Here is a 137,960-nt window from a genome sequence, read left to right as displayed (position 1 = left end):
GCTTAGTTAGGGTTTAATAAGATATGTTCGTGCCATTTCCAGTCACTTCTGTGTGTGGTTACATTACTGCTCATCTTTCAGTGTGGGAATGGTTTCTAGGAACACGGCTCTGATTCAGCCAGGAGAGCCAGAGACGGTTCAATAATGAACATGTCCTCTCGCACCTGTTTTCAGAAAAATGTAGGCAGTGAAGGAGAAACAAGATTTGATACGTTTGGAACCAGAAATTAGTCTATGGAAAACTCTTCCGAACATTGTATGTATGAAGTTTTAAGCATGTAAGTTTATCCTCATCCATGCCCATTTATTTTTTATTTTTTAGAGATTTTATTTATTTATTTGAGAGAGAGAGAGTATGCAAGTGGGAGGAGGAGCAGAGGGAGAGGGAGAAGGAGATTCTGTGCTGAGCGTGGAGCCCGAAGTGAGGCTCTGTCTCATGACCCTGAGGTCATGACGTGAGCCATGAAATCAGGAGTGCATAGCTTAACTGACTGAGCCCCCCGGGGCACCCCTCATCCACGCCCATTTAAAATGGAAGTTATCTTGTAGGAAATATACTTGATAAGGCAACATATGCAATGACTACATATAAACAAATAGAAATAGATATTTTTTCCTTTTTTTTTAAATTTCTTTTCAGCGTAACAGTATTCATTGTTTTTGCACCACACCCAGTGCTCCATGCAATATGTGCCCTCTCCAATACCCACCACCTGGTTCCCCCAACCTCCCACCCCCCGCCCCTTCAAAACCCTAAGGTTGTTTTTCAGGGTCCATAGTTTCTCATGGTTCACCTCCCCTTCCAATTCCCTCAGCTCCCTTCTCCTCTCCATCTCCCCATGTCCTCCATGTTATTTGTTATGCTCCACAAATAAGTGAAACCATATGATAATTGACCCTCTCTGCTTGACTTATTTCACTCAGCATAATCTCTTCCAGTCCCGTCCATGTTGCTACAAAAGTTGGGTGTTCATCCTTTCTGATGGAGGCGTAATACTCCATAGTGTATATGGACCACATCTTCCTTATCCATTCGTCCATTGAAGGGCATCTTGGTTCTTTCCACAGTTTGGCGACCGTGGCCATTGCTGCTATAAACACTGGGGTACAGATGGCCCTTCTTTTCACTACATCTATATCTTTGGGGTAAATACCCAGTAATGCAATTGCAGGGTCATAGGGAAGCTCTATTTTTAATTTCTTAAGGAATCTCCACACTGTTCTCCTAAGTGGCTGCACCAACTTGCATTCCCACCAACAGTGTAAGAGGGTCTTCTGCCCATTTTTTAAAATTTTTTATACACATATAATATATTTTTATCCCTAGGGGTACAGGTCTATGAATCACCAGGTTTATACACTTCACAGCACTCACCATAGCACATACCCTCCCCAATGTCCATAACCCCATCCCCCTTCTCCCAACCCCCCTCCCCCCAGCAACCCTCAATTTGTTTTGTGAGATTAAGAGTCGTTTGTGGTTTGTCTCCCTCCCAATCCCATCTTGTTTCATTTATTCTTCTCCTACCCCCTTAACCCCCCATGTTGCATCTCCACTTCCTCATATCAGGGAGATCATATGATAGTTGTCTTTCTCCGACTGACTTATTTCGCTAAGCATAATACCCTCTAGTTCCATCCAAGTCGTCGCAAATGGCAAGATTTCATTTCTTTTGATGGCTGCATAGTATTCCATTGTGTATATATACCACATCTTCTTTATCCATTCATCTGTTGATGGACATCTAGGTTCTTTCCATAGTTTGGCTATTATAGACGTTGCTGCTATAAACATTCGGGTGCACGTGCCCCTTCGGATCACTACGTTTGTATCATTAGGGTAAATACCCAGTAGTGCAATTGCTGGGTCATAGGGTAGTTCTATTTTCAACATTTTGAGGCGCCTCCATGCTGTTTTCCAGAGTGGTTGTACCAGCTTGCATTCCCACCAACAGTGTAGGAGGGTTCCCCTTTCTCCGCATCCTCGCCAGCATCTGTCATTTCCTGACTTGTTAATTTTAGCCATTCTGACTGGTGTGAGGTGATATCTCATTGTGGTTTTGATTAGAAATAGATATTTTTAAAAACAATTTCAGGAAATGTATTTTGCTGAAACTCTGTGTAATAAGGCTCTCGGACTTCCTCCTTCACAATAGTGGACAGAGCAGGTGCTGTAGTCTATCTCTTCAGCCCCAAACTCCAGAAATGTCAGGAAAGGAAAAAACTGGTATTTTTTTTAAAAAGCTGACAAGTAATGTTCAGGGAATTAGAAGCACTGAAGAATTTCTGGGAAATCTGATTTGGATATCATGGACTCAGAATGGTCTTTTTTTTTTTTTTAAGTTTTATTTATTTATTTTAGAGAGAGAGCACAAGTGGGAGGGACAGAGAGAGAATCTCAAGCGGACTCCATGCTCAGCACAGTGGAGCCCAACAGGGGGCTCAGTCCCACCACAGCAAGATCAGGATCTGAGCAGAAACCGAGAATCAGATGCTTAACGGACTGCGCCCCACCCCCGGCACCCCCAGAATGGTCTTAATAGGCAATCGCTACTACTCTCTTATTACCTCCAGAAACAAGGACTACCAATTCTGGATCCCCAACAATCATTTTAAGAGCTATCCTCCAACTTTAGGGGATTTGGAGAAAACAGTTATGCGCAGAAAAGCTACCTTGTTTAGTTACTTAGGGAGTGCATTTCACAGCCGGTTTGACTAGAAGGGATTGCTGTTCGGCATGAGCGGGGCTGCAGGTATCCGCCTGTGTGTTCAGGTAGGATCTGTGCTTCCACACCTGCTGTCCTGTTTCCCCAGGATGACTTTCATTGACATTACACGGTCCCAGGTGGAACCGTGGGGCCTCAGTTACCCCCCTGTGGTGTTCTTAGAGAACTCTGAAGTTTCTCCTAAAGCAATTCTTGGCTCCACCAACAGGGGCTCTCTTGACGCACGTTGGAGGGGATGTGTGTTGGCCTTTGCTTTAGGAACATGCGCTTGCTGGCGCCTCAGTTTTCCTCAGAGGACTGAACTGAAGTCCCAGATCAGTTTAATATTAATGCGTGTGGCTCCTTTCATAAATGGCAACGGAAAGTACCAGCATTCCGAGTCGAATCTCAGCCTCAGAGCCACAATGTACTGTTTAAAAGTTTGGCTGAAAGAAATGCTGTTTGTGGGCAAGTACCTAAGAAGTATGTATTTTATTCAATCCCTAGACACATATTCTTTTTTACAGATTTTATTTATTTATTTGACAGAGAGAGATCACAAGTAGGCAGGGAGGCAGGGAGAGAGACAGGGGGAAACAGGCTCCCCACTGAGCAGAGAGCCCGATGCAGGACTTGATCCCAGGACCCTGAGATCATGACCTGAGCCGAAGGCAAAGACTTAACCCACTGAGCCACCCAGGCACCCCTAGACTCATATTCTTAAATACATATAATACCAGTTCAGCTGGAGCCGCAGAGTTCAGCGCCTGAGTGCCTCCTGTGGCTTTTTAAAGATTAACTTTTAGTGGATTGTGGTTTTTTTTTTTTTAAGATTTTATTTATTTATTTGACAGAGAGATCACAAGCAGGCAGAGAGGCAGGCAGAGAGAGAGGAGGAAGCAGGCTCCCCGCTGAGCAGAGAGCCCGATGTGGGGCTCGATCCCAGGACTCTGAGATCATGACCCGAGCCGAAGGCAGCGGCTTAACCCACTGAGCCACCCAGGCGCCCCTGGATTGTGTTTTGATTGGTGGTCCTCAATCTATCCTGAGTGACATGATGCAAAATACAGCTTTGAACATGGATCCCTCTTCTGTTGCAGGGATGTCGTAGAGCACAGGGCTTGTTATGTCCACAGCGACCTCTCCAAGAGGACAACTTGTAGAAATGAATGTGTTATTTGGCCTCACTCTCTGGAATCTGCAAATACTCTTAGATCTTACAATAGGTGCTATTTCCCTCTCTGTATCTGCTGCTAGGGTCTTAGGGCTAAGCTGATAAAGAAGCATGAAACTGTACAAAGGGAACTAATCACTCAGGTTGGCACCACTGGTGAAATGGAATCAGACCTGGGTGTTGGCAAGGTGCTTGAGGGGCTGTGCCATCTGTCTTGCGTGTCGGGCAATCCCCTCCCTAGAAGAGGGCTGGAAACCAACACAGGTCTGTTTCCAAACCAGTCTTATAGAAATGCCTGCAGATGATCCCTCTCGCATAGAGCTGGGGTTAGGACAGGTATAGTAGGGTGATGACACAGGGAGAGAAGCCTATTGACTCTTCTATCCTTCTCTCTCCCTAGCTTTTCATCTTTGATGCCACATGGCATGGTTGGAAATGCATGGACACCATATATGAAGTCAAGTGCCATGTCAAGTGTTTCCAATGCTTCACCCAGCACACTCTCCAGATCTACGTACATCCTGCCCCCAACGTTCACGTCCATTACGGGAGTCAGGGAAGCAGCCATACTCTAGATGTTAAATGAGTAGCTCTGGAGCCAGAGGGCCCATCTCTAATCCTGCCTCCATGCTCACTAGCTGAGTGCCTTGGGTAAAAAATGTAGTCTCTTGATCTGTGTGACAGGAACCAAAACACTGCATGCCAAACCCAGTTGTTATGGAGACACATTATGTAACCTCTGTGAATCATCTAGCACAGGGCCGGACACAGCAAAAGATCTTGGCCACGAAGAAATTCATCATGGTGGTTAAGCCTCTGGGCTCTGGATAGGCTATACGGGGTTCACATTCCAGCTCTGCCTGGGCCAGCTGTGAAATGTTGGGCAACATTCTAACTTCTTGAGTCCTTGGCTTTTTTTTTTTTTTTTTTGTCTGCAAATGGGACGAATAATACACACAAAACTCTTGACCCACCGCTTCCTACAGGGGGTGTGCTCCACAAATGATAGCTCTACCTTCTGTTATGTTCCTGCCACCCCAGGGGAGATGCAGGTCCAGCTAAACAGGTAAGAGGAAGTGCCTGAGGCAGATTCTCCTGAGCTGCCAACCCTTTGGTAGCAGGGGAAGTGACCTCTACCTCAAACACAGAGTAGTAACAGAGCCACTTAGGTTTATTGTTTTCTGTGTGCTGAGCAATGAGCTGAGAGTTTTCTATTTTTGTTTTACCTGATACTAGCTATGGTAGATCCTTGGGGAGCTAAGCACTGTTTTCTGTCTAGGTTCAGTCAGGAACAGGAGACAGAAACAATGGGAGTCGTAAGCAGTTAAGCAATGGGAGTTTACTCTGAAGAAAATTATGCTGGATAAAAGAGTAACTGTAGGATGTAAAGAGAGCTCTAGAAGGCTACTCTCCCTACAGCTGAGAAAGGGAACCCAAGGAGGGGGTACAGCCTCAGAAGGGGGCCACCTCTCAAGGCTGTGGACCAGACCTTGTTGGAGAAGGCATCATGGCAGCCCCTTGGATGGTGGAGGAATTTGCGTGTGTCTTGGCCAGAGCTGGCCTTCTATGGCTAGACAAGGATGAAGCAATCTGCCTGAGTGCAGGTGAGTCACAACCTGGTGGTGGGGTCTGTGGGCATCTAGAAGGAGTTAGACGGCAGTGTAGGTGGGCAGCAAGGAACACACAGTGTCTGTTTGGGGAGGGTCATGGGAAGGTGATCACCAGGCTGGACAAGACGCTTAGGTCTCTGGGGGACCTCCCAGACACATGGGTGGGACAGAGCACCACAGGATGTCCTGTACCTGTCAAAACCAACAGCAGAAGTCCCGTCCTCCTGTGGAGTTCTCCCGGCACACTCTGCTAGAAGACTTACCAGCACTCTCAGTATAAAGGCAAGATGCTTGTGGAGATCCTGACCATTAGCACACAGCAGCTATTTGTGGGTGAACTTGGAGCTGAAAAGTCATAAACTGATAACGAGCATAGACATGTTAGGGGCATCCAGAAAGCTGGATGCGCACAGGTGTGCATCCATATAGTCAGGCAGGGACTCATATGTATACTAATCCCCCCTGCTTGAGAAGGTACACTACTCCTAGAATGCTTGCAGAGCTCAAGTGAAGAACATGCTTCATGGTTCCCTGCCAGCCACAAGAAAGCCTCCATAAAGCACTGAACCTTCGGGGGGAGGTGGGGCAAGGTGGCATGAAAGAACTGGCCACGAGACTTCTAAAATTCTTCCTCCTTTCTACTCCCTTCCACATTGCTCATGCACCCAAGGGAGACCTGAACCCTAGCAGAGCAAGCCCATTTCCTTTTTTAAAAAAATTAATTTTATTTATTTACTTGAGAGAGAGAGAGAGAGAGAGAGAGAGAGAGAATGTGAGCCAGGGGAGGAGCAGAAGGAGAGGGACAAGCCGACTCCATGCTGAGCACAGAGCCCGACATGGGGCTCGATCCAAAGACCTCGAGATCATGACCTGAGCCAAATTCAAGAGTTGGATGCTAACTGACTGAGCCACCGAGGTGCCCCAAGTCCATCTTATTTCTGCATGTTTATTTCCCCCGAAGCCTAGCTAATCTGTCTGTGAGCTTGGGCACACAGAGGGCACTGCGCTCGAACAACAGGCTTCCTGGCTTCCTATTGAACAGACTCCTGGAAAGTCATTTTCCTCCACCAACTAAACACCAAGCAACTTGTCGATAGTGACCAGCACGTTTCCATGCTTTCCACTGTTCATGGCACGGAGTTCCTCCCAGTGCCCTGCTGGAAGTGAGGGCCCAGAGGCTGAAAATTCACCTCCCACCCTGCTCCAGCCCCATCCATGGGGCGGTGGTCAGAGACCCCTGAAGAATGAAATCGATTCCGTTAGGTGCTCATATATTGTATGAGGCATACACGGAACCCTGCCTCCATCCCACACCGGCCAGCATCCGAGGGGGCCCAGGAGCCTGTGTATTCTGAAAGACGCCTTTTCTGTAGCCACATCACCTTCGGCAGAGCAAAGAAGGCCTCCGGAATCCCTCATACTTCGGCGGCCCCGCTCTTTCCTCCGCACACGGACTCCTCACCACCATTATTTGCCTTGAGGCCATCAGGATCTGCCTCTTTAGGGCTTTATCTCCATGTGCCTCAGTCACTCCAGAAAGCTCGGGCGCCCAGGCTATCCCTTATCTCCCAGGCTCGAAAACCCGTACAGCTGGTCATGGCTCTCTCCAGCCTTTACTTTTCCCCCACAGCACCTGATGTGTGGCACACTTGTTAGACTCCCCCGACTGAGGATGGGGTGTCTTGCCTCTTTTGTTAATAGCTATACTCCCAGCATCTAGAAGGTATCTGGCATACGGTAGGTGCTTAATAAATATATGTCAAAGGAATGCACGATCAAACAAAGCACCTCTGATGCCCCCTGTTCTCTGGGACTCGGTGTCCACTGAAGCCCCGTTAGTATCATTACTACCTTCCCATCAAGGGCCTAAACCGCAGCCCTTCTCCCGCACTGGCTTACACAACACTCTAGCAGTCACAGAGCCTGGGCGTGGGAGGCACACAGGCGTGGGAGTGCATCCTGGCTCTGCCACGGAAAGGTTTTTAGCACCTCTGTGCCTCAGTTTCACTTATTTGTAAACCTGAGATTTTGTTGTCAAGTGGATTGAATGGCAGGTGTGTGTAAAGAACTCAGTGTGGCTTCTGGCCCCCTAGGGAGTGAGCAGTAAAGGGCAGCAAGCGAGCAGGGAGGCCGCAGAGCAGGCCCGGGAGGAGCAAGCAGCCTTCATCGGCTGGGCCACCTGTGATGGGCTGGAAGGGGATGCCCCGAGCCCTGTGCTAGAACGGATCCTGGGCAGGCCCAGTGCTCAGGGGGAAAGAGTCCAACGATCGATTAATGATGTCTGCCATGGGCCCGGGTGCTGGATGGAGGGTGCAGAAGAATAAAGAAAGTTGCAGACCCAGGTCACACATTTGCCATCCTGATCTACAGTTTCTACCGAGGCTCCTTGTCTTTTGTACATCTTGACTTTCAAGGGTAAGAGTTCCTCTCTTTCTAGGAGCTCTTCCCTGACCTCACAGGTCTTCACACACACACACACACACACACACACACACACACACACACACACCCTGAAAATGGTAAGGTCTGCTCTTCTGAGCCCCCACTTCCTTCCTATGCTGTTCCCTTAATATTCACCATATAGCATTTTGAATTGTGTTTTAGCTTTCAGATCTCCTGTCTGCATATATAGGCTGAAAAATGCCCTCAGGGTAGGTTTTACCTTTGAGAATGAACTTGGCAAAACTCACAGGGTGCACTGGATTGGGAGTCAGAAAATCTGACCTTGCTGTGTGACTCTGAGCACGTTGCCCTACCTCTCTGAGCCTGTTTCCCTGAAGGAAAATGGGAACCTTAAGCAAGCTGCCTTCTCTGGCCACTGTACCCCAGTGGAGGGGGGGGGATCAGTATTTCATAAGGCTTCGTTCATGTGCTTGCTGCATATCCCCGTGCTCTCCTTCTTCAGTGTCTAACACTGGAGTTTCTGCAGATGCGAAGTAGGCTTTTCCCAGCAAAGGAGTAAGCAGATGCATGCTTTGAATGGGAGCAATAGGCCCTTGGGATATACTGACATCAGAGTTTGGAGAACAGAAGGGAAAAGCCAATTTTCCTCCCTTTACACTTGCAATTGGGAAGAGATAGGAGCCAGGAAAGGGAAATGCTACCATCTGCTGGTCATTTCTTGTGTAGCAGCATCAAAAAAAGAGTTGGCAAAGCTCTTGTTCAAACTTAGCTAAGGACCCAAGAGGGGAAGGGCTGCATTAGCTGAGCACTTCCTGTTTATAGGGACTATCTTTGAGGATGCTATAGAGTAGAGATATGAATTAGCCTTGGATGCTGCCAGTAAAGACGCCGCTGACTCCAGAGAGCTCGAGCCTCCTCCCCGTGCCTGTGTGCCTTGAGCACATCCTTCAACCTCTCTGAACTTTGGGCTTCTCACTGGGTGCATGGGCTAGGATGGTCTCCAAGCATCCGGAGGGAAGACCTTGAAAGATGAAGAGAATGTTACAGATGGGTACTGAGACGGAAAGGAGGACGGATCAAGAGAAGCCCTTGGAAAACCTGACACGTATCTTCTTCCCTTGTCTCCTTGTTTGTGACGCCATGGGTTAGGCTCCGGATCTCTAAACACCTGTCCTCCTCTGCTCTTTCTGCTCAGGGGAAGGGACAGAGGAGTTGGAAAGACTTCCTGAAGGAACAATGGAACCAACACCTGTGTAGTCTCCACCAATTTTAAGAAATAGAATCATACTATTGCCTCTGAAGTCATCTATTATATGAATAGATTTTAATTTATTTATACATGCTACTGTGGATGGCATTTGAAATCTTTCCTATTGTTTCCAGATTTTTGCTGCCTTGGACATCCAGGTGTGTATATTTCTGTCAAGTACATACCTGGGGGTGTAATTGTTGGGTTATAGATCATGTGCATTTTCAACTTTAGAGACAATTACATTTCATTATCCCATGAGGTTGCGCCAATGGAAACTCACATTAGGAGTGTGTGCAGGTTCCCATTACTCCATACTCACTGCAAGTATTTGATGCTGTCAGATTTTTTACAATTTTGCTGATTTGGTGAGGGTGAAATGGTGTTTTACTGGGCTTTCATTTATTTTCCCCCAATTAATAATGAGCATGTTTTCATACATTCATTATTTTGCCTTCCTTCTGAGAAATGCCTGTTTATTTCCTTGTCTGGTTTTCTCTTGTTTTGTCTCCCCCCTCCCCCATTAATCTGTAGGCGTTACAAACTATATTTGAGATACAACTCTTTTATCATCTATGTATATTGATAAACTGTTATCTCTTCTACCTTCTTATGAATGTCCTTTGAAGACTTGAAGTTATTAACGATAATGTAGCTGTAGTAAGCAGAATGCTAAGATGACCGCATGACATAAGGTCTAGCACCAGAGTATAGACAAAACCTGCGAATATGACAGGTATCATTGGTGATTGTGCCATATTATATGGCAAAAGGAATTTTGCAGATGTGACTGTGGTAACTAACCAGTTGCATGTGAGTTCAAGTAGGAGATTAACCAGGTCGGCCTGACCAAGTCCTGAGGTCCTTTTAAACCTGTATCTAGAGATCAGAAACAAAGTCAGAGATTCAAAGCATGAAAGATGTGACATACATGGCTTTGAAGATGGAGGAGGCCTCTGTGGCAATACAGATGATCTCTAGGAGCCGAGAACAGATCCTGACTGACAGTCAGCAAGGACCCAGGGACCTCAGGCCTACAACCTCAAGGAGTTAAATTTGCCACAACCCCATGAGCTTGGGAAGAGGACCCAGAATTCTAGATGAGATCACAGCCCAGTCAACTCCTCGGCATTGGCCTGTAGGACCCTGAGCCCACCTGCCACGCTGTGCGTGGGCTTCTGGGCTGCTCATCGGTGAACCAACAAATGGTTCCTCTTTTTAACTCTGGTGAATTTGTTATGCAGCAGTAGAAGACAAATACAGTAGTGGTACTTATCAACATTTTCCTGTATTTATTTCACTTTCTGAGTTTAGAAACTAGAACGAGTGAGCCTATCCCCAGAGCTACAAGGCTGCTGCCTCAGCTCCTGAAGGTGCCATTAGGATTGTCGCATGAGAGAGACCCAAACTAAGTAGCAGTGGCTCAGAGTTGCCAACCTGGGGCCCCCAGCTAAACTATTACAATGTTTTGTGGATTTTGAGAAGGACAGAGTCCCCATTTTCCAGGAAGCTTTCAGAGCTTATTGTAGTTTTTTACAATGTACCCCAGGACCTAGTCACGTTCTTGCCTAGGACCCCCAGCCCTGCGACCGCTCAGAGCAACTATAACCTCACACAGAGAAGCTCTCTTGCAGTCCAGGCGGCCTTCCAGTGCTTTCTGCAAGGTGGGCTGGCATCAGCCCCGATCAAGGAAGGCAGACTAGGCCTGGTGACGCTGTAGCTCTCTGTCCCTCCTCCCCAGCGAGGCTCTCTGCCCTGCCTTGTTCTTCTCCCCATTCCTAGCTTCTCGGCCCTGGACACCCCACCAGAGAATGGTTGTTGGCAAAAAGCACTTTCTGCTGGGTCCTGGGATGAGAAGAGGTGGCCCACGGTGGAGCACCAGCTCCATGTCCACGTGACTCTCTCAAGCCTCCTCCTGGAAGCAGCAGGGAGACAGAGGACAAGAAGACACGTTCTCCATCCACCCACCCGTGCTTCCTGCTTGGTTAGGCAACAAAGCCTATACAATTCGTCCAAATTACTGGTGATCCCGTTTCATATTGGCATGACTGCAAGGTTGCAAAGCCATTTCACATGGAGTTTCACCCCTGCTGAGAAGTTTGGAAAACGCGGTTTCCATTCCCATTTTGTGGATGAAGAAACTAAGGTTTCAAGGAGCAAAGTGTCTTTACCCAGTGACATGCATGTAACCGGTAGCCAACAGGCCAGGAGTAAAACCTGGCTTCTGATATTTATGCTGGAGGATCTTCCCCTTGTCCCAGAGAGCTCCACGTGTCGGAAGAAAAAGTCCCTTCCTTGCTGGGCATTTTATGAAGCGACACAGAGACAATTCTGACCTTCTCACTCCGAGCTGCCCTGGAACAGAGATAGTCAGGTAGGGGTAGTCAGGCAGGGGGCACCTGGGCAGCTCCGTCGGAGAAGTCTCTAACTCTTGGTTTCCGCTCAGGTCATGATCTCAGGGTCTTGAGATCGGACCCGAGTGGCATCGATGGGCTCCCGCTCAGTCTGCTTGAGATTCTCTCTCTCTGCCTCTTCCCCCACTCACTCTGCCTCCTTTTCTTAACCAAAGAACTAACTCACTAACTAAATCTTAAAGTGGTTGTCAGACAGATACCTTGTAGGGACCCGGTCAAGGAGTCAGAACTCTCCCAGCTACGTAAGCGACAGAGACGGTTTCAAGAGCTGGTGTAGCTGCGTCAGGCCTGCTCCTTAAGGGCGACAAAGTGCGGGGGCGTGCGGCATGCGTGTGCGTATGTGGCGGTGGGTGGACATATGATGTGCGTCTGTGAGGGCACGTGTGCACGCGTGCGTGTGAGATGGTCTGGGGCATACTGTGTATGTGCGTGGGGGGTGTGTATATGTGTTGTGGGTCTATACCACGTGGGGATCCATCTCTGTGAGCGTGCATTGGGGGGGTCCTTCTGAGTCGGGTGCTGTGGTAGGTGTGTGTGTGTATGTGTGGCGGCTATGTTCTCATCATGGGGATGGATGTGTGATGAGCAGTATGTGTGAGTGTGTGCGGTGCTGTGTGTGCGAGTGTGTGGGAGCACGTGCAGGGCTGGGACAAACACGCTGGGCTGTAGTGGCACTCGCGTCCTGGCTCACGGACCCCAGGCACTGCGGGGCCCTGGGCCAGCTAGGTCAGCACACCCCGATGAGGCCTGTCTGCAGGGTGTCCACTGGAGTGTCTTTTGTTTTAAATAAGGCCCAAATGCTTGGCACGGATGGGGATTTCACTCTGGCCTGATCCCCACAGCAGGTCTCCCTGAGGCACACCAGCTGCCTTGAGCTCCAGGGGTGACTTCTAACCCCAGAAGAGCCTTCCCACTGACCAGGACACAGAGAAGCTGTCCCTGAGCCTGACCCAGAATAGCCCTGCCAAACACTCTATGTCCTCCCACCCCTGAGAAAAGGCAAAATGAATGCCAGATGCCAGCAATCGAAAACCTTAAATCCCTTGGCTGGGGGAGGTCGGAGGCCTTGGCTGCCATCGTCCCCAGGAAGCCTGTCCAGACCTCCCTCTTTCAAACTGCAATGCCTCCTTGTCCCCTTCCACCCCACTGGCTCTCCTGGCCCCTTCACAGAGGGGTCTTTCTTCTCTGTTTCCAGAGCAGCACTAGCCACCTTGTAACAGTGCTTAATTTACCCAGGAGGTCCCCTTTTTGAGCCCCTGGTGGGAATGTAAGCTCCTTGAGGGCAGGGACCCATTTTACCTGGAGGAGAGGGCACAACATTTAGAAGGGACTAGAAAAGTATGTGTGGAAGCAAGAGGGAAAGGCTGGGGGGGGGTGGTACTTTGCCCCGACATGCCACCTGGGCTTTGGCCTATGGTGAGGGTCTGGGGGCAACTCCCTTCCCCATGATGTCCCCCCACTCACTCACCACCCAGGAACAGCCAGGGGTCAGAGGGCAGCCCCTGGGGCTGTGGTTGGGGCACCTATCAACTCTGTAGCCACTCCCTGATGGAAGGAAGGCGCAGCTGCAGGCGGGAGGGCGCGGGAAGAAGACTGTATTCAGTTTATAGGGATAGAACTATGGCTTGGGATGCACTTAATTTAGCCCACAGAGCCTGAAGCCGACCCCAGAGCGGGGTGAGGTAAGTACATACTTGGTCCAGTCCTTCCTCCAGCAGGACAGGACAGCCTGACCTCACCTTCCCCGGGGGCCCCGATGCGCCAGAGACATTAGCAAGCTCGCCTTCCCTCGGGTTAGGGCTTTACAGCCCGCAACCCCCTTTCCCAGGTATGCTTTCATTTGACCCCGCAACTACCTGCCAGAGAACTAAAGTTCTCCATTTTGCAGAGGGAGAGGGAAGCTGCTAGGGCAGAAAAGGCTCGTGGGAGCCTTGGGGGGCAGCTGGAACCAGCACTGGTTTGTCCATCCCCACCCCACTGTATGGAAGGGGACTGGCCTCCTTGTTTCCTTCCATAGCTATGGGACCGGCCCGCGGGGGAGGTAGGACAGCCCCTGCAAGCCTGCACCCAGGTCCCACACTGATGTCTAGAAGGCAAATCAAGCCCAAACTGAGAGTCAGAAGATCCAGTTTCCGATTCCTGGCTTGGCTATCGACTGGGCAAGCCTCTGCTGCTTCCTGGGACTCAGTTTCCCCACCTGGACAGCCCACGCCCTATCCAGCTGATCACGTTCAGGAGGGCGCCGGCAAGACTCAGGCCCACCCAATGAGGCTTTGTACACCATGGGCTCCACCCACTGGCCAGAAGCCTCGGAGGCTTCTTCGGGAGCTCATCCTCATCCTTTCCCTCCCTCCCACCTTCCGGTCTCTTCCCATCCTCTTTTCCTTCAGCACTGGGCCACAGGATCTGAATAAAGGCCAAAGCAAGTCAAGCTCTTCAGGACATACTGCCCAGCAGCTGCCCCAGCAAGCCCCCACGGCAGTCATGATGCTGTCCGGGCAGGACGGTGCCTGTCGGGCTTGCTCACACTCACTGTCCCCATGCACTTTATGGGGATGACTCTGGCTGGGGCTTTGCTCACCCCAAGTGATGACAACAGGACTTTTGGCTTCCAAGGCTGGGTGCTCTCTGTCTTTCTTCACTTAGCCTACTACCCTCTAGATCCATCCACGTTGTTCCAAGTGGCAAGATTTCATTATTTTTTATGGCTGAATAATATTCACACACACACACACACACACACACACACACACACACACATGAAGATATATATATATAGATATTTATATCTTATAAATAACATTACAAAAATATAGGGGAGCATATATCTTTTTAAATGAGTATTTTTATATTCGTTGGGTAAATACCCACTAATGGATCATATAGTATTTCTATTTTTAATTTTTTTATTTCTAATTTTTGAAGGAACCTCCATACTGTTTTCCGGAGCGGCCGCACCAGTTTTGCATTCCCACCAGCAGTGCAGGAGGGTTCCTTTTTCTCCACATGCTCGCCAACACTTGGTGTTGCTTGTCGTTTTGGTTCTGGCCATTCTGACAGGTGTGAGGTGACAGCTCATGGTGGTTTTGATTTGCATTTCCCTGACGATGAGTGATGTCGTGCTTCCTTTCATGTGTCCGCTGGCCATCTGGATGTCTTCTTTGGAGAAATGTCTATGCAGGTCCTCTGCTCATTTTTTCATCAGATTGTTTGGGGTTTTTTGGTGTTGAGTTGTATGTAAGGACTCGATTTTTAGCTTGGCTCATGATAAACACCCAACACGTGGTCACTGCTGGAATTATTGTTATTATTTTAGGCGCGCTTTCAAAATGTCAAAGCTAAGGCTCAGAGAGTTGAGGTGATCTGTCCAAGGTCACCAGCTGGTGTTGAAGGGCAACTGGGCCCATGACTATTTCAAGCCCAAATGTAGACTTTTGAAACAGAGGGAAAAAGACAGGGGGCAATTCTTCAGGGAATAGGGGCACCTAGTTGATTATGGTGGGTGGGGGGTGTCCTGAGAGGACCTGACCCTGAGGCTTTGCAAAGGGTCCGGCCTGGGAGGACAGTGCCAGTACATGGGAGCTTCACAACAGAGGGACAGAGGGAGGATGGGGGTATTGGAAAGGAGATGGGTGGGGGAAGGCCCTATGGGCAACAGGTGTCTCTCTCACCTGGAAAAGGAGGTGATGATACCATCTCTGGAAGCAGATCTAGAAGCCATCCCTGAACCAGAAGCAACCACCAGAAGTGGGCAGAGGCTGCTGGAAGGCTCAGTCAAGATATAACAAGTCTTAGAGTCCGTGCTGCTCCCCGGGCTAGGGTTTGGAGCCCTCCCCATTCCAGATGCAGTCCCCAAGGGCCCCCAGTGCCTCAGCAGGATTACTTGTCCAACAACCTCATCTGACAGTTGCGGAACGTGGGGCCCATATGGATCGTAAGTGACCCGCCCGGGGTCCCCTTGCAGAGCCACGTTGGAGCCCAGATCCCATTCTCTGTCCAGCAGTGTGCCTTGCCCCACACTGAAAACCTAGATCAGGAAGGGCAACAGGGAACTCCAGGGACCTTAAAGGGAGACCAAGGTCCCTGGAAGCCCCAGGTCTCTAGTCTTTCCCCAGATTTCTCTCCAGTCCTGGGATCTCATCATCAGAGGCAATTTCCCTGTGACTAAGGGACAACTGTTCATGCTTGGGCTTAGTTTGTAATCACAGGCAGAGACCATGTAGCATCAAAGTCACCCTTGGAAATATCTCAGGAGACACCTGGTGGACCCCTCCACGTGATCCTTCAACAATCCCATGAGGGCAGGTGTGCCTCCTGCCTTGGCTCAAACATGATTTCTTTGGTGGATGCTGGCTTGTATTTAAGGTCACTCATGAGAAGTACCCTTAAGTTCACCTGGAATTACTCCCAACCTGAAAAGGAACAGTCCAGTGGCAGAGCCTGGGGACCCAGCCGAGGGCAACAGATTCTGCCGTCCCATCCCATGCTTCACCCCAGCACACTGGGATGGTGGGGATCTCCCTCCATCCCCCCCACCGCCCTGCTAAATCAGGCTGTCCTCAGTGTCACTCCTGAGACACATTCAGCTATAGAGGCACCTACGTCTGTGGCTCAGGTGGGGCTCTATATCGAGTGGGGGTAAATCACGTAGCTGTCCCACATGCTCCAGCGCAGAGGACTAGTCCTTACCAGGCTCCATGGTTGGCTGGAGAGGGGACACGGGTGCAGAAGTTATCAGAGCATCAAAACTGGGTCACATCCTGGCTTTGTCATTTCCTATTTCTGTGAACAAGTCAAGATTCTCACCCTCTCTTTTTGTCTATTTCCGTGTTTGTCAAAGAGAAGAAGCAAGAACGTGGAGGATAGAATAACACAAGCTTTTCCTGTAACAAACATTCAGAAAATGGTAGTGAGTACACACCCATGGGCACGTGCACACACGCACCCCCCTCTGTGGGGGTGGAGCACAATGGCGACATGGGAAGGGAGGCAGTTAGGAGAGGCCGGTGGAGACCTGGGTGGGGAGGGAGGAGGCTGGGGAGGCTTGTGGGTGAGGTTGCTGCTGAGCCCCACCCCAGGTCCAGTACTGCCCAACCGCACTGGTTAGAGGGTATCTTGAAAAGTGCGGCCAGCCAGGGAGCAGAGGGGCAGGCAAAAGTGCAAGCATCAAAGCTGGACCTGAGACTTTCTGCCCAAAGAAGAGCAGCAGGAAACGTGTCTCCAAGTTGAAAGACCCAAGAAACCCCGTGGCTCTGAGCTCCTTGAAGCTTCGGAGAACTGGTTTGCGTGGCTGGGAGATGCCTGGATTCCGTCCAGACCCTGGGTTAGCACTGCTCCCCTGTTCGTTTAACTCATGTGGGGGGAAGAGAGGAGAGAGATCGGAGGCAGGGAGGGGCAGCCACGCAGCTGTTCCCGAGCTGGGGGCCTCGGGAATTCGAGCCGAGCCACAGGCAGCCGGCAGGCAGGAGAGGGCCTCTTGGAAGCCTACTTCTGAGACTCTGGCCCAGCCTTGCCAGCAGCCCCGGGATTAGCCTAGCAGCCTTCTCTGAGCACTGAACATCTGCAGCCCGGAGTCCACTTCCCTCTTCCCCACCCCCATGGGACAGCCCCCCTGGAATGGGGGATGGGGGAGCAGACAGCTGCGACTTGTAAGGGAGGGCAGGAGGGCCCCCCCAACTGGTCTAAGACTAGGCTTAGGGCCCAGCAACAGTACAAGAGTTGCCTGGGACCTCATTCCAGAAATGCCTTCCCCCTTCCCCATCTTGGGAGCCTGAAGGAGATGGAGTGGGGGGACAGGAAGGGAAGTAGCATCTGCACAGAGCTACTGGCCCTTAGGGAGCAGCTGGATGCTTCACCTGACATGGACCATTATCTCAAGGTTGGTCTTATTATATCCATCCTTCATTTGAGAATAAGACTCAGAGAGGTTAAGTAACTTGCCCACAGTGACCCAGTTAAGTTAGTAGTAGAGACAAGATAAAAACCCAGGTCAGTCCAATTCTAAATCCTGAGCCCTCTCTTTATCCAGGGCCCAAAGAATTAGAGCCAGGCCGGTCAGAATGGAATCTTGGGGATGGGATGGAGCTGGCCTTGCCATCCTGGTGAAGGCCAGTGAAATCATGGGCTGCATCCCTAGGGTAGGGCATGGAGGAGGAGGGAAGAGGCAACAGGCTTTGCCGAGTGTTGTGTCCAGTTCTCACGTTGTAATGTATCCTGAAGAGAAGAGCAGGGAAGAAGTCAGCTAACCAAGTCATGGGAGACTTGGCTAAAAAATTGGGACTAGGTAGCTTAGAGGAGATTTGAGGGGAGGGTGGATTGTTGCTGGCCCTGAGCAGACTGACTTGCTCTGTGGCCCATTTAGCCAGGCTAGGCTTGGTATTGCTGCAGTAACATACGATCCCCAAATCTCAGTGGCTTACCCAGCCAAGCCTTACTTCCTGCTCACATCACCGCACAGATCAGTAGGGAGGCTCCGCTCGTCCTCGTCACTCAGGAATCCACGCCAAGGGGGGTTTCCTCCAGACGTGAGCCTCCCAAACACTGTAGCATCAGAAGCAGGGAACTGGACAATGGCCTATAAAGTGTCTGTTCCCACTTCCTTGGCCAGAGGAAGGCATGTGGGAATACCTAAGTCCTGGCGGCCAGGAAGTACAATCCTCCCCAGTGCCCAGGAGCAGGCGGTAATGTTTGCTGGGCAACACTGACTCAGGGCGCAGAGGGGTGACTGAGTGTGGGTGCGTGTATTCAGAAGTCAACTTTAAGTTCATTTAAGCACGACCTTCCTGGGAAAAATGTGAGTACCCGCCAACAGGGGTGTGCAAACCAAGGCAGGATGGGTGCATTGCAGGAAGGTGGGAGAGGAGACTCCGCTGTCATTGGGACGATGGGAGATGGCCCTTGTGGCACTGAAGAGCAGTGCTGGTGAAGGCCAGGGCTCTGAAGCCAGAGGTGCCCGTGTTCGAATCCCATCCTCTCTTACCAGCTGTGTTACTTTGTGCAGATTACCTAACATCTCTGGGCTCTGGTCCCCTCCTCTGTTACGTGGGGTGTAGTAATAACTCCGTAAGATTGTCGTGAGGATTAAATGAGATAATACCTGTGAAGCCCAACGCACACCATACCCGGCATAGGGGAAGCTCTAATCAGTTGCTCTTACTGTTGATCTCATTTCCTACCCCAGATGCTGTGACCTGCTGTGCATGGAATCCTTGGCAGTGTACTTTCTGGGCCTCTCGCATCCCAGTGACATTCATCAGTGGCCAGGGCAGGCCGGGGAGGGCTCTGTGTGCTGGCTGAGCAGGCTGATCTTTCTCCACTACTGCCACGTGGTTTTTGGAGGTAGGGTGTGCTCTGGGACCTTCTCTAACCCACCCCTGCTCTGCCATGTGGTTCCCCCTCCTCCTGCCTTCAAGCATGATTGCAAAGCAATTGTCATCTTCAGCTTATCCCCAGATCTTCCCTGATAACCACAGAGCTAATTTATGTCTCCGCGATTTTGCCTTTTCCACAGTGTCATATAGATGAGGCTGACAGTGGGTAGCCTTTCCTCTATCTCTTGATTGATCTACTTTATTGAAGTTGGATCCTATTGGAAGGGAGATTTCTCTTTCTCCCCTCCCCTTTCTCCCTTCAGCTATATCCCTGGCATTTGCTCCTTGGTTGCTATCTTTGTAACTCTAATTAATATCCATAGACCTTCAGCTGTCAACAGTATCCCTAAGGCTCCCCACTTAATGAGATAAAACTATCAGTGTTTGCGTAAGCTCGAAAATGACTGTTTTAGAGACGTCAGGGGGAGGTGTAGCAAAGTGAGGTGGTGTGTTTCAGAGATGAGTGCTGCAGGAGCAGAGAGAGGTGGAGGAAGTTTGGAGAGGCTTCCTGGAAGAAGCAAGATTTGAGCTGAGCCTTGTCCCCTTTCCCTGGGGCAGCAGCTGGTCAGCCTGCCCTCTGGGTCTGTGAGCTCTGACCTGCAGTACCTGACCTCAGACGCCAGGGGGAAGACAAGTGGCTTTGCTGGGCCCTTCTCTGCCCCACAGCGGGATAGGCAGCTTGGCTCTCCCCGCCCTCATCCCCTACAGCAGGGGGGCTGACCAGAGGCTCTGGGCTCTCAGGCCTTTACCCCCACAGAGGCTTTAATCTGTGACTGCCTTCTGAAGCGTAGTTTCCAGGCCTTTTGATGGTTGATATGGTCTCCTGGTTCTCAAAGCGCAGTGGCTAGAACCCTTGCATGGGCACCAGCTTGCTAGGCGCAATGATTCCTTGGCACTGCTCCAGAGCTCTTATTGTGGGGGAAGGTGAGTAGGGGGGATGGGGCCCGGGAATCTGCATGGTTAGCACTCAGCCCGCAGTCCTCTCCTGCACAGGGTGAGAACGTCAGTCAGTCTTGCCATGATCTTAGTGGGGCAAGCTTCTTCATGCTTTTCTCCCTACTTTCCCGAGCAGTTCCCGAGGAAAGGGTGCATAACCGGGAACGTGCAACACTTGCTTTCTGGAGATTCGCAGGTCACACCACCCTGTTAAAAGCCGTGCGGTAAAGAAGGCTGTGTGACTTGTTAAATGTACCATTCCCCAAATTAATCAAGAGGGAACCCCCTTTCCCGAGTTTAACACTTCCTTACATACAGAAAAGTGCACCCCAACTATCGTCTGGCCTGACCAGACTTTGCCATGGTCCTTGCAGACATGATGCACTTTGCCACTTCTATACCTCCCCTTAACTCTAACCTAGACACGGGCTTAAACAGACCCCTCCTCCCCCAGGAAGTCTTCCCAGATATCTTTAGCCCCTGTCTGGGGCTTCTCAGAGCTCTTGCCTCAAATCACTGCCCTTTATCTCCTTTTTTGTCACTTACTGGATGCTCAGCTCTACCCATCTTAGTGTAACAAAAGCTCGTCCCTCCCTTCCTTTTTGAGGAGAGGTACAGGCACCGGCCTTCCTGGGGGACAGTTCTAAGAGTGGAAAAGACAACAGGGCTCATTCCAGGGCCCAACAAGTCCAGCCTGTTCTATAGCCCGAGTGCCAGCACGCCAGCTTGGGGCCCTTCCCAGTTCACCATCTCCTCAATCAAGGCTGCCACATGTGGGTCCCCATTGCCACTTCCCCAGGCCAGGCCTCCAGAGCAGCAAGGTAACAGCCTGTGCCCGGACTGGACCTAAAGTCATTGCAGCGAAAGTCAGAGACCACCTGGATTTCCATTCTCCACCCTTTTATTTAGCCCAATGGTTCCTGGATTTTGGATTTCATGGGCCTGTAAGCAAACCCACCCCACACTCCCAATGTAGGAAACCAAATGACGTTCCCAACTTTTAATACTTCCAAGAAACTCATTATAATATTATCTCATCTTGGCCTGCCTGGGTGTTCAGTTGGTTGGGCATGAGACTCTTGATTTCGGCTCAGGTCATGATCTCAGGGTCATGAGAAGGAGTCCTGTGTCACCTCTGAGATGAGCGGGGAACCTGCTTAAGGTTATCTCTCCCTCTCCCTCTGCCCCTCCCCTCTCCCTGCTCATGCACAAGTGCCTTCCCTTCCACTCAAAAATAAATACTAAAAAAAAATATGATCTGATCTGCATTTCAATTTTCCCAAAATGTTCCTGGAGCTTTTAAAGGGGGAACACTCATCCTTTTAAAAAATAATCAAATACAAATTTTAAGATCTATATTTTTTATTTTATGATCAAAACAAGATAGAGGAATAGGGTGTCCCAATAAAGAAAAGTCCTCTAAATTAATAAATTTAACTTTACGAAATATTTCCCTATGATGCCCTCAATTTTTCTATTTCTCATAAACAAGTGAAAAACCACCCGTTCGTATTTTTGGCCTGGGGTTCAGGCACAAACCAATACAAGCAATTTCATGCTGGGGTCTGTGTTGTGGTTGCGATATTAAGGCAGTGTCAGTCCTGGGCTTTCAGTACATATTTTGTGTCATATCAAGACCTGACATTTTAAAGTAAAGACAGGTAGTGTTGCCACTGTTTTCTATATTTGGTCTTCATGCTGTTCCCAGGATTAAGAGCTTAAGAAAATTTAAGAAAATCATATCCATTTGCACACCTACTGTTTACTATGAGTGTTGAAATGGGCCTCGAGTCTGTGGGCAGTTGTAGGCACTGCTGTCTGGGCAGCACGGTCAGGTGGTGAGGGATGGGAACCTGCATGGTGGGTGGAAGGGAGGGAGGACCTACAGCGCTTCTTACGACAGACAGACCCAAGGAAGGTCAAGAGGCAGCCATGCTATTTCTAAACGCCTGACCCAGGAAGCAGGAAGCTGCCTGACGCTCTGAGACCCTAGAAAGAAGAGCTAGGCCCACTGGCAAGAAATTACAGGGAAGCAATTTTAAGCTTAAAAGAGGAAAGAAGGTTCTCGGAATCAGAGATGCCCAAATTTAGGAAGCGAGCTTCTCGTTACTGCATACAGACATTGAATAATCATTAGTCTGGGAGGTGATGGAGAGGATTCCTACATTTGAATAAAAATAATAATAGAGATAAATAATAATAGAGATAATGGAAATAATTCTATGTTTACAGTACTTGACATTTAGTAAGTTGTTTAGAAGGGGAGCCACGCTGGCTCAGTCAGAAGAGTATGCGACTCTTGATCTCAAGGGTCATGAGTTTGAGCCACATGTTGGGTGTAGAGATTGCTTACATAAATAAATAAACTTTTAAAAAATCAAGATTAAAAAAATAAAGTTGTTTTGGCACAACTGAGGTTTTTTTTTTTTTAAGATTTTATTTATTTATTTGACAGACAGAGATCACAAGTAGGCAGAGAGGCAGGCAAAGAGAGAAAGGAAGAGAAACAGGCTTCCTACTGAGCAGAGAGCCCGATGTGGGGCTTGATCACAGGCCCCGGGGATCATGACCTGAGCCGAAGGCAGAGGCTTTAACCCACTGAGCCACCTAGGCACCCACACAACTAAGTTTTTAAATAGTCTTGGAAGTTACATAAAAATTATTCTGACTTCAGGTTCAAGATAGCAGACTGAGGACACACAGCAGTGAACAAAACATAAAAATGCCTGCCTGGTGGAGCTTACAATTTAGAAATTCCATAGACTTTATATTATCCTTGTGACCCTGGAATAACTTAGGGATAGGACAAAAATAACACAATGCAAAGAAAAAGAAAGGCAATTATCAACTCCAAGAAAAATAAAGCAAGAGAAAAAATAAAGGCAATATAATCACAGCATACTGTCAATATAATCATAGCATACTATCGATTACATAGTAAATAATATTAATGTAGTCATAAGAATGTAAATACCATTTTTATTTTTATTTAAAAACTTTTTTATTTCAATTTTTAATTTAAATTCTAGTTAACATATATAGTAAAACTAGTTTCAGGTGTAGAATTTAGTGATTCAACATGTTTTTTATTTTCGAATAACTTGCAAACAAAGTGTAGAAATTTAGCGATGATTAAAGACAGAATGCTGGTGTTAATGACCTTGATAATATAAAAATATATATATAGTCAATGGAATACTTAAGTTTGGGGGGACAATGGAATAAAAAGTGGAGGAGTTAAGAGCCTAGTTTTCAAACAGGTTGTTGAAATATTGAATAGAGTTGAGAAAACGAGAAATAGAAGTATAAGTACATTGTTCAAAAGTGTTCAAATGTAATTAATAGAACACAGAGTTAGATGATGATAGATAGATAAGAAAAAAGAAAGAAAGAACAGAGAGGAAGAGACAAAGAAGGGAGTTTATGTGAACTAAATTCTTATTTTTCATTGACTATGAAGTCAATAAACTACTTAAAGTCAGTAAATCAAGAAACAGTTCCATGGATATTTTATTCAGAGTTTCAGAGACTAAGGACCTCAATAAACAAAAACATAAATAATTTAAAAAGTTTGCTTGGGGACGTAAGTCAGAGGTAGGGAGGACTGGACCAAGAAACTTGTTTTTCATCACACACATGTATATAACATATCTTGGGTTTTCTTTTTTTTTTAAGAATACAATGTAATATATTATTTTCATGTTATTTGAAAAAATTCAAGTCTACATTCCCCATTAAACAGATAAAGAAACTGAGGCCCTGAGAATAGAGGGGACTTTCCTCTGGTCATAACACTAGCAAGAGGAAGGACCAAGAATGGAGGCCCTGTCTCATGATATCAGTTCCTCTGAGCTATATGGGACTGCTCCAAGCAACCCTAGAGTTCTTTCTCACCCTGCTTCTATGATTAACTATCCTTCCAAGCCACTGTGCCTTTGCACCTGCTCTTTTCTCTGCCTGGGTTGGGCCTCCCAGCTTCTTTCCCTGGCATGTGCCTGTTCATTTTTCATAACCCAGCCCCATGTCAATGCCTTCAAGACTGTGACTCTTCTCCTCCTATACTGTCCCTGCCTCTACTATAATGTTACTTTCAGGTCCCACTGGATCCTAAATTTTTGGATACCCAGCTATCTGCCCATTTTACCATCTTATTTGCTAGACTATGAATCCCTCAAGGCAGAGGTTTATGTCTGATTCCACACTGTACCCGAGCTCCCACCCCAAAGCCTGCCCCTGGGCATTCAAAAGTGTTTGGGGAATTTGTGAATGGGTGGAACACATGAGTCTCGGCCTCTAAGATTCTGGGCTGCTGGCTCAAGGCCCAACCCTTGGGCCATAGGCCTGACAGCTGTGCAGGGGGTTCTCCATCAGGTTCAGACTCATCCCTGAATGACCCCCCCACCCCCAACCTTCCTATGCTGTCACCCTCCTGTTTTCTTGTTCTCCTCTCACATCTCAAGGTTTATCTGCAAATCTCAGCACTCTCAAAGGGCACGCTTTAAGAGCCAAGTGGAGCCTTCCATCTGGCTCGAATTAAACCACTGACAGTGTTATGTCCCCAACTCAGCAGGGGTTGGAGGAAGACTTTGGGGAAGGGACCAGACCTTTGCTCCTTAGAGGAATTAACTCAGAAGAAAAATAATGTGTTGGTAGGAGCTGCCCAAAAGGGTTGGAAGAGGGAGATGGACAGATTGAGCCCCTCTTGCTGGCTGTGCGTCCCCAGGCAAGGTCTCGGTGTTTCTGGGCCTCTTTTCTCACCGACCTCACAGGGGAGGGGAGGTAAGTTTGTGGTCGGGGGCAGGGGGAATCAGTGAGGAAAAAAAGGACGTGTCTGGAACAGTATTGGCTCAGAGCGCTGCTCAGTCTATGTGTGACTTTTCCTTCCTCTCCAACTCTTTTTCTATTTTTCTCTTTTTGTTGTTGTTTTTATTTTTATCACAGTTATCCATGGACATAGTCAAAAAGGCGAATTGTTCTTTTGTTTCAACAAAAACTCGTTTCTTACCCTGTCCTCACTATTTTTCTCCAGAAACAACTACTTCCAACTCTTTTAAATAATTCTGCTGGTATTTACTTCCATATTTCAAAATAACTTGTTTGTATGGATACTTTTTGAATGCACCTACTGAAGAACATCTTGGTTGCTTCTAGCTTGGGGGCAATTAGGAATACAGTTGCTATAAACATTCATATGCAGGGTTTTTTGTGGACATAGGTTTTCAACTCATTTGGGTGAACATCAAGTAGCTGGATTGTAAGGTAGGCTACGGTTAGCTTTGCAAGAAACTTCCAGACCGCATTCTGAAGTGGATGTACCACTTTGCATTCCCACCAGCAACGAAGGAGAATTCCTGTTGCTCCACATGTTCACCAGCATTTGGTTTTGTCAGTGTTTTGGATTTTAGCCATTCTAATGAGTATGTATGGTGTCTCGCTATTTTTAATTTATAATTCCTAGTGATATACGATGTGGAGCAAATTGTTGTATGTTTACTTGCCATCTGTATTATCTTCTTTGAGGAGGAATCTGTTCAGATCATTTGCCTATTTTTTAATTGGGTTGTTTGTTTTCTTATTGTTCAGTTTTAAGAGTTCTTTGTATATTTTAGATACAAGCCTTTACCACATCTGTGTTTTGCAAACATTTTCTTCTTGTCTAGTCTTTGGTGTGCCTTATTCATTCTTTTTACATACTGAACTTTTGTTCTTATTATGAATTTAATTTCTAAGGGCTCCTTTTGGTCCTCTGGATGTTCTTTCTTACGGTTCACGTTTTTATTTCAAATATGCAATAACCCTTCTCATCTCTCTGAAGATATTCATGACCATTTTTCATACATTTTCCTCTTCCTACACAGCCTCTGTTTCTTCCAAGTTGCTTTTGTCTCTTAGTAGAGGCTTTCTTCAAAAGATAGGTGGTTCTTGGCTGTCTTCTTGTCTAAGGAAGACCCCCAAAATCTGATTGGATGTTGTGTGCGCACGCGTAAGCATGTATGTGTTGTGGGGGTGGTGTTTGGTGACTACAGGCTTCTCTCTAGGCAATCAGATCAGACATTTTCTTAGGGTGTGCCTACACGGTCCGTGCCTGAATCCTCCTATCATGCTTCACTGCTGGTACTTCGAGATTAGAGTGGGAGAAGAAGACTGGAGGCTGTAACATCTATTAAGTAAACTTACATTTAATCCCACTTTTAATACTCCCCACTCATCCGTGCCTGCTGTCTTCCTGTCTGGATATCCTCGTTTTATCCCATCCAGAAAATGAAGCCTCAGGCTTCTGCTGAGCTGGAGAACAGACAGTCCCCAACCTGCATAGCAAGGCAGGGAATGGATCCAGGGGTTACGTTTGTTGTTAGATTGTTTCGAGAGGCGTAATATATTGAGTTCATTCCAAAGAGAAAATTTCATTTCCCCCCAATGTTTTCGTATTCTACAAGGATAACATCTAATATCTTTTTACGGTGATTGGGGACTTAAATTTTAAAATCAGAAGTGATGATATGAGAGTGTATGGACCTTACACTAATTTCTAATAACTCGCTTTTAATAAAAATATGATGGAATTATTTCTCTGTCATCCTAAGGTAAGATTTTACCAAAATTTATACTTTTTGGTCACATTCATCCAAAGATCTTTTTATTTTAAAATCCTCAATCTGTACTTTTAATGAGTACACTTGAACAAAATACTCCTGTCAAAAAATATTTCTATATCTGTTAGTCAACTAGATTCTTCAAGAATTCTGGGTTCTAGCTAGCCTTGTCTAGCATTTTTTGTTTCCATGGATTAAAAAAAACTTCCTGTGTCCAGTCATATCTCCTTAGGTTTCTCTTGGCTAGAACTGTTCTCAGACTCTCCTTGACAGTTTTGAGGAGTACTGGTCAAGTATTTCGTAGAATGTCCTTCAACTGAGATTTTTTCTGAAGTTTCTCTAGTGATCAGGCAGGAATGACGTGTTATTGAGGGAAAGACCACAGAGAGGCATTTGCACCCTGGGTTTCGTGTGGGCACACGTTTTCAATTCAACAGACTTGTGACCAATCATTCTTCTATTTGACCCCACCTTCATGCCCACTCCCAGGGGAAGGGATGCCGCCTGTCCTCAAGCTTCTCGGGGGTTCTGCGGTGTCGATCTACTTGCTTCATGGCTTTCTGCCGGCCCGCGTGCGATTCCCCTTTCTGTGGTGTGCTGAGCTGGTTCCATTGTTCCGTCATCTTTCCAGCCTGGATTATGATGTTGCTTAATCCCCTCTTCTCTTCCCGTTATCTTCGTGGGTTTATACCATCTCTTGACCCTTTCACTGTCATTTTAGTGGGAGGGAATGAAAGCTAATGCCAGTGTTCAGCCCACCAACTGCAACCAGCAGTCCTCCCCTTTCCTCTCTCCAGGGCTGCGATTTGATCTCCCTGCCTGTGAAGTAGGTAGGGCCCGCGTTTGTCAAGTCATGGCTGATATGGCTCCAGTTATGGGAGAAGACCCTCTGCTCCAAATCTGTCTCCCGGTGCCTGTCTCAGCCAGGACCTCCATCCCAGCTCCCTGCCCTTGGTGATCTCTGCCTTGGGGCTTTGAAGGCCCATACTTATGGAGAAGGGAGAGGGAGACTCAACATTCTGAGCTAGAGGCCTCAGAGCAAGGACATGTCTGGAGAAATGACACCCATGTGGGATGGCGGGGAAGGGGCAAAGAAAGCAAGTAGCCCATTGTCTACTCTCTATTGGCACAGCCGCTCTCATGTCCCCAACAAGCAGTGTCTTTGCTTGCAACAAGCCTTCTAGGGAAATGACCGAAGCGGTGAAGTTCAGGGTTATAGTCGGGAAATTGAATGATTGGTCATTGAATGGAATCACCTCCCTCTGCCCATCCTCTAGTAATCTTGTGCTTATCGTTTTCACTCTACCCAGAGTACCTTCTCCCTGGTGAGTCCTTCTACTCAGCGGTCCTCACTTACAGCCTGTATTGTATCCAAAGGACTCCCGAGTTGTACCTCTGGCCACAGTCCCCTTCCTGCTCTAGCTGAGTGGTGATGGTTTGCCAGGTGTAGTAGCTAGGCGTGTTCTGTGCCATGCCGGCCCTTTCTAGATCCAGGCCCATCATTTGTTTGGGTTTCTGAAGGGTTCCTCCAAGTTTCTGGTTCACATATGTATTGTCTTCTTTCTGACACTGTTATGTATTTATTTATTAGCTTTTAAATGTCTTTGCTATAGTTTTTTAGGTCTTCAAGCTGCCAGGGTCGGGGAGGGGCAAGACAGCTGTGTGACTTGAAACTTGAGAGAACACCTATTTCCCTTCCTGGGGTTCATTTTTGAGGGGCCTCGGGGTATTCCTTCAGCCCCTAAGCCGTCTTAAGATGGGTCAAAGTCTGCTTTCTTTGGAGAAGGTGGTTTCCCAGCCTCTTAGGACAGCACAATTTAGGGTCTCACAAACATGTGCGAGTTTTTCTTAGAGTTTATTTTAACCTCCATTTTTTTCCTCCTGCATCATTAGCTCATCTCTCAGTGGGGTTAAAAACAGCTTCCCAGCTCTTTGGTTTCCCCGTTGGAAAATACACAGGAGGTTTTGTTCCCATGGGAAGGATGGGATGAAAATCTGGTTCCTAGGATGACTCCACAGCCATTTCATCAATGACGGGGGGGTTATGCAATGTTCTCACTGTCACCAGGCCTGTACCAGTACATCTGCGCTGCCTGTGGGAGACAGCCCACACGCCCTGTCCTGTGAGTAAAGCCACTCAGCATCAGCAGAGATGTCCTCATTTTGGGGCTGCAGTCAGGGGAGCCCAGAAGTTAGGAGCAGCGGGGAGTGCCTGCCTTCCAATCTGACTCTCCCAACGCACCTGCTGTGAGACTTCGGGCAAGTTACTCAACCTCTCCGTGCCCCAGTTTCCTTCTCTGTAGACCAGTAAGTGCTGGTCATAATAACACGTGTCTCTTGGGCTTTCGTGATGATGAAATGAATGAACAAGTGAAAAGGGCTCAGAATAGTGCCTGGTGCTCGGAAGGTTCTCTGCAGCTGTGCCCCTACTCTTTGCACTGCCTGTGCGTCCCAAGATAGAGCCTCCTTTCCGGTCAGACCACGCCCCTCCCTGTTTCCCTCCCAACTCTCATCTGTGCTGTGGGGTCTTCAAGGGCAAGATGACATCCCTCTCTTCCTTCTCCTTTCTCCCTTCCTCCATCTCCCATTCTCAATGATAACTACTGTGTATTGAATGTTTGCTATAGGTTGGCTACTTTTCAAGTGTTATTTTTTTTTAATTTTTTAACCTTTTTAAAGATTTTATTTATTTATTTGACAGAGAGATCACAAGTAGGCAGAGAGGCAGGCAGGGGGGGGTGGGAAGCAGGCTCCCTACTGAGCAAAAATCCCGACGCAGGGCTCCATCCCAGGACCCTGGGATCATGATCTGAGCCGAAGGCAGAAGCTTAACCCACTGAGCCACCCAGGCACCCCTCAAGTGTTATATTTTCAAAACTCACTACAATCCTGAAAGACTGGTAATACTGTCCTGTTTTGGAGAGGAAGGAACAAGCCTTGGAGAGGCCAAGTAAGCAGCTCTGCCGGGTGGCCGCGCTGAGAGGTCCATGTGACTTTCACCTCCATGGCACGCTTTTTCCCTGTTTCACCCAAAATTCACTCTCAGCCACCCCCATCTCCAAGGCCATGGAGCCTCTCTCCTTATTGTGAATGAGACTCTCCTTGTTGTGAATGAGATCACTCACGATGTTTTTGGGTACAAGCGATAGGAGCCCCAACTCAAGCTGGCTTAAACTAGAAAGAAAATGTGTGGTTCACAGAAATGGAATGTCTAGAGGAAAGGCAGACTTCAAGCAAAGGGTGGGTCCTGGAGCTCATCGATGTCCCCAGGGACCCACTTTGCCTTGTTCTCCTGCCCCACCGTCTCCCGCGGTCCTGGCTTCATCCTTACACAAGCTCTCACAAGGCTTCAGGATGGCGGTCAGCAGCCAGCCGAGTTCTTACCGCTAGATTTCCCCCAGATCCTGAGCCGAGGATGTAAGATTAAGTAGTTTATTTGGGACGTGATCCCAGGAAACACGAGCAGGAAAATGGCAAACTGACTTGGGAAGGGAAATAGCCCATCAAGGGTTATCTAGACAATTAGAGGACTGGAGTGCAAGGCCACTGAGGAATTTTGGGGAACAGTGTGGAACCATGTATCACTTTATCCCACGCATTGACCCTGGTACTTCTGGCCTGTGCCGGGAGCCGGCCCAGTAGGCTCCAGCAGCCAGAAAAAGCCTCAGACCAAAAAACAAGACCAAACCAAACAAAAAAGCCAGAGCTGCCAATTGGCAATGTGACGGGGGCTCTGGGGAGGGCTCTGAGTGTATCTGTTATCCCAACTATGTGTCTCCTCTGTCCTGCCCACTGGGAGAGGGAGCAGTCCTTCCCACAGCTGGTGGCCCATAGTCCTGGGGTGCACTGAGGTTTGTCCCATCCCATGCCCACATACCAACTGAAAGCTGTGTCCAGGAGAATGCTCAGTCCTGATTGCCTTTGTGCTCAGTTACTGCCCACCCAACCACCTATCACCGTGGGAAGAGATGGGGTCATGCTCCTTGGCTGGGGTGAACGCAGGCCTCCCCCTGGCGCCTGGCGCCCCCACCCTCCTCCCCCCTGGGGTGGGGCCAGTCCTGCCAGAACGGAATGGCAGCTGTTCTGGAATGCTGGGAGAGCAGGGAGGATGCTGGGAAGCAAACGGCAAAGTTCCTCACGTACAGTATTCTCTGGAACAAAAGGAATGGAACAGAAATACAGCTTCCAAGAGAGGACTACAGGAACCAGCAAGCTCAGGGCTGGGAGAGGGCTAGGATGTCACCTCGTAGAATCTACCCTCGCTGCTCCTTGTCGGTCCTCAACGTGATATTCAATCTCAACCCACATCCCTCCAACACCAGGGAGCCCACTCCTCACCCAGCAACCCGCCCTTGTCCTGAAGACATCTCTAACCACTAGAAGTCTCTCATCCCATCGGGTGGGAATCTTCCTGTGTCCTCTCTGGGGCTCCCATGACACATCTGCTTCATCTGCTCCTAATCTGAATCCCACAGGGATGTGTAAACAGGGCTTGCATTTCCCGCAAGACTTCCTTGGAGCACGCTGACCACCGCCAGGCCTGTCGTCTCTCACATCATGGCCACGGAAGGGCCCCGACGTCTGGAGTAAGGGGCTGGGTGCAGTCCTCGGGCGGGCATCTCGGAGATGCTGGAGCTTCGGATGGGCTGCTTCTCCGGAAGTATCCGCCAGTCTCTAGGCCAGCAGCAGTTTACTGCCCAGAAGCCAATCAAACGGTCTCAGTCACAGGGAGGAGCCCCGGTTCCCTCACGGATGTGTTTACTTGGAGGATGTGACCTCCCAGACGCACAAACACTCCGCCTGCCTCCCATGGGAGCTCTGGAGTGCCCGGCGATGGCCACATGCTGTAGCGGCTGTAGTCCTGAGGTCCTGGCCACCGCCATCTGGTCACGTTCAATGAGGCCCCACACTGAGCCCCAGCCCGGACCTCTCCTCGCTTCAGGGGTCTGCACAGCGGGAAGCAGTACACAGCAACGGGAAGAATCTGAGCTGGGGCGGGAAGTCCGCCAGTGACTCCTGCTCCACCGGGGTAAGGGACTTTGCCCCTCAGAGCCTCAGTTTCGCTTATCTGAGAAACAGGGAAAGGAACTCATCTGGGGAGCTGTTGCGGGAAAGCACGAGCGCCCGTACACCAGGTTCTTAACAGATGTGTGTCTTAGGGAGCTTTGGTGGTGAAAGCTTCCCTCGAGGCTCCCCGGATCATCAGGTTGGGTTGAGATGGTTATTAATCTTTTGTTCTGATAACCCTGCAACTTTGAAGGCACCAGATGGTAACTCTTCTATCACAGAAACGTTCTCGAACTCCTGCCTTCCTCCAAGACACCCTCACATAATGATCAGTTAGGGCAATGGTCCTACCCCATCCCCAGCCTCCAACTTTTATGAACCCTCTAGAAGACACCTGCAGTTCTAACTTCACTCCCACTTCTTGGAAATTGTCCTGACCTCGTTCACGTGCCTATGTGGGAGCGCCTCGCCATCCCCCAGGGTTCTGTTGACCTCCTGACCTTCTCCATGATCTGAGCTGGGCTAACCAGGGTTCTGCTCTGGGACTTATCATGTTGAAAGTGGAAGCATCTTTCTTTCTTGAAGGCGTGTAGATCTGGAGCTGCTGGAAGCCACATGGAGAGCACCGGGGTGCAGTGAGAGAACAAAGCTGACACACAGAGAGAAGCAGAGACAAAAGACACAGCATGACGGAATCCCCGGCTCAGGGGCTCTTCTGCTCTGCCTGTCACACTGCTTAGAGACGACAGAAGGAACGGTCCACTTCCCCCAGCCTCTTCTGAGGTCCAACTGATGGGATTGTGGGTGGACTTTTGACCCTGGGGGAATGAATCCAGAAGTTGGACTGAACCAACCAGATTGTGTCTCCTAGACCTGGAGTATAGATGGTCAGGGTCCGATGTTAACCGTGCTGAGCTCTGAAGGTAAACAGAACCTTTGAAGGGCAGTCCTGAGGACTCTTACATAAGCCGCAGGGAAGCTTGGGGCCATTCTCCGAGGGAGGTTGGGAGGGGACCTGCCCTGGGTCCCGACAGTTTTCCCTTCCTGTTTTCACTCTTCCAGAGTCCAGCCCTGCCACCCCTCAGGTAGCGTGAGCTACTCCTGGATCTCTCTGGCAAATTTTCCCTCTTGCTCAAGCTACTTTGAGAAGGCTCCTGTTCCATGCCCCCCTTCCAGTACCCCCGCGGTCCTGTTCCTTCGACACAGCCTGGGCCGGGGGCAACAAGCAAGGATCTGCATTCGCCCTTTGGGAGCACGGGAGAATGGGTCCCCACAGGATCTGGGAATGCACACTCAATCTTTTTTAAAAAGTTGAGATATAACCCACAAACATAAATTCATCTTTTTAAGGTATACAATTCAGTGGTTTCTTAGTGTAGTCAGGCGTGTGCAAACATCACCCTCTGTAGTTCCAGGCCACGGTCATCACTGGAAAAGAAACTCCACACACATTAACAAGCACTCCCCATCCTTGCCCTTGCTCTCCCCAGCTCCTGGCTACCCATAAACTGCTTTCCCCATATTTATCCATTCACTCATTCTGGACATTTTGTATCAATGAAATCACGCAGGCGTATGGCTTTTTGTGCTCCGAAGAATGTTTTAAGGTTTACGTTGTAGCATGCTTCATACCTTCATTCCTTTCCATGGCTCAGTGATCTTCACATTTTGCTTATCCATTCATCAGCTGATGGACAGTTGGGTTGTTTGCACCTTTGGGCTACTGGGAAGAGGACCGCTGTGAACATGTGTGGACAAGTGTTTGTTGGAGCCCCTGTTCTCAGGTCTCTGGGGCATCTGCCTAGGATTGCCGGGTCATATGGTAACTCTGTGTTTACGTCTTTGAGGAGCCGCCAAACTGTTTTCTACAGCAGCTGCACCATTTTCCATTCCCACCCCCAGTTTCTCCACATCCTTACCAATGCTGGTTATTTTCCTTTTTCAAAAAACAGCCATCCTAAGCTGGTGTGAAGTGGGAGCTCATTGTGGTTTTGATTTGCATTTCCCCAATGACTAATGATGTGAAGCATCTTCTCATGTGCTCATTGGCCTTTGTAGGTCTTCTTTGGAGAAATGTCTATTCATTTTTTCTTTTTAAGAGAGAGAGAGAGTGAACAGAGTTGGGGAGGGATAGAGGGGGAGAGGAGAGAGAGAATCTTAAACAGATTCCCCATTGAATGCAGAGCCTGATGCAGGGCTCGATCTCACCACCTTGAGATCCTGGTCTGAGCTGAAATCAAAAGTCTGATGCTTATCCATCTGAATCACCCAGGTGCCCCTGGAGAAATGTCCATTCAGATCCTTAGCCCATTTTTTTTTAATGGTCATTTGTCTTTTTATTAATAGATGACAATAGTTCTTCATATGTTCTACATACAGATTTCTAATCAGATGTGCGATTTGTAAATGTTTCCTCCCATTCTGTGGGTTGCCCTTTCCCTTTCTTTATGGTATCGTTTAAAGTACAAAAATCTTGATTTTGGTGGAGTCTGATTTATCCATTTTTTTCTTTTGTTACTGATGCTTTTGGTGGCATATTGAAGATATAATCAGTCTCCAACCTTAAGTTCAGATTCTTTCCATCTGTGTAGTTCCGAATTCTGCCTGAGGTTTGTGAATGACTTTTCTATTACTAGCATCTTGAACAAGTCTATGTGTCTCCGATTACAAATTCCCAGGGCAGTGACCAATTCTGAAAAACAAGTTCACACTGTGCCATTAATTAAAGCTTTAATGATGATGATGATAATGATCCAGAGGCCCATAGGTCCTCCCTTGGGTCGACCCTCCTCTGGCAGAACAAATCCATTTCCCCTTCACAGGTACGGAGGATGACTTTGACGTGAAGGCTCCAGAGAAGGGAGGGGGTGGCTCCTGGACACCATGGAGGGGGTTAGCAGTGGCTGACCCGCTTGGAGCATGCCCATCAGTATAAAGAGTTTCCGCTAAGCCTGGCTTTTCACCAAACCAGGGGCAGTGGTTTGTGCTGGGAGGATGATGGGGGCTGGGAGTTAGCATCGCCTCTCCCTCTGCGAGAGGATAAACTGTGCTCGCCGAGCAAAACCAAGTCTCCAACGCCGTCAGCTCAGCCTAAGGACAATAACACGTGTGAGGCAGGCAGACGCAGGGAATGGAAGATGGGGGCTGCTCAGCCCCTAGGCTCCAGAGACTGCGGCGGCAGCTCCTTCTGGTCAGCTGACTTACAGCTGACCCCTGTGGGACTCTCGGGATCTTCCTAGGCCATGCCGGAGCAAACCAGTCCTGAGCAGTGCATGGGGACCACAACTGACTAGCCTCAGATTCCACGCTGCCCACGCCCATGGGCTTTGGCAGGACATTACTAGCACATTCCAATCCGGCATCATTTAGAAAGCGCCTACCAAGCGCCCGTGCCAGGTCCCACAGGGCTCCCTGTCTTGGACCTCGTCTCCCTCCCTGGTGTGTTGTGGGTATTTGGGTTGGTGTTTGGGTCAAGAGTCCCATGATCCTGCTAAACTCAGAGGCCATGGAAAGAAGCCAGGTTTGGGTATTAGAACAGTTTCTACATTGGATCATCACTTAATCCAAGTGTACTTTGGGGTAAATCATTTGACACCTCTGTGTGTCTCTCCCACACTGGGAAATGATGTGACTGCTGTCCCAGGGTGGCCGTGGGAGCAGATGAGGTGGGGTCTGTAAGTATCTAATGTCTGATGGGACGGGCTTGATAAGTTGTAATCATTGCAGAGCCAAATTTTAGTCCGATCATGCTCGAATCTCTTCTTTAATCTCCCATATTGGCACCTCAGCCCAGATATCTTTCCTGAAGACTTGAATATCCAATTAGTCCCAGGCCTATCCACCATTTCACCTAGGGCCTTAGGATGTCCCAAACTCAGCCAACCCCTGCTGGGTTCCTCATCCCTCCCTGAAAACTTGCTTCTCTTCTATCCCCATGTTTGCAGTCTCAGTAAGGCCTGACCGTGAAGCCAATGACCCAAGCCAGAGAGCTGGGTGATTTCCTAGAGCTTTGCTCTTACAGGTTCCCCGAACCCCACCAAACCCCTTTGACAACTCCCGATTGCATCCTTCCGCTCTCGCTCATGGCCCATGCAATTAATTAAAGCTTTAATGATGGCTGGGATAATGACCAAAAACAGATTCTTACTCAAGTCTTGGTGAATGGATTACTCCTGTCTGGTTTCCTGCCTGCCAGGCCCTCCCCTCCAGTTTCCGCTCCACACTGTAGCCAGGGCAAGCCTCCAGAAAAAACCCGCCATTGCCAAGACCAAACATTTAGTGACTTCAGACTGTCCAATGGTGTGAGGTTCTCCAGCAGCCCCTGATGGCCCAGGCCAGTCCAGAGAAGGCTGATGATGAATGAACCCGTCCTGGGAGTTTCTCACCCAGGTGAGACGGCAGGGCCAATGGGACGAGAGGGATGTCTATAAGGGTGATTGACAAGCTGTGCCAAGACATGGAAGGTAGTGGAGGAAAAAAAGAGAAAAGGGGAGTAAGAGAAGCTGGGTTATCACCCAGTCAGTCAGAATGAGAGCAGTTATGGTCAAAGAGTGATGTTTGCATTCTCACCGTCAGAGGTGGGGTGGCTCAGGGTAACATGGCCAGAGTATGGCTGGTGGTGGTGAGGAAAGTATGGGGAACAGAGGGCAGTGGTGGTGATGGTCCCTGCAGATGAAGCGGTCAAGGAACTGAAAGCTAGGGTGGCAATGGGTCAGCATATAATCGATTGTCCACTTTTGCAAGGGAAAGGAGGCTTTCTGGATCTGTGTACAGAGGAGTAACAAGCATGGGCCTGGATTGTCCTGAGCAAACTGAGGCCTGGATCGTTCTGAGGCCCAGCTGCTCAGGCCGATGGCAGCCCGCAGAATGGGGAAGATGACATCTTTAGGGACCGATGGGGCATGCAGGCAGCTGAGCACAGAGTGAGGCAAGGTGGCATGACCAATGCCAGGAAGCTCACCAAGCGGGGGCTTTAAAGAGGTGGAAGAGCCTGGGTGGGAAGCTCAGCTGGGGACAGTGGAGGACACAGGCACCACCTCCGGGCCTGGGGGAGAATAAGATTTGCTCCACCTCCTACATGAGTCACACTGTTTTGGACTTTCTCAAGCATTTTTGTTTCAGTCTCGTAACTTTCTTGAAAATTATCTGCTACATTTTCCTTTCAGAAAACGAAACCAAGGCAGAATGCGATGTAGGTGATTGACCCAAGGCAAATTGAGGAAACCTCTGAAGTAGGGTTCCCAGATACGGTGAAGGAAGGTGAGGAGGCCCGAGCGGCCATACGCGTCCGAGAGCCTTGTTGGTGGCCCGGGAGGCTGGGAGGGCAGGGCCAGGCCTGAGCATGGCTGAGAGAAGAGTATCAGCCTGAGGAGGGGGACCAGCATGGGGAAAGGACTCAACACCAGCCAGGTCAGCTTTGGGACAGGCGCGTCCGCGGGGTAAGTGAGAGTGCTTTCTGCTTGAACTGTGCACACTTGCTCACAACCAGATTGAGCCTCAGACTCCACAAACAGTGCTCACATCTGTTATTTTAATTGGATCGCCTCAGGTTTAGGTGGTAGGCACAGCATAGATCCCAGTGCCAAAGGCGCCGATGAGAACACTAAGGTTCAGAGAGGTTTTGCCGAGGCTCTGGAGTTGGGGCCCATGAAGGAAGGGCTCTTCGGAAGGACATCAGCTCTTGTAGGGTGGGTGGGGGAGCTGTGGCAAACCCTGAAACTCACCTGGAAGGCCCAGGGAGCATAGTGCCTTCTTCCTGAGCCAGCGGGGCACAGGGGAGGGGAATCAGCCTGAGAGAGCTTTCACTGGGGAGGGAGGGAGATGCAGGGAGAAGAAAAAATGACCAAAGCTCAAGATCTCCTAGTAAATCATTAGCCTTCGCCAGAATACAGAAGCTGTGGACTGTTATTACAAAATACTAAAATGCTATGAAATACAGCCCAAGGGAAATACAATCAAGCAAAATAAAAGAACAAAGCTAAAAGGAATAAAGGTGTCAAACCATCTGATAAAGGTTTGGGAGAGCTGAGCTCCCACAGGGCTGGGGCCTGAACGTAGGCTCAAGGACAGAGGCTTTGGCTACCGGCCAGGGAGCCCAGGGGCAGCAGGGGACAGTGGCTGCTCTCCTCATTCTGCACACTCGCTCAATGACCTTATGGCATCCCTTATCTCTTTTGGAGGGGGGATGAGTGAGGTAGCGGTTCATCAGGACAGCTGTGCAAATGTGCTCAGGGAGAACCACAAGCTCACTTCCGGGTGTGAGAAGTCACCGAGGGCTGCCCTAGGTGCTGGGGTCAGTGCATTGACCCAGCAACAGGAAATGATGTCCTACTGTGTGCCAGGCAGCATACCGTGTGCTGGGCAAGGCCCCCGTCTTCAGGGGGCTGACATCCTGGTTTGGAGATGGGTGGAGTGGGGGGTGGACACAGCCAGCACCTAAGTGAACAGATACATGAGCAGGGAGGCAAGGTTTGAAGTGAAGCCCATATGAAGTGTGAAGTCAGGCACAAAACTGGGGCTGAGCGGTCCAGACAGCGGAGTCAGCTCATACCAAAGCCCTAAGGGGCCGATAAGCTGAGGATGTTAGAAGAACGAAAAGAAGGCCAGCGTCTAAAAGAGAAGGTGAGATGAGACAGGAGGCAGTCCTGCAGGACCTGTGGGAAGGATAATGACTCTGGGCTTGGTCTGAGCGGGTGGAAGCTGTCGAAGGAGTTTGAACGGCACTGGAGTGGCATCTGATAGATGTTTTAAAACAATAGCTTCAGAAATACATGTTGAGGACATTGTGTTAAATGGAATAAGCTGGGCTCAGAGGACACTTACTACTTGATACCACTTACATGAGGAACCCAACATAGTCAAACTCACAGAAGTGGAGTGGAACCATGGTTGCCAGGGGCTAAGAGGAGGAGGAAATGGATACAAAGTTTCAGGGATACAAGATGAGTAAATCCTCGAGATCTAGCATACAGCAGAGTGCCCACAGTTCACTATATTGTATTGTATACTTAAAAATTTGTTAAGTGTGTGTATCTTACGTTAAGTGTGCCTATCTCACATATACATACACACACACGGAAAGAAAGAAATACAAGTTATGTCATGACCAGGTACACTAGGTATGTATATAAACATATGTTTTTCGAACACATCAAAATCAAACAAAAGTGTCACAAAACAATAGCTATTTGGAGCCATGTATTCTGATAGTCCCAATTCTTCTATTTCATTAAAACGAAAATCAGGTCATGACCCACTAAATTGATTTCACACCCAGTAATTGGTTGTAACCTACAGGTTACAAAGCTTTTAAGATTTTTTTTTTATTTGACAGAGAAAGATCACAAGTAGGCAGAGAGGCAGGAAGAGAGACAGAGAGAGAAGCAGGCTCCCCGCCAAGCAAAGAGCCGGAAGCGGGGCTCAATCTCAGGACCCCAAGATCATGACCCAAGCCGAAGGCAGCAGCTCAACCCACTGAGCCACGCAGGCGCCCCTACACAGCTTTTAAAACATTGCTCTGGCCCTTGGGTGTAAAACTGTCGTGGGAGGCGTGGGGGGAAGCAGGAGGAGCGGCAGGAAGACCGGCGAGGAGGGTACTGCACAAATCCAGACACAAAAGGATAGAGGATTGGATTGGGATGTTGGCGGTGAAGACAGAGGCAGATGGGCAGATATGGGATATATTTTAGAAGCAGCATGGACAGGACTTATTAATGAATTAGATGTAAAGGGAGAGAGAGGGAGGAATTAGTAATGACTTAGTTTTTGGCTTGGGTTGCTGGGGAACAGCAGTGCTGATTACTGACATGGGTTACCATGGGGAGGGAGCGGATTTGCAGGTAATCAAGAGTTCTGTTTGGGCGGTGTCAATTTCAGCACAATTTCACTCCTCTTAATTGTTCCTGCTCCAGGCTTAGCATCAGCTCCTGAGAAAGCACACAACAGGTAGAAAGCAACCCATGGTGAAACATTGAGGCAAAACAAAAAATTTAGTTAATAGCTACTCAGAGCTTCCTCTCTGCCTGGCAGTGTTAGGAGCATTATGCATATTCATTGAATTCTCAGGATAATGCAATGGAATAGGGGCTAGTACTGTCTTCATCTTACAGAAGAGGCACAGAGAGGTTACTTTCCTTGTCCTTAGTCACATAGCAAATACCGGCCTGAGTGGAGATTTAAACCAATTCTGCCTGACTGCAGAAGGTAGCTCTTGTCAAGGAAAGAGGCACTCAATCTTTGGAGAAGGATGACTCTTGACTTGGAAAAATGTCACATTATCTTGCAGAGTTGAAAAACAAAAACAAGATTCAGACAGTAAACGGTTGATGCAGTTTTTGATCTGGCTTTATCTTAAAAGATAAAGATAAAAGACTAGCTAGAGAAAAGACTAGAAATATGTACATCACAACGTTAACACCGGTTATCATTGGCTGGTGGGATCACAGGTGGCTTAAATTTTTGACAATGACAACATACAGCTATTGTAAAAGAATTTCATTTAAAAATAGGGAAAATGAGATAGTGTTCTGTGTAGAGAGTTTACAGTAACACAGACCAACAGGACAAGTGTGGTGTATGTTGGTGGTGAAAGACTTCAGAAGACCTGGACTCCCATCTCCGTACCACCTACGACTCACTATGTGGCCTTGGGCAAATCCGAAGCCCTCCCTGGATCTCAGAGGGGGATTTGGGAAGTGCCCAGGAATAGTGGCATCCTAGTTAATGTTTAACAACTAGCTTTCCAAAAACAAATCCTTGATTTTAACATTCACTCATTTCCATGGTATTAATACTCCCACCAGTTTCAAGGTCATATTCAGGTGACTAATGTATCCTGGGAAGAGGTGTGTAGCCACACACCATTACATAGCATTTCCACCATGAAATACAACACACAGCATTTCCACCCTGAAAACACAGTGCTGTTGTTATCAAGAGCATAGGTCACAGTAAAGCATAATAAAATAATTAGGACTTGATGTGTTTTCAGTATTTATTATCTTTGTGTTCAAAGTAATTTAATTGTAATTTTATATAATTAAATGTTTAATAATAGTGGTGTTTAACAACAGGCTTACAAAATCTGTAAACATGTACAGTCTGCTCTAGCGAGCGCGTGTGAGCCCACTCTAGTTCCACCATTGCCCCAGAGCCTTTCGAGCTCTGACAGACAGATGATCCAAGGCTGGATGGGGCTTGGAGCTCATGGAGGTCACGATAGTGGGAATGGAGCTCGCCCTCCACTCCTCCACCCCAAATGTTATCCGGGTCTGAATCATAGTCTCTGGAAGGAGAGGGAGGAAGGAGCCCAGGAGAGGAGGACTCTAACCAGGAAGGCAAATGGCAGGAAGGGCTGGCGGCATCCACGTTATTGTTGGAGCTGTTTTTCTCTGTCTTATCAATGGCAGAGACCAGGATAAACAATACCCTTGACTTCATATCACTTCACGAGCCAACAGGAAAACCCCCCAAGCATGGGTCTGCAAGGCGCTGGCCACTAGGGAGGGCCTGAATCTTTTCCCAGCCCTGAGCGCTCATGTTCTGCCTCCCTCTGCTTCCTGCATTGCAGCTGACCACCCAGCTCTGCGGGTCAGGGGCTCCTTCTCTGCAATGGCGTGTCCTGCCAGATCCTGCAGGCTTCAGCAGGGACAAGTGGCCCGCTGTAGGGGCCACGGCGGAAGCAAGGCCACACTTCTGCTCCTTGGCTTCATGTCTCCTGCACCGACACCACTCAGTCCCCACGTTAACTTCAATTTGGGAGATTTGCAGGCCCTCTGAGGATCACTTCCCTGCAGTAGATTTGGAAACTGAGGTCCGGGGAAATCAGGGAGCCTGCCGCAGTGGACTGACTGCACGCATGTGGCAACATTAAAAAGTCTGAGACTGAGTGTTGGGGAGGGTGTGGACCCACGGGACCTCTTGTGCTACAGCACATTCAGGAGTGTCTTGCAAACGCGAACATCTACGTCTCCACAGTGCGGCAAATGCATATACTCCGGAGACAATCTTATGGATGGATGTCAGGAAGAGTCCGAGCCACATCGTGGCAAGAGCCATCAGCAGGAGAGGGGCTGAAAGAGCAGCTGAGTTACAGTATGGGCTAGGATACATCGCGATCCAAATGAATGAATTACAGGGGCACGACTTTCATAGGATTAAACTTTAGCAGTACTATGGGAAGTGGAGGAAGTAAGTCACAAAGATTTCAAACAGCATGACACCATTTTGATCATGTTAAAGAACAAATCAAAGATATATTTTTAGAATACACATAGAGGAGACAGCACTTTATAAATAGGAAAGCAAGGAGAAGGTTCCAGACGGTGCTTATGTCGGGTCAGGGAGCCTGGGCCATTGGCTAGGGGTAGACCGCATGGGTATACATAAGTTATTGCCCAGGACCTAGTTTTTATGCTGGCTGATTTGTTCGTGGGGGCTGATTACATTCATAGATAATTAATTACAAAATAATGTTACCAAGCGAGGGTTATGGTTAATGCCCTCCCATGCACCTGGGCTGAGGGAGAGGGACAAGGTTGGTATTGAACATCAGAAGATGGGACAGCTGCCACCCACGAATGATTCAGGAGGCCAACTCAAAATCACAGAATCAGAAGCCACGTGATTTTCCTCTTCTCAATACTAGTTTTCGAACGGGCAAAATGAGGTTTTTTGGACCAGATCATCTTCGAGTCCCTCCACGAGCGGAGCTAGAGCAGACTTTGCTACTGTGGCGAATGAGCCCCCAGTCTCAGTGGTCGAACACCAGAGAGTTTGTCCGTAGTGCCCATCACAGTCTGGGAGGTTCTCTGCCCCAGATCTCCCATAGCACTGATTCAGCCATCTGCCCTCTTCTGTCTCAGAGTCGTTCACTTCCCACCTCCAGAATGGGAGAGACGAGCCATGGAGAAGCCATACCTCGTTGTGCTGCCTCGTTACAGACACCCTGCTTCTACTCACTGTCCGGTTGTCGAGAACGAGTCTCACGCAGTTCCTGGCTGCAAGGGAGGCTGGGAAGTGCAGGGAGGACATGGACGCGGAGTGAATAGTGACCCTTCTTGCCAGGGCCCTCATGTGTTTCTGCAATCCTCGAGTCTCTGAGCTGTTCCAGACCAGATTTGACAGTCTGCTGTCTCTCAGTCCACAAACCACAAAGGCTTGCTGAGTTTATTTACTCCTTCCTTAAGTAAACAGAGGGTATGCTCTGCTCCAGTGCTGGGCCAGCCAAAGGAGCTCACAGTCCACTGGTGTTGCTGGGTAGAAGCGGGTGGGAAGGGAGGACTGACCGTTCTGTGAACATTGTGATGTCATGCGAACACCCTCTAGTCAAGAACGAAAGAGAGTATCAAATGGGTGGTTGTGAGGGTGAGAACGGGGGTTATGATTACAAAAATCTTCTTCGAGAAAGTCATTTTTTCAGCTAGGTCTTGAAGGGTGAGAGAAGACTGCCAAGAGACTAACAGTGGGGGCTCTTCCTGGCAGGGGAACAGCATGTGCAAAGGCCTAAGGCAAGGAAGGCCTTGCTTGAATGGGAAAGGCTGGTTGTCTCATTTTGCCAGAGGGCAGGAGACACATGGGGTTAAGGAGCTAGAGGGTGGTTTGGGCTGGCAATTAGGATAGAAAGGGGGCCAACAGCCAGAGGCCCAAAGGGCCTTGGACATCATGCTCAGTGTTTGGACTTTACTCAGTGGGCAGCCATGGAAAGATTGTCTAAGCAGGCGAGAAAGGTCATGGGGTGCCTGGAGGGGCAGGTTGAGCCCCTCCCAAAGTCCCCATCAGCCAGCTCTCTCCATTCTTTGATATGGGCAGGACTTTTCCCAAAACAATGTAGACAGCACTGTGCACTCAACTTCAGAGTGAGTGTTTTAATTTCCATTTTCCAAATAGATGCTTCATAAGCCTAAATACATGGATATTCAAGAGCCACTCCCCCATGTCCTCCACAAGAGAAAGGGACCATGTTTTCATCACTGGTCCTGAGTGACCAGGTGTCTTCTTTCCAGCCCTGGAGGCCCAGGGTATCTTCAGAGATTGACGTTTGCTAAGGGGCTGTTAGTAAAATGTATATAGCTTGTTTTTTGTTTGTTTGTTTCTTATTGTTATTGTTGTCGCTGTATTTTAAGGAAAAGTAGGTAGGAAATTGAAAGGAGAGTCATGGCTTCCTCTAGCTCCTGTGTGAGGATGGCCCCATCTCTGCCTCGGCACTTTTCTGAAGGCTATTCCTCAGGGAGCAGTGGTCTACTAGGCCTCCTCCTATGACTTCTGGGGACCAGAGATCCAGGGTACCCTGCCAGCTTCCCCAGGCCACACACAACAGTAGGGCAGAGAACCTGAGGCTTCTGACATCCAGGCTGGTGCCCCTCATGCTCAAGCTCATTGTCCAGCCTTGAAATGCAGCAAGCATCCTCTGAGAGCCTTGCAGTGGCCAAGGCTGTCAGAGAGCCCAATGTCCTCCTGTGTCCTGGGGTTCAAGTAATAGGGAGAAGGTTTTGCACATGAGCAAACTGTCGAGCAGAGGATAATCAACTCGCCAAAGTCACAGCTGGGAAACAGACCATCTCCAAAGGCCCAGGCACTCTCCACAGCTCAGAACCTACACGGAGCGGCTGACTGAGTTGAATGTTCACGGATCCCCTCATGCCCAGGCACTCTCCACAGCTCAGAACCTACACGGAGTGGCTGACTGAGTTGAATGTTCATGGATCCCCTCATCTTTTGTGGTTCTTTTATCAAGAGTCAAGAGTCTGTGACTGGGGACTGAACTGGTCAGGCTGACCCCATGGTTTGGCTGTCAGAGCCTTGCACGAAGATGCTGAACTTGAGCTAGCAGTCATATGGCCTGGCAAGAAGCACGCTACGTCCACAGGGAAGAGGAGATAGCGAACAGTCTTCATCCTCCGGGTCTGCTCCATCCTTCACGGTGACAGAATGCCATGCTGAGAAGGGCTCTGAAGTCACGTCCGGGGAAGAGTTCGGCACTCAGTGACTTCTGTCCTGGGTGGGGGGATGGGGCAGTGGCGTGTGCAGGGAGACTCTTTGCCATTTTGCTATCACTGCTGTAAACTGACACCTTCTGTGTCAACACACAGTCCGAAGGAACCCAATGCCTAGTCCTGGCCCGGAGGAGAGACAACACTCAGCCTTCCCAGGGTGCACTTCGCTGTTTATTCCTGGGGCATGGAGTAGGGGCAGGTTCAAGAGGGTTAAGGCTTGTAAATTACCACGCGATTGATGTGCTTTAGAGAAATAAGCAGCATCAGTTAGCACTGGTCAGTTAGCATGGGGTCGTGAGGCCCCCTCTTCTTCCTCGGCTCCTGTCTGGTGCCTTTCAAGACCAAACTGAAGGCTGATTCTTGCATGAAGACTTCTGCGTGCCCTTCTTTCCAAAGTTTCTCTTGCTTCTCTGAGCTCAAAGCTCTTGGTTTGAAACTCACCCAAACATCTATCAGATTGTTGTCTGGGGAACTTGAGGGACAGACCCTCCCCTCCATGCACGCTTTTCCTTCCAACCACCCCTCCAGATAAACTGAATATTTCTCTTGCTTAAATTATTAATACCACACTTCCCTTTTGAATGATGGCTTATTCAGAGTTAGCAAAGCACCGTCTTCCTGTTTGTATCCTCACTTGACCAAGTCAGCCAGTAGTTGAGAAAATGGAGGCTTATAGAGAAGGCAAGAGACTTGCCCAAGGTCCCATGGCCAGGTCTCTGCTCTCCAAATCCCATCTTCTCTCCATTGTCCCATTCTGGAAACCATAAGGTGGACAGAGTTACCAGAAAGGGAAGGAGATAGGGACCTAAGTCTCACCCAGGAGTACCCTCTGACCTGCGTGTCTGGGGCCATGCTACACCAGGAGACTGCCAGATGGGGACCAGTGAGGGGGGAATGAGAATGTGGGTGGATTACAAGAAGGTAACTTAGCCATTAGGTTTCCTGGCTGAGCTTGGGCAAGTCTCTTTCCTTCTCTGGAATATGGTGCCTCCTTCTCTCTGAAGTGAAGGCTTGGGCTAAGACCTCTGACATTCAAATGCAAGGCTTCTTGATGTGTACATGAGGGGGACAGGGGAGGCACAGAGCTTGGGCCTGGGTGGGTCTTTTGAGCCTGGTACCCAGGCCCCTGATACCTATCTGGCCATCTACCCCCATCACCTCCCATCCCACAGGACATGCTGTTTCAGGGACTCTTCTGGGACAGGCCGAGGGGCTGACCTCACGGCAACCAGCTGCTACTCAGGCAAACTACCCAGCAGTTGTTCACACTTATTGATTACTTACAGGGTACAGAGCCCACATGTTGGGCAGGTGTGCTGTGGGCAAGAGGAGGAAGCAAAGTACAAGACCAGAGGAGCCATTCAGGTTTCAAAGGGGAGGAAAACTGGCCACCCTTCCAACCCTCCATCCAGCCCTCCACCTAGCAAACATTTGGGGATCATCTACTTTCGATGCAGCAGGCCTTGTGTAGGAACTATGGGGCAGGGGTGGGTGTGGAGTGGGGGTAAAAGGGGCAGAGGCCACCAGCATGGTTGCCAGGTATGACAAGAGCCCTCACAGCATCAAATCACTGAAGAGCAGGGAGCCCCCGAGCAGATGTCTCTCTAGGCTGGTGACAGACTCAGAGTTTCAGGCTGAGAACCATGACAGAAAGGTTTTGAGTAGCTAGCCCTTCTCCATGAGGCTACTTCACTACTTCCCATTTATTGCCTTATACCTGGTGGGACCTGCCCAGCCTGTGAAACAGTATGAATGTGTGACCCACACTGGGGAAAAAATGCCAGCACTACAACGTAACAGGACTCCCTTCACCCAGAAGGAGAGTGGGGGCCAGAGACGGAGAGCTCAGGGCTGGGCCTCGGTGCCTCAGGGTCTCCTCTGTGCTCCCCAGCTGCCTGCTTGTGCAACTGGAAGATGCCCCCTCTCTGAACAGCAGTTTTCTCTAAAATGTCCAGGGAAAGTCTAAATCGGTGGTTTCAAATCCTATTCCCCTTCCTCCCATCTTGGAACCTTAAAGATAGTAGTAGAGTTCCAGAGATGACTCCAAATATTTCCAGGAGTTATGACATTTATTTCTTTAAAAAAGTGTACCTTCTGCTTAAACAAATAGACTGAACATGATTTAAAATGTAAAGGGATAGGTCTCTGATAAAGAAACATAGATTAAAATAAACCTGGGATATGTACTATCATCTGTATTAATAATCACAGATTGTTTGATAGACAAAATCTTTGACATCATTGAATGATCTGAGACAAAATCATCAAAGGGGCTCCTGGTTGGTGATATGGTGGGAAAGAGGGACACATCCCTGAAGCCCATTCAGGTCCAAAACCCCACAGATGCTCTCTGCGTAGGTAGTAAGAGAAATCCTTGTGAAGGGGGTGGTGGAGAGTTGACTTTTATGGAATGTCTTCTGCTTACCAAACTCAAACTGGTCAGCTCATAAACATCCCTAGAGGAAGGATGGTGACCATCCCCATTTTACAGAGGAGAAAATAGGCTTGTTCGCTGAGGTTAGGCGCCATGCGGAGGTCACTGAGCTGGAAGGTTGCCAACTTGGCACTTGAACGCCCGGTGGAATGGCTCCAGAGCCAGGGGTGCGGTGGGAGAGGTGACTACGTCCCCTTCAAACACCTCGCCTTTAGTTAGCTGCGATGGCTTAGCGCAGGCGTGGGATGACTGACTACACCAGACTGAGAGGGTGAAGGCCCTGGGCTTCGGGATGTGTCAGGCCGAGGAGGGGACGGGGGCGGAGGTTTCCCCCAAGCACACTTGGAGTAGCTGGGTCGTTCTGGAAGGTGGGTGACAGTCGTCTTCCCGAGCTCCCCGTGTCCCATCTGGGGTCCTGGCGGCCCGCCGAAGCACCGGGTTCGGCTGGGGCCGGGGGTCTGGGCGGAGGAAAAGGCCGGCCCAGAGCAGAAATAGAAGAAGGGAGAGGGGGAGGGGGGAAGGCGAGGGAAGAAGGCGGGGAGTCCTTCCTGGGGCAGGAACCCGGGCCCCCCTCGGCGGAGCCGGCCCGCAAAGCGATTCCGCAGATGGAAGGAATTAAGTGGGAGGGGGAGGGTACTACGGTGATAGCGAGAGGAGGGAGGGAGGGAGGCGTGTGTGTGTGTGTGCACGCGTGTGTCTGGGAGGGGAGGAGGAGAGGCAGAGAAACACATCAGACTAGACGGAAGTAGAAAAGACACACACACACACACACACACACACGCACACGCACGCACGCACTTAAGAGAGACAGAACCACAGAAGAAGACAACGAGCCGGACAGAGACAGGGACCCAGGAGAGGTTAATCTGAAAGACAGCGGAGAGAGAATGAAAAAAGAAGAAAAATCCGGCAAGAGAAACGAGTGAAAATGAAATAATTGCAGTGGATTTAGAAAGAACGAGAGACAGAAGAGCTCCAAGCAGAGCAAGAGCAGATTGATTAGGCCGGGGCTGTCCTGAGCTCCCGCAGGCTCGGGGAGTAGGGCGGATGGGCGGGTTGGGGGTGGGGTAGGGCCTGGAAGGGGCCCGCCCCATGGGCAGGCCAGCAGACCGCGGCAAGCACAGATGAGCCCTAATTCCTCGCTCGCCACGCCCCCTACTCCATATTCAATGATACGGCCAATGGAAGGCGAGGACAGTGTGTAAGGGGCGTGGTCTATTTGGAGCCCGCCCCGGGAGCGGCTGCCGAAGGGGTCAGCACTGAGGCAGATAGCGGATCGCGGGGCGGGGCGGGGCGGGGCGGGCGGTGCGGAGGGGGCGGGCCCAAAAGTTTCCTGCCCAACTTTCGCTGCCTCCTTCCTCCGCCCGCGCGCGCTGCGGCTGCAGTCGGGGGGAGGTGGCGGCGGCGGCGGCGGCTGCAGGCAGAGCGCAGGGCTCACGGCACTGGGCGATCGCCGTCGGGGCTCGGGCGGTGGGCAGTGGGCGCAGGCTCCCCGGTGCCCGCCCCTCCGCTGCGGGGGAGGGGGGCGCAAGCGGGCGGCCGGGGAGGGGCCGGCACCGCCGCCGCAAAATGAGCCTGCTGTCGGCCATCGACACGAGCGCCGCTTCGGTGTACCAGCCCGCCCAGCTACTCAACTGGGTCTACCTGTCGCTGCAGGACACGCACCAGGCGAGCGCCTTCGATGCCTTTCGGCCCGAACCGCCCGCAGGCGCCGCGCCCCCAGAACTGGCCTTCGGAAAGGGCCGCCCGGAGCAGCTGGGCTCGCCCCTGCACTCCAGCTATCTCAACAGCTTCTTCCAGCTGCAACGCGGAGAGGTGGGTGCCCCCGCGCGCCCCCGCCCTCCGTCGACCGCGCCGGGCGTTTTCCTATCGGCCTGGCTCTTCCTGGCCTGGCCCGGCCCGGCTCGGTATTGCCCGGCCCTGCTTGGCTTGGCTTCGTTCAGCTCTGCCAAACTCGCCACCCGATGTCCCCGGGGCGCCGGGAGCGCGTCACCTCCCGGCTGAGCCCGGCTCCCAGCAGCTCAGGCGCGGGCGGGGCCCTCTTGCTCCCTCTCCCAGCTCGGAGCGCCCTGTTGAAGCGAACTGGGGGGAGCCCGGGCTGGGCGGGGGGCTCCGGATTCTCTCCCACAGCCCGGGCGCGGCCAGGGCGGAGAGCCCCTTCCAAGTGTCCTTCCCACGCCCAACCCCATCCCCCTCTTGGCCACCGCTCGCTGGGACCGGGAGTGCAGATTCTGCTCTGAGCTTCTCTGTAGGGGCCTAAAATCTTTTCTCCTCCGACCTCGGTGGTGGCTGACCCGAAGGGCACCCTGGAGAGCAGGGCTTTTCCTGCTGTTCTTACACAGGGACCCCCAGATACATCCTCCAGCTGTTTGCCCTCCCCCAGCCACATAGGAAGTGGTTTTTGAGGGCTTGACCCCACAGACTGTGCTGTCCCCCGCCCTCCCAGACTGGAAGGAAATGAAAGGGAAATCCTCTTGAGCTCTTGGGAGGGGGGCTAGCCAGGGGGAGAGGTTTCAGCTGCCCAGTGCCTTCTCCAGAAACCTGGGCTGGCTGCTTTGCAAAGTCTGCCTGTTGGGTGGATTCGGTTACAAAGTGGAAGGGGCAGCGTGTCTTCCTCGCCAGATAAATACACAGATTGCCAGGACCTCCCAGCCCCTTTTCAGAGGTCTTCTCCAGAGCTTTCCTAGATACCACTCCTCTCTCCTTTCAGCTGGACTCCTCCTCCTCCTCCCCTCCCATCTACTCTGGTCTCTTTTGGGAATTGCAGATACCCTTCTGTGGCCTTCACTCATCTGTCTTCTGGCAGCTCTCCCTGCAAATGTGCAGGGGGAAGGGGTGGAGGAGAGGACACGCTTGAGGGTTCCTTTTCCTTCTGGGCCTGAGCATGGCATTTGGTTTAGGAGACTCAGAGTCCTGAATGAGTCAGGGACAAGGGCCTGTGAATGTGCGAGTGTGCTAGGATAAGAGGGGAAAGGCAGAGGGTCTCCCTTTCTGGTCCCATAATGTGTTCAACTCTGCCAGAGGAGGATATGGACATAAAACGCTGACCTGAGGCATAGAAGTGGGCCAGTACCGCGTGAGCTGAGAGAAGGACTGGTTGACCTGTGTTGGGTCCGTTGGGCGTAGCACAGGGAGATGGGTCTGGAGAGGCACCCTTTGGTGCCAAGTGAAAGCATTTGTCTACCAAAGCTCTTTGTAAACTGTAAAGGACTCTCTCCACGGGAGGAGTTATTCTTGGCTGGGAATCCTCTCTCTTATAAGAGACTTGCCACCTCTTCAGGGAACTGGCTCCAATGACCGGCGACTTTGGAGTACAGGTTCTGGGTGTTTCCCCACTGCCTGGGTCTTTTTAGTTGTTATCTTACCAAACATTTGTTGAGTTCCATGTGCGCCCTTGGGGAAGCAGGGACAGATCAGTGAGGGCCCCAGATGAGAAGACAGACAAGATGTTACAACGTGAGTGGTAGGTAGTTTCGTGCGGGTGCTGTGGGAATCCCAAGGAGGACAGTGGCCATGACCCGTGTGACCATGAACTCTCACTCCTCACAGGTCGAGTGGGGCGGGGTGTCCCTAAACATCCTCTACTAGCCTTCCCCAGTTCCTACCCAGTGGTTGCCTTCTTCCCTGAATGGGGGTCTCTGCTGAGAGGCTTGGAAGTTTGGGGCCATCCAAAGTCTTCTGTAGGAGTAGGAAGTGGTGACTTCTGTTGGAAATGTCTAACATTTCCATGAGATCCCAGTTGGATCTCAGTGAAACCTGTCTCTGGTCACTTTGCTACTGCTGACCCCAGCTTCCTTTGTGAGCAGGGCCAGTGTAAAAGGAGCTGATAAAGGTTATGCAGAGCAATGGTAGAAAAAAGTCTCTTATGACCTGACTTTGGGGGAACGCCCTGTCTCTGCCTCTGCCTCAGTTTACACATTCGTTGAATTTAGTCTCTGCTGCCCCTTAGGGTGGTATGGATGGGATTTGAGAGATACATACGCAAGCAGACAGGCCGAGCTGGGGGAGGTAAGAGGGGCTTCTCCTACGCTGACAGGCCAGTGGCTTCCTTGGAGGGGCTGGAGGGCTGTGCGGGCTGACTTCTGGATGGCTTTCTGGGCTGTCGACTCACTCGCTCTCACCCCTCACCCGCTTTGCCTCCTAAAGCCTCTTGGAGCCCCAGCTGTGCTCCTGGGCTTTCCTGCGTCTAGGGCTTAGCCAGTGACCTAATATGGCTCCGAAATAGCAACTGGCTGAGAAGGCATGAAAAAATACCCCCCACCTGAATGGCACCGAGGGGCTGGTTGGAGAAGCAAATCATGTGTGGGCCGGAGGGGACTCTGTGAAGGGACCCAGGGACTCAGGAGCATCGCCATTCTCTACAAGGCCTGGCAGGCCTGGTGGCAGTGCCTGCGGATGTGACTTGCATGCTGACCGCTGACCACGGCCTGTCTGTGCGGGTCCCGGTGCCAAGAGCCCACCCCCTCCCGCACCACCCCTAGGCTGCTCCCACCACAATAGCAAAACACCATGAATGCAGCTGGGATTTGGGCGGGGGGGTTGAGGACATGGGGGCACAGAAGCTCATTGTGCCCCTGGAACCTCAGCTCTGGAAGCTGAAGATAAGCCAAGGGTTCTGAGTGGAACACTGGCCCCAGGAGCAGAGAGATGGCAGAGTCTGTGTACGAGGGCAGGAGCGACACCAGGAGGTGTCTTGGACGCCCATGGGGGCTCTTCAGCTTCTCAGCTGGTGGTAAAGGTGCCAGGCCAAAGCAGGGACAGACATTCTGTGCAGTTTTTTAAAGGCCTCGGTCTAGAATATGGGCCCTGGGAGCTTCAGTTTCAACCCTTGATCTGTGGTAACAACTACATGTCTTTGAAGAGAGACTCTGGGGGCTCTTGGCTGAGCCCCTTCACTTTCCTCTTAGGTACCAAGGAAGGCTGCTTTTAGAGAGAGTGGGGGGTTTGGGTGGTGTGGGGGTCTTCCCTGCCAAGATTAGCTTGGAATTTAAATTCACAGCAGCGTAGGAGCTGTGGGACTCCACCTCCAGAAAAGGAGACATACCCCTCATTGTGAGAATGAGAATTAGCTCTTGGGCCCCTCAGAGGGATGCCCAGAAGCCCTCCTGCGTTGTGTCTGTACTCCCTCAAGAGGAGCTATGGCTGTCTCACTCCAAGTCAGAGTCCAAGGGCGGCTGTTATCTTTCCCTCTTCCTCCAGGGATAGAGAGACGTGGCTTTACAGTGAAACCATGGTTTGTGGAGGCTGGGGGAAGGCCTTTGGGGTCAAATCTGTCTGGAAAGCAAAAGACTGTCCTTCCCTTGGAGACACACAATGCCCCCTCCGCCCCCCCCCCAGCACTGTGAAGGCTCTGAGAAGTCCCGCAGCCTAGAAATTTATTTCCCTCTCGTCAGCCCCACATTTCCATCAGTATTTGACCAGAGAATGTTTTGGCATAGAACGTTTGACAGTATTCTTCTGAACATCTCCAGGCCCAGGGACGGCTCCGTTAAGGCACATCTCTTCCAACCCTCAGGACATTCTTCCAAGAGCTGTTGACTCAAGCCCTCTCCCCAGCCCCACCCCAATCCTGGCGCTATCGACCCCAGCACTGCAGACCCCCTCATCTTTGCAGCGCTAGCCTGTCCACTGAAGGCAGCAGGGGTGTCCCAAGGCTTTATGGACAGGGCTTCAGCCCTTCTGCAGAGAGGGCTATTAGAACCTTCGAGGCGCCACTAAGGTGTCCTGCTTTCAAGGGCCCCTGGGTGTTGACAGTCCTGGGAAGGTTTTGTGTGTCGCCTGTGCTGCCCACAGGTGCAGGTGAGCCCAGGCTGCCTGACCAGGGTGCAGGTGCAGACGAAGCCCCAGCCCGTGTGAGGATGGAGGTTTGCCTCAGTGGGGCTGAGAGTGGGCTTCCAGGGCTGGAGTTCGTTCCTAGCAACTTTCGTGGTCCGTGTGTGTTGGTGGGGAGGGGGCAGCGCCAGGTCCCGGGAGGGACGGGCCTTCCAGACCAGCAGAGCCTGGGAGGCTGCCTGGCCCCTTTGGCCAGCCCTGGGAAGCTGAGCTCTGACTCAGGCAAGGAGGGCCGTCACTCGAGGGCCTGTAGGCTGAGGTGGCCCTATCCTCCCTCCGTCAAAGTAAGTTGACTGGGCAGGCCAGGACTCAGAGGGGAGGCCACACCTTGTGGACCTTCTGAGTCAGGTAGGAGGGAAGAGAGCAGGCAGGATTAGTAATTTGTAATGAGCAGTGGCAGTGAGCCAGGCTCTGTCAGCGCCTAAAGGGGCTCCTTGCAGAGAAGGCGGCCCCAAGTCATGGTCCCTTACTCTTGGGTAGGGCTTTCTTCTTGGCATCTCTTTCTTCATCTCTTTCTAGAAGAGAAAGCAGGCCTGGCAAGTCACCCTCAGCGAGTCGGTGGCCGGGCTACATCTAGAATGCCTCCATATTCCAGCTAGAACTGGCTCTGTGGCTCATTGTGCTGGCTGTTGCCTGGATTGTTCTCGGGGGCCCCAGCGCAAGGCAGGCAATCACCAGGAATATTCTGTCAAGCTCTGGGGCCTCTGATGTGTTGCCCCCAGTCTCAGACGTTTTGAGGAGTGGTGGGCACTGGTCCATTCATCACGGGTCCCAGCCGTCGCGCTGTGTCCGTACCTCAGTCGTACCCATGGCTCCAGCCCCTCCGCAGAGACCGGGCGTGGGGCTCCCTGGGATGGAAGTCCCAGGATGGCCTGGCTGGGGGGAGTCAGAGGATGGGCACGAGCACTTGCTGGCACTTTTCTCTCATAGCGCATTCGGTGTGCAGCGTCCCCATTGTCCAGGTGGGGAAACTAAGGCTCTTCAAGAGGAGGACGATACAGTCGGGGCATCAGTGGCAGGACTGGGGCTCCAGCTGAGGTCTCAGGAGGCTTGGTCTGTGTCGTGTGGCTGTGGGTGTGCTGGAGCATCCTCTTTTATTCTGTCCTCCTCTATACTGTGAAGCTTTGAGAAGGCACTAAGCTTTGCACTGACCGCTGCTTGCACCTCAAGTGCTCTTGCCTGCCCTCAACAACTGACAGAGTCCAACTTCTATCTGGCACGAGAGGCTGCCCCTTCTCTGAGAGGCCTTCCCCAGCTGCCACGGGGAAGCTCAGCTCCTTCCAGTGTCCGCGGCCTGTGGCAGAAGAGCGGGACGTGCTCCCGGTGAGGCATGTCGTAGCATTTGCTACTGTGGACGAGCATCCGCTGTATGTGGGTCGGTCTACATTGTCAGCACTGACAGCTGAGAGTGGGAATCCTGTCTTTTTCCACCTGCTGTTGCTGGTCAGTGCCTGGGACTGACCAGTGTTCAGGTACTAAGTGGTTAGGTAGATGGGTGACTTGTGACAACATGAATGATCTCTTCAGCCTCTCTCTCTCTCTCTTTTTAAAAAAAGATTTTATTTATTTATTTGACGGAGAGATAGAGAGTGAGCATAAGCAGGGAGAGCAGCAGAGGGAGAGGGAGAAACAGGCTCCCCACTGAGCAGGGAGCCCGATGTGGGGCTCCATCCCAGGATCGTGACCTGAGCCTAAGGCAGCCAGTTAACCGACTGAGCCACCCAGGGGCTCCCTCCTCAGCTTCTTATCTCCTGTTTTATCTCACTGGCAAAATGTTTATGGATTGCTTGATTGGAAAAGAGCTGACTTGGGAGATAGGAAAGCCCTGTCCCTAGAGGTGTTCCAGCAGAAACTTAGGTATGTTCATGGTTCTTGACTCTGGACCTCTTCGAGAAGCTGAATATCACCAGAGTTCTCCTCAGTGCTCACACACAGAGCAGAGGCATCCGTGCACACACAGACACACACCTTTGCCGTTATTTCAACGGGCTCCTGGCACCGCCCCCCCCCCCCCCCCCCCCCCCCCCCCCCCCCCCTCCCCCTTCTTTCCCCGGGCCCCCGGCCCCCCCCCCCCCCCCCCCCGTGTCGACAACAGATCCAAACTGAGGCCACCTGCCGTAGGGGCTGCAGACCTCAGTGGTACCCTTGGACTGGCTGAATATTGGGGTCCCTTTCAGCCCTTAGGTTATCAAATTCATGCTTTCTGCTTTCATTCCACGACTACATTCTAGAGTGAGAGGCAGCTGGTCCCCAGTGCTTATGCTCTAGCTGGGCAGAGGGCATACGGCTGGAAATTGTGGGCACCTGTCAGGTGAGCCGTGAGCTGGGCAGGAGCTGGAGGGATGGAGTCTGGAGGGAGGCTCTCCCTGGGACTTCTCTGTGTGTTCTGCCACCACTGTGCTCCTCCCTCTCTGGGTCTTTGCCTCATTTCTCTCTCCCCATTCCCCCCCACCTCCAAAAGGCACAGACGGCTTATTTAAGTTAGAATCTCTCATTGAGCTCTGGCTGTGTACGGGGAACTGTGTTTGAATGGGCCTCTAGAAGGCTGTGGAGCCCTTGGGCATTCTTGGGCGAGGGGTTGCTGCCTCTGGTGATGGCTAGCCCTGCAACCTTCCTGGCCCACAGGAACCAAGCTGCGCTCTGACCACACCTGAGAAATCTTTAGTCAAGATTCGAGTTCACTTTCCCATCAGCCAATGGGTGGTCTCCTCTCCCTGAGCGCAGTACACATCCACCTGTTCCTGGGGATGGGGGAAGGGTGTGACTCTGGGGGCTGGAGCCCCAGACAGACCCTGGGGTAGAAGAAGTGCAGATCCCCTTGGAGAATGGGTGGAGCCATTTGTGAAATGAATGGTTTCTTGTGTTAAAGAGAAGGGTGTGGGTGCGTATGTGTGTGCACGTGTGTGTGCATGTGTCCGTGTGTCTGGAAGGGGGTGTGGGGTGACATTTTGGGCTGAGAAAGGAGTTGTCCAGCTGATGAAAGAAGAGCTGGGAACTAGGATCAGAGAGTCACCCCCCGCCCCATGCGCCCTTTAGAGCCATCTCTGGCCTCGGGTTTCAGGCAAGACTCAGCCTTTGCTCTGGTCACATTTCCTCAAATGCTCCCCTTGTCATGGCCTTGCCCACTGCTATGTCCTTTTCTGTGAATGTTTCCACCTCTGCCAGCTGCCTCTCCTCTCTTCTCTGCACTGGTTTCCTCTCCCTAGAGCAGGCTTCTCTGCACTTGCCCTAACCCCTGTCTGCCCCCCTCCCTCTGGACCCTCTTCTGATCCTGGGAGGGCCAACAGCGTATGGCAGTTTGAGTCAGCCCTGGAAGTCTTGGCCTGCACACTCCAGGTCCCTCTACAGAACCCCCAGCCCGAGAACCCAGACCCTTCATGCAGCACAGAGAAGGTGGTGCCTCATCTTGCCAGGCCTGAGGGGCTTGGCGATATGAAGTCACAGGCCCAGGGAGAGTGGTCCACCCCTGTGTTCTCCTTTGGCTCTCCTTACTGTAGGAGAAGCCAAACCTGGAGGCCATGTGGGAGATGAATTGTAACAGGCTGGCTGATCTGGGTGTGAGTCTCCCTTAGCCACATGCTGGCTGTTTTATCTTGGGCAAGTTACTCAGCCTTTCTGAGCCCCAGTTTCCAGCTCTGTAAAATGGACCCAATAATGCCCATCCAAATAGTGTTCTTGCAAGTATAAAAAGATCAGGAAAGAGAAAGGATCCAGTGAAGTCTAAGACACAAGCAGGATGAGAATAGATTTCAGCATCTTCCCCTCTAACTTTCCCCAACAGCCAAGCCAGAGCCTCAGGGAAGTTCCAGCAATGGGCAGGAGTCCAATGCTCCGTCCCCCAGATATGGTATGAGGATCCCACACTTCCTGCCAGCTGCTGGGAGTGGGGAGGAGAGAGAGGTGGTCTCTTCCTTCAGGCTGGTGATTTGGTCCCAGTGGCTTCTATCCACCACAGTAGTGGGGCTGCCCTCAACCAGTGCCCATAGCGGCTTAATCTGGGGTGAGAGTGCCTTCCACTTCGTCTGTGGCAACTCAGAGACCCCCCCAACCTGAATCTTTAAGGTGTTAGGGCATTCACCGCCTCATCTGTTGAGTAGGGTTTCCAGACCCTTCTCTGCCTTTGATGATTTGCACCCAGGACAGTGGTAGGTATGAGGGATGGCAGAAACGGTCTGGGCTCTGGGGGTGACGGAATGTTGTAGAATTTTTGCCTTTTGATATGTCCAGCCCTGTGGGGAAATGAAGAGGCTTCAGAACTCCTTCAGTCAAGGGCAGCAGAGTCACGGGGTGATCCCCACCCAGCCTAGCCCTGACAGACAAGGCTATGGCCATGAGGTCCAGGAGGCCCCTGGAGGAGGCAGGGGCATCTGAGGCCTGAGTAAGAAGAAGGGATGGGTTCAAGGCCACACCACCAGAGGTATGACCAGATCGAAGGCCAGGTCCTGGAGGAGGTTGGATGGACACAGGGCACCCTGGGGGGACAGCCAGTGTAGAATTAGAGGGGGGAAGAGCAGGTGCCCCATGGGACACCAGGAGGAGAAGCATGGCTGTTAGGGAGTTCGGGGTTCCCTGATGAAGGGCCACTCCTGCTGGGCCTCACCCTCCAGCTATAGGCAGCAGGACTCAGAAAGGAGGTGCCCAGAGTGACCAAGGGCTCTCCGCATGTTGGGCTCTGGGGTGGTCTTTCAGTAGCTGGTGTCTGGACCCTAAGAAAGTGGGACTGCGAAGGTCATCCATGTTGCCCTCCTTCCCTGTTCCGGGTTCAGTTTACAAACGGGAAGCCCGAGGCCAGGCCTGCCTCCGCAGCCAGAGGGGTGGGAACACGGTGTGTCCTGGCCTCTGTGCCGACCCATCCCCGCGGGCCGGCCAGGGAAAGGTCTGAGAGCAGCTTGCCTTTCACCTCCGTGGCCGGAGTTCCTTGGGGCTTGGGAGAGGAAACAGCTCGCTGCCCCACCCGCCCTTTGAGCCAGCCGGCAAGCAGGACTCATGGCCCTCAGGCCTGGCTGTGTGCCCTGGTCTGTGCCCCAGGCCTCTCTGGGCCTCAGTTTCTCCATCTGGAATGTGCGAGCAGTTGGGTCAGCTGTTCTGCTCCTTCCTTTCCACTTGAAGGTGGTGTCGTCTTAAATTGAGGCTGAGGGAAGGGAGCTGGAGCCACCAGGAGGGACAGGCCAGAGCACCCGAGGGAGGCGGGCAGAGGCGGTGAATAGGAAAGCTCTGACCTCGCTTCTCTTCCCGAAGCTGCTCGTAGGACAGAAGCTGTGACCCTCGTGAGGTAGAGGGTGCGGGTGTCCCGCTGCTGGGGAGAAGACAGGCTGTTCGGAGGCCTCTGGCTGTCCAGGGACGCCCGAGGGGTCACCCGTGGGCAGGGCAGTGTGGCCACAAGGCAGGGGAGAGGCTGTTCAGGGTGTAATTAATGCACTTTTTGGCACCCACCAGACTTCCCCTTCCTCTTGACAGTTTGCTGCCAAAACAGTCCCAATTCCTGTGAACTTGCTTAAATCTTATACAGAAAAAAAAAAAAAGAAGAAGAAGAAGAAGAAAAAAGAAAAGAGAGAACGGGGGGAAAAAATGAAGAGGGCTGTTATTTGTGAAATTGCATTTCCCAGCCATGAGGGTGAGTCACACCATTTGGAGTTGGGAGTTTCTTTTCTGGATGAACTTTTCTCCAGGAGGCTGTGGTGGTGCTGCCCTCCCTCAGGCCTGTTTGGGTGAGGAGAAGCTTCCACTCAAGCTAAGGAGAGACCTGGGTGTTTGGAAAGGCCAGGTAGAGCCGGGCCCTCTGGACAGACTGCCCTGGGGAGTTCTGGGCTGGGGGAAGGGGGAGCAGTGAGTTAGTGCGTCAGGGGGAGACAGTTTCGGTTTAGAACGATGAAAAAGTACTGGAAGTGGGTGGTAGTGGTTGGTGGTCGCAAAGTCATGGGCATGTACTTAGTGCCACGGAACCGTACGCTAAAAAACAGAACTAAAATGGTCGATTCTCTGTAATGAATTTCTTACCACAGTAAAGCTATAGGCTCCAGGCTCTCGGTGCCAGGTGACTACTTTGGTAGGTAGGTCTGAGGTGGGGCCAAGAAAACCGTATTGGTTCAAAGTTTCTTAAGGCACTCAGTACAAGGTTGGACACACTTGCCTCATCTGTAAAATGGGACCACAGGTTGTGGTGAGCGTCGGCTGTCTTAATAAGTGTACAGTTTCCAGCCCCTGGGACACTGTAATTGCTTAGTAGATGGGACTGGGATCAAATCCTGTGGACACTGGACCCCTCTCCACACCCCTTGTCCAGAACCATTGGTTGTCCAGAACCATCTCACACACCTGCGGGTATGGGAGACCCTCTGCCTCTCAGGATGGACCACTCTCTCGGCTCATCTGAGAGCTGGATAATCACCCTCACAGTGAAGGCAAGGTGTGGTATTTTGCACTGGTCCTGGGTTTCATGATAGCCCTGGACAGTGGTAGAGCAGAGATGGTCCTCAGGAGCCTTTGAGTCCCATGCCCAGACATCATAGGCTGACTGACTGGGTGTTTGGCCTGGATGCCTTTTGGACGTGGTCCCTGCATCTTTTTTCCTAGGCTCCAGTCTAAACCTACAGGAACAGGAACCACAGCCCAGAGAGGGAAAGGACTGGCCCCAGGCCACAGAGCAGGGTATCCAGGGAGCCAAGAAGAGTGGTGGTCCCCAGATGGCGTGGGCTGTGTCCTCTAGGAGGGAATGCCAGGCCCCCAGAAACGGAACAAGTGGGGAGGCTGAGGTATACATGTGTGAGGGGTGGCATCTGTTCTGGTTTGGGGAGGGGTGCCTGATCTCCAGGGGCCTGCTCTCTGCTCCCTTCCCTCCCTGCCCATACGGAAGGGCCACAGGAGGGACTGTGCCCACTCTGAGCCTCCATCTGCCCTGTCTTCATAAGGGAGCCTGAGGCCACCTCTTCTCAGGGGCTGTCTTCCTCTAGAGGCCTGGGGACTTCCAGGAACAAGGCTGTCTTCCCATTAGATCCAAGGCTCCCCAAGGTCTGTGGTTCCCTCCTGGAATCCTTAAGCACCTGAGCGGGGACCAGAGGATGCCCAGGCCCGTGCCCAGGTTTGTTGTTGACCCTCCTGGAGGAGCTGCCTCTTTACAGCCTTGGCCTTGCCCCAGGAAAAGGGGACCATGGCTGTTCCCTGCCAACCTCACCACAGGCCCCACCTTTGCTAAATTCCAGTGTGCCTGGCTGCCCAGAGCCTGTGACTCCTATAAATAGAGGCTGTATACACCAGGAGGGGGCCTGGGCCGCGTCTGCTTTGAAGCCAGGCAAGACATCTGGTTCCTGTCAGCTGGAGGTGGGAGAGGTGGGAGAGGTGGGCCACTTCCTCCTGGGCTCACAGAGGGCAGGCCTGGGCCAGCCTCGGGGCTCCCCGGACACAGTGTGCACAGCCCTCATGCCACAGGAGACCAGGCAGAGCGCTGAACCTCAGTCTTCTCTTCTGTACGATGGAAACAATCCTGTACGCTGATGCCCCTCTTTCTTGTAAGGTGGGGAAACTGAGTCAGCTGAGCGATAAGTGACTTGTTTAAAGCACTAGTAAATGGCAAAGCCCCAGATCCAACAGGTTGCTTTCTGCTATGCCTGCTTACCTCCTGGGAATGTGTAAAGAACTAATGAGAACCGTCCTCCTCCTCCTCACTTCTTACTGAGTGGTTCCTCAGTGCCAGGTGGGAGATACAGTGACCTCACTTGAGCCTCCTAGGAACCATAGGAAGTGGCTCTCATTACTCCTGTTTTCCAGACAGGACCCCAGGGGCCCAGAGCAGTTCACTGGCTTGCCTGTGGATGCACAGCAGGAGTTAGGATATGAACTGGGACTCTAGGGGGCCAGAGCTCCCGGGCAGCTAGAGAGTGTGCATTCACGAGTGTGCATGCATGTGCCCGTGGACATGTGCCCATGAGGCCATAGCTGCAAACAAGCGTGCCCAGGCCCGGGGAGCCCTCACATCTCTGTCCCTCCTCCCAGGCTCTGAGCAGCAGCGTGTACAAGAGCGCCTCGCCCTACGGCTCCCTCAACAACATCGCCGATGGCCTCAGCTCCCTCACTGAGCACTTCTCAGACCTGACCCTCACCTCTGAGACCCGCAAGCCCAGCAAGCGGCCCCCACCCAACTACCTGTGCCACCTGTGCTTCAACAAAGGACACTACATCAAGGACTGCCCCCAGGTAAGGTGCCCCGCTTCTCTGGGTAGAACAGGCCGAGCGGCCCCACCTCCCCCCTCCCCTACCTCCCTGCCCCCAGGGCTCCTTCCACCAACAAGTGGCCCTGTGCCCTCTGGTCTCCACCTTCCCCTCCTCTCCGGTATTTCTGAGGCACCAGCTGGCATGGATGGGACAGAGCCCCAGCCTGGGCCTGCCCTGGCTAGTGAGCAATCCGGGTGAGGGCCCCCAAATGAGGTTCCGGGCCTTCACATCTCTGCCAGTCTTCCTGCCAGGGTGGGTCCTGTTACTGTGGGGCAGGACGGGGGCCAGCAGCCTCCTCGCAGCTCTCCCGAGAGAGACCCCATCTCCTCACACTCACAGGGAAAGAATGCGGGCTCTGGGCCAGGAATCCAGATGTGCACCCCCTCCCCCAGACCCTACCTCTCCCTCCTCCGCAGCAGTGTTTCCTCAGTCTCCTGCCTGTAAGGGGGGAGGGGAGAGGGCCTTGCCCCTGACTTTGTGCCCCCCCCACAGGGTAGGTCTGGGTGAAGGCCTTGGGCACTGCAGGCTGGGCCTCTCTCTCAGTGTGGGAAGAGGGCCAGGCGATGGAGAGTGTGGGGAGCAGCCCCGTCTCCCACCCAGTGCTTCGCTGTGATGGGCTGGGGCTCCTGGGGGCAGATCCCACTTGCAGAATGACTCCTGACTCTGGCCAACTGGGCTCTGGCAGCCTGGGGAGAGAGGGTAAGGTCGTTTACAATACAGTACGAGATGGATCCGTGATTCTTTTCCCTATTATTTTTTCAAAATTTCTAATGTTTTTGTAATGTGTGTTTTTTGCTTCTATTTTACATATGTAATGGAAATGGGATCCTGGAAACTCAGAAAATCCATGTAGTCTTACCCTCCAGATGGTGGGAGCGCAGGGTGTGGCTGGGTGGGGCTGGGTGCCTCCGGACGCATGGAGGCCGAGATGGGCTTGCTGCTTGTGGCTCTTTTCAGGAATAGCTGTGCCGTGCTTTAGGTCCTCGCTGCATGAAGTATGGCCAGGAAAGCTGCCTGGGAGCTTGTCAGAAATGCAGTCTTAGGCCCAGCCTGTAATTGCATTTTAGTAGAAGTCCCGGGACCTGTGTATACCGGTGATCTCAGCCTCCTCCGACCCTTGGTCAAGAGAAGCCCACCCCTGACCCTGAGTGTGGGAGCTGGCCCACTGATGGCTGTTCTCCAGACCCCACTCCAGTGGGCGCTGTCCGCCCTCAGTATACGCAGGAAGCCGGGGGCCCTCGGGATGAGGAGGTCCCAGCACAGGGTAAGACCCGTACCTCCCCAGGGGTTCTCCAGACGGGATGAGGAGCAAGCAGGCGACTCAGAATCCCGTTGGTCCTCAAGGATGTGCCCCCGGCCCACCCTGGCAGCAGCCCCTTGCACCTTCCCCAGCTGAGCCTCTGCGAGGGGACTTTCAGTCACTTACCATACCTTGGAAACTTCCCTCATTGTCTCCTGCCTGCAACCCTGGCTCACAATTAGCCGACGTGTCAAGTCTCTCATTAGCCTCTTGTTACGTGATGCTTTGAGTGAGTTAAGCACTCACACGGGATCATTGAGCCAGTCTGTGGAGGTGCTGGAATTTCAACCCCGGCCAGCAGGTGACATTCAGACACCAACAGGGGCCCCTGGGGCTCCGAGGAGGTGGGCCATGCTGAGCTGGAGGTCTGGGAAAGCTTCCAGGAGAAGGAGAAGGAGAAATTGAGGGGGCTTGGCTGGTTGTTGGAAGAAGGGTGAGCAGTATCCAAAGGCAAGGGATGTTGAGGCAGCAGTGGAGGGACGGTGAAGGCGTGCAGGTAAGTGTGTGTGTGCATGCCCAGCCCTCTTTCCAGAGGGGCCAGGGCTCTCCTAAATGTGGGAACAGAAGGTCCCTGACCTCAGTGCCTCTCGACTTCTAGCACCGTGCAAACCCTGGTTCTTCCTTTATATTCTTTTATATGGATTACATAACGAGTGCACTCGTGCAGGGCTCTTACCTCTTCTGCAGAAGGAATACTGGCCCATTTTACAGGTGAAGAAACAGAGTCTCAGAGAGCTGAAGTGCTGGAGAGAGGGCAGAGTGTCTATGAGAGCCCCAGGCTTGGGACCTCAGTGCTCTTTGCTTTCTTGAGCATCCATACCAATCCAGGCTGAGATGCCCATGACCTCTGGGGCCTCAGTTTCCCTCTCGAGCTGGTAGAGGCCCTCTTCGAGCTCTACCTCATACCTGATTCTATCAGAGACTCCTGCAGGCCCAGGGACCTCCTCTACCAGTCATGAGTAGAGTTCACAGTTCATCATCTGTGAAACAAAGCTAATGAGAGTACTAACAGAGTAACGTGAAGATCCAAGGAAGTAATGCATGGAAAGTACTTAACACAGTGTCTGGCATACAGTAAGCACTTAATAAATGTTGGCTAGCATTATATTTTTTCCTCCTTTGGGTAACAATGGGGAGTGTGCCTATTTGGCAAGGTACTAGAGATTTTGGCAGGCTGGAATATAATTAGATGCTCTCCACCCTCACCTGACCACAAACTCCAGGGGCAGGTGCTGGGCTGGATTCATCTCTGTATCCCCCTGCTGGACCAAGATACCACACACAGCAGACGCTCAGTGTAAGCCTTCTGGAATGAAGGAATGGGCAGACAGGCCTTTATAAGCCTGGAAACCTCTGTTTCAAATGAAATATTATGAGCTCAGTGTATAGAATATTTAGAAGTAGAGTGGGAGTGCTTGTTTTGGTAACACCTTTAGTGAGACAGAATCCACATACCATATAATTGACCCATTTAAAGTGTAGAAGTCAGTGACTTTTAGTATATGCAGAGCTGCTCAACCATTACCATGACCTATTATAGAACATTTTTTTAAAAAGATTTTATTTATTGAAGTAGTCTCTACACCCCGTGTGGGGCTAGAACTCATGACCCTGAGATCAAGAGTTGCATGCTCTACTGACTGAGCCAGCCAAGTGCCCCAATTGTAGAACACTTTTATCACCTCAAAGAGAAACCTCATAAGCTTTAGCTGTCCCTACCCGCTGGCTCCCCAACTCCTAGTAACCCGTAATCTACTTTCTATCTCTATACATTTGCCTGTTCTGGACATCTCAGATAGATAGAATCATCTAATATGTGGTCTTTTGTCACTGGTTTTTTTCACTTATTATATTGCTCTCAAGGTTCATGCACATAGTAGCATTTATCAGTTCCATGATTTGGGAAGTGTTCTATCCTGTTCTATTTTCTATAAGAGTTTGTGAAGAATTAATATTAATTCTTCTTTAGGGGCACCTGGGTGGCTCAGTCTCTTGAGAGTCTGCCTTTGGCTCAGGTCATGATCCCAGGGTCCTGGGATCAAGTCCCACATAGGGCTTCCTGCTCAGTGGGGAGTCTGCTTGCTTCTCCCTCTGCCTCCCTCATGCTCTCTCTCTCTCTCTCTCTCTCTCTTAAATAAATAAATAAAACCTTTACAAAATTTCTTCTTTAAATGTTTAGTAGAATTCACCCATGAAGCCATATGAACTTGGGCTTTCTTTTGTGGGTAGATTCAGATTTTCTATTTCTTCTAGAGTTAGTTTCTGTAGTTTGTGTGTTTGTAGAATTTGTCTGTTTCATCTAAGTTATCAAATGTAGTGGCATAGAGTTGTTTGTAATGTTCTCTTACGATCACTTTCGTTTCTGCAAGGTCAGTTATAATGTCCCCCTCTTTTCTTTCTGATTCTTATAACTTGAGTCTTCTCTCTTTTTTTCCTTGGTCAATCTAGCTAAAGGTTTGTCCATTTTGTTGAACTTTTCAAAGGAACAACTTTTGGTTTAGTTGACTTCCTGTACTATTTTTCTGTTCTCTGTTACATTAATTTCCACTCGAATCTTTTAAAAAATTATGGTAAAATATATGGAACATAAAATTTACCATCTTAATTATTCTTTCATGTATAATTTAGTGGTATTAAGAACAGTTGACCCTTGAACCACATCGGTTTGAATGTATACATGGATTTTTTTTTTCAGTGAATACAATACAGTACAATAACTATTTTCTCTTCTTCATGATTTTCTTAATAGCATTCTCCTTTCTCTAGCAAACTTTATTTATATAGTATAGAATACATGTAACATGCAAAATATGGGTTACTTGACTATTTAAGTTATTGATAAGGCTATTAGTAGTTAAGTTTTAGGGGAGTCAAGAGTTACACACCGATTTTTTTTTTTAAACAACACTTTCTTCTTTTTTTTTTTTTTTAAAGATTTTATTTATTTATTTGACAGAGAGAGATCACAAGTTGGCAGAGAGGCAGGCAGAGAGAGAGAGAGAGAGGAGGCAGGCTCCCCGCGGAGCAGAGAGCCCGATGTGGGACTTGATCCCAGGACCCCGAGATCACGACCTGAGCTGAAGGCAGAGGCTTAACCCACTGAGCCACCCAGGCACCCTACACACAGATTTCTGACTGCTCCAGAGCTTGGCACCTCAGCCTCCACATGGTTTAAGGGTCAACTGTACATTCACTGTATTGGACAACTATCACTATCCACCACCAACCATCACCATCCATCCATCTGTAGAACTCTCTTTTTTTGTATGAAACTCTGTACCCATTAAGCAACAGCCCCCTTACCTTCCCCAGCCGCTGGCAACTACCGTTCTACTTTCTGTTGCTATGAATTTCATTACTCTAAGGACCCCGTAGAAGTGGAATTACATAGTATTTGTCATTTTGTGATTGGCTTATTTCACTTAGCATAATGTCCTCAAGGTTTGTTCATGTTGTAACAAGTTTCAAAAGTTCCTTTCTTTTTTAAGGCCAAATAATACTCCTGTGTGTGTGTGTGTGTGTGTGTGTGTGTGTGTGTGTGTGTGTAGACCACATTTTGTTAATCTAATTATCCGTCAATGGATAACTGGATTGCTTCCTCCTTTTGGCTACTGCGAACACCACTGCTATGAACATGTGCAGATAGCTCTTTGAGTCTCTGCTTTCAATTCTTCATTCTAATCTTTATCGTTTCCTTCCCTCAGCTTGTTTTAGGTTTAGTTTGCTCTTCTTTGTCCAGTTTCTCGAGATGGAAAGTTAGGTTAATGGTTCTACATCTTTCTTCTATTTTTAATATAGATATTCACAGGTATACATTTTCCTCTGAATTGCATCTTATAATTGTGTGTGTTGTCTCTTCCCGTTCCTTCATCAGAGAGTATTTTCTGATTTACCTTATGGCTTCTTCTGTGACCCACTGGTTATTTAGAAATGTGTTGTTTCATATCCACATATTTGTGAGTTTCCCAAATGTGTTTTAAAAATGATTTCTCCTTTCATTCCACTTTGTATTATTTTAGCGCTTCTAAGTTTGTCGTGGTTTGTTTCATAGCATTTGGGCTGTCCTTTAGGATGGTTCATGGGCACTTGAGAAGAATGAATTCTGCTGTGGTTGGAGGGTTCTGTAGGTGTCTGTTGGGTCTAGTTGGTTCACAGTGTTGTTGGTGTCTTCTGTCCCCTTGTTGATGTTCTGTCTCATTCTTCTAACCATTGTTGTAAGTGTAGGAGTGTTGAAATCTCTATTATTGTTCAATTAACTATTTTTTCTTCGATTCTGCCAACTTTTGCTACGTGTATTTTGATACTCCTTTGTGAGCTACATCGATGTTGTAACTGTTGTGTTTTCTAATGAATTGGTCCTTTTATTGTTCTAAGGTGTCCCCATTTATCTCTAGTAACATTTTTGTTTGTTTTAAAATCTAATTTGTCTGATACTAGTATAGCTGGCTTCCTTATGGTTACTATGTACATGATAGGTCTTTGTTGACTTTACTTTCTGTCTATTCATATCTTTAGATCTAAATTGTGTATCCTGTAGGAAGCATGTAGTTGGATCTTGGTTCACTTTCTATTCACATTAACAATCCCTGCCTTTTGTTTGGATTGTTTGATCCATTCATATTATTGCTAATGCTTTTATTAATGCTCATTTGATATATGCAATTATTGATACAGTTGAATTTAGGTCTGCTGTTTCACTTTTTGTTTTCTGAATTACTCATGTCTTTTTTGTTCCTCTGTTCCTCCTGTACCGCTTTCTTTTGCATTAAGTGATACTTTTCTAATGTGACATTTTGATTTCTTTAATGATTTTTTTCTACTTTTTAAAAGCTATTTCCTTAGTAGCTGCCCTGGGGCTTATTTTACATATCTTAACATATAAAATCTGCTTTAGATTTATACTGACTTAATTCCAATGAGATCTAGAAATGCGACTCCTTTATAGCTCTGTTCTGTTTTCCTGATTTTGGGGGCATTATCGTTATATGTATTATATCTTTGTATGTTGCAAATTCAACAATACTTATAATCATTACTTTATGTAATTTTATGTGTCTCAGAGAAGCTGGAAGAAGAAAAGAAAGCAATTGTATGCCCATAACTTTTGTCACCTTAGCCCTTTAATTTCCAGCTTGTTGCTCTCTTCATTTGTTCCTGTGGACTCAAGTGACCACCTGGCATCATTTCCTTAACCCAAGACAGGTTTGCTTCTACCTGCCTCTTCTGTGCTGTTATTGGCAAATATCTTACATTTCCAAATGTTATAGGACCCGATAGTACAGTTACATATGTCCTGTTTTATGCACTTGCTTTTTAAATCAGCTAAAAGAAGAAAGGAAAAGAAAAAATTCATTTGTGCTATCTTTTATAATTATAAAACCACCTTATCAGAGCTCCTTATTTCTCCATGTGTATTTGCATTATGTCTGGGGTCACTTGCTTTCAGCCTGAAGAACTTCCTTTAGCATTTCTTGAAAGGTTGGTGTGCCAGCAATGAAATCCTGTGTTTTTGTTTATCTGGGAATGTCTTTATCTCATTTTCATTTCTTTTTTTTTTTTTAATTTTTTTTTTTTTTTAATTTGACAGACAGATCACAAGTAGGCAGAGAGGCAGGCAGAGAGAGACAGGAGGAGGAGGCAGGATCCCTGCTGAGCAGAGAGCCCGATGTGGGACTCGATCCCAGGACCCTGAGATCATGACCCGAGCCGAAGGCAGAGGCTTTAACCACTGAGCCACCCAGGAGCCCCTCATTTTCATTTCTTAAAGATAGCTTTGCAGGGTATAGAATTCTTGGCTAATGGTCCCCCCCGCAACTTTGAGCACACTGAATGTTACCCCCTGCCCTCTGGCTACCATCATATCTGATGAGAAGTCAGTTATTAATATTGTTGCAATTCCATCGTAAAGGATGTGTCCTTTTTCTCTTGCTGCTTGCAGCAGCATTTTCTCCTTGTTTTACTTTCTGCAGTTAATACGATGTGTCTATTTGTGGATCTCATTGTGTTTATCCTACTTGGACTTTGTTGAGCTGCTTGGATGTGTTAATTAAGATTTTTCATTGGATTTGGGAAGTTTTCAACCATTATTTCTTCAAATATTTTTTCTGCTCCTTTCTCTCCTCTCCTTTTGTGGAATGATTTTTCAGTGGTCTAAGTGCTTTTAAAATCTTAAATCTAACTGGGGGTAGAATGGAACCCTAGGCATTCACTGCCAACAGCCTGGATAGTGGCACCCAGGAACCGGGAGACACTCTGCAGCCCCCAGTGCAGTCAGGAAGGCTGAGGAAGGTTGGGCCTGCCGGCTCTGGCGGCAGCAAGAATGCCAGCTGGCTGTGAGAGAGGCATGGTTGCTCTCTGCAGGGCTCACCTCCAGGCTTACCTGTGCGTCTCACATTGGCTTCTGTGCCCCAGCATGGCAGGCTATGAAGACCCAAGTGGCAGCGTTCCATTCTGAGCCAGGTGCACTTGAGCCTGCATGTGTATGGGGGTTTGTGGTGGGGGCTTGGCATGGTGCCACCTCTGTGCCAGGGATGCACAATCTGTCCAGGACAGAGCTGGGCCCAGAACATACTACGGAGTGTACAGGAGCCCTGTACTCTGTTAAATGATTCTTTTCCAAACTTAAGGGTGGAGAGAAATGTCCAGAGTTCAGTCATTGGACTGATGGGGCTTCTCATAGGTCCTGAGAGCAGTGTGAGGGGGATTGGGCACTACAGGAAGACTGGGAGCCCCCTGAAGCAGAGGCAGAAGGTGCTGGAAACCAATTACCAATGATGCTGAAGGGCAGCCCCTCTTTGTGGGTGAGGTGGTGCCTGGGCCAAAGTCCATCTCCAGCCAATGTCAGCACTGGCCCTAGAAGGTCCAGTAGTCAAGAATGTCTACCATTCAGTTCTTGAAAACCCCGTGTCTGCAGCTGTCTCCACCCTGTGCCAGGTGTCGAGTTCCAGGGTAATAATAATATTAATAACAGTGATACTAGTCTGTACACACTGAGTTGACCACTGAGCTAGGTGTGAAATATGCATTAACTCATTTAATTTTCTGAAAAACTCTATCAGGTCAATTTCCAGATGATAAAACTGAGGCCTAGAGAAGTTAAGTGACTTGCCTAAGGTCATGTAGTTAGAAAACAGCAAAGATAGAATTGGAATGTAGGCCTTCCTCATTCCAGAGCCTATGCTTTTTATTTTTTATTTATTTTTTTAAGAGAGAGAGGGGCTGAGGAGGGGCAGAGGAAGAGGGAGAGAGAATCTCAAGCAGATTCCCACTGAGCATGGAGCCCGACTTGGGGCTCAATCTCATGACCCTGAGACCAAGACCTGAGCCTAAATCAAGAGTCAGATGTTCCACCGACTGAGCCACCCAAGCATCCCCAGAGCCCATATTTTAAAAATTAGGTTCTGTGATCTGCCTTCACATCCAGACTTGGATCTCCACTGTCATTCTCAGAAAGTCAGGGTTCTTTATTTTTTTACTTTATTTTTAATTTTTTTTTATATTATTTAAATTCAAGTTAGTTCACATACAGTGTATTAATCGTTTTCAGAATGTCAGGGTTCTTTCTTTTTTTATTTATTTTTAGTCAGGGTTCTTTATAAAGATGGGTTTCTGGAGGGGCACCTGGGTGGCTCAGTGGGTTGGGGCCTCTGCCTTTGGTTCAGGTCATGGTCCCAGCGTCCTGGGATTGAGCCCCGCATCGGGCTCTCTGCTCGGCGGGGAGCCTGCTTCCCCTCTCTCTCTGCTTCCCTCTCTGCCCACTTGTGACCTCTGTCTGTCAAATAAATAAATAAAATCTTAAAAAAAAAAAAAAAAAAGATGGGTTCCTGGAAATGAGGAGGGATGAGGATGATGTGGGTAGGGGCCATAGCAGACCTGGCCTGGCCAAGCTGTTGTGTCTGGAAGATTGGAGCCCTGGCCCAGCCCCAGGGTGTCTGTGGCTCCTCGTGCAGTCAGGAAGACCGGGGTGGGCTGGGGCAGCGAGAATGCCAACTGGTTGTGAGAGAGACATGGTTGCTCTCTGCAGAGCCCACCTGCAGGCTCACCTGTGCTTCTCACATTGGCTTCTGCGCCCCAGCATGACAGGCTGTGAAGACCTGAGTGGCAGCGTTCTGTTCTGAGCCAGCTGCACTTGAGCCTGCGTGGGTATGGGATTTTGTGGTGGGGGCCACCTCTGTGCCCAGGATGTACAGTCTGTCCAGGACAGAGCTGGGCCCAGAACACACTAGGCTCCCAGCCCTCTCGGAGCTCCTTCTGTGGGCCAGGCCAATGCTCTGTAAGGCCCCATCCCTGTTCTCAGTGGGGTAGACAGAAACACTGCGGGCTGTTCAGGGTGGCCAGGCTCTGGTTGAGGTTCGTAGCGAAGGACTGCCTTGGCCTGGGGCTTCCTGTGAAGCCTCCAAGAGGAGGAGTCTAGAACTGGGGTGGGAAAGTCTTCCAAGCAAGCGTGTAAATAATGAGGGTATGCTTTCCGGGAAGCGCGAGCCCTTGGCCGTTGCTGGCGTGTGGGGTGCCTGAGTCGAGGAGGGGAGATGTGGCCACAGCAGGTGGTGAAGGGCCCGTGTGCCAAGCTGCACAAACTTGGACTTTATCTGGAGGGCAGGGGGAAGCCATCCAAGGATTTTAGGTGACATGCTCTGATTGGCATTTTGAAAGCCCACGGAGGAGGCAAGACTGCAAACAAAACCGGTCTGGTAATGTGGATGGATGATACGACCAGACATTGGACAAGGGAGGGTGAGCAAAGGTCGGAGGTGAGGGGACAAATTCTGGGCACTATAAGAAGGTACCATCTTTGGGGCATGGTGACCACTCTGGGCCACCTTTCCTCATCTCTAAAATGTATCTGCGATTTGGGGTCTGTGCCCTGATGGTCCACTCAGTGTCTCCGTAAGGAGGAAGCTGGGGTGTGCATGAGGGCAGGACATCCAGGACGGGCGTCCTTGCCCTAAGGCCCCTGTTCACCCTTCATGGCGGCTAGGCCCAGCCACACTCAGCCTGGCAGCATCCCCATCAGGCGCTGAGCTGGGTGCAGAAATTCTCCAAACTCTCAGGCTCTGTCACTCCCTGAACATTCTCGGTGGTGGTGGGGAGGGGGCTGCTTATATCTTTGAGGGAGGTCTGAGGGGTGTCATCACCTGTGCCTTCTGTGTCCAGTGAAGGACCGGGCACTGTGATGGGTCCGGGGAGGGCCTGAGCCCAGGGGAGCTGCTGTTCCTGAGTCAGCATGCCCAGGGCTGCTAATGAAATCCAGATGTCAGACAGAAAACAATCATCGCCCCCACCCATCTGGCAGCTCGGGTTACTTGGAGATTGCAAAAGAAGAAGAAAAATAGAGCAGGGAGAGAATGGATCCTAGAACAGCTGAAACCTTAGAGGCGGCATATAAATAGTTTCAGGGTCTTGCTCAGATGAGGGATGGGAGGCAAGGGAAGAGCAAAGGCTGGCCCAGGGCCCTTCTTCCCCACCCCAATCTCTACAGCCCCTGGACCTTAGCCCTTGGATTGCTCCCCAGTCCAGAGCAGGCTGGGGTCCCTGTGGGGCTCTGTGACCACTAGCCCTTGTCCAACCCTTACCTGGGGTTTCCAGCCCCCCATTCCTGCCCTGACCTCACTGCAGGCCTGGGTTTCCTCTGGGGCCAGAGGGGCTGGAGCTGGGAGGGGATGGGCAGAGAGGGACTGAGGGCATGCAGAATTTTCCCTGCAGAACCCTGGGTTCAGGATCCTTGATTAGTTAAGAGCCATCAGTGTGCTGGTGGAGAAACTGAGGTTTTTCTCATAGTACCAGGCCAGGACTACATGTTATGAAGGATCCATAGAGTGCAGAAGGAAGAAGGAGGGGAGAAGAAGGAAGGAAGGGAGGGAGGGAATGTGGGAAGACAAACATCGTCATTATGTGACTCCAGCAAGGAAGGGCCGGCCCGGGGCTGGCGGCCTGCATGTGTACGCAGTAGTTCTGCAGAGTTCCTCTGGACCCTGGGGCTGGCCGCCTGGCCAAGGGGCTTGGGCTGTGATGTCCCGCACTTGGCTCAGGACCTGGAATGTCTCAAGCGTTCGGGGAATGTTATCCGGGATGGGTGTTGACGGGGGATGGAGGGCCTCCAGATCGGCGTATAGGTGCTGACGCTGGAGAAGGACCCCAGAGCCAGTGCAGCAGCCTCTTCTGAGACTCCGTTTTTGCGGCCAGGTAGTTCTGAGCACAGACCCTGATGCCCGCCCTCCTGGGTTCGACCCCGGTCCTGGGATGTATTAGCTGCGTGTCTTTGGCAAAATTAATGGAATGTCCCTGGGCCTTGGTTTCCTCCTGTGTAAGATGGCAATCGTGGGATGTTATGAGGATACATGCATTACCTCATCTGTACTGCTTAACAGGGAGCCTGGCACCTCGTACACACGCCAAGTGGGATTTTTTTAATGACCGTCATTCCTGTTATGCTCAGCTGGTTCGGACTGTTTTAAGACATTCTAGACGTCTGAGACAGTGCTTCAGGGCTGTGGGTTATTAGAGGGGGCCTGGTCCTCCCATCCCACCCTGGTCCCAGGCAGAAGGGGCTGGCTCTGGGACGGGCCAGAAAGGTGCAGAGGAGCCTTGGGATGGGGGCAGGGGGACCTCTTAGGCAGGGGTCCTAAGGCAGGAAGGTAGGGACTGGGTCCTGGAGGCTCCATTTTGCCCAAGTTGGTGCTCCAGGAGGAGGGTGCTAGGCATGGAGGGAAGATGCCCAGTGCCTCCTCTGGGCTGTTAGCTCCCCTCTGGCCCAGGCTGAGGGATGGCCCAGCCAAGTGCTGGCCCTGGCACAGACAAGTGGGAGCAGCTGCAGTTGTCGGGGGAGGCAGGGCACAGGGTGTGGGGGCTCCTTGGGCAGCCACTTGTCCATCCTTCCTGCTGTCCCGGGCCTGGCAGGAAAGAGCCCGAGAGGGCCAGTTTCACATCCTCAGCTGCCAGTTCTCCTTTTAAGTGGACCACAGAGGGTGACTTGGAGCTCCCAGCAATCTTGCCATGTCAGGTGGCCTTACCTTCTCAATCCTCTGCCCCTGGGCCCTGAGGGACAGGGATGTTGGCAGAACAGGGAGCCAGGACCCATCCCTGGTCCTTGAACCACCTGCAGGCTTAGTGGATAGAGGGCAAGCAGTTGCATCCTTGGACTGAATAGCTCCCCAATGTCACTTTCTCCAGGCAGGCTTCTCTGATTTCTCCTGTTCTCTAAGCCCAAAGGGACTGCTTTCCTCTGAATACCTGAAGGAGCCCATTCTCTCACTCTTTAATTCCTTACCTGCCCATGGCTTCCTATGTGCCAGGCTCTTGACCTGCCCCCCACTCACACAGTTGTTTTCCTCTTGGAGTAGCTCAGAGCCATGGAAACTTCTGACGGGGTCACCCCTTGGCCCCCTCAGCCTCACTGAGGACTGGAGAGAGCAGGGCAGTAGAATCTCACAGAGCTGGGCTCTCAGTCTGCACTTCTGCCTTTTCCCAGCTGCATGTCCTTGTGCCCGTCACACAGTGTCACCCGGGTGTCTGTAAAATGGGCTCACCCACCTTGCAGGGTGTTTGTGGGAAATGGGAGCGCAAAGCAACTAATACAGAGCTTGGCATCGCACGGCCTTCGGGAAATGGCAGTTCTTGTTAGTCGTACATGGTGCATTGTGGGGCCTCCCAAGCCTAATCAGCCCTCATTTGTAAAGAGCCTGCCTTCCCAGGGTTGGTGGGAGGTAGGTGAGAAGCAGCCCGGGGTGCAGTGCGCACCAAACCTTCCTCTTTCCTTTTCCCTGCCCCACCCCCACCAGCAGCTTAACCACACACACAGGTGCATGCCACACCTGCGCATACACATGTACACCTGGGGCTCTCAGCCTCTGCCTTAGCTCATGCTATCCCCTCTCGCCACAGCACCCTTCCCTCCTCTCTTTCCTCCTACTGCTTTCAGAGCTCAGCGGAGTCCCCCTCCCTCAGGTGCCTTTCCAGCCATCCTAGACGACCGGCTCTCCTCTCTGAACCCCACTTTTCATAACCAGCACCCCAAAGCCAGGCCTTCAGTGGCTTCTCACCTGTACTGCCTCTCCATCTAGGCCCCAGAGGACAGAGCAGGTCCCTCGGGTGCAGGCTGTGCTCTGCCCCAGGCCTGGAAGGTGGCCCCCCCGCTGCTCCAGGAGGCAATGCCTGCATGTTTGCCATTTGAGGTCTGAGCCTTTCCCTGCCCCAGGACTTTGCCTGTGCCATGCCCTTGGCTGCTAATTCTCTCTCAGTTTCTCCATCTTCTCCCAGCCCAGCCCACGTGTCCCCTTTCGTGTGGAGCATCCTCTGCGCCCCTCCATGCCCCCTGCCTTGCTGCTACCCCGGTTTGCTGAGCCCCGCCTAGTGGAGCTGATCTGCACACAACCCTCTGTCCTACTTTCTGGCGGCCTGGCCCAGGCGGGGGCTGTGTCTGCTTGGCCGGCAGAGGGGGCACGTGTGGGCTCTGGGGGCCTTTCTTGTCCCAGGCCTGCTTCTCAGTCACTGTCCAATTTTGGCCAAACCTGTCCTGCCCTTGGGCCCCCACACTGCCTGAGCCTCGGACATGGGGTCAGCCGGGGAGCCCATGTCAGAACCTGTGTGAGACCCAGAGGTGGTGAGCAGGCTGATGTGTTTTTTTTTTTTTTTAAGATTTTTATTTATTTATTTGACAGAGATCACAAGTAGGCAGAGAGGCAGGCAGAGAGAAGTGGCGGGGGCGGGGAGTAGGCTCCCTGCTGAGCAGAGAGCCCGATGCGGGGCTCGATCCCAGGACCCTGAGATCATGACCTGAGCCGAAGGCAGAGGCTTTAACCCACTGAGCCACCCAGGCGCCCCTGAGGTGTTTTGAAAACCGTTTTGAAAAGCTGGCGCCATTTGCCCCTCTGCCCCGCGAGCAGCCCAGTGCAGCCCACAGAATGTTTGCCTGAGTGACTAGACGGTATGTGGGCTTCTGGCAAGTGCCCTGTTCTGCGCCCGGGCCTTGGAGGCACACTCGTGAGGGCAGCAGTCTCCCTTCCCTCTGCATCTGGGGTGGCGCTCAGGGACAGGGCCCGACTGGGTCCTCCTGCACCGCGTGGTTTTGTCTGGCCTCTGAATTCAGGGACTGGTCACCACTGACCCGGCCTGCCTTGAAGAGCTGGGCTTTCTCCCTACCTGCTGCAGATTGGGCTGCAGAGAAGTCAGGCAGCGAGGCCAGGGAAGGATGCCCCTGGAGCGGGGTGGGGAGTCAGGGGCAATGAGACTTCCCTCCTGCCTGGCTTACAGAGCACGTCTATCCGTGGCTGATGGGATTCTCACTGTAGCCTGGGCTGTTTCTGCAATCCGTCTGCCTACCTTCTTCTCTCTCTTCATCTCCCCCTCACTTCCTTTCTTCCCTCTTTTGTTTTGTAACAAGCAGCATGGAGAGGTTAAGTAACTTGTTTCACAGCTGGTGAAGATTGGGCCAAGTCGGCCCCATTCCAGGGTCCAGCCTTTCCCACTGCCCCTCTCTGCCTACAAGAATGGTTTTGTCCACTGGGACACACTGTGCACCTGCTGTGCTCAGACCCAGGCAGTGATCAGGCTGTGGGAGAAAGGGTGCCCCCCTCTTGCCCCAGGCTTTCCTCACTGCCTTGTATCCTAGTGCTTCCCTGGCTTTGGCTAGGGAGGGAGGCTTTGTATGGGAGCTGGTGTCTCTCATCCCACAGGTTGGGGTGACGGTGAGGAAGGGGATGTATTTCCATGGTGGTGAGCCTGATGACAAGGATTAGAAACTTCTGGAAGCCCAAGCTCCTCTACCCCTTGCTGGGGAGCATGAAGCTCAAATAGGGCCGGGGGTCCCCTCCTCCCACTGGACTTTCAAGCTCTGCCCATTCACTGGTTACTCCCTCTTCTGTGTTCCCCAAGATCTGCACACAACCAGCTTAGTGTTTTGTGTCCTGATTATGATCTTGGGGCAGGGGTGGAGGGGCCCTGGAAGTCCTGGTGTGCAGTGAGCACTCAGCAAACGTGAGCTACTTCTGCAGCTTTGAGCCTGGATGCCCGTGTCTGCTGTGGCACCTGCTGCAGAGCTGGGGCCACCATCTGGAGCGGGGAGAAAGCACATTCGCTGCACGTGTGCGGAGGGTGCACGACGTGCAGGTGCTGCTCTAAGCACTTTTCACATGTTGACTTATCTGCTTCCTGCCACAGCCCTTTGGGCTGGCGATCCTCTTTTCCCCATTGCACAGAGAGCATAAGTGACTTGCCCAGGGTCACACAGCACAGATGCCGTCCAGGCGGTCTTGCTTTAGAGGCTGTGCTGCTATAAATTTGTGAGGGAGGGAGGAAGAAGTGAACAAGACTCAAGTGCAGTGTGGGGAAGGTGGGGAGCTAACACAGGCTGAGCATTCTCTGGGTCCTTGCACATCATCAATGTCCTCAGAGACATCAAGAAATTCCCCTAGGGCCACACAGGAGCCAAGGGCATAGCTGGGGCTTGAGCCCAAGGAGCGTGGCTCTGCAGCCTCGCTGGTTCCTAATTCCCTGTTCTACCTATCCAGCCCACCAGGAGCTGGATCAGTAGCCAGTAAGGTTCAGTGAGAGCCCCATGGGGACCCCCGAGAGGCCTCAGGGCAGAGGAGCTGGCTTCCACCCCCAGGCCTACACAGTTATGGAGTAGGCAGGACAGGGAGCCTCTGGATGAGGTCACTCATTGCTAAGCTGTGTGGTTCTAACCAACCACAGGAGTGTTTAGAGGAGGGAGCACAGCCAGGTGGGTGACTTAGAACAAGCCGCTTGCCCTTGCTCTACCTCAGTTTCCCTTTCTGTGCTATGATAAACATGCTAGCTGCCCCTTAGAGCTGCTATGTGGATCTCACAAGCCATCAGGGCTGGAACGAATTGCAAGCCAAGCCGAACAAAAATAAGGAGTCCTTAGGGATAAAAAGATTTTATTTATGAACGTCTCAAAGTGTGGTCCTCAAACCAGCAGCAGCATCAGCAGGAGGCTGCCAGGAATGCAGAGCCTTGGGCCCTCCCCCAGCCCTGCTGAATCAGAACTGGCATTTTCACAAACTCCTGGGTGACTGTTGGGCACATTACAGTTTGGTCTAAGGAATATCTGGGCTCCCGCTTCCCCATTTCTGAGCCTTGGGTCCCCCTGGGCCCCCTTTCCATAGCCCGATAGGGGTTCTTGCGTGGAAATCCCCATCTTATTTTCAGAAGCGCTCTGGCCTGGCAGGGCTTCTGCCCCCGATAGGAGCACATCAGATTCAAACCAGGAACGGGCAGAGGCTCTGACAGCCTCTGTGGCTTTGGCAGCCCTGATCAGGCCCTCTACATTTGTTTGGGAGCGCAGCCCCCCATGAGTCAGCAGGGCCGGCCAGACCTACAACAGGGGTGCAGAGGGGGACATCCTCAGCTGGGATGCCGGAGAGCTGGGGATTGCCTTTGAGCATGGGAAGGGCCTCTGTGCCCAGACAGTCTCCATTTTTATGCAGAAAGACAAAGGGCTGAAACAGTGGCTGGAATGTTTTGGTTGGAAATAAGAAGGAACTTACTGATTGGGAACAAGCCAGCAAAGGATCTTGAGGGCTCCCACCTCCTTAAATGTGTAGCCATGTTGCAAGAGGTCAGGAGGCAGAGATGGAAGGGATTCCCAAAGGTTCTCTGTCCAGCCTTTCTGCCTTAGACTGTTTTGACATAGAGCAGGTGACTTGTCTAAGGCCACAGAGCAGGCTAGTGACAGTGAGGACCCCAAGCTTGTGACTTGCCATGCCTGGTGCGTTTCTTCATTACAGGTCTCTCTGGAGGCTGGGGATTGACATTGATGACCTTTGAAGTGTCCCTCCAGCCTCCCTTTGAAATGGTATGGAGGGCTTGGAGCATGCGGTTGGGGACGAGGGAGAAGCTGACTTTCTGAGTCCAGCAGCCTCCAGGTGTCTCACTCTGTCCTGGCCCACTCGGTCCCCGAGACCATCGGGAACACCCCTGGAGCAGGGGGGCTGTGAGATAGACACAGCAAGTTGGGAACTGGGCCCCTGGAGACAGAAGGGTCCAGGTAGAGGAAGCAAGGGAAGGCTAAGAGCCTTGACCTTGGTGTAGGGACCACTACTGTGGTCCTTGGACCAGTTACTTGCATCTGTTTGCCTACCTGCATGGAAGGAAGTGGACCAGATCTGTAATTCTCCATTGGAGCCTCACATTAGAATCACCTGGAGAATTTTTTTAAAATTCGGTGCTGGAAATTCTGATTCGGGAAATCTGGGGTAGGCCTACCCACGGCATTTTTTTCAGCTCTCTAGGTGATTCTGGCGTGTACCTTCGCCCAGGTCTGAAGTGGTGGGGAGCTCGGGCAGGTGCTACAGGGGAAGGACCTGGGGACGCAAGATGACAAGATTCCATGAAACTTGGACATTCCAGGGGTCCCGCTTCTAGCACTGCGTGATGTTCAGTCCCAGATTTCTTAGATTGCGTGATTATAAGGTGTTCCTGTTCTGTGGGAGGAAGCTTCTACACGGGATGATTCTGACACTTGGTTGTTCTGAATCGTATGATTTTAAGAGTCTGAGGTTCTGTGATCACTCCGTACCCGGACTGTGCGGTTCTGCACTCACCCCGCTCTCTGGATTTCAACCTGCTCTTACTATTGTCCTTTAAAATGAAGATCCCCTGCATCTCGGATTCTAACGTATTATTAGACTGGCTTTCAAGGATTCTAAGAATCTAAGCTATTATGGTACTAACATTGAAAAAAAATTCTAAATTCAGCAACTCTGTGATCTGTCATTTCATCTAAGGCAGTTGGCCGCCAGGGCCCAGAGCCTGGCCTTTGTCTCCCCAAGACAAGGTGGTGATTGTGCGAGCTTGGACGCGTGCCCCCTCCCCTGCTTGGCCTGGCTGGCCTCTCTTGGGGGAAGGGGTGGGGGTGGGGAGAGCAGAGACCCCACAGAGCTCTCTGTGCTCCGGTTCCGGCTGTGTCCCTGCGGTAGAGGAGTGGAGGGCAGGGCGAGTACGAGGGCATGTCTGATCCGCAGCGGAAAGGCCGGTGGGCGATGCGTGTGGCAACATCTCGAGTTTGCTTCGTGCGTTGGCCCTGTCTCAAAACTGAGCTGTCATCTCCCAGGGTGTCAGTTTTGGCTCAGGGCACGACAGTCTATCCCACCCAAAGCCCAACCCTAAACACACACGTGCACTCACCCTGGTTCCAGGTGGGAAAACTGAGGCCTGGAAGCGGAGGTGACTTGCCTGAGGGAGCTGGTTGGTGGCCAAGGCCAGCCCCTGCCAGGCGCCCTCCGACCAGCCCTCCTTAGGCCTCGCTTTCTGCACAGAATGACGGACCTTCTGTAGGACCAAGTCAGCCTTTAGGTCCCTCCGAGGCGATGGGGACCCGCCCAGCAGTTCAGGATCACACATTTCTGGCCTGCGGCTCACACACCAGGCCCAGGAGAAGCTCTCCCTGCCCCACATGACCTCCCCTGGCCGTTTCCTGCCTGCCAGACCACACCGTCTTCCGTTACACTCCCCCAGGAACGGGGCTGGCATGCACCGGGGCGTGTTGGGCTGGGGGACTGGGAGGCGGACGGTGGGCTGGAAGCAGTGGGGTGTGGGGTGGGCGTCCTCACTGTGTCACCTCGAGAAAGCTCCTCTCTGGGGACCGGTAGATCCTAACCGAGATTCTTTATTTTATTGGTTAGACAATTAACTGAGATTCTGTATAGGAAACCCTGACAGGCTGGGATGGGGCGGAGGCTGGCCTTGTCCATTGTCCGCTCCGCACCCACAGCACCGACCCGGCCCTGGCCTGTTCCTCATGTTTGCTGAAGGAGATGGAGACTGGACTTATTTATATTCTCTGGGTGGGGTGGGGGGGTGGTAATTGGGGATTTCGGACCCTTCTCTGGGTTTTTAACCCAAGGCAAAATAGGGAAGAAAGATTATAGAGGTGGTGGGCATCTGAGCTTTTAGATAGGTGTCCCTGTAACAATGATGAGCTCCGCTAGTTCCTGGGTCCCAACTCTGGGCCAAGCACTTTGCGTTCATCAGCTCATTAAATCTTCTCGGCTCCCCCCAAAACACGTCATTGCTCCCCCCCGGAGCGATGGGAAACCGAGCCTCAGAGAGGTTTGGCAGATCCCCCAGGCTTGTAGCCAGTCATGGCAGAGGTAGGCCTCGAACCTGGGTCGGAGCCGCATGGCCAGCGCCCTCTTGCACTTTGCACCTGGCTGGCTCAGGAGCTAGACGGCAGCCATCTCCTCCCACTGCCAGGGCATAAAGAGACATTTTCCAGAACAGGGAAGGGTGGTTGCAGTTTTCCTTCCTTCAGCATGGTTCCCTCCGTTTTCCAGACAGTCATTTGTGTGATTTTGAGAAGTCCAGGGCTGCCTGTGGCCGGGCCTCCCCGCCGATCCACTGAAGCTGGTGGGGATCGGTGTAGAGCAGGGCTCTGGGCAGCCCCACGCTCGGCCCCCGTGCACAGAGTGTGCATGCGGGCGCGTCCGCCCCTCGCCGATATGCTGGTACACACACTCGCACAGAGGCTCACGCTTCTGCCAAGCCCCGGGGAGCCGTGAGGTTGACAGGAAGCTCTGCAGACCGGCCTCGCTTTGGGTCCTGGAGCAGCCTGAAGGGCCGCTGCTGTTCTCCTGACCGTTCGCTTCCCTGTGGGTTGACTCAAAGTGGAGCTGGCAGGTCATCTTAAGGTGTGTGCCTTTGAGACATTCCTGTGCGTGTCGTTCCTTGTGCGGGTTGCGTGCGCACGTGCATGTCTGCAGACCTGTGGCCGCCCAGGGCCCAGCTCGGTGCACAGGCTCGATGGCCCTCTGTGGGCAGAGCAAGGAGGCTCTGCTCCAGACCTTCACATGCCAGCATCTCCTAGGTGCTTCCCGCCACCCCTGCCATCTGGGCCTTTTCGGTTGCTGGGAATGAAGTGAGGGTGGGAGACCGGGACCAGGAAGGAGCACGTGTGGGATGGTGGGCTTCCAGGGGGCTTGTCTTGGATGCCTGTACCGAGTTACTGCCCCGCCGTCAGGGGGGATGTGCCCTCCTGGTGACGCGGCCGGAGTCAGGTGCAACGGCCTTCTGTGGCGTGGAGGCCCTCCGGGAGCCCTGGTGGGGCCCCAGCCTGGAGAAGCTGGTTCCAGGAGGTGCTCCTTCCAGCCACATCCAGCTCCTTCCCCTTCAAAAGGGCCTTCTCCTTTTTGGGACTCCACACCTCTCCCATTGCCTCCTCCTCCCGGGCTCTGAAGAATCAGTTGTTCTGGGGCCGAGCCGGCAATGGGGAGCATGGGAGTTTCCAGCGTGGCCCTCCTTCCCTGAGCCCGTGTGCTCACTGGCAGGGGAGTGTGTGTGTCTGCACACATGCGTGTGTGTGTGATAATTAGCACATGGCAGGGTAGCTGACCCCACTTCCACGTCAGCTCTGTGGTGGACCCTGTCCCCAGGGGCATCTTTCACCGGCTCAGGTGACAGGGTTATTGGCAACTCTTCAGGGCGGGCCTCTGGGAAGGAGCCAGGACCGACAGCTGTCATGAGGCTGTCCCATCTACCGCTGTTGCCTGCTGCCCAGGGATGGCCCGTCCCCCTTCCATCCATCACTGCTAGCCGCAGGGCACTGCCATTGCCCTCTCCTGTCCCCCTCCCCGCTGCTCCAACCACCAGCCAAGAAGGGGTCCCTGGCCCATCCCCATAGCCATGCAGGATGGTTGTGGTCAGACAACCTCAGAGTCATTCTTGACTCCTGGCTGTCCCTCGCCAGGGCCAACCAAAGCTGGGGGGGTGGGGGAGCGGATCTCTGTCTCCTGTTTGTCCTCTCTCCACTTCTCCTCCCCAGAATGGACCAGCAGCTCCTCTCAGCAGCATGGGGCAACACCCCCTCCCTGGCTGGTGTCCTCACAACCAGTCCCAACCCCCATTCAACCCATTCTCCATGCGCAGCTGGAAGACCTTCTGGAAATGCCAGGCTCTTCTGGCCAGCCCTGATTTTAAACCCTTCCCTGGTGCCCCATGGCTCCGGGACTACCATCCAGCCCTGCAGTGTAGGCCTAGGAGCCTGTGTGGTCTGGCTCTCTGGAAGCCCCCCATGCTTCCTGCCACCCAGCCCTCTCCACGAGGGGTTCCCCTGCCCTTCGTCTTCATCTGGCCCTGCTGTGTTCCCTGTAGCCTCCTCCCCAACCATCCTGGTCCTGTGCTCCCAGAACATAGGGTTCTGCTCCCCAGAGCATGTCTCTTGGTACATAGATCACTGTTGAAGTGTGGCACTTTTCTCTGTTAATTTGACATGGCTTTACTGAGTGTCTAGTACGTGCCAGGCTCTGTTCCTGGAACTGGGCATGTACCATGGTGAACAAGAAGACAAGAGAAGAATGCAGCTTGTGCTTTAGTGGGACGTCAGATGGTGAAGAAATGGGTACAGTTGGGTGTGCTAGGAGGTTAGGTCAGGTCAGCTGGAGTTGTTGGGGATAGCTGCTCTGAGAAAGGGCTGGTTTGCTAGAGACAGGTGAAGCAAGGAAGGAGTGATGGGAGAGGTCTGTGGGAAGGACAGGCCTGGCTGAGGGAGCCGTAAGAACGGAGGGCCTGAGGTGAGGCAAGGATGTGCTTGGCCTGTTCAAAGACGAGCAGGAGGGCCAGAGTGGCCCTCCTGACAGCTCCACCTCAGAGGGAGGGCTGGTTGGGAGGAGAGGGGCTGAGGCATAGGAGTGAGCAAGTCCCCAGCCCTGTTCTCCCTTCTCCCACCTCCTCCCCCAGCTGGGCAGCCTTCCTCTAGGGGACATAGATGGGCACTTGTCTTGAGAGCGTCCTCCCCTCCCCCCGCCCCTCTGAACGCTCTCAGTGGGGACAGGAAGTGTCGGGCCTCGCCTCCCAGCTGCCCGGGTGGGATGCCACCGCGCAGGCTGGCCTGCCCAAGGAGGGACAGAGGCCCTATTGAGCTCAGTCTCTGGACCAGCAGGGACAATAGCCACACTGAGGACCAGGAACATCAGCCAGCATGCTTGTCCAGGAAGTCGCCAGGCCGCTGCCCGCCCCCCTCCCCAGGCCTCCCTAACCCCTTCTGACTTTTCCCTCTAACTACTTTTTTCAGGCTGATAGTAAGGTCCAAAATGGTCACTTTGTCCTTCACCTCCTCCCTAGAGGCTCCCTGCTCTGTGCCAGACCCATGCTGGGCCCTGGGATCAGAGAAGAATCCCACACGGTCTCTCTCCCCAGGAAGGGGGCAGAGGATGAGGCAACAGACGCACAAACCACGTTAGACATCCCACGTACCGCCTGCACAGGGATGTACAGAGCACAGCGGCCCGCGGCGGACAAGGCTGGGTCTACAGGGAGAGCTGGTAGGGAAGGCTTCCTGGAGGAGGAGGAGTTGTAGTTCTAAAGTGCTCCTACACCCTGGGTCCCGTTTTGAAGGCATGATGGCCGTACGGCATGGTAGGGGCGGACAGGTGTCTTTTACAGGCTCAGAGGTGGAAGGAAGCCATGGTCTCTACCTTGGGACGTGAACTCTGGCTGCTTCTCCAGCCTGCGTGCTGTCCACTTACAGACCGTCTGCAGCAGAAGGAACCTAGGGCAGGAATGCCAGCACAAGTCATGGGTGCCCATCACTCCCCAGCCCACGGGCACCTCCCCAGTCACACCCTCCTTGCCTGGAGAATCCTCCCCAGGCCAGTCCTCCGGGAGCAAGGAAGGAGCTGGAGTGAAAGCCAGGATGACCTACCGGCCCTTCCTGGCTCTCTTCCCCCGCTCTTGCTGATACAGGGAGACCGTGACCCACGAAGGGAAGGGGCTGGTCTCAGGTCACAGAGCATGTTGGTGGCGTCTGGGGCCAGGGTGCAGCTTTCCAGTGTGAGACTTCAGAGGCTGGGACAGATTCCGCCCCCCACCCCCTCCCCGTGAAGAAGAGACCCCGCCGGTCCGTAGTGGCCCCTCACTGCTTTGGAAGTGTAATACTGAATGAGATGCTTGGGTTTTTCTTTCCAACCTGACCGTAAGCTCCTGGGGGCCGGGGTTCTGTCAGTCCCACTGGGCACCCTGCTCCAGTGCCTCGTAGGTAGTTGGCACTCGTACATGAAGTGTTGAGGCCATGAATGGGAGACCCTGTGGCAGGAGGGGTAAACACACACAGCGACCACGCCTCAGTCCCTTCCCCACTCCAGGCCTGGTTGTTTGGTCCCCACTGGACTGTGGAGGACTAGTGGGACCCCCAGGGGCAACACGGGCCCAGCCATGAAGCCGGCCACGTACCTGCCAGGACATGGTAAGCTGTCAGCCCGGTTAGGGTGGTACTTGAGCTTCCTGTGGGGAAACTGAGACCCAGAGAGCCACAGTAGTGAGCTTGCAGGGGAGTCTTGCAACCTGGGCAGGGAGCTGAGCCAGAATCTCCTGACTTCTGGGCACCCAACCTGGCCACGAGCTCCCACATCTGTAGCTCAGAGACTGACTTTTCCTGATAGCTGGGCTCCTCGGGAGCTGTGCGTGCCAGTGCCAAGGCAAACAGCAAGGGCGGGGGTTGGTGGGGGGAGTGCCTGTAGGCCCAGAGTTCCTTTGCTCTCCTGAACAGACAGGGCCAGAGCCCCAAGCAGCCAGGCCCCCTGCTCCCTTCATTGTTCCCCGTGATGGTTTCCAGATGCTGAGGAGTCACAGGTTTGGGGCTGAGCCAGGAGCGCCAGGCCAGCCCTCCCCCAGCACCCCGCCGCCACCTCCACCAGCGCCAGTCCTGCTTTCAAAGAGATGGCCCTTCCTCCCACCGCAGGCTGTCTCGGGGCTCCAGCCCGGCAGCCTCACTGTCCCCGCCGTCAGCCCAGCTCCTGGGGTAAGGAGCCCTGTGCTCCACTCCTGGCTCTGACCTTCACTTGCTATATGGCTGGGGCTACTCATTTGCCTTCTGGGTGCCTCAGTTTCCAGGGCACAGAAAGGGCATGTGGGGAGGGGGGTGGGGCAGAGAAGACAGTGTCTGAGCGACACACCTACTTTAATATCATCTAGAGCCATGGTTTGCACAGTGTGTCCCTGGGCTACAGCACCGGCAGCACCAGCAGCACAAGGAGCTTGTGAGAGATACAAAAACCATCCCGGACCTACTGGTTCCGAAACTGTAGGGATGGGACCAGCAGCCTATATTATAAGGAACCCCACCCCGACCCCCCTGCCCCGCTAGATGGTTCGGATGCAGGCCCAAGCCCGAGAAACAACCTGTACTCTAGGATTAGGAGTGTGTGGATCTTGAGTCAGGGAAATGGAATGCAGACTTCTCAGCTGTGTGGCCCTGGAAATGAGCCTTAGATCCCTGGTAAGGAAAATGGGTTGATATTCCTCCCACGGTGCTGATTAAGCGAGACACTGAGCACCGGTCAGCCAGGTTCCCACACCACTCTTCTGGCAAGGACACTCGTGAGGGCTGGGTCGTCTGGCTCATGCCGCCACGTCAGCACTCTAAAGGATCTGGCTCAGAAGCCCAGCAGAGGGGCCCGCACCCAGGCTAGGGGTGGCGAGGGCACTGCTTGCCCTCACAGGTATGAAGTGGGCCGTCATGCTGCCCAGGGGTCGTGGCCCAGAGTGACGAGACGAGCCCCCCTGGGGTGCAGAGACCAGAAAGGTCCCTGCAGGCAGGAGTGGGCAAGGAAAGTGGGCAAGGAAGCTTCCTCTGGATCGGGTGGGGAGACAAGGTAGGCCGGACAGAAAGACTGGTGTGCACAGAGGGGAATGTGAGAACGAGTACCGCTAGCCAGGAACCCCCAACCCGCCGCAGTGATGGGCACACACTCTCTTTCCTCATATGCAGCTGCCATGGGCAAGGGCAAGGACACCTCCCAAAATCAGAGTGGAGACCCTCTGGGAGGCACATGGTGCTGTGGGAGTCGTCCAGGCCTGGGTTTGGATCTACTGCTTCCTGGCTGTATGACATCAGGCAAATCTCCCCATCTTGCTGTGCCTTGGATCTCTCACCTGTAGGGATCAGAATGAAGAGGGAATGGCTGGTGGAGGTTACACTGCACACAGGCAGGACCTGTGAGGGTTTTATGGCGGGGACCCTGGGGCCCAGGGAGGGGAATGGAGCATCTGGGGACATGAAGCAGAGCTCCTCCGGAGCCATGCTGCGCTGAGCACTCTTGCCCTGGGGACAGTGGGGAAGGGATGGTTTTGCAGATGTGTGTAGTCCGCGGGTGAAGAAGTGAGGTCCACAGCAGTCTGGGCTATGGAGGTGAGAAATGGGAGGCTTCTGTCTCCTCGTGAACCATAAGGGCAGCTCCTCCTCTGCTAGGTCCCCGCCCGGAAAGGGAAGAGCACAGGTAGGTTTGTGCTGTGGCAGTGGCCATGAAAGGCCCCCATAAGCATCACATGTCCGTATGCACACCCACCCCCCTGCCCACAGCCTGTTCTCTGGTTTCCGTCTCACACCGTGGAACCACAGGAAAAGCCGGTGGTTAGCTGGGCTGGCCCATGGGAGCCTCTGAACCTCTGCTCTGCCCAAACACAGTTGCCACAGGTGGCCTCGAAACCAGTCCATGGCCTTCAGGACCTCACCTGGCAATGAGGGAATTGGACAACAGCCAACAAGACTAGATTTCAAGGCCTGCCTTTTACTTGCTTGGATAGCCTTGGACAGGTGACAAAACCTCTCTGGGCCTCCGTTTCTTCATCTGGAAACGGGGTCACAGTGAAGCCTCCTGCAGGCCAGGAATGTGGCCGGTGCTGGTGGGCAGTGGACGTTCAGCACAGTCCTTTGCTGTCTGCGGTGGCTGTGGTCCCTGAGCGACTCAGGCTCCAGCACTCACCCGTGGAAGTTTCTCAGAGGCGGACGGCTTGCCTCTCTTTCCACCCCTCTGAGGCCCGAGGAGCTGGAAGCCCAGAGAGAGGAGGGACTGGTGTGAGGGCAGAGCTGAGGCTGGAGGTCGGGCCTGCAGCCTCCCTCCAGGCAGCCGTGGAGCCCCAGCACTGGCTCTTGCCAGAGTGGCCCCAAACTGCTGACTTCAGGGTTTTACCGACCAGGACAGATCAGATTTCTTTTCTGGCTCTGGGCCACCCTCCACACCCTTCCCCCATCGCTATTTTGAGCTGAGTTCCCCTGTCCCCTCCTCCTAAGGCTTTGGCCCTTGTACCAAAGCCTCATCCCAGGTGAAGATCACCACTAGATACCCTACTGCAACCTTCCTGTCCCCAGCAGTGCCCCTAGGATTAGCGCAGAGCTTTCCTCCAGCAGGTGGGGCTGGGCTGGTCACATGTGGCTTGGCCTGGCCAGGGATGGCCTCAGATGTGGAGCTGGGTACCACCCAGCCTGGGGAAACAGTGTTGCCAGCCCGAGGTGGCCCTCCAGAGTGGTCAGTGCATCCCAGGAGGGGCGTCCTGTGAGCGGAAGAGCCCACATTGGGACCCAGCATTGCCCCCTCGTGCCAGCATGACTTCAGCCCTGGCCCTCACACTTCACCCATCATGGGCACTGCCCGTGCCTGTGTGCCCTTAGAGCCCACGTGCTCCGAGCCCCGCCTGGGACTCCGAGGGAAGCGGGAGATACAGAGGGCTCCCCGTCCCCACCGCACACATACAGATGGGTGAGAAACAAGAAGGCAGAAATGGTTAAATTCGGGATGCAGTCTCCGGTATGCTGTATCATCTCCGGCATGCTGGAGGCAGGGTCAGGGCAGGACATGACCCGCAGCCAAGCAAGTGGTGCAGACCACACAGTCCCCTGGGAGTTTGGGGAGCTGGGGCCTTCTCTGGGGGAGGCAGTGGGAGAGTTCTCAGCTAGCGCAGGAGCCTGGGACTCAGAACTGAGTCCTCAGGCAGGCAGTTAACTCTGTCTGGGATGGGGGAGGCCAGAGGGCGTGTCCTTTGAGCTTGGCCTTGAAGGATGCAGGGGCATTCCCCAGGTAGAGAAATGTTTAGGGCATCGGAAACAGCAAGAGCAGAGGCCTGGGGCAGGGGTGGGGGTGGGGAGGAGGACACAGCACTTGCAGAAAGTGATTTTGCTGTCCTCGAGTGTAGGTTTTGTAGGAGGGGGAGTAGCTGGCTGGCACTAAGGTAAGAAGGTCATCTGGGTCCCGTGGGGAAGGGGCTCAAATGCCTAAGGTGTTTTTGCCTCAGTCCTGCAGTTGGGGGTGGGGCGCTGTCCAAGGCTGCGATGCTCATTAAAATACGCTGGGGAGGCTGCCCTGCTGACCCCAGGTTGTGTCTGCAGTGGGGGAAGGGGGGGGCACAGTCAGATGGGCCACCCAAACGGGGATGTGCGGGGACCGGGAGGCCTAATCGGAACCAGCGGTTTTCAGACTCAGTAGCATCCAGCTATGGGCCGACCGCAGGCTGGTTGTGAGTCTTCCATCCATCTCCTGCAGCGGCCGCGGTGTGGGCCGCCATTCCCCGCAGGCGCACGAGGAGAGGAAAATCCACATCTTTTGCAATCGCTATGATTCGGATGTTTTTCGCCCCTTCGGACTGGCCCCTCTTCCCCTCCCCGCCCCTGAGTTCTGATCCATGCGGTTTGCTAGTGGAGGAAGGCCAGAAGCAGGAAACAGATAACTCAGGGAGGGGTTGTTCATGTGATTCAAAAGTCTTTGCTTTCCAAAAAGTTTAGCCCTGAAAGGCTTCACGTTGCCTGGCCTCGGGGTGGGGTTGGAGAGAGGGGTTTCTGCCCTGCTGTCACCAGGGCTCCTTGGGGCACAGGAAGGGAGCTAGAGGCATGTGGGGGCATGGGTGGGGTGCCTGGAGGGGCTCCTTGGTCTCCGTGTGTCCGTTTCCGCTTTCCCTTGTAGCTCGCTTCCCGCCTTCTCTAACCTCGTCCTGTCACTCCCTGGTCCTCCTCTCCCAGACTGCCCTGTCTTACTGCCCTGTCCCGAACAGGGGCTCTTGGCTCCCACCCCACCTCACCCTCCCTGTCCTTTGTAACTGATGTCTCTGCCTCCCCTTGCCCTGCCTCTCTCTGCCATACCACCGCCCCCCCCTCCTTGTTTTCCCCTCTCTCTGGGCTCTTCCCTCCTCTCCACACCCCCACTCCGTGCCCCCTCCCCAGGGTTTTCCTGAGACCTTTTCCTGGCACTGTGAAAGCTTCCATTGTTCCCGGCACTTTGACAAACCCTAGTGTTGTGGAATCAGGATGGCATTTTTGCTGCGGCTTTGGGCTGGGAACGGGGCGGGAGGGGTGACAGGAGGCTGGGCTTTCTGGGCCCATGCTGGGCTGCGGCAGGAACCCAGAAAAGGGGAGGGGGCCGGAGGGAGGCAGCCAGGACGCTTGTGCTCAGACAAGGGGGCCCTTGAGGCTCCAGAGGAAACCCAGGGTGGCCTCTTGGAGCGTCCTTCCTCCCTCCCAGCAGCCTGCAGGCTGCCCAGCCCAGCCCACCTGTCCCTCTGATCCCTGCTTGGGGTCTCCGTGGACCCTGCAGCTGCAGACACCGAGGCGGCCCTCCTGCCTGCCTCCACGGGCCATGTGTGTGGACATGTGAGTGTGGGAGTCTTTGGAGGTCCCCAAGGCAGGGAAGGAAAAGAGTGGGTCTCAGCACGGGACAGACTTGAGCCCAGAACCTGGTGCCACTGCCTACTAATTATGTCACTTAGGACAAAGTCACTGCCCCTTCCCAAGCCTCAGTTTCCTTCTCTGTCATTAGGGTTAAGAGTCCTGATTTTGTAGGGCTGTTGCATCGATTAGAGATCATCTCAAGTGTCATGCACAGGCTCCATGCCTGTCGCCTGGGAGGGGGACGTGTAGACTCTGCCTGAGGATATGGGTGCAAGAGTGTTTCTACAGGTGTGAGTCTCACTTGGGCCAGAGCTAGAAGTGTGTGGTTGACCGTGTTCGTGACTGGTGTAGGCCGCAGCTGGACAATGGGTCACGGGACTGAGCCCTTTGGAAGGCCTCACTGTGAGAACATTCCTCATCTGTCTTCCCGGAATATGCACCCGGCCTGGTGCAGACTAGGTAGTCCATAGCTGTTATTTGAATGAATGAGTGATTGAGGCAGGGTCCAGGGTCAGAGGTGGGGTCATGTTCCTAGAAACAGGCTTGTGCTCTGGTTTTCTCATAGCTATTCCGTGGAGAGGCTGTGCATAAGGAGGGAAGGATTGCTTTGGAGCTAGCCGATTGGGTTCAAGTCTTGACTCCATGGCTGTGGGATCTGGCACCTGTTGCTTGGCCTCTCTGGGCCTCAGTTTGTTCTTCTGTCAAATGCGGAGGCTGTGGTTGGGAAGCGGCTGACACATAGTAGGCGCTCATTAAATGTCGGTGTCCCAGATCCTCTCGAACAGCCCCCTCGCTTGCAGGTGAAGAAACTGGTGATGAGTGAGGGCGAGCAAGGGCCCAAACCTGGGCCTCTGGCCACAGCCCCTGTTCAACCCATGTTGGTCCACACAGCAGGGAGGGCAAAAGGGTAAGCCTGAGGAAGGAGGGGGGTCGGAAGAGGAGCATCCAGAAGTGGGGCAGTGCCTCCTCCAGGAAGGACCCCTAACATCCAGAAAGAGTCCCCAGAACCCTCTTGAACTATCCAGGAAGGGCCAGCACAGCTGCACAAATGGTCCTGGGACTATGACAGGGCCTCCTTGTGGAAGAGCATCTCAAACTCCCTAAACCCAGGGCTCTTCCTCTCTTGACTTTGGTCCCAGAGCTCCTCAGGCACCCAGCTGCAGCAGAGCAGGCAGACAGGGTGGGATGGGGAGCCGGCAAGGAGCCCATCTGGTCCCTATTTCCTTCCCCTGCTGCTCCCGGCTGCGGCCTTGCCTCTCCGCTGAACGCACCGTGGGCTGGACTCGCGCCCCACGGGAGACAGGGGAGCGGGAGTGGGGCTGCCAAGATGCACGTTGACTTACGGGGCCCGGAGAGAAAAGTGACCCTGTCCAGCAGGTCCAGCAGTCAGTGCCACTCTCATTCTGGAGATGGGGAATCTGAGGCCCAGCGGGGGGAAGGGAGGCCCCCAAGGGCACCCAGTGTGCCAGGACCCGTGCGTGATGGTACCAGCTGATCCCTGTTTCTCCGCGTTATGGCCGGGTGGGTTTCTCATCTTTGTGTCAGCCTGGCAGGGCAATGGAGAGAGTGGGCTCGAGTCAGGTGGCCTCAGTTCAAATCCAGACTCTTCCTCTTGCTGGCAATGTGGCCTTGGGCAAGTCCTTTTAACCTCTTTTTGCCTCAGTGTTCTTTTCTGAAGACTGGGACAGACCAGGCCTAACGCACGAGGCGGTGGTGTTTGTAAGAATACCAAGAGAGCCTGGCCCTGGCAAGACCTGTGAGGAGTGTGGCCATTCCTCCGTCGCAGAGCTTGGTGAGCTGCAGGCTGCCCTCCCAGGCAGGCAGGGGTGGTGTGGCCAGGGTTGGGGTGTGGCTGGGGCACAGCCAGAACCCTAGATCCCGAGAGCAGAGGCCGTGTATCCTGGGGCAGAACCTGGCATGGAGTCCTGACATGACATGAGCCTCCGCAGTCCCACCCTGCTGCCCTCTCCTGGGCACTGGGTCCCCGGGATTCTCTGCCACAAGTTACCAAGGTGACGATGTCTTCCTGCTGCCAAAGGGACTCTATCTAAAAAGGGGCCGAGGGAAGAGCAAGCTTCACCCTCAAGGCTTACTCTGGGTGGGACTCCAGGAAGCAGGGGCAGGGAAATGGACTGGCAGAATGACTAGTCAAGCTCTTATGTCATGTGACAGGTGTGGATACTTCCCAGCTGTCCTCAGTTGAGGGAGTGGGTAGGATCTAGGAGGTGGGAAGTCTGCTCCGTGGCTGGGGGCAGGGCAGCTCTTCCGACAGGAAGACCAGCATCCAGAGGTCGGCCAGTGTCCAGCACACAGGCCCCAGTGGATGCACCTGCAGGGGCAAAGCGGGGGCAAGTATGGACAGAGTTGCCATCTCCATGGGCTGCCACCTCCGTGGGAAAGCGTAGGGCGCCCCCTCGTGGGCAGGAGGGGCTGGCAGGCCAGGGAGTTGGCTGATGAGCCATCATCTTCCTCTCCATCAAAGTCATACCTACTCCTTAAAGACAATTCATTAATTAGAACAGAGAATACTGTCTCCTAAAAGCAACCTCTGAACACTTCTGACCTTTTTCCTTACAGCCTTTTTCATGCCCACTTTTCCTTTTTACGGTTTTACTTTAGGGAGTCGTTTATAGCCTATCACTTGTCCTGCTTTCTGTATAAACATTTTCCCAAACCCTTAAAAAAATTCCTCATGAGTATTTTAACGGTTCGCTGTCACTCATCCAATGAGTGTAACATCACTGAGGGAGCCAGAGCACTGGTGTTGGTATTTAGAACGTTCTAGTTTTGCACGTCATAAACCATGCTGTGATGAACATTCTTTTTTTTTTTTTTTTTTAAGATTTTTTTTTTCTATTTGACAGACAGAGTAGGCAGAGAGGCAGGCAGAGAGAGAGGAGGAAGCAGGCTCCTTGCTGAGCAGAGAGCCTGATGCGGGGCTCGATCCCAGGACCCTGGGATTATGACCTGAGCCAAAGGCAGTGGCTTTAACCCACTGAGCCACCCAGCGCCCCCGTGATGAACATTCTTGAGCACCCTGTTGGTCCCCAACTCTGATCAGTTCCTTAGGATGGTTGCCCGGAAATAGATTTGCTGGGGGAATGGACATTTCTAAAAAGTGTAAACGCTTGTTGCCTAGTCGTGCTCTGAGAATCTAGTAGGAAATACACCTGTTCAGCCCTACCCCCAGCAGTGTCTGAGAGGACCCCCTCTCCACACCTGCTGGTCGGCTTTCCTCTGCAAGAGCTGGAGTACTACAGAGGGGGAAGTGTCCTCAGAATAACCTGACCAAGACAGAGGCCCCCTCGGCAGCCTTCCTGATAGTTGTTTACCCAGCCCCCTGCTTGCATACCCCTAGTGACAGGGAGCTCACCATCTTACCATCAACCCTAAGAAATCGCATGAACTGTTGGGAAAAAAACCTGGAGCCATTCTGAGAAAGTGCCCAGATAATGTCAGCATCATCCGCCTCTCTTCCCAGGCTTCCCTGGATGGCTCCTCCCACAACCTGCCCAGCTTTGCTCTTGTGGCTCCTAGGCCCAGCTCCTTTCCCCTCCCCCACAGCAGCCATGACCGTCCACTTCCCAGGCTGCCCCATGCAGGGATTCTAGCCATGGTGTAGAAGTCTGAGGACCCAGCCCCATCTCTCAGCTCAGTCCGTGGCCTGCTGTGTGTTCTTGAGCAAGTTGCCTTGCCTCTCTGGCCCCCAGAGGCCCTGTCTGTGCTACAAGGGGTGGTGTCTGAGCGCCACTGAGTTTTGCCCGGGGTTGCTGGCTGATGTGATTCCCCAGAGGGGTATGTGGCAGGGGCCCGGGTCAAGAGAGCAGGTCAGACCTGGCACCCTTCCCAGCCAGGGCGGGCGGCCGCCCCTGCAGCGCGCTGGGCATTCAGCGTCTGTTTCATGTTGAAGTTTATGAGAAGAGGCCGGCCTTTCTGGGAGGAGGCAGGGGGAAAGTGTGGGGGGTAGAGGAGCCTTTGTTCCATCAAAAATTCCTCCTCCCTTTAGCCCTGCCTTCCTCTGTAAGCATAAACAGTGTTGGGATAAGTCCTTCCAGGAAGCGGCTCCGGCTTCTCGCTGCTGGGCTGAGAGAGCTGCCCGCTGGCCCGTCTTTCCCTCCCTGCATCATCTGCCTCTTCACCCCTACCCTGCGGGTCACTTCTCCCCTCTGCCCGCAGGGGTGCAAAAGCCACCAGGCTGGGCTGAGCAGAGGGGCTGGGGGTTTCAGCTTCATGGTGGGGATCACTTAAGGGTGACAGCAAAAGGAAGCCCAGGGTAGCCTTGTGGCAAAGCCTCACACGCCGGAAGCTGGAAGCTCTTCGGCAAGTCCTGGCCCTGCCCCATGCCTCCGTTTCACCATCTGTTAAATGGGTTGATGATATTCCTTACCCCACAGGATTATGGGAAGAGCTGAGTGGGAGGCTGACAGGCCGTGGTGGTGCCTCATAAGCGTTTGCCCTCGCTCTTCCCTCTGTTCTCTGCTAGCAGCCCCCTGCAGAGCTTCCGTGGCCTTCCTCTCTCTTTCTTGGTTCCTTTCTGAAAATTCTAGAAGGTGAAGACACCTAACGCAGTCCGTTTTTTTGCCTGCCACCTCCCCGGACCCTGGGGATAGCAAGCCCACCCTCCATCCAGGCCCCCTCCCATCTTTGGAGCTTTCCTCCCATGATTTCCACCTCCTGATCTCAGCCCCAGCCTCTGCCTCACCCAGAACGCAGCGGCTACCAGCTCCAGCAGAAAATCACCTTGCTGATGTGACCAGGGAGCGCTTGCAATGCCCAGCCAGCCAGCCAACCCTTCAGCGGCATGAATGCCTCCCACCCTTCCAGCCTCGCAGAAGGGCGGGCCCCTTCCATCCTCCCAGGTTTCCAGATGAGGAAACCAAGGCACAGAGAGGTTGAGTAACTGATGGAGGGTCCCCCAGATTGTCCCGGGCAGAGGCGGAAGGCCGTCACTGGCATCTGACTGTGACTTCTGTGCTGTGGGTCACGTTCCAAGCACGGGGGTGTCAGAGCAGGGCCCTCCCAGGGTGGGAACAGTGTGCTGAGGACCTCTGGTCCTGCAGGAGGCTGGGGCCCCCGTCCCTGGGCCCTGCCCAGCAGTTCACACTCCCTGATGGATGGCTCCAGAACGGCTGGTTTTCTAATTACACCGCGTGGTGTTGCTTCCCCACCCTCCCCTCACTCCTGCCTCTCATTTGCCGGCTTCTGTTTCTGGTGCACACTCTGTATCATCTTTTTCGTGGGGGTTTCCTTCCTGCTCGTCTCTGAAGCAGAAACCCTTTGGGAACCAAATTGTCAGCCCTGCCAGGGATCGTCACTCGGCTGGGTGCCCCCTCCCTCTGACACCCCCCCCCTCCACCGCCCTTTGCCCCAGCTGCAGGGCCTATCCGTTTCGGAATCAAGCAGTCCCCTTTCAGTCAAGGGGTCTCAAATCCTAACCCCTGGTGAGTCACTGAGTCACCCCAGGCCTACCTGTCATTTCCTTTTGAATGGAGGTGCCTTGGAGAATGGAGACACTAGGGAAAGAGTTCACATAGTACTTCTTTCAGGATTATGAGGAAGGGGGGCCACTGGATCTAGAGTGGCTTAGATGTTGACATTCCAGGCACCAGGTAGGAAAGGTAGCCCTGGGAGGGGTTAGAGGGCTTACCGCACACCCACTTGCTTGAGACCAACAGAGCTCAAAGTGCCTTCCGAGGCATAAGTTGACTCCTGCACTGCAGTGCGCCTGGAGCCTGGACGCTGAGGGCTCCGCTTGGCATGACCAGCCTCTCTCCCTGACCTGCCAGTGCCGAGAGCCAGCCCTGTCTTAGCGCTGAGACTGAACCTCCTCCCCAGGATATCATGGCTGGCAGGAAGGCCAAGAAAGATCCAAAAGACATTCGGCTGCAGGCCCAAGAGATCAGGACAATATTCTTGTCACTTTCTAGATTTAGATTCACATACTCAGCACAGATGTCCCTTTTTAGTGTTTTGCTTGAAATTCTAGTAGGCTGTCACCAAGTGGTGGTACTGGCTCCCGGGAATAAGACATGATTCCCAGAGGTAGCAATGATCACGTTGTGTGCTGCTGTTGTTCTGTGTTCGTAAATTGTAATAATAACTAACACCGCTGTTTTATGTATCGGGCACTGTTCTAAGTGTTTCCTGCGTATTATCTCAGTTAATCCTCAGAACAGTCTTATATGGTAGTTCCTGTCATTATTCTTGTGAAGTAACTTGCCCAAGATCACAAAGCTAGGATTGGGATCCAAAGTCTGTGTGCTTAGCCTTTATGCACTCCTTCGTACATGGGCAATTACCCAGAGGAACATTACTGTAGAAACAGATCACCTTGTAGTAAGCATAATGACACATGGGTTCCCGGAGGCTCTCGTTACAATGCAGATTCTAATTCAGTAGATGTAAGGTGAGGTCTGAGAGTCTGCATTTCTAACAAGCTCCCAGGGAATGCCACGGACACAGTCTAGGACCCACACTTTGAAGAGTGCCGACATAGAACCTGTGTTTAAGCCTGTCTCAGACCCGGAGCGTGCAAGCCCCGAAGATACGATGTCAGTGCAGGGAGCCACTGGTCGGAATGGAGAGGACCCTCCTTGGCCCCAGCTGATGGTCACCACTGAGATTTCTGGAGCAATGTGGTCATAGTTCTAGATGACATCTTCCGTTTTCAAACACTGGGGTAACGAATCCAACTTTATAAAACACTGTGCTGCTTGTACACAAGTGTTCATAGCAGTATTATTCATAATAGCCAAAGATTAGAAAAAACCCACATGCCTGTCATCTAATGACCAAGTAGATAAAACACGGCCTAGCCGTGTGATGAGATGTCATTTGGCAACAAAATGGAATAAAGTACTGATAGGTGCTACTCCCTGGATGGAGGTTTAAAGCATTACACGGGGGTGCCTGGGTGGCTCAGTGGGTTGGGCCTCTGCCTTCGGCTTGGGTCATGATTTCAGGGTCCCGGGATCGAGCCCCGCATTGGGCTCTCTGCTCAGCAGGGAGCCTGCTCCCCCCAACCACCGCCTGCCTCTCTGCCTACTTGTGATCACTGTCAAATAAATGAATAAAATCTTAAAAAAAAAAAAAAAAAAAGCATTACACAGACAGAAGCCAGGCCCCACAGGACAATTATTGTATGACTCTTCTGGATGGACTAGTTACAACAGAGAAATCTATAGACTGGTGGCTGCCCAGGGCTGGGGAAGGTGAGACGGTGGAGATATTCTGTCGAGTGACTGTTAATGGATACAGGGTTTCTTTCGGGGGAGTATGACAGAATGTTCTAAACTTTGCTTGTAGTGATGGTTGTTAGACTTGGTGAGTATCCTGAAACCCATTGAATTGTATACCTTACACGGTTGAAATGTGGGGTTTATAAGTCCTATCTCGCTAAAGCTGTTTAAAACAAAAAGGAAAAGAAACACCATGCAGGAGAGAACCAGTCTCTTCAACAGATGAAGTGCAGTTACAAATCAACAACAAAAATAACAAACCCCAGCAGAAAATAAAGATCACCAAGGACATACACCAAGACTCAGCAAAGGAAACACGACGGTTCTTAAATGCGTGGGGAATTCTCTGTTGTTCGTGATAAAAGACATACACATCAAAGCCACTCTGAGAAGATTTTCTACCTCTTAGATGGGCGACGGCGGAAACTTCCAGCAAGGAGATAGGACGTTAAGTTGGTGCCCCTGCATTGTGGTGCGGTGGAAGCTGGGACTAACTCGTCATTACCTTTCACAATTGAAAGTGCACGTACCCCACAGTTTTGCTTCCGAGCATCTGTCCCGCAAATGTCCTCTCCCATGTGCAAAATGTGACACCCACCCCCCACACACCCACACAATTATTCATCATAGGGTTGTCTGTACACCAACCCGGAAGCTCTGTAATGGCACTGGGCAGACCCTGGAGCTCCTGGAGACTCCACACCGGTACAGCCATTAAACACGAGTCAGTAGGACTGTGTGTCCTGATTCGGGAAGAAGATATACCATTATGTATCTTATAATAATAATAATATGCCCGAGCTAGATTATGAAGTGAAACAGGGAAGGCACAGAACCAATGCCTGGTGTGCCCATGGAGCGAGGGACAAGGATGCATGTGTGTCTGTGTGTGCTGCGTGGGTCTGTAAATGCAGAGCCCACCTCCGGGCTGGTGGGAAGGAAAGGGAGGTGGCCTCCAGGAGGGGAGCCGGTGGCCGAGCCCCGGGGGAGGGGAGACACCCCTTTGCTGTACCCCAGATTGCATACTTGTGCCCCTGTTGTCTCACCAACGACCATGCAGACCACACCTCCAGAGGGGACAGGGCATGCCAGAGATCACCTGTGTGCAGGTGCATGGAACTGCTAGCTGCCTTTTTATGCTGTGAGTCAGAGAAGTCATTCCTGGCCATGGTCTCGTACTTTGTTCCCTGAAATCTAGAAAAGATGTGAATCGCCCACCACCTCCTGTTCTCTGACTCCCTGTGTGGGTCTCCTAGCCTTGGGATTCCCGTGTGTGTGTGTGTGTGTGTGTGTCTCTGTGTGCGCGCACGCTCTGGGGGTGGCCTTGGCATTCTCTGGGTGGGGTGTAAAGTGCCTTACCCTCTGCCTGCACAGGGAAGACTGTGGGGATTCTGTAGGGACATCATTTTGGCCTGGTGGGCCCCAATGCCCTGTGTTTGCTTCCTGTCCTCTAGGCTCGCCCCAAAGGCGAGGGTCTGACCCCGTACCAGGGCAAAAAGCGCTGTTTCGGCGAGTACAAGTGTCCCAAGTGCAAGAGAAAATGGATGAGCGGGAACTCGTGGGCCAACATGGGGCAGGAGTGCATTAAGTGCCACATCAACGTGTATCCGCATAAGCAGGTGAGCGGGGCGGGGCTTGGGGGGAAGGAGGTGGTGGCCAGAGGGGCTCTCATGAGGGCCTGGGGGCTGACCTGGATCGTTATTGGGCCTCAGCTTACACCTGCATATGACAAGGATGAGACCAGACCTCTCCAAGCTGGCCCTTTGTCGGTCTCCTCTGAAATGGGAGTGAGAGGTCACCACTTCCCTGGGAAGGGAAGGAGGTTAAAGGGGCGAGTTCAGCAAGACCCTGAGACTGCAGACGCAGGCGAGTTCTGAAACTAATGAGCTCGGGGTGCTGCTGCGGGCTGAGCGGGAATGCGGGGGCAACAGCGTGCTGCGGAAAACACGTCTCCTTCATTTGCTCACCCGCAGCTCCAGTGTTCCAGGCACCACACGTGGGGCTGGTGGCCAAGGTGTATATGGACATGTTGGAGGGTCGGGGGGTGGCAGACGTGGTGAGGCAGCTCGTCCCAGGGAGGATCCACTCACTGCAGGCTGCAAAGAGGAGGTCTGTTTACTCTGGGACCCGAAGGATGGGAGGAAGCCAGACCTGTCACAAGTGGGGGACAGCAATCTCAAGAAGACCATACAGCAGGTGCAAATGCCTTGTGGCCTTATGGGCTTCAATACTCAAGGCCCAAACCTCAGTGAAGTATCAGGAGAACTGAACAAGAGGAATGGCGTGGGAAGCTGAACGGGGTGCTTCCCAGCCTTGGGGGCCACTCGAAACCCACAAGCAATAGAGCTTTCTGCTTTATTTTGAGATGACTCTTCTGATGTATGCAGAGAGAGACTAGTCGTGGTATAGCTGGGTGGTCAAAAGTGAGGAGACCAGTGGAAAAGTCATGGCTATAGTCCCATGCATGCTGGGAAGAGGGGTGGCCTTGGACCTGGGTCAGACGCAAAGTGTCCCTGTGTTGGATGTGGAAAGTGAGGAAGGGGCAGGAACCCACGAGAACGGTCATCAGCCTGAGTTGATGGAAGTGGGCTTACTGGGGTGGGCAACCTGGGCTGTAGGCAGGCCAGGGTAAGACCCAGGTGTCCCAGATAAAACCAAGAGTTCTTTGAAACACATGTTACATTTGAGATGTGTCTGGAAATCTAAGTCAAAATGTCAAGAAGGCAGTTGGATTTGTTATGTTGAAGCTCATATGAGAAGTCAAGGTGACTCCTACATACTTGGGTGTCATTGACCTTAAGGTATTCAAGAAGTGGATGCGATTTCCTGCAGAATGTAGACGAAGTGGAGACAGAACTCCCCAGACTATGTATTGCAGAATCCCAGCACTGAGGGGTCAGATGGAGGAGAAGTCCATCAAGGAGGAGAACTAGGGGGTGCAGAGTCCTGGGGTCAGGGCATGCCACCTGAGGGGACAGGTGAGGCTCACGTAGAGATGTCAGGGATCATGGCCATGGAGAAGTGCCTTGGGGATTTGGCACTAAGGAGGTGGTCCTCAAACTTTCTGGGGCATCACTTTGACCTGGAGACCTTGTTGAACTGCGGCTTGGGTCTGCGAGCCTGGAAGTCAATACCCTGCAGGTTAGGCATAAGTGCGGAGTGGGGATGTGGATTCACAGCGACCCACTGGCTGGGGCAGTGGCCACGGAGCCATGACGGGGGAGGGAGGGGTTGGTGGGGCTGGGCTGCAGCAGGAATACCTTCACTGTCCACTCCCTTGAGGGGGTCTGACTGTAGAGAGCAGCAGAGCGATGGGGCAGTCGCTGCGGTAACACAGATGGCATTGAGGCAGGTGTGATGGAGATGGGAAGAGTTCACGTGTGTTACAGGTAAGTGAGAAGGAGCCAGAAGGAGGCAAAAGGTTGATGATGCAGGGACAGGAGGGCGATGCCTTACCATGGGCACAGGAGGGAGGGACATGGGGGTGGTTAGGGAGGTTGGTGGGTTTACTGGTGCAGAGAAGAGGGACTTCCCTTCCAAGTCTTCTGTCTTCTCAAGAGAAATGGGACGGGAGGTTTTCAGCTAGATGTGAAGGCGAGGAGGGGTAGGGTGGCCTTGGGGAAGGAAGAAGGAGGAAGTGGGCCTCCCAGAGAGATTGAACTGCGTTCCCAGCCCAGGGAGGTGTGAGGTCATAACTGTCACCAGCGCTGCCAGCCTGGTTCTATGACTTGCTTCAGCGGGGGTCACGGGGCAGGGGCAGGAGCAGGCCAGAGTCTGTGGACAACGTTACAGGGCAGAGGTTCGCCAGGACTGCGGTTCTGAGGGTAGAAGGCTGTAGAATTGGTGTGTTTGCAGAAGTGTGATGGTGGGTGATCCTGGGGAACCAGGGGGGCCCCGATGGACAGGGAGGTCGGGGGGGCTGCCCAGCACAGAGAGCGGTGTTCTGAAGAAGACCACATCCAGGGTGTGGCCAAGGGGGCCGCCAAGGGGGCAGTGGGAGAGGTCATGTTGATGACATTGTAGGGGCATTGAGGAACCAGGGCTGGGGCCAGTCTTCCCTGTGGAGGCTGAGTCACTAAGGATGGTGGGAGCAGGGGTTGGGGGTCTGGTGGAGGCAGGATGGAAAGGGAGGTGGACTTTGAGGCTCTTGGGGAAGGCACTGATGTTGGCTGAGCTCTGGGGAGGGTGGAGGGGACTGGGAGGGAGTGGCTGAGGCGGGGGGGAACAGCGTTTGCAAAGTGGGGAGGCCAGGGTCAGGTACAGAGCATTGGAGGAGCTGAGGGGTGAAGCAGAGGTCGGAGGTGGGGGCCAGGCTGCATGGGGCTGGCTCTGAAGCCCTGGCTTGGAATTTGGTCTTTATTCTACCAGGAGCACGGCCAGGGGTGCGGCAGGGGTGGGGTAGAGAAAGGAGGGAGCCATCTGAGCAGACTCTTGTGGTGGAAACATTTTGTGATTTCATGCCCGTCATACTGGCTTCCACTGCCTCTGTTTGCAGACCCTCCCTAGCCCCCCCCCAAACCCCAGGGTTTCTGTGGTTCCCATCAGCCACACTGCATCATGTGGACAAACAGACTCAAAACTGGCCATGGTGGTCCAGTGAACAGGGGTCTCCTGGCCCACATGCTAATGGCATCGAGGGGGGAGACCGAGGCCCAGCAGTGCCAGGACAGGCCTGATGACCCATTGGGTAGGCCTGGTGTTGTAGGAACATGTCCAGGGTCTGGGGCCAAGGGTGGGCAGTTTAAAGGAAACATGGTGTCCTGGTTCCTGATTTCCTGCCAATTCCTGAGAAGGTCTGAGATCCCAGTCCAAAAACCCCTTCTCCCCTGTGTTGAATTAAGAGCTCACTCGCCTTTGAGCTGAACTCTGCTCTCACAGGGGCCCTCTCCTGGGCTCCATGTGCTTCTCACCTGGCCCTTCTCCCTCAGGGAGATTACAGGCGGGCTGGGGAGGGGGGGTGCCCTGAGAGGAGGACTTGGGAGTCCCCACCCCCCAGCCCCCCCGTGGTGGAGAGGGGCTCCTTTACTTCTCCTGCCGCCCCCCCCCCCCCCACTGAGCTCTGACCTGTATGGCATCCATCCCCTGAGAACCCTCCACTTTCCCTCTCCTCCTTCCCCTGCCACATCTGTTTCCCGTCAGCCTCCAGCTGCAGCTCCCCTGCCCCCCAGGAGAAGAAAACACTGAAGGGCCTTGCCTCCCTGCTGGGGGTGGGGACAGCCCTGGGGTGATCTATCCCAGCAGCTGGAGGTTTTCCTTCGCTGGAGGGGAGTAGTCCTGACAGCATCCCCCAGCTCCTCCACTCAGCGGAGCCCGGACCCGTGGAGGGCAAGGGCACAGATGGGGTCATGGCTAAGGAGGAGGGGTGGTGAGGATATGGCAGGAATATTTCCCCGGGGACTCAGCTAGCTCCCCTGCCCGCCGCCCGCCCCCAGTCCTCCATAGTATTAGCGATAGCAGCAATAAGTCATTGTGGGAATACTGGTGGACACTGCATGTAATTATCTTATTTACTCTTCACAACCCCTTATCAAGTACGTACTCTTAGTTACCCCATTTTATAGAAGAGGAAGTTGAGGCACAGAGAGGTTAAGTAGCTTCTAGAGGTCACACAGCCATTATTAAGTCTTGCAGAGCTCTTTATGACTATAAAGTGCTTTAAGGCAGTCGTCTCGTTTCTTGCTATCTCTGTCACACACACTCTCTAAGTGTTCTTAACCTTCCACCCAGCTTACAGAAGGGGGTGTTGAGGTTCTAGAGCAGAGAGCTCTTACCCAACAGCCCTGGGTAGATAGAGGAAGCTGCAGGCCCTTGGGCAAGACCCTTACTGTCTTGGAGCCTCGGTTTCCTCATCTGTAATATATGAGGATAGTAATAGTCTCCTTGTAGTGAGGTTGTCCAGTTAGGTGGTACGGTCTGCATGGCCATGCTTTGTGGAGTGTAAACCATGGGGGCGGGGGTGGTGTGGGACCTGCCTCTTCTGGCCTCTCTGGCCCCACCCAGAAGACTGGTTCAGGGGGGTGCCCTGGCTAGCATGGAGAGTTGGGGAGGAGAGCTGGAAACCAGGCCAAGTTTGACCTAGGGGAGGGGAGACTTGAGGACTGCCCCTCTCAGACCTGTGGGAGCCCCTGTGTGGCAGTGATGATGGGGGGGAGGGATGGGGAGCCAGATTTTAGCTCCAGGTCAGGAAGCCCTTGTTAGAGCCAGGCAGCTTGGCTGGCAGGGAGCTCCCAGCCCTGGCTTGCAGGCCAGGCTGCGGGCTGCTGTCGGTCTTCCTGAGATGCCTGGGAGAGCAGGTCCGGGGGGCCTTCCTGGGCCTCTCAGCTTGGAATCACAGCTTCAGTGCCCCTTTCCCTGGTGGTGCCCCCCCCATCAGTAATTACAACAAACAATGTGAGGAGCTCTGCTCTTTCTTTTCATTGAGTTGTAACAACAACCCCATGAGAAAAGTGTTGCCAACGTCCCCTTTTACAGAGGGGGAGATGGACAATAGGAGGGACCAGGTGGCTTGCCCAAGGTCACACAGCTTGGAGGTTGTTCAAGCCCCTGTCTGACACAAAGCTAAACTCTTCCTCCTCTCCCCTGGCCAGGAAAGCTGGTCATGTTAAGGCCCCTTGGACGAGGCCAAGGCTCCTGTCCATTTTGCAAGCCTTCTCTGGGTGGCTTTAGGCTTAGAAGCACATAGATGGGTTTTGTGACCCTCAGACCTTGGACCTTGGCCTTCTGTCATCTCTGTGCTCTCCTCCTGGAGGTTTGGGGCTCTTCCATTTCCCAGACTGCTCTCAGTGTCTGCTTCGGACTGGGGATTGCATGACGGGCCCGAAAAGCCCGTGTACTGCTTTGGGGAAGATTACAGTCTGCCCGTGGCTTCCCTCCAGGACCATCTCCGGTCACAGCCACTGACATCAAGGTCCGTGGCCCCACAGCAGCCTGTGCTTCCTGCCCCCTCTCCTCAGCATGTAGGTCCCAGCTGTCCCTGACCAGCTTCTTCTACATCCCCCCACATCTAGGCAGGGGACCCTTCTGCAGGTGGGGGTTCTGGGCAGGGGCTTCGACCACCAGCCAAGAAACTCTGTGCCTCAGGAGGTGTGCCTAATAGCCTCCACAAATTTTCCAGGGAAACAAGTCTCTGCTGGCTTTTGTGAGCCAGGATGGGAGGGAAAGAGGGAGCAGGAAGCTCCTTATGTCCCAGAAGTGCTATCCTGCGTGCCTAATGGTGCCTAGTTTACAAACATCTAGACATCCAATTCCTCCCACTGCTCCACAACTGAGGTGCGATGAGGGCCCACTTTCCAGATGCAGAAACTGAGGCCCCCCTGAGGTCACAAAGTGCATGAGTAGCATCACAGGTCTGGCAAGCCACCTCCCTTCTCTGGGTCTCAGTTTCCCTGTTAGGACACAGTGGAGTTCTGCTCCTTTGGCCACTCAACCGACAGGGCAAGGACTGTGCCAGGCCCTGGGGTGAGGGGCACTGGCTGCTAACCTCACAGAGCCAAGAGCGCATTTACCCCAAGCCCGAAGCATGGCAGTGACATGTAGCCTGGGAAGGAGTGCCGAGTGTGCTGGAGGTTAGGAGACATGGGCTTGGGTCCTCCCTGCTCTGGGCCTTGGCTTTCCTCATCTGGGTGATGTCTGTGCACCACCGTCCTGCCTGTGTCCTGGGCTTTCATGAGCTTTGGGGGTGGCTGCTCTGACAGTCCAGGGGGAAGCCAAAGTGGCATCCAGACCTTGAGGGTCCAAGAGCCCCTCCTCCCTGGGCTATGCACCTGCCACAGGCCAGAGGCAGGCAGGGCCCGGGTCCCTAGGGAAACAACCTCGGTGACTCCAGGCTGTGTCTGGGCACCCCCACCCCTGTCTATCTTGTGCTCTCTCCATCCCTCTCTCTGCATCTGTCTCACTCTCCCTGCTTCTCTCTGTGTTCCTGTCTTTCTCTCCACTTCCCCTTCCTCTCTGCAGAGACCCCTGGAGAAGCCCGACGGCCTGGACGTGTCCGACCAGAGCAAGGAGCACCCCCAGCACCTGTGCGAGAAGTGCAAGGTGCTCGGTTACTACTGCCGCCGCGTGCAGTGAGCTGCCCACCATGCCCGCAGCCACCCGCCCAGCGGCCGCCCGGGACGCCGCTCCCTGTGCCTCTCCGCGTTGCCGTGTGTCCTGCAGCCTTACACGCCTGGGCGGGGGTGTCTTAGGTTCTCGTCTGATGTGTGTTGCCAAACAGTGTTATGGACGTGGCTGCCCCCACCGAATGCTGGGGCTCTCTGCAGGTGGGCCTGGGGTCTGTGTGGAGGGGACAGGGGTAAGCAGAGGTCAGCACCCAGGACCCCATAAAGCCCTTGGTGTCCCCTGCCGGCGGTCTTCCTCTGAGACTCCCTTTGGGGTGAGCAGCCTTATATTGGCCACAAGTGCACTAAATGTACTGTGAATCCCAAAGCCTGCAGGGGACTGTCTCCCCAAGACTAGCCAGGCCTCCTTCTCTGCCCACAACCTTCCAGTTTGCCATGTGTGCAAAGCCACTCTCAGAAAAGCCCTATGTTTGTGTCCTGTTTGAGTCAGCAATCCTGGCGAGCTGACCCCTGTTCTAGCAGCTGCTGGGGAGTGGACATCTCTGCCCCCTGCCCACCATGAGCCCCAGACCCCACTGCCTGTGATGTCATTAGCATTGCGTACCCTAGACCCAGAGGTCAGGGACAGGGAGGCGCTGAATGTTGGCTAGTGTCCCACAGTGTGGCCTGGGACACATCAGACAATGCCTCTCCCCGCCCCCACCACACACTTTCCCCACTTGGGATTAGACTTTGTGCTTGGATTGTGTCAGGCCCCTTCCCTACCCTTGTCCTTCACCCACACCTACACCGGGGTCCACCCCCTGATCGAGGCCGTAGGGCCCGGTGTGGAAGGCCCTCTGGCAGGACAGACACAGGCCTGGTGGTCTGGAGACCACCCTAGGTTCATGTGCCAGCCCTGCTGCTCACACACTACGAGGCCTCAGGAAGGACTTCTCGACTCTGGCCCTCAGGGCACCCGCTAGTTACGTGAGAGAGGGTCTCCAGGGTGCGCAGGCCCAATTCGGTTCCAGTGTTGTGGGGTTCACATGAAGCTTTGTCCGGAGAGGCCCACCAAGCCCCACACTGCACATGGTCACCCATCACTCACTTCGAACAGAGCTGAGGGATGCTGGTCCTCCCCTGTCACCACCTGTAACCCCTGCCCTTCCTGATGTCCCCATCCCACCTCTGCAAAAATGAGGGAGAAGAATCCCCCTCACGCGAGGCCAACCCATCGTAAGCTACAGAACCTCTCTTTTATAAAATGGGACAATGATTTCCTACCTCCCAGGGGAGCAGGGAGGCCTCTGGGCAAGTCATGTTGGTCAGGGAGACCACTGTCCCGGCTGGCGGGAGAGATCACGCTCGCCTCTCTGCTCTCTCCCCTGTGAGAAGCCCTATTTTTACTGTCCCATCATCCCTCCTTTCTCCCAGGGAGAGGGAGAGAGCCGGCTGGCGGGACCAGGTCCCTTGGTTTTGCCCCAACATTATGGCCTCTGTGGAAAAACAAACAAACAAACAAACAAAAAATTCAGACCGTGCAATGGGCCTGAAATTCAGTGTTTACCATGGCTCAAGGTCACCCAACTGGGGCCTGGTCGCCTTTTGTTTTCAAATGAAAATGCTGTGTACAACTGAGGGGTTAGAGGGAAGTGATAACCAGGGGTCCAGGGAGCAAGTTGAAGAGATGGTGTGAGTGCGTTTGCAGCCGGGGAGGGGGGCGGGGGGCGGGCCTGCAGGGGAGATGTGGGGGGGGCGTGCCCTCTGAGCACTTAACAAGAGGCTATTTGCTCCAGCTTGAGCCCGTGGCCACCTCCGCGCTGCCCACAGGGGCAGAGGGCCCCGCAGCCAACTGTGAACACCCTACCTCCCACTGGGAGTCCCAGTGGGGACTGTGCCGCCGAGGAGTCCCTCCCAGCGTCCCCTGTCTTCTCCATGGTGGCGAGGGGGGCTGCAGCCATCCCGGCCCAAGGATCTCTGTCCGCAAGGAGAAGCTGTCACTCTCAGTCACCCTGGTGCAGTGCGGAAGGTGCTGTCCGCAGTGGTGGGCGGTGTGAGGGTGTCTGCTGTGAGGACCAGGACCCAGCCCTTCCGGGGACCGGGCCCCGGGAGACCCAGAGCCTGCCAACCGTGCTGCAGTGGTGAGGGCAGCCCACACCCTAAAAAGAACGAAGGCTCCAGACTGCTGAAGGCCGGGACCTTCCCCGGGGCCAGTAGGAAATGGGATATCCCCCCAAAGTGACCTTCCCAGTAAGCCTGTCTACCCTCTGTGCAGAGCTGGCCGAGGTGGGGGCTGGGCCCTCTTGCCCAAGGCAGCCCCTCTCTGCACTGCCCACCCCTGCATGGCTCTGGCTGAATATGGGGGCTCTCTGTGGGCAGCCCCGGCCGGGTACTGTGAGGATTAAGTGCTCAGAGGGCCCGAGAGCCCGGGAGACAAGAAAGTGTGTGGCTTGTATGTTCAAAAGGGACAATCGCCTGCAGTTAGTAGATCTGGTGACCTAGTTGAGAGATAACGGCGTTTAACCCGTATGAAGTATTCGATAGTTCTACTTGTGAATTTGTATTTATTTTGAGTTATACTTGACACAGAATTCCTTTTTTTTTTTTTTTTAAGAAAAATACTATGTGTGTATTTTGAAAAAAAAATCATAGATGTTAAAATTTCTTCTGGTTACCAATTTTTCTCACAACACTGAATTTGTTACCTTCTCCCGAAAAAAAAAAAAAATCTTCACGGTGATCTTTGTCTGTATATATTTGAGGGCCTTTTTTTTTAAAAAAAGAAAAAGAAAAAGAAAAATATAATTGTTTGATTTTTGAGATTTAAAAAAAAAGAGAGGCATTTTCAAATCTTCGGAGCTTTCAGGAGGGCACTAGAATATCAAATGAAGATGTCTGGAAGTATTTTTGCAAACCTTCTGTTTGAGCTGCAAGAAAATATTTATGGTGAGAACTTTTCTCTTTTTTCCTGTTGTTGGGTTTGTTGGTTTTTTTTTGTTTGTTTGTTTCATTTTGTGTTTGGTTTGATTTTTTACTATGCTTTGATCTGTAAAAAGTATGCAACTGAACTACATTAAGAAGGAAATATTGTCTACATAGAATATTATATGAAGTTGGTACATAATTCTGATGAGGAAAAAAAAATCTTTGCAATTCTTTAAGCCATATTGTTATTCTGTGTTGTTTTCCTTGGATGAAAATATCAGTATTATGTAGCCAAGCATATTATTCGAGTGCTTAGACTTATTAATATGTTCGTGTCCTGTATTTATACATGTGTGTATTTTTGAAAGTATTGCTTTTTTTAAGGGAAGCTATTATTAGATAATGTAGCCAAAAAGGGAATAGTGACCCCTTTGAGCCTCTCCAGCTGAGGGTAAAAACACAGCATTGTAATCCATTCTTTTGCACCTTCTTATTATTATCTTGTTATTATGGTTATTAACTTTGGGGGGGGGCAGGGAGTGGGCCAGGGGATGAGGGGGCCTCACAGTATTACACAGCCGGCTTAGGTGACTCACCAGCCCCTCCGTGGTTGGCCAGCTCCAAAGATGGCCTCCTTGGCCTGGTGGAGGGCTCCGGTCAGCAGGGCCCAGGAGGGAAGAGGAAACAGGAGGTTGACTTCTCCATGCCCCTCTTTGGAGCTTTGTCATCTGAGCCACACCTCTGGACCCCATGCTCTTTGAACTGGGATGTGCCAACCAGAGCCCTTACACCTGCCTCCAGCATCAAATAGACTTGAATCTACTCTAAATGCATATTTAATCCAACATCACTACATTGTAGCCCAGGACAACAACTAAACTGAAGTGTGGGAGGCGTTCCAGCCTTCAGGGAGGTGGCTGAGCCGTCCCCAAGGGCTGGTGGCAGAAGGGCCCATCGCCATCTGTTGCCAACCTTGCCGTCGGACCTCCTCACTCCCGTGTGGTGACCCTGTCCATGTCTGTATCTGTTAATACGTGTGTGTCCAGCTAAAAAGACAAACAGAACCCGTGGGCCCGGCTCGGAGGGTGCATGGAGAAGGCTCCCGGTCTCTCCGAAGGGCTGCCCTCGGGATGGCATTCCGTTGTGTGCCTTATTCCTGGAAAATCTGTATACAGCTTGCCTATAGCAATATAGCCTTTTCATGCTGTATTAAAAGAACTTTTAAAAGCAAGAGTGGTTCATGGGTTTCCTTGTTTACGCAGAGCATCAGGGGGAGCTGGACGTCGTCACAGATGCGTGAGGCCAAGCCGGGTGGGAAGGACTCCGAGCTGCCTTTCTCCTGTCCCAGGTCTGGGTCACCTCGTCCTTGCCCTGTCTCCATGCCATTGATTTGCCTGCTCCCAGCCCCTCTGCCCCCAAGTGGACACTCTCTCCAGACTCAGGGCCCTTCCCAACTCAGGCCCAGACTGGGCGAGATTGTCAGCACATTAGGTCACACGTTAGCTCAGCAATGGGACTCCCGGGTGACCATATATAGGAGTGAATCTTCCTTGGAGGCAACAGCCCCGGGCCCCACCGCCCGTGGCCACACTTGGCCCTCTTGCCAGGCCCAGGATTTGGGCCTCAGACCCTAGGCATCACCCAATGGGCAATCGGAAATGTCCAGGCCCCCTGGGAAGTCCCCAGGAGAGGGAACAGAGGATCTTTCTTCTGAACGAGCCAGGATAAGGCCAAGCTGTCACAAGGTGGGGCTTTAGCTGAGAGCCACGGACGGGAAGCCATGGATCTTGAGAAGCTACCCACACATGGAGCCCCTCGGACCGGGGCCAGTGCTCTGGTCCCTCTCAACCTTGCTATTCCTCGGAATCACGATGGGCCCTGTGGTCCCACCTGAGAGATGCTCGAGGACTTGGCCTGTGTCCTTAGGTCTTTAAAGCTCCCCAGAGAAGTCCCATGTACAAGGTTGAGAAATGCCAGGCTTTGAAATGGTCTCTTGCGGTCCTGTGGGGCCAGTGGTGATGTCAGGGGTGGGGAAGCCGGTGGACAGAGGCTCTGGCCACACTGGTGGCAACCCCCGCCCTTATCCTCAGCTCTGGCCAGGTACTGCTGTCTAAGAATGTGCTACTTGGAGGGGGGTGGTCCTAGAAAACCAGGTGGTTATGTGAAATTTTCCAATTTTAAATTTTGGCAACTAGTTTACTGAAATTATAGATAGTATATAGGTCAAATCATGTGTCCGCAGGCCAGCCCTCGCCTCCAGACTGCAGCCTCTGAGACAGAGCAGAGAAAAAGTGGGGATCCTTGGGATTAGGGGCCGCAGTGGGGGAGGAGCGGGGAACAGGCAGGAGCAGAGATCCCCGACTTCAGAAACAGGGAATGTTCCCCCTGTGTTATTTGGAGTGCCCAGTGAGTCCCAGAAGCCACCAGCCCTTCCCTGCTTGCTGGCACACTCAACCCCAGATGCCTGGCCTCAGTGTGGGTGACGTGGCTGACAGGGCCGGAGTCAACCTGAACTCGGAATCAGAGCTGAGCAGGGCAGTGGAGAAGGGGACCCAACCCTCACACGGTAGGAGGAGGAGGGGATATCTCCTCAGAGTGCCTGTGTGGTGCCTGCTGCCCTCCCCAGTAGGGATCCGAACAGATCTGAGCACCAGAACCCTGCCCTGTCAGAGTGCCCCTGTACCCCACAGCCCTGCCGCCTCTGGGGATAATGTTCGTCCACTTCTCTGAACCCTGGGCCTCCCCAGGGATAGTGTGGCGATCAGACAGATCAGAGGGCTTTGTAAGCACAAGGCCCAGTGCCTGGCTTGGCACCCAGGGGTTTCCCAGGGACGCGGTACCCTTAATGTCGTTGTCTGTGACTCAGGCAGAGACACCTTCCAGAGATCACACAGGAAGTCAGAGTGACACAGGAAGTCAGAGTGGGAGCCAAGCCTCCTGCCCAGGACCCCCAGGTCCACTGACCGGCCCTGCAGGCATCACAGGGCGCCCACTGTGCACCAGCTGGGGCTTTGGGGCGAACATTCGGTTCTCTGCCCTGGGGTGCCAGGGTGCTCGCGCCCATATGTGTGTTTGGTTTTGTCTTCCGTGGAAAGAAAACAAACCCAAGGCAAACACAGCCTGCATTTCGACATCTCCCAGAGCTGTGCAAACCAGTAATTCCCCTGGACAGGAAGGATTTCCGGTCAGACTTAATGTCCGTGTCCAGAGGCAGCTGGCTGCAAGGCCCCGGAGAGAGTGGACAGTCCACCTCAGAAAGGGGTGTCAGCGGGCTGGGGAAGGTGGCCCTGCGCTGGGCCGACTCCTGCCTCCCTCGGAAGCCGCACCCACTCGCACCCCTCACATTTCTGTCGGGGCCATGGTGAGGCCCCCAGGGAGGAAGGCTTGCCCAGGGTCACCCGGCAGGCAGGTGGCAGTGACAGAGTTTGAACCCCGAGTTCTCCATCCCCATGCAGGGGTGTGGAGGCAGCGCTGCACCTGAGCTCCAGGTCTAGGGCCCTGAGCTGTGGCTGGTCCCCACAATGAGCTGGGAGTCAGATCCCTGCCTGCCCTGACACCCTGACCCTTCTCCCCGGGGCCTGGGAAACCAGGGTCAGGGATCCAAACACCACCTCAAGCGGTTCCCAGGCCAGTGCTGCCTTGGCCAGGCTCCCCCATGGCTTCTGGGAGAGGGAGAAGGGGCAGGAGGGGCTGGGACAAGGGGGGCTGCCTGCTGGGGGAGGGCTGCCACCTCCAGAGTCAGGCATCTGGTTGTTCCCTGGAACTCTGTGCAGAGCCAGGAACAGTCTGTCCTCAGGCACAAAGGCCCCTCTAAACTCACTCACTTTATCCAGAGCTGTCAGAGGCCCCGCGCACACCTCGCCCCAACACACACATATTCACACACGTTCACACACATGCACTGACACCCGCCCACAGACACGCCCGGCTGTGGCCCGCAGCGAGTCCTGTCAGAGTGGGGAGCGGGCCTGTGTGGGAGCCAGAGCCCGGACCCAGCCCCCTCACAGCCCCCCAATCTGCCGGCCACCCCTGTCCTTGAAAAGTTTGGGGGCAACGAGGGGGAACACTGCTTCTGCCTCCGCCACCCCCAGGCCCAGCCAGGCCCAGCACCTGTACCTCCTCCCCCAGATCATTGCTCTTCCTTCTCTCCAGAGCCTTGCACGCAGGCCAGCACCTTCCCACATCCTGCATCTCGGCCAGGAAGGGAAGGGCACTTTCTCCTGTCCCCACGCAGTCCAAGCTGGGAGCCGAGCAGCCGTCCCCTCTACAGCTGCTGGGCGAGCCCCCGCCCCACCTCTGGTCACACCTGGAGGCCGGGCTGAGCCTCCAGGGCCCCTTCGCACAGCTCTTGCGTCCCCCCACCCCGGGCCATCTGAAGTCCAAGTCTGGGACTATGGCCCCTGCCCTGACCTCCATCTCTGCCTGCCCACCCTCATCCTGGCCGGGATTTGGGGTGAGACGGACTGGACACGGAACCACAGCTCATCAGCTGTCGTCCTGAGCAAGTCACTGCCCCCTCGGAGCCCCGGTTTCCTCTCTCCTAAGATGGGATAATGCCGGTCTGTCCCCCTGAAGGTCACTGTTAGGATTAAAAGGAGGCAGAGTGCTTGGCAGCGAGAATGTGCTCAGGAACCCGGCCTGTGCTGCCTCGGAAGTGGGCTCCCCAGGGTCCCCCACCACTCTGTGTTCTGAGACCTTCCCCTGGACCTGGTGGCAGAGGTGGAGCCCAGGCCTTGATTCTGGGAAGGGACTTGGATGTGTCGGTTCCTGGGGCAGGAGGCCATCCTCCTCTGCTCCCCAGGCACCCACACCCTGTTCAGGGCTGACTCGGCTTCTGCCTCAGTTTCCTCCTAGGGCTGAGGCAAGAGGCCTCTGCCTAAAATATATCTCCTCCTCTCCTTTGCAACCTGACCCCAGCCCCGCACCACAGTGGAGTCAGCTTCAAACCTTGTGGTCTTAATCTCTCTCCAGACATTTTCGCTGGTTTAGAAGCCCCGCCCCCCTAAGCCCCACCGCCTCTCAGGGCTCTCGAAACAATGGGCCGTTCTTGTGCTGCCCTCTAGTGGCTACATCTGAGAACAGCAACTTCCTGCAGGGGGAATTTTTTCTCCTTCCCAATTCTAGTAAGTCCTGACCTCATCTGCACAGGGCTACCTGCCTCATCGCTTATGCACCTAGGAACAATACTGTCAAGTGCTAATACTTGAGTTTTATTATAAAAATAATGCATGCACGATATGAAGTAGGTAAAACTCAGGGAAATAGGAACTAGGATGTGAAAATACCCAGTGGCCCAACTTTCCCCAGAGATCACTACTGTCAGGGGTTTGGCCATACTGTTCCACAGCCTTTTTGCTTCTGTAAATCTATGTGCGTGTGACGTACACACACACACACACACACACGTTAACGGGATTATACTTGACATGCTATTCTGTAACCAGCATTGTCTAAATCATCCTCTTGCCCTGTTAGCACACAGTCGGCCTCGTTTGTCTAACAGCTGATTGCACTTCTTTGTTGAGTAATGTATTTGTCATTTCCTTTTAGAATGATTTGAAGCATTATTGTTCATAAAAGTCAATCATTTTACCTTTTTAAAAAAGTTTTATTTGGGGGCACCTGAGTGGCTCAGTCGGTGAAGCATCTGCCTTCTGCTCAGGTCATGATCCCAGGGTCCTGGGGTCGAGTCCTGCATTGGGCTCCCTGCTCAGCGGGAGTCTGCTTCTCCCTCTCTTCTCCACTCATGCTCTCCTTTGCTCTTTCTTTCTTGCTCAAATAAATAAAATCTTTTTTAAAATAAATAAATAAATAAATAAATAAATAAAAGAAGAGTTTTTATTTAAACTCTAGTTAGTTAATGTACAATGTACTATTAGTTTCAGGTGTACAATATAGTGACTCGACACTTCCGTATAACACCTGTCGCTCATCATGACCGTCCCCATCCCCTATTCCACCCATCCCCCATCCCCCTCCTCTCTGGTAGCCACCAGTTTGTTCACTATAGTTAAAAGTCTGTTTCTTCATTCCCCTTTCTTTCTTTTTTTTCTTTCACTTTGCTCATTTGTTTTGTTTCTTAAATTCCACAAGAGTCAAATTATATGGTATTTGTCTTTCTCAGACGGATATTTTGATTAGCATAATGCACTCTGGCTCCATCCATGTCCTTACAAATGGCGAGAGCTCATTCTTTCTTATGGCTGAGTGAGATATATCCATATATCTTCTTTACCCACATATATATATCCACATATATCTTCTTTATCTTTTTCTTTATCAATTGTTGCACCCTTGGACTGTTTCCATAGTGTGGCTATTGTAGACAATGCTGTCGTAAACATTAGTGTGCATGTATCCCCATGAATTCGTATTTTTGTTTTAGAATTTACAAAGAATTTCGTATTCTTTGAGTAAATACCTAGTAGTACAATTGCTGGGTCCTAGGGTAGCTCTATTTTTAACTTTTTGAGAAACCTCCATGCTGTTTTCCAGAGTGGCTGCACCAGCTTGCATTCCCACCAACAGTGTAGGAGGGTTCCCCTTTCTCCGCATCCTCGCCCACACCTGTTGTTCTTTGTGTCACTGATTTGAGCCATCCTGACAGGTGTGAGGTGACATCTCCTTGTAGCTTTGATTTGCATTTCCTCAAGGATGAGTCATATTGAGCATCTTACCATGTGTTTGTTGTCCGTGAGTATGTTTCCTTTGGAAAAATGTCTATTCATGTCTTCTGCCCCTTTTTCAGTTGGGCTATTCTGTTTTGGGGTGTTGAGTTTAATAAGTTCTTTGTATATCTTGAATACTTACCCTTTATCAGGTAGGTCATTTGCAAATATCTTCTCCCATTCCATAGGTTGCCTTTTAGTTTTGGTGTTTCTTTTCGCTGTGCGGGAGCTTTGTATTTTGATGTAGCCCTGAGAGTTTATTTTTGCTTTTGTTTCCCTTGCCACAGAAGGCATATCTAGAAAGAAATTGCTATGGCTGATGTCAACAAGTTACTGCCGGTGTTCTCTTCTAGGACTTTTTATGGTTTCAGGTCTCACATTTGGGTCTTTAATCCGTTTCGAGTCTGTTTTTGCTTATGGTGCAAGAAAGTGGTCCAGTTTCCCAACACCATTTGTGGAAAAGACTTCTTTTCCCCATTGGATATTTTTTCCTGCTTTGTTGAAGATTAATTGAACATATAATTGCACGTTCGTTTCTGGGTTTTCTATCCTGTTCCATTGGTCTTTGTGTCTGTCTTTGTGCCAGTACCATGCTGTTTTCATCACTACAGTTTTGTTACGTTACTTGAAGTCCAGAAGTGTGATGCCTCCAGCTTTTTTTTTTTGAAGTCCAGAATTGTGATGCCTCCAGCTTTTTTTTTTTCCAAGGTTGCTTTGGCTATTTGGGGTCTTTTGTGGTTCCATACAAATTTTAGAATTGTTGGTGCATTTTGATAGGGATTGCATTAACTGCGTAGATTGCTTTGGGTAATAGAGACACTTTAACGATATTTGTTCTTCCAATCCTGGAGCATGGAATGTCTTTCCCTTTCTTTGTGTCATTTTCAGTTTCTTTCATCGGTGTTTGATAGTTCTCAGAGTACGGTCTTTCACCTCTGTGGTTAGATTTATTCCTCGGATCTTATTATTTTCGATGCAATCGTAAATGGGATTGGCTCCTTAATTTTTCTTTCTGCTGCTTCACTATTAGTGTATAGAAATGCAATAGATTTTTGTACATTGATCTTGTTGTATGCTGCAATTTCACTGAATTCATTTATTTGTTCTAGTAGTTTTTTGGCAGAGTTTTTCAGATTTTCTATATACGGTATCGTGGCTTCTGCAAATGGGGAAAGTCTGACTTCCTCCTTGTTGATCTGGATGCCCTTTATCTGTTGTCTGATCGCTGAGGCTGGGACTTCCAGTACTGTGTTGAATAAAAGCAGTGAGAGTGGACGGCCCCTGTCTTGTTCCTGACTGTAGAGGAAAAGCTCTCAGATTTTCCCCACTGAGGAGGATATTAGCTGTGAGTTTTTCATAGAAGGCCTTCATGATGTTGAGGTGTGTTCCCTCTAAACCTACTTTGTCGAGGGTTTTTATCAGGAATGGTGGTTGTACTTCGTCAAATGCTTTTCCTGCACCTGTTGAGAGGATCCCTATGGTTCTCAACCTTTTATGAATGTGACTTATCACGTTGATTGGTCGATCTTTTTTTCTTAATCGTCTTTCCGGTTTGTGCAGTCGGAAGGTCTGGGGTCAGGAGAGCCAGGATCTGACCTGACAGGTCTCTGTCCACTGTCATCGATCTCACCACTGTGCCTCTCCAGGCCCGTTTCCCCACCTACACAGCAGGGCATCCAGCTCCATCTAGAATCCTTCACTGTGACGACGGCTCTGGGCTGTGACCCCAGAGGCTGTCCTAGGATCACCCACACAGGTTTTGGGCTGGTGCAGGGAGGAGGCCTGGGGCCCAGTGGGAATGCGGACAGTTGCGGAGAAGGACAGGCTGGGGTGCTGCCCGCTGCCCCGTATTGGGTGAGGGAGAGTGAGCTCTGACGCACGCTCCTCTCCTGCAGCTGGCTGAGGGCCGCTGGGCTGGATGCCTTCTCTCGGGGGACACCGTGGGCATCTATAGCCTCTTCCTCCTCCCAGAGCTGACCTGTGTATCACCCAAGTAAGAAGAGAAAGTACTCTCCTCATAAACAACTCCAGCAATACAGAAGATTTCAGCTTCTGGGGTCAGAGAGACGGGAGTCACCCTCCCAGTTTAAACAACTAAATTAACGGACAAAATATGTGACACAATGGTGTCCGGCTGTTGGACAGAACAGGCATTCCTGAGAAAAGGGAAAAACAAGCAAATGGGGTGAGGCCTGTGGTTGCGGAGCGTGCTGCCTGGACGGTCTCCGGTTGCCGAGCCAGGCGGGGGAAGCCACACAGCCCAGCCAGCTCCTTTACTTGAGGAACTCAGGGAGCAGAGGCTACATAGAGTTTTCAGAGCAGAACATTGGAGAGAAGGGCGCCTGGGTGGCTCAGTGGGTTAAGCCTCTGCCTTCGGCTCAGGTCATGATCTCAGGGCCCTGGGATCAAGTCCTACATCGGGCTCTCTGCTCAGCGGGGAGCCTGCTTCTCCCCCCACCCCCCACCCCTCTGCCTGCTGCTCTGCTTGCTTGTGCGCTCTCTCTGTCAAATAAATAAATAAAATCTTAAAAAAAAAAAAAGAACACTGGAAAGAAGACAGCTGCACTGAGAATGGGAAGTGACGTGGAGAGGAGGAAGATCCCACAGAGAGGTCTCCAGACCCGTGCAGAGGCCCTCACCCAGTTAGCTGAGAACAGATCGGTGCATATGTGTGAGGAGATGACCCAAAGCTGACCAAAGGACCGCTCCCCAGCCCAGAAGGAACAGGTAAAACCAAATCCCCAAAGTTCCCAGGAGGACATAAATGGTTGGAGTCCTCACCAGCCAGATCAGGAAACCTCATAATAAACAGGGCAGACCACTGAGAACCACATGACCTCAGAAAGGAGACTAAATTAGTCCTTCCCTAAAGGGTGAGCTCATCTCTTCAACAAAGCTCAAAACCAAGCCTCAAAGAAATAAAACGGCCTCCAAATAACTTACTTGCATTCCGCAACAAAGCTTAAGAATGTTTACAGGAACACAACGATATCCAAAACATTTTAATGAGGTAAAATGTCTGGCATCCATTAAAAGTTAGGCATATAAAGAAGTAGAAATAAGTAAAAACAGACACAGAAATCACACAGATAATGGATGAGTAGACATTAAAGCAGTTGTTGTAACTGGATTCTGTATTTTCAAGAAGGTAGAGGAAAGCATAGACATGTTAAAAAGAAACATGGTAACAATATTTTTAAATACCTCAAACTTTTAGTGATGAAAATTTTTTTCTGATACAAAAAATACACTGGAAATTAACAGCAAATAAAAAGAAGAAAGGATTAGTAAAACCTGTACTTCCTCTGCGTTAGGCCCACCTGTCTGCTTAACCTGGCCTTAGACCGAGCATTTGTTTAAGAATAAAACTATGGTGGTGGTCTGGAAAAGAAAGAAAGAAAGGGAGGGAGGGAGGGGAGAAGAGAGGAAGGGAAGGAGGAATAAAGGAACGAAGGAAGGAGGAGAGAGAGAGAGAGAGAAAGAAAGAGAAAGGAAGGAAGGAAGAAAAGAGAAAAGATTAGGGAACTTGATGACATAGTTATAGACACTATCCAAAATGAAATGCACCAAGATAAAAAGACGGGGAAAAAAAAGAACAGGGCATCAATGAGATGTGGGCAACTCCTGTTGTTCAAATTAGGAATCCCCAAAGGAGAGGAAGAACAGAACAATATATGAAGAAATAATTAACTAAAAATTTTCAAAATTTGTGCAATCTATAAATCAAAGGAGGACAATAAACCCAAGAAATATATAAAGAAAACCATATATTGCACCATAATCCAATTGCTTAAAATCAGGTAGAAAATCATAAAAGAAGATAGAAGGAAATGGGTACATTACATACAGAAGAACAAAGATTAAAATTGTACCATGCTTCTCATAAGGGGGAAAAAAACATCTAAGCCAGAAGACAGGGAAGCAGCATCTTTAAATTACTTAGAGGAGAAACTGTCAACCTAGAATTTTAACTCAGCAAAAATATCTCTGCAAATCCCAAATCTGATAAAGGACCTGTGTCTAGAATATATAAAGAGCTCTTACAACTCAACAATATAAAGACAAATAACCCAATTTAAAAACAAAGGATCTGAGTAGACATTTCTTCAAAGAAGATGTACAAATGGCCAATAAACACATGAAAAGATGCTCAACATCCTCAGTAAAATCAAAACTGAAATGAGATAATATTTTACACCAACTAGGATGGCGAGAATTGAAAAGATAGATAATCAGAGGTGTGGTGAGGCTGTAGGGGAACTGAAACTCTCATACACGGCTGGTGAAAATGTAAAATTCTGTTGCAACTTTGAAAAACAGTTTGGCAGTTCCTCAAAACAGTAAAAAGATAATTACTATATGATCCAGTGATTCTTACATTATATGTAAAGCAGTACAATATATTTGCAGGTAATCTGTGGTAAGTTAAACTATATATTGTAGCCCTAGAGAAACCACTAAAAATATAAAATGAAGACTTAAGTCTAATAAGTCAATAAAAATGGGATCATTTGAGAGAAGAAAAGCTCAATCCAAAAAAAAAAAAAAAAAAAGGGAACAAAAAGCAGATGGGACAAAGAGAAAATAAATAGCATGATGGTCAACTTAAATCTAATGATGTTGATAATTACATTCAATATAAATGGTTTAAACATTTAGTTGAGTGGCAGAGATTGTCAGACTGGATAAGAAAGCAAAGCTCAATGCAACACATGTGATCCTTTTCTCTTAGCTCTAAATTCTCCCTTGCCCTGTTTGTGATACTCGAAGAGTTCTCCTTTGCCATCTGGAATTATATTAAACTTTGTCAATAGAGGGCACTGGAGAGACATTTTATTCTTTAGAGTTCTCTTTCCCCTTAGTAGATAAACCCATGTTATGGTTATTTTTTTTTTTTTATTCAGTTATAGTTAACATAGTGTGTTATATTAGGTGCAGGTATATAATATAGTGATTCAACAGTTCTATACATTTCTCAGTGCTCACCACGACAGGTGTACCCTTAATACCCTTGATCACCCATTCCCCTGCCCACCTCCCCTCTGGCAACCATGTTTGTTCTCTGTATTTAAGAGTCTGTTTTTTTGTTTGTTTCTTAAATTCCACATACGAGCAAAAACTTAAGGTATTTGTCTTTCTTTGACTGACTCATTTCACTTTATACCTTCTATGTCCATCCAAGTTGTTACAAATGGCAAAATTTTATTCTTTTTTATGGCTGAGTAGTATTCCACGGTGTATATATACCACATCTTCTTTATCCATTCAACTAGCAATGGATAATTGCTATTGTAAATAATGCTGTAATAAACATAGGGGTGCATATATCTTTTCAAAGTAGTGTTTTCATTTTCTTTGGATAAATACCCAGTAGTAGAATTACTGGATCATATGTTAATTCTATTTAAAAATTTTTTTTGGAACCTCCATATTGCCTTCCACAGTGGCTGCACCAGTGTGCATTCCCACCAACAGTGCAAGAGGGTTCCCGTTTCTCCACATCCTAACACTTATTGTTTCTGATGTTTTTGATTTTGGCCATTCTGACAGGTGTGAGGTGATATCTCGTTGTGGTTTTCATTTGCATTTCCCTGATGATTAGCAATATTGAGTATCTTCTCATGTGTCTGTTAGCCATCTGTATTTCTTCTTTGAAAAAAGTGTCTATTTAGATCCCCTGCCCATTTTTAAAATGGATTATAGATTTTTGGTGTTGAGTTGTAGAAGTTCTTTATATATTTTGGATACTAACCCCTTATTGGATACAACATTTGCAAATATCTTCTCCCATTCAGTAGGCTGCCTTTTGTTTTGTTGATGGTTTCCTTTGCTGTGCAAAAGTGTTTTATTTTGGTGTAGTCCCAATAGTTTAATTTTGCTTTTGTTTCCCTTGCCTCAAGAGGAATACCTAGAAAAATGTTTCTACAGCTGTTGTCAAATTACCACCTATGTATTCTTCTAGGAATTGTATGGTTTCAGGTCTCACATTTAGGTCTTTCAACCATTTTGAGTTTACTTTTGTGTATGGTGTAAGAAACTGGCCCACTTTCATTCTTTGGCATTCTGTAGCTGTCCTTATTTTCCCAACACAGTTTATTAAAGAGACTGTCTTTTCCCTATTGTATATTCTTGCCTCCTTTGCCATAAATTAATTGATCATAAGAGCATGGGTGTATTTCTGGACTCTCTATTCTGTTCCATTAATCTATGTGTATTCTTGTGCCAGTATATAAATTTTATATTCAACCTTCCCTGTTAGAATTATTGGGTTGTTTCTCTATCAGGTTTGGACCCTGACCAATATAGAATTAACACTGGCCAGTGGTCTAGGAAATAACAAAGATGGGATTTAGAGATTTGTTTGGCTGTGTCTTTGGGCTTGAAGGCAGCTCTGAACTACCTGCCAGTGGGAAATGGAATGCTAGCAACGCATGGCATGCTGTGACATCACAATGAATCACGTTATCTCTTGTGATTATGTGACGAGAGAAGCATGTGCCTTGGGAGGCCGGGTGGCTGCCCCACTTGACTATTACAGCAGCAATGATGACCATAAGGACTGTGATGTGGGATGAATTATTCTGAGCATACTTGACAGTTCACCAAAAGAAAATGACAAATTCTCAGCTTAAGTTCTGGTCAAGAACCACGAAGCTTCTATAACAACTCTAAAAAGATTCTCTCATTTCTTACAGACACTAGGCTGATATCCCTTAAAATCAAACAAACATTTAATGGTGCAGCTTGCTGAATTAAATTTCGATTCATATCTTAAATTAATATAAACTCATAGTCTCCCTAAGTTTTTCATGTGAAAGGGCAAGAATGGGATCCTGAAATTTGTAACAGGGACATCTGATTGCATCGAAATAAGACTAACTTGACCCCTCACGTCATTCCACCCCTCCCTGAGCAGTGGAAGTAGCTTCCCTTCTGTGTCAGAGAGGAACAGGCTTCCTTGCTTACAAACACTGTGAGCACTTCCTCCGGGCAGGTGCTTGGAAATGCAATGCCCAAGACCCACCACCACCAGTCCCATAACTAGTTCATTCCTCAGCACTTTCCAGAGGAACAGGAGGACCCAGAGAAAACAGGTCATACACCCAAAGAATTAATTGTGAGACTTCACGAATACGTATATATATATATTTAAATATATATATATATTTAAAAATTTTATTTATTTATTTATTTATTTGACAGAGAAAGAGATACCACAAGTAGACAGAGAGTCAGGCAGAGACAGGGAGAAGCAGGCTCCCCACTGAACAGAGAGCCAGATGTGGGGCTTGATCCCAGGACCTGAGACCATGACCTGAGCTGAAGGCAGAATCTTAACCCACTGAGCCAAACTGGCACCAGCTAATATATATTTTTAAGCGTATATATTGAGCTATGGTTCACGTGTCATACAATTCAATCATTTAAAGTGCACGATTCGATGGTTTTTAGTCTAGGCACAGAGACAGGCAACCACAAGAAGAGCCCATTTTAGGAGATTTCCATCATTGCATTAAGAAACCTCATACAACTTACCTATCACCCACTTATTCCCCCACTGACACAAACTTCTTCAGCTTAGGTAACCACTAATCCACTTCCTGCCTTGATAGATTTTTCCCGTCCTGAACATTTCATATGAATGAAATTATATACAAAAACTAATCATGTGCTTTATGGTGACTAACATAACACAATCAAATAAATAAATAAACTTTAAAAATTAAAAAAAAAAAAAAGAAATCATATAGTTTGTGGTCTGGGACTGGCTTCTTTCACTCAGTATAATGTTTTCAAACTTTTCCCAGGTGGTAGCACGGGTCAGCACCTCATTCCTTCTTTTTTTTTTTTTTTTTTTTCTCATTCCTTCTTATAGCCAAATAACATTGCACCGTGCGTGGGGCGCCTGGGTGGTTCCGTTGGTTAAAGCTTCTGCCTTCGGCTCAGGTCATGATCCCAGGGTCCTAGGATCGAGCCCCACATCAGGCTCTCTGCTCAGCGGGGAGCCTGCTTCCCCCCCTCTCTCTGCCTGCCTCTGCCTACTTGTGATATCTCTCTCTCTGCCAAATAAATAAATAAAATCTTCAAAAAAAAACAAAAACACAACATTACACCGTGCAGACATACCAGTTTTGATCCGTTTGCTCATTGTGGAACACTTGGATTGTTTCCACTTCTGACCGTTATCAATAATGCTCCTGCAAGCGTTAGCATAAAAGTCACTGTGTAGAAGTTCATTTCTCTCCGATGTATACCCCGGAGTGGACTTGGTGACTCTGCGCAGTCATCTCAGGAAATGCCGGACTGTTTTCCAAAGCAGGTGGACTCTGTTACGTCCTAGCATCAGTAATCGGTTTCTCCCATTGCATGGCTTTTCACTCTCTGGATGGCGTCCTCTGCGGCACAAACATTTTTAATTCTAATTAAAATGAAGCCTAATTTATCTGTTTGTTTGTGTTTTTCTTTTGTTGATGATACATTGGTGTCGTATCCATAATCCTTCGGCAAATCAGATACATTCCTCAGCAGTGCTGTCTTTACTCTTGAGCTCATCTGAGGATGTCTCCATTTCTGGGGTCGTTTTTGGTATATATACATATCTTTTTTCTTTTTTTCCCTTGTAGCGTCTCCACTAGACTCTTTCTTATAATTTCTGCTAAAGTTACTCCCCATCTGTTTGTGCATGTTGTCCATCTTTCTCCTACTAGATACTTCCACATAGTAATCCCAGTTATTTTAATGTCCCCCCTCTGGGAGGGTTGTAGTTGAGTCTGATTCTGTTGATGGCTTTAGTGACCAACAGTGTTTCTTCCTTGAATGCTGAACGTTACTTGAACAATAGAAGAGACAGCAGTGTGGTGTACACTCTGGCCAACGGGCGTGCTGCTCTGTATTTTGAGTCTATTGTGGGAAATTAGTCGATGGAGGCAGAAGTTGAGCTGGGTTTGGGTTGTGTCATCACTGTCCTTCCTTTTGGAGCCCCGTGGACTCCTATAGCAGCGGCCAACTGTCCTTGGGGAGAAGTCGGGGTGTGGAAGGCTTTGTCTCAATGTTTGTACCCCACTTTCAGCTCAGTGTGGCATAGAAGGTATCTGTCTCTATGCCTTTCCTTCCCCGCAAGCTGGGAAGGTGGAGGGAGGGGGGCACGTGGTCCTGGTCTGGCTTCAGTCTTAGGTATGTCTTGGGTGTGCGTCTGTTCCTCTCCAGGGGTAGCTGATTTCCGGTTGGTACCTGAATGGGTTCTCAGGCCCTGGTTGGCTTCTTGTCCTTCCCAGGGGGTTAGAGGATGTTCTATTCTACCTTTCCCCCACTCAGCATGAACTTTTACCTCTTCCTGGGGATGAAGGGAATGCTGCCCTTTCCCTAGCGAATTAAGAATTTTGCTTCATAGGAGAACATCTGAGGAAGTGAGCAAGGCCTCATGCCAGGAACTGTAGATCACTGTGGACTGTCAGCAGCGAGGCAGGTCTCAGGCCTTTCTCCTGAGCATCTGGCGGAGGCCTGGCTGGGGGAGACACCCTGCGAGCCAATGTGAACTTGCTCTGTGCACAGGGGGCTCCAGCCATTCCAGACAAATCGGCCCTCCTTTGCCCTTACAATTAAATAAAATTTTACTGGATTTCATCTTCCTCACTTGTCCTGTGGCCGGGTCTTTCTGCAGTGCTCTGCCACAGGTGAGATGGTTTGGCTGTCCTCTCTCCTCGGAACTCAGATGACCTAGTTGCCTTTCTGATGAACTCAAGAGAAGTCACGACTTCATAGCTTACCCACCCTTCTATTGTTGTTGGGGCAACAATGTTTCTTGTGGCTTCTCTATCCTAAGCCAATGCAGAACCCATAGCAATTATTAATATAATAGGGTTACGGGTAATTTAGATTCTCTATTTTATATTTATGGAACTTTTGAATTTTTACAAGTGTATTTGGTTTTACAAGAAAAGAAAAATGAGCTGGGATTCTTCAGAGAAACCGAACCAATAGTGTGTGTGTGTGTGTGTGTGTGTGTGTGTGTATAAAACAGGATTTATTATAAGGAATTGGCTCACATAATTATGGGGGCTGAGGAGTTCCAAGATCTGCAGTTGGCAAGCTGGAAACCCTGAAGAGCCGTTGGTGTAGCTCCAGTCCAAGTCTGAAGGCCTGGAAATCGGGAGCACCGATGTGTGGAAGCTCCACTCCAACAGCCAGCATACTGGAGCCCCAAGAAGAGCAGATGTTTCGGTTGGGGGGCAGAAGGCTGACGTTCCAGCACAATTAGGTAGGAGTTCTTCTTACTCAGCCTTTGGTTCTATTCTGGTCTTTAACCAACTGGATGAGCCCCACCCACCAACTGGAAAGTTAATCCCCTTCAGAAACACCCTCACAGACACATCCAGAATAATGCTTGACCCAATGTCTGGGCCCCCCATGGCTCATTCAAATTGACACATAAAATTAACCATCATAGTGTTACAATAATAATAATAGTACCATCATAATTCTGGACAGCCTCATAAGGCTGAGACTGATCTGGGAGGCTCAGTGGTGCCAAGACTTTCTCTATCCACCCTGTTCCAGTGGCCTGGACACCCAACTGACTTCTGGCTTCCAGAAGCCACTCATTGAGAAATGTTGTCCAGTCTGAACCCACATAAGCCGGACCCTTCTCTTGATGACAAAGGAAGAGCTGAGGCCACCACACAGAGGTCCGCCCCTCAAAGGCACCTCACTGCCCCGAGGCCTTAGGAAGCCATGTTTGCTAGCCCTAGGAAGAGCAGTGGCCCACAAAGCTTGGGCTGGATAGGTGGCCCCGCCTCACCATCCCAGAGTCACAAGGCACTTTCTGAAAGTGGAGGGCTTGCTCCAGATTCCCAGAGCTTCCAGCAAAAAGTGTTTCCAGAAGCAACCAAGGACACTAGTGGTCTGGTGGTTTCCTTTTGAGTCTCGCCCACCCTGGCCTGTGCTCAAATTCTCAAACCTTCGAACTATTATTTTAAAATTCAGATTCCTAGATCCTACCCATGGAGATCTGTATTCAATAGGTCTCAGGTGTGGCCCAGGACTCTTCATGCGTTACCACCCCCCAGGACTCCTGGGAAATATTCACAGACATTCCTTTTCATGGAGCAACATGCTAGAGTCCAGAAGTGTGTTAAATTCCCCACATCCCCACACGTGCTCCACGAAGGGAGTCAGACGCAGAAAGCAAATCTTCCATGACTCCATATATACCAAGTCCCAGAATAGGCAAGAGGCGCGTACGGTGACAGGACTCAGTGGCAGCCCCGGAAGGCACATAGGGACGACGCTGGAGAGGTGGAAATGTTCTAGAACTTCATCTGTTGTGTGAATTTGTCAAAAGGGATGGAGCTGTACACTTAAATATGTGAGTTCTGTTATATGCAAACCATACCTCAGCGAAGTCATTTTGAAAAGCTTGTCAGATGTTACCTCAGAAAAACGATATTTCAGATGTTTACACACCGGGCTCCCATGACGTCACGGGATCACATCCGAGAGCATGTGTGTGACTCACTGCTTCTTTCATGTGTTAGGTGCCGCGTGCCAATAAGTCACCCTCTTATCTGTGTATCAGGCTCCCGCTTGATCCAGGAAGACCAGCCCAGGCCCCCGAGCAGGGTGCTTAGGAAAGAACTGGAGAGTGGAGTGAGGGGCCCCATCTTCAGGAAACTCCGAGTTTGGGCAGTTCTTGCATTCCAGTCCCCTGTGCCATACCGCACTCCTCTGGATGGAGGGACGGACACACACACACACACACACACACACACACACACACACACACACTCTGTGCTCATGGAAAAGGAAAGGCTCTGTGGGGTCAGCACAAGCCCCACGGGCTCTGTGACCAAAATGCCTCAGAAATCACCATGGGGTTGACTGGCCACAACTTGAGGGGAGGCCCCTCATGCTTGCCACCAGCACCACTGTTTCCCTAGGGTCCCAGAGGTCAGGAGAAAACTCCACAGGGACAGAAGTTGTGGCTCTGACCTCAGAAATCATGAGCTTTGAATGTGGGGATCAGAGGACCAAGGGGCATTGGGGGAGGCCCCCACAGGGAGCCCTCTGGATTGGCGTGTCCGAGGTTCTAAGCCCGTTCTGCCAACCAACTCGCAGGGTTGCCTGGGGCCATGGTGACCCCGCTGGGGCCTCAGTTCCCCCATCTGTAAAATGTTGGACTGGATGATTAATTACCAATTATTATCACCATTATCATGATTACTGTTGGGTTCAAGATCCCTCTCTTCAAATGAAACCCCTTGTAGAGCTCCAATAAGAAAAAAGAGGGTATCTGATTGAAAATGGGGTGTAGGGGCCCATGTCTCCCCCTTGTTCTGAGGACCCTACAGCTCTTAAGAATTGTTTAAAAAGTACTAGTCTAGCTGGGCTCCTAGTCCTTGCAACTGAGCTCTGGAAACTGCCCTCATGGAAACCCTCCAGGACTCCAAACGGCCCAACTCCAGCCACTGTGACCTCAGAATGACAGGAAGCACACATAACCGGACCCTGGGAACCCCAAGGTGAAATAACTCTGTTCATATTATGAGCAGAATACAATGATTCTACTACTCGAACTGCCATCGCTGGCCTGCCCTCCCACTCCCCAGTCTGCCTTCCCCGTCACCTCAGAATCACCTAGAATTCCAAATGTAAGCAGCAAATCTAGGATAGTCAACTCCACACCTAACTTCTGATGATCACAGATCCTTCTCTAAGACTCTGACATGGGAAATGTCATCATCTGTCACTCCAGAGCACGCATTAAAATGATGGGCCAGGCCCCATGCTGCGCACTTTGCACGGATCACCTTGGCCTCTCTCCACCTTGTGAGCCAGGCATTACTGCTACCCCATTTTGCAGCTGAGGAAAACAGACTCGGGGTCACCAAGAGGTGGAGCTGGGATTCTGGCGGGTGGGGGGTCAGCCAGTGCTCACAGCCAGGCTATGGGTTCTAAGATATCTTGTCTGAGCCCATCTCATCTCTGAGGATAACAGCACCACCCTTGGTTGCTGGAGTGATTAAATGAGATGGTCCAAGTAAAAACCCTCAGGGTAGCCCAGACGTGTGTGTGGTAACTCAGTAAAGATTGGGTCCAAATACTTGAGCTGTAAACCCTGCTTCCTAAAACCACCAGACACCAGACAGTCTTCTACAGAAAATAGGATTTATTTTCACATTTCAAGTGAACACAAATAAATGTCCCACAAGTGTATTACATACAAAATCAGTAGATTTATTAACCACAGAAAAATCAAAGCCCTCCAGAAAAGACATGTCCGGGCCACTTCCATTCTTCACCAACTCACGGACTGGGCACAGTTCATGGTGGTTTGTTCCCAGGTTCGTCTGCATCTGCCCCCACGGTCTCCCCTCAAAACCACAGCAGCAAACCAAAAGGATTCACAGTGGCTGGGATAAGTGCTGTGGCTGTGGCCCCTTCACTAAAGCCCCAATCGTGTTCCAAAGGCCAAGCTCTGGGGTTCCGTGGCTTCAGCCACCAACTGGGGTCCTGCCACAGCACAGGGCAGTTAGTGTCACAGCTTCGTCTCTAGGCAATCTTGTTAATTGAATTATTTCAATTAGAAGAGATATAATGGCCCTTTTGCAACAGCTGGCCTTCCCCCCCTCAGTCGAGGAAAGGGCAGCAACCTGTCCCTGAAGCTAAGCCATCACCACCCCAATGTCCAAGGCACGGGTGACCTTGGGCTGGCCAGATGAGGAGTGGTGATATCACATCTGTGATGGGTGTCTAGAAATGGGGCGGTGAGGGAGGGTGGACGCTGGGGAAGCAGCATGGCGGGCCTGGTAGAGATCTGATGCTCAGGAGAGGTCTCGCTCCAGCACATAGTGATGGTGGAAGGCGCACAGGCACCCGGACGGGGCACCGCTGCTGGCGCCTGAGGTGGCCGCCTAGGTTAGTCAACATGAGTGCAGCTACTACCGGCCTAGCGCCCTGTGGCCGTGGCCAGTTAGCTCAGTTGGCCGCAGTCCGTGATGACGATCTTCTTGGACGTTTTCCCACTCCTGGAACCGAAAGATTCTATTTTCTTCACGACATCCATTCCCTCTTTGACGTGGCCAAACACGACATGTTTGCCGTCCAACCTGTGAGTCGAGCCAGGTAAGAGTAAGAGTAGTGCAATGTCACCCAATGTCATGGTCACCTGGTCGTGGAACTATTTAGCAGAGATGGCAATTCTGAAAGGGACCCACACGGAAAATCTGGACCCTGCCCTCACAGCTCTGGCACGAGGCCTTGCTGAGCGCCCCCAAACAGACCAGAGGGTCTCTCCTTTCTGGGGCCTGTGCTGCCTCCTCTGCCGTGTGACCTTGTCCTGGGCCACTTAACCTGAATCCTGGTAACCTCATCTACGAAAAGTGAATTATTCTTGTTCTGCACAGGGAGATAACAGGGTGTTAAACTCCTCCCAGGAAATAAGAAGTCCGTGTAAATGGAACAATCTTAATGGTCACGAGTGACAAGGTAAGAGCCAAGACAGCACGTGTGGCTCTCTCCATCTGAGAGACTTTCAAGAATCTAAACAGCCCCTTAGTCCAGTGCCAGCAAGGCCAAAACTGGTTACCACCTGGGGCAGAACTGCAGGACCCATCAGAGGTTCCATGGAAGTAGCAAAGGGCAGGAAGAGCCAGCAGGCACCTGCCCAGCCCTGACATCTGTGTCCCTTCTGGCCTGGGGGCTAGAGACAACCAGGACCAATCTATCACTCAGGTCTCTCTAAAGTCCTAGGAAATGGGCTTTGTGAAGTCTTAGCTCTTGTCCAGCTAATGTCTCCTCAACCCCATATGCCTCAGGGCTAGGATGCAGGGAACTCTGGACAGAGGAACTTATTAGGTAGTGGGACAGCGACCAGGGAAGACACCTCTAAAATCCACAGGCAAGTGGGCCACAGACCTCCATGGTGCGTTCCAAGATCAAGGTAAGCCGGGAAACAACAGGTTAAACCAAGCAAATAGGCTTCCACCACAGGCCACCTTGAGGCCCGTGAGTTCTACAGTATGTCCCAGACGGATGTGGTACAAGTCCTTTGGCACAACACATGGAGGAAATTCCAACTGACAGCAAACAGAAGCCTAACACAGACACAGTTCTAAGAACAACCCAAATTCCCCCTCAGTCCTTTCATGAACTTTACCTTCTCCCACAGGGACACACATCCCAGCGGAGGGCTGCCGCCCCAGAGTATGGTCCAGCCTCATGCTACCCTCCCCCGGAAGCACACAAACCCTTTTCTGACTTCAAGGCCAGCCCTCATGTGGAGCCCGGGGCAAGGAACTCACCAGTCTGTCTTTATGGTGCAGATGAAGAACTGGGAGCCGTTGGTGTTGGGGCCTGCGTTCGCCATGGACAGGACACCTACAGAACAGGCAGGAGTGAGCCAGGCTGCCCCAGGAGGCCCCTCACTGGGGAACCATTCACAAGAGCAGACAATTTCCAGCACAGCAAGGACACTGGGGTCTGACGGTCCTGGAGCTTGAAGAGCATAAGCAGGGCCCAGAGGATGACTGGCTCCCTGGGGCCCATCCCCCCTGTGCTGCCACAGGAAGGACAGGGCCTTGTGGAAGCTCTCCATGGCAGAGCCAGCATGGGAGTTTGGCGCACTGCATGCTGGGTCTTAAACGTGACACAATGCTAGGTTTTGCTGAAAGGCTTTCTCCCCAGCTTCTCAAAGAAAGACTTGTTTTTAAACGGAGAGCTCAACACGACAAAGCTCCAGGAAAACCAACACTCCAACCCAGAGTGCTGAAGGAGGGAAGGGGCATCGCTGGGTATCGGGAAATCGGTCCCGGCCTCCCAACTGTGGTGGGCATGGTGGGCCGGGTAGGCAGGCCAGCAGCCGGGTCAGAGCTCAGGGCACTCAGAACGGGGAATGGTGGCCCCCACTCACCTGGTCCCACATGCTTCAGTGTGAAGTTCTCATCAGGAAAGCGGCTTCCATAAATGGACTTGCCCCCGGTGCCATTGTGGTTGGTGAAGTCTCCCGCCTGTGAGCACAGAGCACCTTCTGAGCAGCCAACCACCAGAGCTGGCAGGAGAAGGCTGCTGTGGTGCAGGGACGTGGCCCCCAACCCACTTGGGGCCTACCCAGCCAGAAGCCCCGCAGGCCAAGGGGTCAGAAAACAACCAAAGATGTCCGGACTCCTAGCTTCAATGTTTTCTGCCATTAATCACTACCCTACCTTCCAAATGATCCACTTTTTAATTTGGGCAGGTTTTTTAAAAGACTTTCACAGGATCGAATAGCTATTCTGCAATGATTTGTAGATAGTGACCTAGAATTTTCTACCTACAGCTCTTGGAGGGGAGACAAGGAGGAGACCAGGGAGTCCGTGTTCCCAAGTATGGTCTGGAGGGGCGGGGGGAGCAGCAGCTGGCACAGAGCCAATTCCCTATGCTGAGCCCCACTTCTCCCCCATCACCAGGCCTCGCGGCCTCCCTACACCTTGCAGACCCAGGACGGAGTCCCCCCGGGTCTGGCATCCCTCCTCACAGCTTGCCCGAGGTTTCCAAGGGAACGGTGGCCGGAAGAGCCCAGCCCCTGGCCAAGGACTCACGGCTATCTTCCTGAGATATGGCCTTCAGGTGAGAGAGATGACCCGACCAGCCTGACCTAAGCACCCACAAATGCCAGTAAGGTGTCCTCAGACAGGATGATTCAAAACCCTGGCCTCAGCCTCCCGTGCCACCAACTCATGCCTCAGAGAGCCCTCCAGCCTTGGAAGGGCCCGCTCCTGCCAGCTGCTGTTCAGAGGAAGACCCTCACCCGGCTCAGGACAGTGCCTTCAGCTTCTTCTTCATCCACTGCCTCCCTCAGGCAGAGCTGGGAGGGCCTCTGCGGCAGAGAGCCACAGGCCTAGCCAGGCATGTCCCACAGCCACAGCCTCCCTTCCTGTCCCTGCAGTCATCACATTGGACACATCAGCAGGCCCAGCCCCAACCCACCGCCACTCACTGCAGAGGATGACAGCCCCAGGGAGGAGTGGAGGGAATGGGGCAGAGAACTCTGGGCAGGAAGGACTTCAAAGAGATCATGACACTCATGTCCCTGCCTCTATGGCCTGCTGGCCTCAAGACACCAACCCCTGTCTTACGGGGCCTGATCTAACAGAGGACAACCCCCAGCATAGCTGGGGTCCTGACTCTGGGAAGTTCTTGCTGTCCTCCTCTATCCCCAAACTTCTGACACAGCCTTACTGAGGTTTTTGAAAAAACAGGCAGCACACATGACTAAAGAACATTCATTTAACCAAGAAAGATGCCCCGCTCTAAAGGAGAAGCTCCGAGTCCAGACCCATGCGTTCTTGTTGGAGCCGTCTCCCTCCCTCCCTCCCAACCTCCCACGCCAAGCACTCAGTGGGACACACAAGGGCACGTGGCCGGAGACGGCCTAAATACGCTGATCCTGCAAAGCCTGAAGATCTACTCCCCGCCCCCATGCACAGCTGGATCTCAATGCCGGTTCCCTGCCAGCCCATCCTGCCCCTGGCTCTGTTGCTCAACCGCCAGGGCCACCCAACCCACTCCACCCTCTCTGAGTGAGAAGACGGGCCAAGAGAGTAATGCGTCCTCTCCATTCAGTATCTCACAACCACCCTATAAGGTGGCCCCTGCTGTCCCCCCCGCCCACCAACAGGGAAGTGAGGCAGACAGGGCTGCTGTACCTGACACATGAAGGATGGAATCACTCTGTGGAAAGTAGAGCCTTTGTAGCCGAAGCCCTTCTCCCCGGTACACAGGGCTCTAAAGTTCTCTGAGGGTTGAAGGAAGACAGAGATCAGCAGGGCCAGGCCTCAACTCCAGGGTCACAACTTGTTCAAGCCAGCACCCTTTTACCCCCCAGGAGGTGAACAGGGGGTAGAAAGACCCCATGCCTGCTCCCTGGGTCTGTTCTGGCTGTGCTACCCAGGGCAGGTCACCTTCTCACAGCTCAGTGTCCCAGTGTCCAAGCACTGTGACAAGAGCACAGGCTCCTGGCAGGGAATCCCCAGGCCATGCAGCCACTGCCCCACTGGGCACCAAAAGGGAGGAAGGGGTCCCGGTGGAAATTTATATAAGGCTATACTGGACTGGTGGGCAGGGCCAACACCGAGGCTCAGAGAGGGACAGAAAGTTGCCACAGGGTTACCCAGCAGCTGAGCCTCATGTGGAACTCTCATCTGGTTGTGGGTCTTGGTGCCCCAACTCCTCTCACCATCCCACCCATCTGGCCTGGCCCCTCTCTCTTCCATCTAGACCAGACTCAGAATGCCCCAAGTCCCGTCTTACCTGCTGTTTTTGGGACGACATCTGCCTTCAGCTGTGGGGAGGGAAGGGGCCAAGAGAAGATGGTCAGTCCAGAAGTAGGTGATAGAAGAAACCTCCTCACCAACCAACCCCCACAGCGGCTAAGGAGCCCCATCCACTTGCGGGGCTCCCAGCCCTCGGCAGGAGGCAGCCAGGGCAGCTATCATCTCCGCCAGTTGTTTCCTGAACCCAGGCTGGGAGGAGGCAGCCTCAGTTTCCCTAGCTATCAGAAGAGATGACAGTGCCATCCTGGCCTACTACCAGGGGCAAAACTGGCAGAGCTTATACAGCTTGACCCCAAGCATCAGAGACTCAGGGCCGGGAGAGGTGCCAGTCCAAGCTCAATGCACAGAGGGAAAACAGGCTTCAAGGCAGGGGAGTGGGTGGGTGGGTAAGGAGAGGTTAGAGCCCCATCTAAGCAGGCCTCTTGAGTCCAAGCTTCAAAAGCCACCCTGGCACAAAACCACAAAATAAAGGGGAGTAAGGAGAGTGGTCTCCATTTTCCAGAAGGGAAACTGAGGCCTACCAGAGGTTCCTCTGTTCAAAAGAGGGTCTGGCTTGAGAGCCACACCTGAGCTTCCCCATTTGTTCCCCCTACTTGTTTCTTACTTTGTGAGTCCGGGAGCGTGGCGGGGTTGGAGTTGGGATGCAGGTCCCCTGGGCACTCTACCCCGACTTGCGGGGGGCCGTCCGGGTCCGTCTGGGGGTAGAAGCCCCCAAGGCCCGCCCTGCAGGAGAGGAGGCCGGCTGGCCTGAAACCACCTCTGCTCCTGCCCCAGCGCGGGGAGGCGGGGTGAGTCCCACCGAGGGGGCGGGGCCGGCACCGCATTACGCAAGGGCAGCCACGTGAGCACCCCGCCCGCCCGCTGCCCAGACCCTCGAGCCCCCTCGACACCCAACCTCGAGCTCCCGGGTCTGGGCGCTGACCCCGCGAGGTCGCAGGACCTCTCCCCGACCTCGGGGCCAGCCAGCACGGCCGGGATCCCACAGTCCCCGATCTGACCTTGAGCTTTCTCCTCCACACTTGCCCTCCCTCCCGCCTCCACTACTCCAAAGTGCCGAGAGGATACCGGAAGAGACCAATCTGATGCCCCCCTCTAGGGATGGGGAAACTGAGGCCCATGGCCAGGTGTGGGAGGCAAGGTCTCCCAGCCAGTTGGGCACAGCGCCGGGCGCGTCCCCGTGCAGTACGCTCACCTCCAGCACCACGCGACCGAGCGGCTGCCCGTCGGCGCCCACGTCCAGGTACACGAGCGGATTCCGGGAGGAAGAGGACGAGTCGCGGGAGCCGCCGCCGCTGCTGCTGCTGCTGCAGGCGCGGACCGCGGGGAGGCGCAGCGGCGCGGAGCGCGAGACGGGGAGCAGGCCGAGCAGGCGGGGACCGCAGCGCAGCGCCAGCATCGCGGCTGCGGGTCGGGGCGGGAGAGCGGCGGCAGGAGCGGAGGCGGCGGAAGCGACGGCTACGCGCGCAGAGGTTGGAGTCAGCCACTGCCCCGCGCCTCCGTCTTTATTGGTCGGGCCGGCCTCGAGGCCCCGCCCCCATCCGCACTGCACGCCCCCTCCGGGCCTGTTCGCGGGCGACCCCTGGCGGCCGTAGCGGGCGGCACAGCCAGGCGGCTGGGGCGACGGAGCGTGAGCTCCTTGCAACCGGTTCCCCAAGGACCAGAGACCTGAGGGGCAGACAGGACCTGGCAAAAGGGGGTCGGTTCCATTTTGTAAGCGTCCCAGATTAAAAACAGAGAGAGGGAAGTATGCTAAAACGTGGTTAACTCCAAAATAAGGGCATCCATATGTTTTTATTTGAATATAACAAAAATCTCCGTTTGAGCCCCTGTATAGGCCTCCCCTCCACCCATAGACCCTGCAGACGGAGAGATCAAGAGAGACAGTGGGTGAGAGACAAAGAAGGTGGAGGTGAGAGGTGGACAAGAGTGAGAGGTGCAGGAGGACACAGGCAGGGACCCCTCCCCTGCTGACCACAGGCCTCCGAGTCCTAGTCTGGCCCTTTATCCAGATGCTTCTGGACACCAGATCGTCTTCCCACACAACTGGAACTCAGCAGGTCCCAGCGGGCTCTGGCGGGGCTCCAGCTCTCCACGGGGTTGGGTCCGATGCCCCCTCCCCAATGCCATAGGCGGACAGTTCTGGACCCTAGCAACAGGATCAGCTGGCTGCTGGCTTCCCTCCCACCCCAGTCACCCCAAGAACACACCTGCAGGTCACACAGTACAGGGGTGATTCCACAGGGAATGCAAGGAAAAGTGAAAAGGTAAGGCAGGAAGAGAAGGGGAGCTGAGAACCCTGGTGAGGAGAATTTACCCCACGTGTTGAGGGGCTTCATAGAAGCGTGGTAGGGGTGGGGGTCCACAGTTGGTAAATAATAGGGGCCCAGGCAGAGCATCTCACCAAACACCTGTGCTCTCCAGATGGGAAATAAGGACCCAGAGTGAGGAAGGCACAGCCTGGGACTAGGAGCACCCTGCACCTTTCCCTGTCAGCCTGCACCTGTCAGACCTCTCTGAGCCTCAGTTTCCCCACTGGAGAATCAAGATGGGGTGGTAGTCCTTACTCTGCTTCTTCCTAGGTCTGTTTCAAGGGTAACATGAGCAAGAGAGAGAGGCGTGTGTCGACCGTTAAGTGCTGTGCTGTGAGCATCAGTGATGGATGGGATCTAGACTGTCTTCGCTTCAGGTCTAGGGCTGCGACAGCAGTGGGTCTCAGCTGCAGGGGCTCAGAGGTCCAAGGGGCCCAAGAAGAGGGTGGAGGCTGAACCTTAGGGTGTGGGCTTGAACTGAGACCTGAATCAGCTCCTGGGAAGGGGTAAGACGGCAAAATGCTGGCCCGAGTAAGTTCGTGAGGTTAAAGCAGCATGTCTTAGGCTCATTAGAATTCTGGCCTTGGCCCTTTCCTAGAAGTTTACAGTCCGCTTCTCTTCTCCTGGCCCAGGAGGAGCCTGGTCACTCAGTGATGGCCCAGCTGCATCTTGGAGCCCAGAGGCTCCCCAGGGTCCAGCCCAGGATGGAGCCTCACTTTCTAATGATTATCATGCCCTGAAGTAGAGCAGGGCTGAATGGGGAGTCGGCTTGCCCCCTGCCCCATCTGGGGCCCTCAGGAGTCTCCCAGATCCCCCCCACCCCCCAGCCCCGCATCAGTGCATACTGTCGATTTGAAAGAGGAAGAGAGGAACCACCTCCCATGTCGGTTCCAGTTCCTTCGTTCACACAGCCCTTCGCTACACCGGGTGGATTAATGGTGCCCTGTGGTCCTTCAAGCCTGCTCCTCAGGGGAAGCCTCCGTCTATCCCCTACCCCAACGAAACCTGAGCAGCCCTAACCCAGGGAAGAGCTGCCTTCATTCACTCAAGCACTTTAGCTCTTGGAGCCCTTCCCCGGCCCTTAGTGTGTCTGCTTCCCCACCATAGCCTGGGTGGCAGTTCCATTTTGCAGGTGGGGAAGGAAAGTCCTAAGAGACAAGAGAGTGAGTTGCCTGGGGCTGGAGGGTTGGAGCTGGGAGGACTCTGATCCCAGGGCCAGGGTGTACTGCATAGGCCAGATCCTTCCCGCTGCCATCATGGAGCTGGGAATGGGGTGGGGAGGGCAAGAGAGACAATCCAAGGACAGACAACACAGCAAGAGAGAGGCTGAGGAGTTAGCCAGAGGAGGCTGTGGAACTCAAGGGACAGGGAAGATGGTTCCTGCCTGGGGGGATCAGCCTGGACACAACCACATTTGAGGGGGCAGAGACACAAAGATGTCCCCAGAGGGGGAATGAGCCAGAGGCAGGCCAGGGTACCTTCAAGGAAAGGCTGCAATGTTGACCATAAGCTGAAAGCCTGGGGTGTGGGTAGGGGGAAATCACAGAGGGTCCTGAAGGCCAGGCTGAGGTATAACGTTATTGGATAGCACTGGGGAGCCATGGATGGTGCAGTGCCCCCATCCCTACGACTCCAGACTGAGAACTAGCCTCATTCACTCATGTTACTCCTACCCCCTTTGAAAAATCAAATGTCATCACTCCCTCCTGCTTAAGCCGAAGAAATTTCCACCTTCCCCACAGGCTGAGCTGTGATGTCATCCTTACTTGTACTGTCCTCAGCGGCATCAGGAGGAGGGATGGTCCCTGGGCTGAGCCCCGAACGGAAGCATGCCCAGCCCTCGAGGACTCCCGGCCCAGGTGAGACTGGGCAGGTGTCAGCACTCAGATGGCTCTGAGGCTATTTATAGATTCTGTGTCATCCTCAGAAACAGCAGTTTCTCTCCACTCGGCTAAAGTGGCTTCTCATTCAGGATGTTAATGGCTTTTGTCACCTGGGGATCCTGTGGGATTACTTTAGGTATCATAGAGCCAAAGAACAGACAGGTCACGCTGACATTCAGGAGTGACAAATTCAGACACCTAGGGGGCCAGGCAGTGACATACACAGTGAAACATACTAGGCAAGTCTCTAGGGAGTGAGGGGAGACAGCGCTGTGTCCAAACACCCCAGTTAGAGGGGCAGCTGCTTCCCAGGCCAGCCAATTGTGTACGTGAGACTATGGACCCAGTACAGTGGATCTTCTCTTTTTTCAACAAAATCTGAAAATCTTGGGCTTTATGGAAATCTCCCCATTTTTTTTTTGAAATCTCCCCATTTTTAAGTGTTGGGAACAAATTTTAGAATAAACATTGAATGAGCTGAAAACAACATATCCACAACATAGATAGGACCTCCGGGCCAGCATTTTGCAAGTTCTGATCTCCACTGTACAGATGAGAGAACTGAAGCTCAGAGAGGCACAGGGACCTGCCCATGGTCACACAGCCCGGAAGTACCGGGACAGTGGACAAACCCCTCTCTTCACTGTTGCCAGGACCCCTTCTGCAAAAGTCAGTTGGCAGGCATGTTTTCCAAGCACCTGTTATATGCTGAGCCTGAGATTTGCCCTGGAGATACAGGACAAAGTCTGGGATAGGCACTCACGGTGTCAGGTGGTTCTAAGTGCTATTGGGCAGGCAGCCCGTGTGTGTGGCAGGCGTGCCTGTCATGGCTGTCACGAGGGATGAAGTTAATGGTGGTCCCGGAGACCTTCCTGGAGGGGCAGGGAGGGAAGTACTAGGGGCAGGGGGTGGATTTTCATGAATGATCAGTGCCAGTATCAGGCGCGGGGACAACGTGCCTTGGACTTCATTTCTCTTAGT

General features: G+C 52.0%; 2 protein-coding genes across 2 annotated transcripts; one reads left to right on the top strand and one right to left on the bottom strand.

Annotated features, from left to right (window-relative positions):
- The first annotated feature begins 48,289 nt into the window (after window positions 1–48,289).
- LOC111145305 (zinc finger CCHC-type containing 24) lies at window positions 48,290–106,598 on the top strand. Its single transcript, XM_022500143.1, has 4 exons — window positions 48,290–48,702; window positions 60,709–60,909; window positions 98,302–98,466; window positions 104,801–106,598. Exons 1-4 carry the CDS (start codon window positions 48,457–48,459, stop codon window positions 104,912–104,914), a joined length of 726 nt encoding a protein of 241 aa, XP_022355851.1. The 5' UTR covers window positions 48,290–48,456; the 3' UTR covers window positions 104,915–106,598.
- A 21,037-nt stretch (window positions 106,599–127,635) lies between these two features.
- LOC111145350 (peptidylprolyl isomerase F) lies at window positions 127,636–134,219 on the bottom strand. Its single transcript, XM_022500205.1, has 6 exons — window positions 133,980–134,219; window positions 132,765–132,795; window positions 132,161–132,249; window positions 130,387–130,483; window positions 129,779–129,854; window positions 127,636–128,584 (listed from the first exon to the last, which is right to left on the bottom strand). Exons 1-6 carry the CDS (start codon window positions 134,181–134,183, stop codon window positions 128,449–128,451), a joined length of 633 nt encoding a protein of 210 aa, XP_022355913.1. The 5' UTR covers window positions 134,184–134,219; the 3' UTR covers window positions 127,636–128,448.
- Window positions 134,220–137,960: the final 3,741 nt, after the last annotated feature.

The sequence above is a fragment of the Enhydra lutris genome, unplaced genomic scaffold (assembly GCF_002288905.1).
Source record: "Enhydra lutris kenyoni isolate GAN:26980312 unplaced genomic scaffold, ASM228890v2 scaffoldscaffold12, whole genome shotgun sequence".
Classification (NCBI taxonomy): Eukaryota; Metazoa; Chordata; class Mammalia; order Carnivora; family Mustelidae; genus Enhydra; species Enhydra lutris.
Note: the sequence above shows the minus strand (reverse complement) of the source record. Positions and strands in the feature narration are given on the sequence as shown.

Coding starts and splice junctions, on each gene's coding strand:
- LOC111145305 (XM_022500143.1), top strand. CDS start 48,457: ATGAGCCTGCTGTCGGCCATCGACACGAGCGCCGCTTCGGTGTACCAG. Junction 48,703..60,708: donor TCCAGCTGCAACGCGGAGAG/GTGGGTGCCCCC, acceptor CCCTCCTCCCAG/GCTCTGAGCAGCAGCGTGTA. Junction 60,910..98,301: donor ACATCAAGGACTGCCCCCAG/GTAAGGTGCCCC, acceptor CCTGTCCTCTAG/GCTCGCCCCAAAGGCGAGGG.
- LOC111145350 (XM_022500205.1), bottom strand. CDS start 134,183: ATGCTGGCGCTGCGCTGCGGTCCCCGCCTGCTCGGCCTGCTCCCCGTC. Junction 132,250..132,764: donor TGTCGTCCCAAAAACAGCAG/GTAAGACGGGAC, acceptor TTCAACCCTCAG/AGAACTTTAGAGCCCTGTGT. Junction 128,585..129,778: donor TGCACCATAAAGACAGACTG/GTGAGTTCCTTG, acceptor CTCGACTCACAG/GTTGGACGGCAAACATGTCG.